This window comes from Lactuca sativa, chromosome 8 (assembly GCF_002870075.4).
Source record: "Lactuca sativa cultivar Salinas chromosome 8, Lsat_Salinas_v11, whole genome shotgun sequence".
Lineage (NCBI taxonomy): Eukaryota > Viridiplantae > Streptophyta > Magnoliopsida > Asterales > Asteraceae > Lactuca > Lactuca sativa.
In genome coordinates, this window is record NC_056630.2 from 144107774 (window position 1) to 144251952 (window position 144179).

General features: G+C 36.6%; 6 protein-coding genes and 2 long non-coding RNA genes across 16 annotated transcripts; 4 read left to right on the top strand and 4 right to left on the bottom strand.

Annotated features, from left to right (window-relative positions):
• The first annotated feature begins 30308 nt into the window (after window positions 1–30308).
• LOC111882794 (lysine-specific demethylase JMJ31) lies at window positions 30309–33998 on the top strand. 2 transcript variants are annotated; one of them, XM_023879162.2, is made up of 15 exons: window positions 30309–30523; window positions 30628–30705; window positions 31043–31126; window positions 31223–31318; window positions 31454–31522; window positions 31614–31740; window positions 31829–31901; window positions 31991–32107; window positions 32193–32312; window positions 32414–32432; window positions 32524–32584; window positions 32659–32936; window positions 33333–33448; window positions 33539–33632; window positions 33715–33998. In XM_023879162.2, exons 1-15 carry the CDS (start codon window positions 30425–30427, stop codon window positions 33760–33762), a joined length of 1479 nt encoding a protein of 492 aa, XP_023734930.1. In that variant the 5' UTR covers window positions 30309–30424; the 3' UTR covers window positions 33763–33998. The 2 variants fall into 2 exon arrangements, with proteins under 2 accessions (XP_023734930.1, XP_023734931.1); XM_023879163.2 differs by having other exon boundaries at window positions 31614–31728.
• Window positions 33999–34167: 169 nt separating this feature from the next.
• Window positions 34168–36021, top strand: LOC111882796 (amino acid transporter AVT6E). The gene has a single exon (XM_023879165.3). It carries the CDS (start codon window positions 34672–34674, stop codon window positions 36019–36021), a length of 1350 nt encoding a protein of 449 aa, XP_023734933.1. The 5' UTR covers window positions 34168–34671.
• A 71-nt stretch (window positions 36022–36092) lies between these two features.
• Window positions 36093–39553, bottom strand: LOC111882797 (protein TIFY 4B). 6 transcript variants are annotated; one of them, XR_006185492.2, is made up of 10 exons: window positions 39155–39552; window positions 38910–39055; window positions 38605–38726; window positions 37300–37390; window positions 37071–37224; window positions 36937–37002; window positions 36786–36870; window positions 36556–36722; window positions 36370–36481; window positions 36093–36289 (listed from the first exon to the last, which is right to left on the bottom strand). XR_006185492.2 is itself a non-coding variant. In XM_023879169.3 (9 exons), exons 1-8 carry the CDS (start codon window positions 39282–39284, stop codon window positions 36587–36589), a joined length of 912 nt encoding a protein of 303 aa, XP_023734937.1. In that variant the 5' UTR covers window positions 39285–39553; the 3' UTR covers window positions 36294–36481; window positions 36556–36586. The 6 variants fall into 6 exon arrangements, 5 of the variants coding, with proteins under 5 accessions (XP_023734937.1, XP_042752937.1, XP_023734936.1 ...); XM_023879169.3 differs by lacking the exon at window positions 36093–36289 and having other exon boundaries at window positions 36294–36481; window positions 37071–37206; window positions 39155–39553; XM_042897003.2 differs by lacking the exon at window positions 36093–36289 and having other exon boundaries at window positions 36294–36481.
• A 27464-nt stretch (window positions 39554–67017) lies between these two features.
• On the top strand, window positions 67018–69789 carry LOC111882791 (uncharacterized). The gene has a single exon (XM_023879160.1). The coding sequence runs from the start codon at window positions 67018–67020 to the stop codon at window positions 69787–69789; it is 2772 nt and encodes a 923-aa protein (XP_023734928.1).
• A 1144-nt stretch (window positions 69790–70933) lies between these two features.
• On the top strand, window positions 70934–71882 carry LOC128127521 (uncharacterized). The gene is made up of 3 exons (XR_008225319.1): window positions 70934–71183; window positions 71511–71568; window positions 71709–71882. It is a non-coding gene; the product is annotated as an uncharacterized LOC128127521 (long non-coding RNA).
• Window positions 71883–74757: 2875 nt separating this feature from the next.
• Window positions 74758–75410, bottom strand: LOC111882792 (uncharacterized). Its single transcript, XM_023879161.1, has 2 exons — window positions 75355–75410; window positions 74758–75226 (listed from the first exon to the last, which is right to left on the bottom strand). The coding sequence occupies exons 1-2, from the start codon at window positions 75408–75410 to the stop codon at window positions 74758–74760; spliced, it is 525 nt and encodes a 174-aa protein (XP_023734929.1).
• Window positions 75411–79578: 4168 nt separating this feature from the next.
• On the bottom strand, window positions 79579–80715 carry LOC128128110 (uncharacterized). Its single transcript, XR_008225745.1, has 3 exons — window positions 80583–80715; window positions 80356–80496; window positions 79579–80005 (listed from the first exon to the last, which is right to left on the bottom strand). It is a non-coding gene; the product is annotated as an uncharacterized LOC128128110 (long non-coding RNA).
• Window positions 80716–99863: 19148 nt separating this feature from the next.
• On the bottom strand, window positions 99864–103287 carry LOC111882790 (serine/threonine protein phosphatase 2A 57 kDa regulatory subunit B' kappa isoform). 3 transcript variants are annotated; one of them, XM_023879157.3, is made up of 4 exons: window positions 103072–103287; window positions 102683–102796; window positions 100483–101684; window positions 99864–100390 (listed from the first exon to the last, which is right to left on the bottom strand). In XM_023879157.3, exons 1-4 carry the CDS (start codon window positions 103097–103099, stop codon window positions 100061–100063), a joined length of 1674 nt encoding a protein of 557 aa, XP_023734925.1. In that variant the 5' UTR covers window positions 103100–103287; the 3' UTR covers window positions 99864–100060. The 3 variants fall into 3 exon arrangements, with proteins under 3 accessions (XP_023734925.1, XP_023734926.1, XP_023734927.1); XM_023879158.3 differs by having other exon boundaries at window positions 102746–102796; window positions 103072–103286; XM_023879159.3 differs by lacking the exon at window positions 102683–102796 and having other exon boundaries at window positions 103072–103285.
• Between the last annotated feature and the right edge of the window lie 40892 nt (window positions 103288–144179).

Consider the following 144179-nt stretch of genomic DNA (forward strand, 5'->3'; position numbering starts at 1 on the left):
GAGAACATCCTGACTATCCATAGTCCCGCTAGTGATTCCTCATCCCGATTTCTAAAAAAAAACAGTCCTTAGACTTTGAATTCTGCATCATCCTCGACATCTTATATCCTTGATATACTTAGCGCTTCGTCGAGGAATCCTTCGGCTTGGTTCCCAAACCAACTGTCTACTAATCCGGATACAAGAAGCTATTGTTGGGAAGTTTCCAACCTCCCAACTCCTGAATCTACGCAACCTGCATGCTGCCTCAGACACTGGTTACTAATACGAAAACATCTCTTGTTACCCGTTCTCAGGATCTTCATTCCGACTCTCATGCGTCCGACAGGTGGTCCTCCAATCCTGGATTCCCAACCAGCTTCTAACCATCTCGATTACATGAACTAACTACTGGGAAAAGTTCTCGAACTCCCAATTCTAAACTTCTCAATCCATCCATCACTGTGCTACTACCATTTCTTCTCAGAGGCTGCGCACTCATTCTGGGTCTACGTGTCTCTTATCCATGAATACTCGGAGGGTTCTCCCCCACTTCGATCCTGCTTACCCCTTGCTGCTTCACACTCAAAAGAGATCCCGATCTTTGCTGCCATTCCATAATCATTCTGCTAAGGAACCCAAGCCTGCCGTAGCTAGGGATCTAACCAATCCATCCCAAACACTAACCACTCCGAACTAGCAAAACGAACCAAATCTCTCCCATCCATGCTACAGTTACTGCATCCTCCGAAACCTTCTTCATAAGAGCACATCCCCTAACTACCAACCAATTTTCCGAGGTATGCAAATGACATATAACATAATCACAAACAAGCCACACTATATCACAACACATAAGCTTATTGACATCAATGCAGCAACATAGCAATAATGTTGTGAATAATAAAATAGAAGGAAAAGAATCATACCTGCAACCTGCTCTGAAGGATCCTCAAATCCCTCTGACTTCCGAACTCTACTATGACAATGAGGCTGTCCCAACCGCTGAACGGGGCAGTTCACCCTAACATGGCCAGGTTGATGACAACGATGGCATAACTCTACTTCTACTGTGCATTCCTGACGTTTGTGACCCTTCCATCCGCATTTGCCGCACTTAGACTTGCTGCGCACGCCAGCCCGTGCTCCCTTCTTCCTCGTGCAATTATCTCGACCTTGCGGGCCCCTGACACCCACTACGACAGTGTCCGACTGCCCATCTTGCCGAACTAGACCGGAAGACCGCTTCCTCTTCCTAAGCTGACTATCCGAGCCAATCTCCCGCTCATGGGTCATAGTGACCATTTCACCCATTGCCTGGACAGCTGAGGTCCGCCTTTCAATCCCGTCGACCACACTATCGGTGATACGCCCAACGGTGTTTGGTAACTCTTCCTGGAGAGCCCGCAAAACCTCTGCAGCAATCCAATCCTGCAGGGAACCCTCTTGGGGGTAAGGTGGACCACTCACTCCCGACCCCGGATGACAAGTGCTAAAAATGGGACTCCCCTCCCTGATGGATCCTTGGGATCCATGAGAATCGGGCTCTAGATGAGCCCCCAACTGTCCTGAAACTGCCCCAGCCCCTAAGGCCTTAAGTCGGCTGTCCATAAGCTCCATGATGGCCTCTCTAACGGAACCGAAAATCACTGGAGTCTGATCGATGATGTTGCGCATGATCTCTGCGGAAATGAAATCCCTCATCTGATCATCAAGCTGCCCTGCTCCAAAACCCGAGCCAGACCCCTCCTCGACGCCTGAACTGCTAACTGGTAGCTCGCGCAATGTCACCATGCTGAACGTATAACAAAATCCTGATCAATTAACACACTATTGCTGAGGGATTTCTCACTCACTACACCATTTCCTGGTTTCGTCTTGGCCCCTCTTGAATCGAGTACGGATCCTCTGCTTTCAGTAGTATGGGCCCCTACTACCTTCCACATCTATCCGTACTTTCCTCAAGAGTTACCTCAACTCCACCCAGTCCCCTTTACTCTTCTACTGATCTCTGCTACTCTCATCCTAGGCTTGCCGTAGGGAACCTCTGACTCTACCCTCACAGTCCTCAGCTGTTGAAGGCCTCCTAGTAATGCCAATTAGTCACCACTTGAATACCATCACATGTGACGAGGCTCAGATAATCCTTCAAGTAAAAGACTCGTCCCTACAACGGTTGGACTCAAACGAGAGCTGCGCAGTAGGGCCCAATCCAGCACTCTGAGATTATTCAACCCTGATCACATGTGATGAGACGTATTCACCTAATGGCTAACTCTCATCACTCAGAGTCCCACAAAGCACAAAGCAAGCAGCATTCGGATAAGGGAAACATACTCAGGCAAAACAATCCTCATAACAAGAAACCGCACTAGCATATAATGCTAAGCTCATGCTATCAGGCATAACCTACACAGGCTATCCTACTATTGTCCACTCAATACTAGCATGCAATTCTTATCAAGCTGAAACACATAAAACAGGCACATAAGGCATCATCCTAGATCCTTAGTCCTATTCTAGCATGCTATTCTACTGAAGCTGGAACTGAAACTGAAACTGAAACCGATACTGAAACTGATACTGATAATCATAATATAACTTGTATGGGTAAATTGGGAGTACTTACTTGAGCTCGGCTGATTGCATGCACCACACCCTTTTCTCTTTTCAAAACTCTTTTTGCTTTTTCTAAAACTCTTTTCTTTACATTTTTCTAAAATTGTTTTCTTTTCTCAAAATTCTTTTGTAACTACGATTTTTCTTTTGAAAACTATATACCACTTCCTTAGTTTGAGTTCAGACACACTCGGGAGTGCACCCGAATCCCTCAAACCAAGGCTCTGATACCAAATTGTAACGACCCAAAAATCACGACTAAAAATTTCTTTTAAAACATTACTAAAAATGGATTTATAAACAACGTATCATAAGGCAAACATAACTTTTGAGTATTAAATTCAAAACATAATAGCATTATCAGAGTCAAACATTCCCAGGCTAACTGACTATGGTGTGTGCTCTGCAATCTTCCCGAGCTCCTCTTTTGAAAACCGAGTACCTGAAACCAAAACTGAAAACCGTAAGCACGAAGCTTAGTGAGCTCCCCCAATCTACCACATATCGCACAAAAACATATAAAGCACATATTGGGGCTTGCCCACTGCATCGGACCGAAGTCCAGACTAACGGGGCCTTGCCCCCTACATCGAACCGAAGTCCGAAGCTGACATCGGACCAAAGTCCAAAGCTGACTATCTGGGACCTTGTCCCCTCCATCGGACCGAAGTCCGAAGCTGACATCGGACCGAAGTCCAAAGCTAACTGACTGGGGCCTTGCCCCCTCCATCGGACCGAAGTCCGAAGCTGACTATCTGGGACCTTGTCCCCTCCATCAGACCGAAGTCCGAAGCTAACTGACTGGGGCCTTGCCCCCTCCATCGGACCGAAGTCCGAAGCTGACTATCTAGGACCTTGTCCCCTCCATCGGACCGAAGTCCGAAGCTGACATCGGACCGAAGTCCGAAGCTAACTGTCTGGGACCTTGTCCCCTCCATCGGACCGAAGTCCGAAGCTAACTGAACACAGCATAACATAACATATCAACTGGCATAAACTCACATATACTGCATACTACATAGGCCGTAGCCCGGAACACATAACACATAAATCCTGTTTGAGCCACGAAGGCATCAAACATACTAACTACTGTATCAGATCAACATCCGAAACTACTGCTAGCTAAACGGGCCGACATTGTGGCCTTAGACTCGTGCCTACTGGAAGGAAACTCACCTGAACTGCTGAGCCCTGCTGATAAACCTCTGGCTGCTACTCGACAATCCCCTGAACCACTGCTCCTCTAGCTCTCCGAGCTATCAATATACATATAACACTTAGTCTGACAGTCAACTAGGTCAACTCTGGTCAAAGTCAACCTTCCAGGTCAACCCTACTCGCCGAGTCTTCCTAAAGACTCGCCGAGTTCATAAGCTCAGGGTCTTTCTTATTCGCGACCCGACTCGCCGAGTCAGTCCATGACTCGCCGAGTCCAACTAGTTCCAAGTCCTGTCCTGTCCAACTCGCCGAGTCACCACCGACTCACTGATTCGAGTCTCAACTCAAACGGTTTAGGGTTTCACGATCTGACTCGCCGAGTCCAAGAACAGACTCGCCGCGTCCTAGACAATCTTCAACCAACTCGTCGAGTTGTTCATCCAACTCGCCGAGTCCATGCCTAACTTCTTTCGACTCGACGAGCTGTTCATCCTACTCGTCGAGTTCCTCCTCATCTTCAAGCTACTCGCCGAGTCCACTAGAAGGACTCGCCGAGTCTATCCAGTCCTCAATCCATGCAGTGGCTTTTCGAGCCAAACAGAACTTCCAACTCATAGATCCATACTTCTAGGGCCTATCCCCCACGTAAAGTGGCAAACTTTACGTGTAGATTAAGAGATCTATGCTCAAAACACACTAAACTAGGGTTTATGGCAAACATGCTTCTTCAACATACCAAGGGCTGATACTTTAGGGGATTCAAGACCAAAACCAACATGGATCTGAGGTAGCAACCTCAGATCTGAACCTCCAACTCGAATTGGTTACAAATCATACCAATAATGACCAAAACTCACACATAAGAATAGATCTAGATGCAAAGGGAGTCCAATCAACAGCTTATTACCTCCAATTGATCTGAAATGTCTTCTCAATCTCGGATCTACAGTCCCTTCTTGCACTTCCAAGGCTTTTCTTCCTTCTCCAAGCTTTTAGTGCTCTCTTCAATGCAAGATCTAGCTCAAAAATGGATATGGCGGCTAGGGTTGATGTTCGGGGGGGGGGGGGGGGGGGTAAAGAGGCACTAAAGGAACCCTAGGAAAGAGAATGAGACGCTTAAATAGGCTCCAAGTCCCGGATTTAGGGTTTTCCTCGTTCAGACCCAACTCGTCGAGTCTCCTTGGCCGACTCGCCGAGTCGGTCGCTAACACCTCATCCCGGATCCCGCTCGGACTCGCCGAGTCCCTCCTTGGACTCGCCGAGTCTCTCCTTAAAATTGAGGTCTTCTTTCTTTTCTTGACTTTCCAAACTTTGGGGTGTTACAGCATGCGTACTTCGGTGTTCTGAAATGACGGCTTCGCTAAAAAGACGTTTACTGAGAAAGAGTTGTACTTATGAATCTGGTATGGTGTGGATCACATTGAATCTAGTTGTATGATAATGTCAGAATCATAAGGAAAATTAAAGACATTAGATCTGAACATAAGGCGTTACAGACAAACACAACCGTGCAACCATCAACAGAGTTACAGTACTTTAGACTTACTACAAGACCATTGTTGCGAATGAGGTATACTACAAAAGACAAGTATATGCAGCACGAGCATCCCTATACCAACAGGATCTCGCAAAAGGTAAGACTCTAGTTGCACTAGTTTTGGATGGTTTATTAGTCTGTTACAACGAAACGCCTAAATTACATTAATGTGGGTCCGGAGTAGGCTCTCCTGTAGTTGTGATCCTGAGAATCTTCCCGTCTGCGCCAGAGTTTTGCGCTATCCGGCAATCCTCCTTGAGGTGTCCAATTTCACCGCATTGGTGACATATCTGGATAGCACCAACATTGGTGATGGAAGTGATGTGTCGAGCTAGAGTGACGTGGACACGAGTGTTCTCCTTGTTTATCCACTTTGAAATTTTCCTTTCATAGGGTCTATTTTTAACACCTCCATCGTAAGCCTGGTTGACTCTGATGTCATGGGCTTGAGTGATGGGTCGTGCCGGTGCTCCACAGCTACGAGCATGGTGCCCTATTTTTAGGCAATTGCAACATTGCATCTCATGGCAAGTCCCATGATGATGGAAACTACACTTATCACACTTCGGGAGTTTTCCCTCGTATGGCCTGCTCGGTACAGGGATGGCAGGGGTTTCCACTTGCTGTTGTTGCATGGCCAGCCCTTGGGATTTCTTGCGTTCTTTCTGGGCTTGACGCTTTCGTTTCTTGTTCTTTGCTTTTTAGCTTTGCGAGCTTATGACTGTTACTGTTTGACGACTTCCTGTATGGATACTACGATTGGAATCTTCAACCCCATCATCAGCATTGATTGTGTTGATAGCGCTACGGTGCGCAAGGACAGTGGTTACGGCAGCCAGCACGGCAGCTGTAACTGCGGTTTGGAAGGTAGCGGCGTCCATAGGAAAGGCAGGGGTTTCGTTGCTTGGTTGATTGTTTCCGGATGACGACATGATTCTGTAACACGAAAGATAAGGATTTTGTGAGCGATTCTGGTTATCCCTAGATGTACTTTGATTGTTCAAGTAAAGAGTAAGAGTATGTTCTCGACAGTTTGACCTACATCCCTATGATGCAGTCCTAGCACGGATTGGAAGTATGTTCGCGAAGGTTTGACCTACATCCCTATGATGCAGTCCTAGTACTGAGTGGAAGTGTGTTTATGAAGGGTTGACCTACATCCCTATGATGCAGTCCTAGTAATGAGTGGAAGTAAGTTTGTAGAATGGTCTCAAGACGTTTGACGTTCAAGCCGAGGTATCGTTGGTTGGTGAATAACATGATCCAACCACTAAAAGAGACTTGGAAATGTTTCCGGAGCTAAATTACTATAGTCCAATGACTTGACTAAAGCATGTTTCAGATAGACTCCAATGAAAGTATGATAAGAGTACTTGAATAAAGAATGACACATAAGTTAGCCGACTGTCAATATCTTTGATATTCATGACGTAAAAGTTCGGGAAAATGACCTTGTAAAAGGTCTTACATCATATCCAGAGTAGATAGTTCTTGACAGCATAAAGACCTAACCAAAAGTACTTACCGTACAAGATAGTTTCATAGAAAATGCCAAATTGGGTATAGACAAAAAACGATTCCTTTTTAACAAGGAAAAAAAAGTAAAGCATCTACTACTGGCGACGGTCATCCCTCTGGTGAACTCTCAGTTCATCTAGTTGACGTTCCACATCAAGTAGGTGTCTTTCGTACACCCTCTTGCGTACGCGTAGTTCTATGACTTCGGCTCGTGATTCAGCCAGTGCTTGCAGTAGGGTTTCATGCTTTCTCTCAGATCTCTCGCGAGCATCTTCTAGACGAATGGTGCAGAGGGTATGCATTCTCGCATCGGTGACAACCTCGGTGATCTGATGTAGGGCTGTCCTGCCTTGAATCTCATTTCGGGCCACTCTGCGGACCAAGATTGGCAAGATTCTGTCTGCTGAGCCCCTATTGCTCATGTCATAAAAACTTCGGTCACCATTAAATGGCATAGGCTGATCTTGTCCTTGGCTCCATGTTTCCAAGCATTCCACCCACTCAGGCGTTGGGCCATGAAAAGCCGGACGAGGATTGGGAATTGGAAAGGGAGCTGCCTGGGGTAGGTTCTCAACCTCGGTTTCAAAGTTAGCACCGTCTGAAAGGTCTTCATCATGGTGATCATTCACAGGGATAGGATGATCATTCTCTGGCTCTTCTTCAAACCATCCAGCAATGACCTCGTTCGGAAGGTACTGGTTGCCGTGGGGATGGAGTCCGGCCATGTTATCTACGCGAGAATTGGGGTAAGAAAATAATTATTAGACGAACTATCTAGATAATTATTTAGAAAATCTTCATTAGTTACATCACTATTTGTGAAGTGCATACCATTTATATGTAATCGAAACAGGATAGCCTTCGAATATGTGACCTTAACTCCAAATTCACACATAATAGGGGTAAAGCAAAATTTCACAGATTCTAAGTCTATAACATCCTATTTACATATAGCCTTAGTGTATCCACTTAGCAACTATCAACTTAGTAATGAAGATCCCGTTTTAGTTCTCAAGTATAAAGTACTTATAGTAAAACCAAATACTCCTATAGTATTTTAAGTTTAATGTTATGTTCTACTGTTCTCATTGTAGTATTGTTGGTAAGATTTTAGACTTGTTGCAACCACACAACTACACTTAGGCACATGCTAGTCAATCCTCGGATAATATAGTTGATCAGGCTATATCTTCCCAGTTTTGACTATATGTCTCTAAGTCCACCTGTGTTTCCCAACAATCGTAATTCTTTTGTACTGTTCTAGTGACACTGATTTTAGTATGAATGCAGGCACGTATACTTAATTAAATATTTTATTATTTAAAGTATAAAGTCTTGGTCGGAGTATTTTTAATCCCATTGTATTTATAATATGTATATCTTTAATGGGTTGATATACTTAATTCACTATAAACAATGCTCTAATACAAATCTGTCACACCCCAAAACCATGAACGACGGAAACGTTCTGAGGCGGAGGACGTCATGTACAATATCACAACAATGAAAAGTAGTAAACAAGCAACAACATCATCCATTGCATTAATAATATAATTTTAATACAAGCGTGTTCTGTCAAATTATAATAGACACTAAAGTATAAATCAAAATGAAAGATGAGTCTTGAACGAGCACCATCTTCTCTAAACCTTGCATCGGTACATGTCTATGGTTGACCTGAGGATACAAGTTATTTTGAAAGAGCGTATCAACTTTAAAGCTAGTGAGATCATAAGTATTTTAGTGTCTTAATCTGTATGTAAGTATTTGTATGTATATGAAATGTAAGTATGAAAATGTTTTGAACATCCTAGAAAGCCCTGTGCTTCCTACTGAGAGCAGCCTTCTACCAAGGCATCTAGTATCCGTGTGTGTCTCATTTAAGAGTGTGTATTTTCCCAAACTCGACTATCATTAACCAAAAATATAGTTTCTACATTACCGTGCATCGTGTGAATGTTCACGAAGTGAATGTAATGGGAAAAATGAAACAGTACTATGGTGTAGTATCAAATAACTACTACCGTACTAACTACCTTAAGTCTATTGTAATCTTGAAAGTATTGTAGTATTTGTAATAAGTGACTACCGTTGTACTAACTACCATAAAACAAAAAGGTATTCAATGTAACATGTGATCGACTTGTATCCTGCTACCGACTCTAGTAAAACGACGATGTAAGACGCCGTAAGAAATGACATTTGGCACCCGTAGACTTGCAAGTCCCACTGTAGCGAGCAGCAAGGTGTAGGATAGTCAATCCAGTATAGATCTATACGCAAACTCATACGCTCCCCAATTAAGGAGATTCGGGATACAAAAACGGTCATGGCAGGGAGTGCCATGCCCCGCTTGATGGTCAACCATAGACATGTACCGATGATCCTTGAGAGAGAATTCGGCTTTTCTCTAGTTGGAAATGGAACTAATGAATAAATATGGCTCTGAATCCTATATATACTCCTGGGATTTTTGGCATAAAATATTTTTATTCAGGCAGTGAATTCTAATATCAACGAGCTTTGGAACAACAGAGTTGCCATTGTTTGGGCCGGTAGTAGCAAGCGCTTCTGTTGGTGTCTAGATTATCAGTGATGGGTGGAATGTTGCTTGGATGTCGACTGTCTGATTTAGTGGCAACATTGCTTGAATGGGTCGTTTGTGTTGGATTTGTGTCTAAGTGCATAATTATAATTGGTATGTACTTGACCCGACTCAGCATGGTACATTTGGGTTGCATGGCATCAGAACATTTGGATAGGCCGTTTGTGAGAAGAGGACATTTGTGACATATTAATATATTATAAGTTCTAACATATTAATATGAAATCATGTTATTTAATTAGTATTGGTCAAGAATTAATTTGGACTTAACTTAGTGATCAAAAGAGACTAATTAAATATATGGGATTGATTGTGTAATCATTCATTCTTATATATGTGGGCTTATGATCAAATATTCCTTACGTTGGGTTTAACCCATATGGTGACCCATGAATACTCCATGGAGGTTAAAACCCATGGAGCATAAGGATTGGGTAAAGTCATGAGTTACATGGTGTAACCCTAATAGCCACACTATATAAAGACCCCATTGGTTGGTGAAATTGAGCACTAGTGTATACACAAGAGGGCAAGCCGATTTCTAGAGTTCATGTGTCTTCTTCTCATGATTATTCCATATGTTGGTGATGTTGTGTGAACCATTTGAGGTGTCACACTTGGGGCACTAGGCTCTCGAGCTTCATGGAGTCAAGCTACATCAGCAATGTATGTATTCTATCCAAGGACGGTTCTAAGGGGTTCCCGGTGTGGCACCGACAACCCCTAACTTTTCTGGCCGCAATGAATTTTTTTTTGATTTTTCAATTTTTTCTACCTATTTTTTATGTATCGGCAACACCTATTCATCCCGGCAACACCTACCATCTATTTCTGCGTCCGTCCCTGATTCTATCTATTTTATTACCCAAGTATCAAGGAATTGTATGCTAGTTCGGGTAGTACCTTGGAATATTCATATTTGCATGTATAATAGAGAAAACATAGATCCAAGGTATTTAGGGTTGCATGTACACTTAGGAGTGTTAGGATGCTCAAAACCCAACAATGGTATCAGAGCCTAGGCTTGTTTGCTTGTTATACTTGCAAAATCTGCTTAAAAATCAACGTTTTTTGCTGTTTGGACAACTGACTCGGCGAGTCCATCAGGTGACTCGACGAGTCCATGCCTTAAAAGTGTTAAAATCGATCCAACTCGTCGAGTTGGTTCTTGCATTCGACGAGTTGGACCCTCAGACAACATATCTTCGACTGTTTTGGCTGGAAATGGACTAGGAACATTACCCTAAGTTGTTTTCCAACTTATAAACCTGTTTTTGATGTGGTAATGTTCATGCTAATCCAATTTCAAAAATAATTGTCAATAGATTCATGTTTTGTATTAGTTTAAGGTTTAGTCTGATTACATGAAAAAGTTTGATTTGAATTATCTTGTTCTTATGAGTTGCTTAGATTAATAGAAAAGTTATGTGAAATTGTTGTTTTCAATCCAAATTAATCTAAGAGTTGATTCTAAAATGTGTTTTTGTAACTTGTCCTCAAGTTATATGAAAAGTCACATTTAAGATTCATAAAACTCATAAATATTTCCATAGGTTATGAATAAAGAAAAGTCACATTCTTTTACTAGTTTAAAGTCTTCCATAACTTGTCCTCAAGTTATGGAAATTGAAGAGTTTTTGGATTAAAACTACTTTAAACACATAAGGTATGGAAATTGAATAGTTTCAAAACTTGCCATCAAGTTTTGGAATTTGAAAAGTTTTCCCTTATGAATACTTTAATTCCAAGTTAATACCTTAGAATTTTAAAAGTTAAAATTCAACCCTTATACTTTATAATATTATAAGTTAATAATATTTATAAGAGCAAGTCGTCTTACCATTAGTAGGCCTCATTCACGAAGCCGATCTATAGGGGGGATAAGGTTACTGCCTATAAAATGGCAGTTTAATGGGTACCTACTCTCACCCACCGCTTTCTTGACTGGTGGATGGTCGTTAGCTGAACAGGTAGGACAAAGACTATAATTCTCCCTTCATTAAAAGTATTAATGATAAATATAAAGTAACTAAATGTTTTTATAATTCCTAATCTTAGTTACTTTAGGAAAATGTGAATAAGGTGCTAATCCATGAAATTACACTTTGCACTTTGTTTAAGTCGGTTAGCGGAGCGTGTGCGGTTAACCGACACACTAGCTTGATTTAACAAGGTAGGCAAAGGGTAACTTAATGTTTATCATAGTATCGGTGGATCGCGTGTGGTTAACCGACACATTGATTAAGGGGTAAATATTAAGGGTACCAAGTAATTTGCATGGTTACTTTACACCTTGTTTTATGATCCTCGACATCCCAGTCACAAAACCTGAAGGGCACACTCGAGATTGAAACATGCCATTGAAAGTTCAATGAATCTCAAAAGATATAGGAGTTTCAAATCCAATTAAAAATCTAATAATTTATTTCGTTTTTCATGGTGGAAAATGGTGAATCGTCATTCACCTACCTTCAAATATTCTATAGCTTGGATTATGACATCCCTCTTCCAAGTTATAAAATATTGTGTTGGGTCCTAGCCTTAATATTTCATATTAGGTGTTATATTAAGGAATTTAGATCAACTATCTTGAATATCTCCCAAAAGATGTCTAATTTAGACATCCATGATGTTCCCAAATCTTTTGGAACTTCACTTCTTACACCCCCCAATTATTCTCGCTAACCCACAAGTTCAAAGATCACTCTAGCCCTATTGGCAAGCAAGGTCTATGTGTGCTCACATCTTGGAGATGAAGCCACATATTGACAAGCCGGGAGAGTTGGGTGTCAAAGTCTTAAGAAAGTTGGATGTTCAATCACTTTCTAAGTCACATAGTGAGTTCCTTTGGGACTACTATGAAACATACTATGACATGACCCTTAATGATCTTATCTATTTGCTTGGTGCTGCTGAATCAGAAATGATTTGAGGACTAGTAAAGCAAATTTGATTAGAAGATCAACTTTCCAAACCTTCAATGGACAATGACAATGGTTACATTGGATACCCAGTAAAAGCTTTCTCTTCCCAATTGAAAGAGATTGGTCATAGTCAACTCGGTTGACCAAAGAGAAAGACTAAGTCTGAGATTGTCCCATGTACCATTCCCAAAGGGTCCATATGGTTCTATTACCAAAAGGAAAGGGCATTGGTTGCGAAGCTACAAAATTTACCTGAAAGATCATAAGGCTGGTAAAACCAATAAGTTTGACTCTACCTTAGGTATAGTCCACTATCTAACTCGGTTAAGTTTATATTATGAGATTTTTATTACATGATGTGAATGGGTTACATGTTGATGTTTTTGATGGGTTTTAGCCATAAGAACATCCTATGTGCTCATGCAAACCCTAATGCTTGGATCTAGGTTTCTCTATTGTACATGCAATGTATCCAAGACTTACAATCTTAGATCTAACATGTTATAAACTGAAATTAGGGTTTAGAGAATTACCTTTTGATTGTTATGTAGCAATAACAATCTCAAATCCACCTTGTAATGACTTTAGAAAGCATAGAGTCACAATTGTCACTCCCCTAATGTCTTACAAACACCAAGAGCAAGAGGATGAATAACAAGGAGAGAGGAGGCTGTCCAAAAACGTCCAAAACCCTAGAGGAACTGTTAGCCACGTTTTTGGGGCTTAAGGGTGCTATATATACATGTAGGCTATTAGGGTTTTCAACTAGGAAACCCTAATCTGACTGCTTAAGCCCTAAGCAGCCCATGGATTGCTTTAGCATATCCCTTGGACGATTTCCAATGGGCTTCCCCATAGAATTCGTCCAAGTTATATATTATTAAGTAATCCATAGCCCAATTGCAATTACAGTTCTAGTCCCTTAAGTTCAATTAATCTCTTTTAGCCACAAATTTAATTATCAATTAATTCTTGACTAATATTAATTAAACAATATGATTTCTCCTTTAATATATTAATAAATCATAATCAATCCTTTCTCTCCATAATTCATCCTATCAAGTTGCTTTGGTGAAGGCAACCCAAAAGGACCATGCACCATCGGGTCAAGTACATACCAAAATAGTTATGGACTTAGACACTAATCCAACAGTCTCCCACTTGGATAAGTCTAATAACTATTCTGCGTATGACTTCAGATCCTGATCTGCAATTGTAGTTTTCCAAAGCCGCTGTCAACTCTGATCTTATCAGATACGCGTGTCCTTTAGATAAGGGATCATATATTCCTCCATTCTAGATATCGTATAGATATGAGAAATGAACTTAATCATTCCCTCTACACTATTTCCCAACTTCCGATTTATGACGACTGACAACAAACTACAATTGAACCATCAATTTAGTCCCGGCTTGGCCAAGCGCTTAGGTGCCATCACTAAACCATCGAGGGGCCCAAAGATATCACTTTTATCCTACTTTGGATAAAAGGAACAAATAAACTTTGATTCAATGCTTGCTTGCACTTACTTACCGAATCACACACAACAATATGTTTTATAACACCAAGTTACTGGTGCGTTTACATATTATCAATGTGCTACCGATTCGCAAGATACAACTCACACATCTCGGTTTCAAGAATATAAGATGTTATCATCTCACCAATCACTCATGATAAAATCCACGAAGTGATCCAAGTGAGCGTGGGTTTAATCCAATGCTCAAATCATATTCATAAGCACTCATGAACGTTGCAGCAAACATTTGCTTATGTATAATACACTTTAGACAATCCACACGCCAATTCACGACAGTCTTCATTCATACCTACTTCCAACATATGAACGACTGTGGTCCGTTCGAATAATTTGACTGTTCTGAACCAATTAAATTATTCAGGAAGTCAAAACATGCAAAGTGAAACACAAGAATAATACTAATCCCATATGGCCCCAAACTTTTGAGTATAAATAAAACACCTTTTATCTATCACCATATTGATTACTCGTTATTTGTTGTTTCGGGTAATCAACTTCTTACTTGAATTATTACTACACTTGTCCCATGCTCTTAGCATGCACACAATGTTTACCTACGGTTCTTACTTTGTGAAATATATCAAATGAACACATTTCCAATCATACTCATTTCACAACTCCTAATCCTTTTCACAAGTGAAAGAATATCAAATTCTTGCCACTTATAGAATATGCTAGATTCTAACATTTTATGCAATGATCCTTTCACAATGTCATAGTACAAAAGTCACAATGACTATTGCCAATGAAATTACAAAGTCCTCTATCTGAGATTGTTACAATACAATTCCATAGACGTGATGTCTCTCACTCAAAGTACATTCCTTGAACATCCTTTTGCATGAAATTTTCTAATCTAGACATAGACTCTCAATATCCAACTCCTAATATGGAACAATTTCCATGTTTTCCATATGACAACTCATTCTTAATAGAATCTTATCTATTCATAATAATGTCGATATGGTCCATCCAATACAATACTTCCAACTACTCACAAGCGACCAATCCTCAGCGAACTTTGGATCGTCCTTTGATAGTTGTTTAATTATCTTAGTCAAAACCGATTCTTGTCCTTTTTCCCTCTAAATGCGCTAGACATTTGGAAAATTTTAGAATGGTCAAATATATTAGCACTGACAATCAATCATATACCCAAAGTGTATAGGACACGATGCATAATGTCTTACATAAAGATATGATACTTTATCAATTTTCTGCCATAATATTTTATGTGTCTTGTTCTTACAATTCGAACTATGAAGAGGGATACCATAATCATAATCGAAATTTAAGAACACACTATGTATCCTTGACTAAATTTATTAACATTCCACAACCTAAGCCTTTAGATTTGAAATGAAGCATAATATTCTCTCCCTTAATTATAGCAAAACAACTATTCAACCCTTACGACTTTGCAAAGTATAACTCTTGTTTTCTATAATTAATATTGCTAACTTGCAATACTTGCCTTAATAATCATACAAGCACAACATTTATGCTCCCACTATCATGATGATTATTATCATATAAGCATAACACTTATGCTCCCACTAGCTTTGACATGTAATCCTTTATCTAAGCTTCTTAAACTTATACACCTTTGCCTTAGATAGCTCATATGTGTGTCTAAACAATTCACACTAATTGCCAAATCTCACAATTCGTATTGTGGAAAGGGATACCGTAACCATAATCGAATTCGAGAATACAATTTTCACAATTAGTATCTTCTTAAAATCTCTCTTAGCGAAAGCATTTCCTCACAGTCATTCTTATGAAGGAGGGAATCTTATGACACTTAGATTTTAATGGTGTATGTGTTCCTATCCATGTGAATTTGTCAAAACCAAAGTTTACGACAAATTCAAACTCATATGGACCGAACCTTCTCAATCTTGATTTCTTGCCTTATGGTAACACGAGTGCTCACCATGTCTTCCAAGTAGTTAAGCAACTCACCCTTTCCTATCAATGTACTTTTCATTGATCAAGGTGCTTGCCTTTTATGCGTTCAAATGAGAACTCATAGAACTCATATGCATAATTAACTCGATTGGAACGGCACAGAAACAAGATAGCATCAACACGATAGGTTGTAAACCTCAAGTCGTGTGCTAGTGATGATCGATAAGGTTTATTCTTGATTAGTTCTTGAAACTTTTCAAGACCATTAAGACTCCCACTGACTCCTTGACATATAAGATTCTCTTGTTAATAAACATTTCTCGACAAACAAATATTCAAGAGTTAGCGTAGCTTTTATCAAGACTAAATATTTCACAAATTGGTCCTAGTTGGTCTTTGTCTTACCTAAGACATCACAACTTTCCAATTTCAAATGTGCAGTAATAAGAAAACCTCTTTTTCAAATTCCACATTTGATGAATGTTATAAACCTTCTTAAGACTTGTCACTCATTGTCACAATCTTAACTCTAAGAATTGTTTTGGAACGAAGTATGATTGACTTATTGATTTAACCATTTCTTCAATTCTTGATTCCTTTTCTCAGACATACAATTGTACTAATACTCACTTAGAGGATCAATTGAGATATGGTTCTTAATCATTAAGACCTATCATAAAACATAATAAAAGGTACTCTCCCTTCTTCTTAGAATAGAGAAACTTTTATATTTCTGTTTACTTGATTCTTCTTATTCATTCTGCTATTGATTTAAACTCTTTCAAATCAACTCGGAATTACACTTAATCATATCCGCTAAACCTTTAGTAAACATGAAGAATATCTTTGTCATTCTTGTGGTGGACTTGATCAACACACAACCTTGTGTACTTGATCTCCTAGTCCTTCACTTGACACTTTGTCAACGAATTAGTCTAATTTCCAAATATGAAACTTCTCATTCATCATGCAATACTTGTTGTATGATTCCAAGTTTCTATCCAATTGAAACTTGAGCGATGAGAAACTTTTCCTATTTGGTAAATTCTTGACTTTTCCACAAATAACATAATTAAGAATCAAATCCATTAGAAACTTACAAACATCAATTTTTCATACACGCCATTGCAAGGATAAATAATATAAAATCAAAATTTATTTTATAGCAGAAAAATTTGTCCTTACAATGCAATTCGATTGAAAAATTATGTTAATACATATTTCTTAGCAATCTTATTATAACTCCAAGTAGTATCACAAGATTCTAATCTTCAAGTAATGCGATCGAAATCCATTTCTTCACGATTAGATTCCTCTCACTTCTTTCCTTAAGCTTCCTCTCTTTTTCTTCGATCTTATAGGACATCGAAATGTAATCTTATCAAATCATGTATTAAGAATCTAGAATAGGAACTTAAAGAGTTAGTTAATGGATTTTACCTAAAGCAGAGCCATACGTTTTGACTCTCCCATCTCTTAGATCTCTTAGGTAAATATGACAGCTTCGTCTCCAATGCCCCTTCTCTTGGGAATAAAAGCAAATTGACTCTTTTGGAACAACACACATAACTACTTCTGACTTTGCCTTTCTCTTATGATCAAACTTTTCGATCATGGCATGCCTTTCTTTGCCATTGCCTATATCCATAGAGGTCTGGAAGGCTGATCCACCAATCCACTTTGCTTTTCTAGTGCGCCAAATCATTGCTGATTCAGCAGCAATAAGCATATAGGTGAGATCAATGAGGGTTACGTCGTGGTTCATCATATGGTACTCTCTTACGAACTCACTATATGAGTTAGGAAGTGACTGAAGAACCCAGTCAATAGCCAGCTCCTCACAGACAATAAATCCCAACATTCTTAATCTATCAATGTGTGACTTCATCTCTTGGATGTGTGCACACACTGACTTTCCTTCTTCATGTTTACTTGCCAAAAGGGCTTGAGTGAGTTTGAACTTTTCAATCTTTTGAACTTGTGGGTTAGGGATACTAATAGGAGGAGGTGGAGGAAGTGAAGCATGATCTCGTGTTCCTCGATCTAATCGTGGAATATCCTCTTCATGTGAAAGGCTTGTTCCACTGGATTTGGGAAGACCATAGTTGTCATACTTTGACATCTACAAAATGGGAGAAAAAAGAAATTCAAGTTAGTTGATTGATCGAGTCCTTAATAAATCACCCAAATGAGATATTAAGGCTAGGACCCAACACAATACTCTACAACCTAGAAAGGGATGTCATAATCTAGTTGCAAAATATTCGAAGGTAAGTGAATGACGGTTCACTAATTTCCACCATGAAAAATGAAAAAGAAATTTAAGTTTTTAAATCTATTGAAAATTCCTAGATCTTATGAGATTCATTGAACTTTTCAATGGCATGTTTAAATCTCGATATGCCCCTCTAGTTTGTGACTAGGATACCGAGGATCACAAAGCGGGTGTGAATAACCATGCAAACTTACATGGTGCCCCCACATGTTACAATCACCTATTCGATGTGCCGATTAACCACACACGCTCCACCGAACTATGACAAACATTGAGTCACCCTTTGCTACCTTTGCTTAGAACCATTTAGTGTGCCGGTTAACCACACACGCTCCACTAACGTCTTCGCAAGGGCACAAAGTGTAATTTCATGGGATTGCATCAATTCACTTTTGCCTAAAGTAACTAAGATTGAGAATTTTATGAAGGCATTTAGTTACTTTTGTACTTCATTATACTTATAATGGGAGGTTTCTGTCCTATCCCACCCGTTCGGCTAACGACCCTCCACTAGTCAAGAGTGCGGTGGGTAAGAGTGGATACCCATTCAATCACCATTTTATAGGCAATTTCCTTAAACACCCCTTATAGACCAGCTTCGTGAATGAGGCCTACTAACGGTAAGACTGACTGTTTACTCATACATATATATAATATTAGACTTTTAATGTTGTATATAGTATAAGGTGTATTTTACACTTTTAAAATATTAGGTGGTGAAATTTAACAATTATACTTTTAATTTAATTAAATTGTGAACCAAAACTTTATGGATTTATTAAACCTCCTTTAATTATACACTTTAATTAATTAATAAAACCATAAGGGTGTGATTCGAACTTTTCAAAACTATACTAGGGTTTTAGAATTTAACATTTCTAAATTAAACTTTTAATCAACTTTTAAATTCCAAAACCTGAGGGAAAGTTTTGAAACATTAAAGTTTTAACTATTTAAATTTCAAAACCAAAACTTTTAAGTTCTAATTTAAACTATAAAACTTACATGGGCATAATTGAAACCTTTTTCACAACACAAGGATCAAATAACAACTAATAGAAATCAAACAATTAATTTTGTCATTATCTATATTTGACCTAATCCCACAAGATAATTAACAAATAATTTAAATAATCCATGTTTATCATATAAGGAAACTATTATTCAAAAGATTTGAGATTATCTTTTGTTTTATGAAGGATAATCACCCAAATATAATAAAAATCGGATTTTATCATAAAAATATGTTTTTGGTATTAATCCTTCAGCAAAACAGCAAGAAATCCCGACATTCCCTCTATCTGACCCCTGGACTCGCCGAGTCAGACAGACTCGCCGAGTTCATCTACTGACTTGCCGAGTCAGGTTGGGCAGAGGCCAAAAAAACGATTTTTAGAGAATAATACAACATGACATCGCATACAACAGAAACCAATCAAGGCTCTGATACCATTGATGGGTTTTAGCCATAAGAACATCCTATGTGCTCATGCAAACCCTAATGCTTGGATCTAGGTTTCTCTATTGTACATGCAATGTATCCAAGACTTACAATCTTAGATCTAACATGTTATAAACTAAAATTAGGGTTTAGAGAATTACCTTTTGATTGTTATGTAGCAATAACAATCTCAAATCCACCTTGTAATGACTTTAGAAAGCTTAGAGTCACAAGTGTCACTCCTCTAATGGCTTACAAACACCAAGAGCAAGAGGATGAATAACAAGGAGAGAGGAGGCTGCCCAAAAACGTCCAAAACCCTAGAGGAACTGTTAGCCACGTTTTTGGGGCTTAAGGGTGCTATATATACATGTAGGCTATTAGGGTTTTTAACTAGGAAACCCTAATCTGACTGCTTAAGCCCTAAGCAGCCCATGGATTGCTTTAGCATATCCCTTGGACGATTTCCAATGGGCTTCCCCATGAAATTCATCCAACTTATATATTATTAAGTAATCCATAGCCCAATTGCAATTACAACTCTAGTCCCTTAAGTTCAATTAATCTCTTTTAGCCACAAATTTAATTATCAATTAATTCTTGACTAATATTAATTAAACAATATGATTTCTCCTTTAATATATTATTCTCATAATATATTAATAAATCATAATTAATCATTTCTCTCCATAATTCATCCTATCAAGTTGCTTTGGTGAAGGCAACCCAAAAGGACCATGCACCATCGGGTCAAGTACATACCAAAATAGTTATGGACTTAGACACTAATCCAACAGTTTTAATAATCAAAGGAAAAGTGAAGGAAACTTAAAGAAAGAGTATGTTGAATCTGACCGCGAAGATGGATTTCTATCGCTTGATTGAAGATCAGATTCTTTAGCAACTCTTAGGAGTTATGATAGATTGCTAGGAAACATGTAATAGCATTATTTTCATTTAAAGTTTCATTGTAAGGAAAAGTTTTTTCCGCAATTGATAAATAAATAAAAGTTTGTTTTACTTTATTTTATATCTCCTTGCAATGGTATTTATGAAAATTTTATGTTTGTATGTTTCTAGCAATATTGAAAATATAAATTTGATTCTTTCATTTGTGGTAGTGTCTAAGTTTACCAAATAAGGAAAACTTCTCATCACCTAAGTTTTCAGTTGGATAGAAACTTGGAATCATACAAGTTGTACAGTATGATGAATGAGAACTTTCAGCTTTGGAAAATTAAGACTAGTTCCTTATTCACATGTATATGTGAGTCAAGTAAAGGACTAAGAGATTGAGTACACATTCTTGTGCATTGTTTATGACCACTACAAAAGATCAATAAGATTATTCGTCATGATTACTAAAGTTTAGTAAATATGGTTATACTTAGAAGTTTAAGTATAATTATGAAATATTGGAAAAATGTCGATGTATGGCAGAACAAATGGGAATAATCAAATTAGGCAGAAAAGATAAATGTTTCTAAAATCTGAAAAAAGATGGGAGAGTACTTTAGTATCAGGTTTTGTGATCATCTTAATGATTTAGAAATCATACCACAATTAGTCATCTAAGGAAATCTTAGTGCATTCTTATGACTAAGAAGAGGAATCTTGAATTGTTGGAATGGTTAAATCAAGAAGATGACTCATACTTCGTTCCAAAACAAGTCTTAGAGTCATATTCCAAGACTGTAAGTTGAGTGACATATCTTAAAGAAAGGTTTAAAACACTTGTCAAGTGTAAGAGTAAAAGTGTCCTACTCTTGTACATTTGAATTGGTAAGTTGTGATGTTTTAGATTAAACAAAGACCAACTTAGTCCAAGTGTGTGAAGTGTTTGTCTTGATAAAGAATCTGCACTATCTCTTTAATATTTGGCAAGATAGTCTTATATGTCTAAAGGACAGTGGGAGTCTTAAACATCCTTAAAAGAATTTCAAGATATAATCAAGAATAAAAACTTGTAGTTTAACACTAGCACACGACGTGAGGTTTATAACCTAACGTGTTGACATATTTCTATTTTTGTGCCCATTCCATTTAAAGTTGGATTTGCATATGAGTTCTTAGAGTTCTCAATTGGTTGCATAACAACTTGGAAGCAATGACAGACCCTTGAGCTGCCAGGTGGCAAGAAATTCAGATTGAGTTCAGTCCATATGAGTTTGGATTTGTCATTATCCTTCTCTTGTGATTATGGTTTTGACAAATCCACATGGATAAGAACACATACACCATAAAATCTAAGTGTCATAAGGTTTCTCTCCGATTCATGGAAATGATGGTGAGGAAACACTTTCACTAAGTAGATTTTAACTAGATAGCAATTGTGATATTTGCATTCTCAAAGTCGTTAGCGGAGCATGTGTGGTTAACCGGCACACTAACAAGGACTTGTGAGAAATGAAAAAGGTCTAAACAATTGAGACTATGATTACAGCATCCCTTTTCATAGTTCTGAAATTGTTTAGACACACATGGGTGCTATCTAAGGAAAGGTGTATGATTTTGATAAAGCTTGTCAAAGCATTTCGTATCAGAAGTCTGAACTTTGGTAAGAAAGTCAATAAAATATTGATTTCTAGAAGTCCAGCTGATTTCCGAGTACATGTCAAAGCTAGTGGGAGCATAAGTGTTGTGCAAATAATCACCATGTCAGTGGGATCATGATAATTATTACTAGACAACAATGTTAATTATAGAAAACAAAAGTTTCAATTCGTGAAGTTGCAGGGGGTTGAAAAGTTGTTTTGCTATAATTAAGGGAGAGGAAATTATATTTCATCTCAAACCTATAAGCTTAGATCATGAGATTTTAATCAAATTTAGTCAAGCATATATATGAATATTATGTTGGAATGGCTCAACATATGGAAATTCTATATATGGGTACATATTTGCGTTCTAAAATTCGATTATGATTACGACATCCCTTTTCATAATCTGAATTATGAGAACTTGGCAATTAGAAATATTGTAGCAAAATGACTGGTCTAGTATCATGTCTTTATGTGAGACAACATGAATCGATTCCCATATGCTTCGGATATAGGATCGATTGCATGTGCTACAATACTCATCATTTCTAAAATTTTCCAAATGCCTGGGGCATTGAGAGGGGAAAAGTCTTGAATTGGATATGACTAAAATGATTAAGCAACTGTTGAGAACAATCTAGGGGTTACCAAAGATTGGTTGCTCAAGGACAATTGGAAGTATTTTTGGAAGGACTATATTGACAGATTCTGAAAAGAGGCAACTCTTGTTCAGAAGTGATAGTTAAAATGGGAATATGGAGTTGCTCCCATAGGTGGAAGTTATTCATCAAATCTGTGTAAGATTAGGAAACTTAATGCATGAAGAATGTTCAAAGGCAATGAACTTTGAATATGAGACTTCGGTTCCATGGAGTTGATCTCCATTGGAATACTCTGTAATGTATGTTGACAAGTCTTTGTGACTTTGTGCATAATCATTACAAGAGGACCAATGCATATAAGTTTAGAATCGAACAAATTTAGGTAAATGGCAGAAATTTGGAATTGGGACCGTGAAATGAGAATCTTTGGAATTATGTTCAATCGATCTATTTCACAAAGTAAAGATCATAGAAAACCTTAGTGTGCATACTTGGAGTATGACATGACTAGTGTTTAGAAAAAAACATAGTGTACATGCTTGGAGCATGGGACAACTATTGTTTTAATTCAAGTATAAAGTTGATAGTTTGAAACAGTATGCAATGAATGATGGGTAATCAATATGGTGATAAATAAAAAGTGTTTTATTTATATTCATAAGTTCCGAGACCATATTGGATTTGATTATTCTTGTGTTTCACTTTGCATGTTTTGACTTCCAGAATAACTAGGTCGATCTTCCTGAATGACTAAGTTATTCAAACCATCAACAGTCGGTCATATGTTGGAAGTAGATATGAATCAAGACTGTCATGGGTTGGCTTGTAGAGGTCTAAGATGTTGGACAAAGTGGTGCTACAACACTCATGAGTGCTCATAAGTTCTGAGTATTGGATTCAACCCACGCTCATTGGAATCACTTCATGAATTTTATCACGAGTGATCATGAGATGATAATATCTTATATTCTTCAAACCTAGAGATATGAGTTGTTACTATAAGTTGGTTATACATTGATTGCACGAAACCATATTGGTAACTCGATGTTATAAAACATACATTTGTGTATGATTCAACAAGTAGTAAAACAAGCTATATGAGTCGAAGTTTATCCATTCCTTTTACCTTCAGGATAAAAGCGATATTTGTGGGCCCCTCGATGATTTAATGATGATACATGTGAGTTCTTGGCCAAGCCAGGATTGATTTGATCTGTTCAGTCAGTCAGTCATCATAAATCGGAAATCGGAAAACAATAAATGGACAAAGAGAATGATTTTAATCATGTCTCAGTCCATATGATATATATATATATATATATATATATATAATGGAGGAATATATGATCCCTTATCTAATGGACAAGTCATTGACAAAGGTCAGAGTTCATCGACAAGGTCAGAGTTCGACAACGGCTTTTGAGAGCTATGATTGCCAGTTGGTTTTTGAAGTCATACACAATAATAGTTTTAGACTTATCCAAGTGGGAAACTATTGGATTAGTGTCTAAGTCCATAAATATAATTGATATGTACTTGACTCGACTCGGCATGGTACATTTGGGTTGCATGGCATCGGAACATTTGGATAGACCGTTTGTGAGAAGAGGACATTTGTGACATATTAATATATTATAAGTTCTAACATATTAATATGAAATCATGTTATTTAATTAGTATTGGTCAAGAATTAATTTAGACTTAACTTAGTGATTAAAAGAGACTAATTAAATATATGAGATTGATTGTGTAAATCATTCATTCTTATATATGTGGGCTTATGATCCAAGATTCCTTACGTTGGGTTTAACCCATATGGTGACCCATGAATACTCCATGGAGGTTAAAACCCATGGAGCATAAGGAATGGGTAAAGTCATGAGTTACATGGTGTAACTCTAATAGCCACACTATATAAAGACCCTATTGGTTGGTGAAATTGAGCACTAGTGTATACACAAGAGGGCTAGCCGATTTCTAGAGTTCATGTGTCTTCTTCTCATGGTTATTCCATATGTTGGTGATGTTGTGTGAACCATTTGAGGTGTCACACTTGGGGCACTAGGCTCTCGAGCTTCATGGAGTCAAGCTACATCAACAATGTATGTATTATATCTATTTTCTTACCCAAGTATCAAGGAATTGTATTATAGTTAGGGTAATACCTTGGAATATTCATATTTGCATGTATAATAGAGAAAACATAGATCCAAAGTATTTAGGTTTGCATGTACACTTAGGAGTTTTAGAATGCTCAAAACCCAACAGTTTGTTGATCTATCATCATTGTATTAAACAACGGTGGTATCTGAGAAGCTACCAGTTGCGCCGCTGCCAGTTGGCCCAGTGGCGGTGTTTGAAAAAATGTGGGTTGTGGCATTGTCATCTGGATTGGCATCGGCTGTTGGGGTGGGACCGGTGCTGCGACATGAGTTGTTACCGTTGAAAGCGCAAGAGTTGAGACGTTTGCGTTAGAGTGATTGTTGTTAGGACGGCGGCGGAGGAAAGGTGTTCCTCGTCGGACAGTTGTTGTCTATCTGGTGGTTCGAAGGTTACTACCGAACCACCCTCATCTGGCACCTCTCTAGCGACTACTATGGGTGATGGCGTTTCTTCTAACGACCTCATTCACAGAATGGGACTGGCTAGTGTCCCACTAGTACCTCCGGTGTCGCCAGATGCCATTTCTTTATGATGAATGGTGTGCTTTTGGTTTTGTTTTTCGTCACACAACGGATAACGCCAAATGATGCGACCTTGATCTCAGATTGCTCGAACTCTGGCAACGATTGCTTTGCTGCTCCTGCAAGGTTACAACGAAGAGAAGGTCGTCAGCCGTTTTCCAGGAGGAGCTCCCGGAAAGACGCTCCGACGGTCAAGTCAGTTAGGTTTTATAGGGTTTGGTGTATGTTACTTGGACAAGATGGCTTACCTGTCGGGGATGTGGGTGTAGCCTTTTATATTAGGCGCTCCTGATCGTCCGTACGGGACAGGATCGCCAGAGGCGACACGATCAGGAGCGCTGATTGGAGGATCGTGCTCATCAAGGAGCACGGAAGTACCCACTAATTTTAATATTTATAACATAACTAACTAACTAACTAAAATGCACCTAGGCAGTGTACCTAGTCGAATTATAGAATAGTTTGGTAAGTTGGGTGTCGATCATAGGGAACGGTGTTGACTAATTTATTTATTACTAAACTAACCTAATTACTAATGAGCTAAAAAAGGTTTTTTTTTTATCTAATTTTGCAAGTTTAGATGAACTTAATTTTTTTAACAAAAACTCAATCAATAAACAAAACACTTCTGTTAGTTCGAATCCGCTGTCACTCAATGGTTATACATTAGCTAAGACTATTACTGTTGGTTACCAATTAAAGAAGTATTAACAATTTAGTTCTAAATCTACTAATTATTAATCAATTCATGTAAATCTATGTATGGTCACACAATAGTTAACACAAAATCAATTATTAAATAAGATTGGAGCCATGAAGATTGATTAATTAAAACACAATTACAGTCATAATATGAGTTCTCTAACACAACTTAATTCAATGATTCAATTACTTATCTAAGATTGGTTTGATCTTAGCTCTAATAAACTAGTGCTCACTATACTATTAGGTATTCACATTCATGCATATTTGTGTTCACTTAACTACACATAACAAGAATTAATTAATTAAAGCATGCTAGGTAAAATCAATCAACACAAGCATATCACCAACAAGTAAAGTCAAATCTAATGCATTAAAACCATGAGTTCCAGCTTCATCTAGCTAACAGAAGCAGCTAGATTTAGTTGGACATACTAACAACTAAACAAACAAAAACTATAATCAAAGACATGTTTAAGTGTACCAATCTATAAAGCCAAATTATGAACTTTTTCCTTGGTGTTAAAACTAGCTTCCAGATCTCCTTTTCCTCTGAATTTCGTCTCCAGGAACCCTTCTAAGCCAGCCAAAAGTCCCTCCAATCGTAATGGGCAAAGATATTTATATTCTCTTCAAATTCATCATTCACGTCGTGAGAATTCAAAACTCACGTCGTGAACTCGAGGTAATCGTGATCGACAAGGATTCCTTCATCCAGATGCTTATCTTCAATCTCTCTTTATTCACGTCGTGAACCATCACCTGTTCACGTTGTGAGTACGTTTTTTTGGGTGTTTTTCTTGTCTTTCAAGCCTTCAACCTCCAAGGTTCCATTCTTCAACGCTTTTAGTCCCTTTTCTTCAAAATGTCTTTTTTTTTGCTGCAAAATATAATTTAACCTTATAAGTACCATTATTCTATGCAAATGACCAAATAATATATAAAAATGTACTTAAATATTGCCTAAAAATATGTATAAATATAGCAATATCACTCCTATATATGTCAGAGCGTTGGGATTGGTTCTTGCAGTAATGCCCTGATCGTCTGCTTTATCGCTTGACCGTAACATTTGTCTTGGAGCGGGAAATGTCCTAAGAGGGCACGAGCCTTTCTGCGAGAGTGCCCTGCTCTCAGGGGCGCTAGCGGGCGCTAAGCTCTGCTGGGTTTGTCATGTCGGGTGCGCTAAGCCCTGAGGCGTTCTGTTGCGGTTGGACGCGACTCTTTTCGTGTTTGCTAGGGCACGTTATCAGGGGTAAAATGATCATTTTACCCCAAGTATGTATTATGGATTATAACGTGGAACCCAATTGCTAGTTGGGTGTGTTGTTGGTATTGATAGCTCGAGAAGCTGACAGGGCAGCAGCTAGGGATTTCTTTCGGGAGCTTCTATTTGAGGTGAGTTGTCCTCGCTGCACTTGCGGGTCGAAGGCACCAATGCCGGCCCATTGAATTGATATCCTGTTATGCATGCTATTATATTGTTCTGATCTGTTAGATTGCTATCCTGGTAGACAGGATGTTGCTATGTTGCTATGATCTTTTAGATCAATATCCTGGTAGATAGGATGTTGCTATGTTGCTATGATCTGTTAGATTTGTATCCTGGTAGATAAGATGATGATATGCTTAGTGATCTGTAAGATCTGCCTTTTTGTCTGTTGACTGGTTATATGTTAAATTGTTATGTATATGTCGACATGTTATGTGCAGTTGGGTTGAGGCGGACCTGCTTTGTGCTGAAGGCCAACAGACCTAGGGCGTCTCGGATAGACTGAAGGCCAGTGGGGCGTATCAGTCAGACCGAAGGCCCCGGAGAATGTTCTAGATAGGCTGAAGGCCCGAGGTGGCGTACCAGTAATGTTGTAGGTTATGAGAGCGTACCAGATAGACTGTAGGCCGGTGGGGCGTTCCAGTCAGACTGAAGGCTCTGTATACATGCTGTTATTTGTATATGTTATCTGGTTGGGTGTTGATACTTTGGGGGAACTCACTAAGCTTCGTGCTTACAGTTTTGGTTTATGGTTTCAGGTACTTTAGTGAATCGTGGTAAAGTGAAGGCGTGACCGTACACATCCTCGTGTTTTGGACTTATGATTTATGGGAAACTCTGATAATGTGAATGTTTTGAAAACTATGTTGAAAGAGATTCTGATTTTTCAAAATTCAACCCGCTAAGTAGTAAGTAAATACCAAAAAATTAAGGCTTTTTCGGGTTTTTCGGTTCTAAACCTACTTTATTCAATTTCACCCTACTCACTTTGATGTTTTCGGGTTTTTCGGTTCTAGACCCACTTTATCTGAAACCAAACCGGAACTGGTTCCTATATAACAGATCAATTTCCGATCCTATAAAATTTCGTAAACCGGTTCCGGGTTTTCTGGGTTTGGGTCCGGGTTTGGACCAATTTTCATCCCTAGTACCCACATCAATTCCATTGCATCATCCAAAAAAAAAAAAGAATTTATATAAATGATATAACTATATTTGAGGGGGTGTTTGGATAAATTAGCTTATAGCTTATTAGATTATTGTGGTGAGAATAAACAGTTTTTACAAAAGTGTTTGTGGTGGGAATAAGCAATAAGCAAAAAGGGGATGCTTATTAAAATCAGCTTATTTAGATTATTCCTACCACAATAAGCTGATTTTTAAGGTTTCCTATCTAAACATTTAAACTTAACTTATTGCGGTGAGAATAATAAACGATAAACACCATCTTTTTTTTCCCTATCCAAACATCCTTAGAATAGATTTATCGTAACGAAAACAAATAAAATAAGATGTTATGTAAAAATAAAATTTATCGATTATTTTTATATCCATCAACCACAGGTTAAACAGGTTGTTTCATACTAGTCTTTATATACTTATAAAGGAAGCATTTTTCCTTTCACCACATTCATTTGAAACTCCGATGCATTTTTCCTTTCACCACATTCATTTGAAACTCCCATGACTTTTCAATTTCTTTCTAATAATAATTATAAGTTGTTTAATAAGGTTAAATAAATATCAAACCTAAAGTGTAATCATATATAAACTAAATTTCAATATTAAAATAATATATTTACTTCTACTTATAAAGTTATATTTGTTAACTTTTAACATATCATACTTAATTAGTTAGTTTTAAAATATTGTTGGATGTAAACCATTATCATTTTAAAGATACAATTTTGGAACAATTTGTATAAAATACTTAAATTATTAATTTAAGTATAACATTACATGGTCAACTTAAATATAAATTTTACTTTAACTTAAACAACCCTAAAAATATTTTATAAATAGTTAAAAGTGATAAATTGTAGTGTCTTTCTAATAATGATTATAAGTTGGTTAATAAGGTTAAATAAATATTACACCTAAAGTGCAATCATAAATAAACTAAATTTCAATTTTAAAATAATATCTTTACTTCTACTTATAATGTTATTTCTTTTACTTTTAACATATTATACTAAATTTATTAGATTTAAAATGTTGTTGTATGTAAACCATTATCAGTTTAAAGCTGCAACTTTTGATCAGTTTGGACAAAATACTTAAATTGTTAATCTGAATATAACATTACAGTGTCAACTTAAATATAAATTTCGATTCCACTTAAAAAACAAAAGAATATTTTGTAGTTAAAAGTGATAAATTGTAGTGATAAATGCTAAAACTAAATTGTAACCTTAATTTAACTAAAATATTTCCTAAAGATATTTTTATAATCGTTAAAAGTTTTCAAATAAGTAGCTTAAAATAACTTACAATAATAATAGTTAAAAATAACTTTGTATAAATGATTATATTATTACATTTAAAATTAAAAAACGATGTTTGATGTTTTAAATAATTATAATGACAAAAATTAAAACATTAAGCCAATAAATTTTAAAAAATTAATTAACAATAACAACAACTATAAATAACATTAAACTATATATATTTAATTTTATTTATGTGTAACTTACGGGTAGAAGTCATTCAAATGATTGAGATTATTCAATTATAATAGATGTATATATTATCATATAATTCAAAATAATCAATATATATATATTATATCAATTTAATATACGAATTATTATATCAAATTTAACAACAATGTTATTGTTATAATAAAAATAAAACATTTATTCGTAAAGACTTCAACTAAACTATATATATATATATATATATATATATATATATATATATATATATATATATATATATATATATATATATATATATATATATATATATATAGTATTTACCTAAAATAAATCCGCAGAAGGTTCTTAGTTTAGCACTCTACTAATAATACGTGGCATGTAAATCGATAGCTATTCGAAGCAGTTTTAGGAACGCCTAAACCCCGTTTCCAGTTTTCATTGCAACTCGTAAGCAAAAAATGGAAGAAAATTCTGTTCGAATCACAATCACCATACTAGACGCAATTCCATCAGCTGAAGAATTCACTTCCCTAATTGAACCTAAAAATGTCCCTGCTGTAATATTCCAATCTACGAATAACCAGTTTACTTACTCATATTCCCGATCTTTGTCACTCAAGTTAACTATTCTCTTTTATTGAATTTGTCTGGTTAACTAAAGGTCTTTCATGGATGCGTCAACGATTGGAAGGCTTCCAGTAAGTGGAATCCGTCCACTGGGGGTCTTGATTACTTACAGGTCTGTCTTCAACACTCGTTTCGTATTTCAGCTTCATAGTTAGTTGTATAGCGAATCAACATCCATATTAGGGGTTTGGATCGAACTGATGAAGCGACAAATACGTGTGTATTGCATACTGTAACATCTAAGTATCTCACTGTTTGATAGCCTTTTCATTTATGAGTTTATTCTCAATTCATCGACTGGTATGATTACTTCTCCAGAGTGGGATGAATACATTTCTACATATGTCTTCCAACAACAACAATTCTGCATCTATTATACATGGTTTTATGAAGTATGTTAGCATAGACTTGAATATAGGTTCAAAATTTACCATTGCTTATATATATAGGGACTAGCAGGGGCATCAACCGTGGAAGTAATGCTGTCTAAAACTGCACCAGTCTTTTATGGTGACATTAGAAATCATGAGAGGGTATTTTTCTTAACAAGTTATACCTGATTTTGTTAAATGTAGAGGTTATGATTCAAATGCCACTTAATTACTACATTTGTTTTGTGCCTTTTATAGGTGCAGTTGCCTTTATCTACCTTTATCGAATACTGCAAGGATGTTTCAAATCTGGCTACCATTGAAACAGAGCAAGATCAGATTTATTTGGCACAGGTTGCTATTTGCTTGCACTGAGTGATAAGTATATTCTGTACTTCTTTTAAGAACTTCCACTTTTTCTCTTATTCGTTAACTTGGGGGGCATTTATGTATATACATATGATGCAAAGTATGTGTATACTGATATAGGTACCAATTATGAATACTGAGAAAGAAGAAAGGGTTCAGATAGGAAATCTTATAGAAGACATTCAGACAGTAATCTATTCTACACCATTATCTCTGATTTCCATAACAATCTTTCCACCTAAGAATCCTCATATCTTGACACCTGTTCCATTTTATACAGCCTCGATTTTTGAAGACAAAGACCTTGGCTTCTATCAATCTATGGATGAATGGTGCTCAAACAAGATCAAGCACTCACTATGATCCACATCATAACCTTCTGTGTGTGGTATCTGGTACCAAACAAGGTTTTATTTTTAATTTTAACACTTATTAAGGTTTTGTTGTTTTTGATGCTTTTGTAAAATCTTTTTTTCTTGTTTGGTCAAACTTTAGTTGACCTATGGCCCCCTTCATCAACTCCTTTCTTGTATCCAATGCCTTTGTATGGGGAGGCTTCAAATCACAGGTATTAGTGTATTACACTAGTTATGTGTTAAAAAAGATGATATTTTTGTTTCTATTGAGTATTGGTGTTGATTATATATGTTCTACCAGTGGTGTCCCCATGGATGAACCTGATCTTTCTCTTCATCCAAGAGCAGAACACTTGAAAAAGTATTCACAGAGAGTGATTCTGAATTCAGGCGATGCACTTTTTATCCCTGAAGGGTGGTAAGATTTGGAATTTCATACATTCTCATATATAATCATATTTTTCATTCCTTGTTTCTGATTTTGTATATCTTTTATTGATCAGGTTTCACCAAGTTGACAGTGAAAGTTTAACAATTGCTGTTAACTTCTGGTGGAGGTCTGAAATGATGTCTGGCATGTCAGAACACATGGATTCGTATTATCTGCGCAGGATATTAAAAAGGTATTTTAAAATTTTTTTTTTTTTACATGTTTAGTTAGAATATGATACAGAAACTTATTTTTATCTTTCATTCCATGTTTCATGTGTTGGTAATCTTGAAGACTGACTGATAAAGAAATGGTATAAGTAATTAAGTATCACCCTTTTCAAATATTATGTATTTTGCATTAATTTTAATTCAACATTGTATCTTTTTCTATGATTTGGACAGAATCGAATGCTGTGCAAGACTATCCCTTGTGTGAGTGATAAGCCTTCTTATGAAGAATCAGGTTAGTTAACATTTTCTTTTTTACGTATTTATATCAAATCATTAACAAAAATAATCAATTGATTTAATTACCAGATAAGAAGATGAAGGTTTTTGGTGGGAATATGCTACATGATCTGGAGCCATGTGTTCTCAAATCTCTTCATGAACTTGTTTCTTTAGTACACGATCATGTGAGTGCTGCTGATTTGAGTAATGCAGTGGATTCAAGTTCAACATCTGATATTGAGAAAACAACAGAGCCCAAAAAAATTGAAATCTCAGAATTGTATTACTTGGAGGAAGATCCAGTTGCTAATATTTTATGGGCTCTTGAACCACTTAATCTTCAGAAAATGTTTCTTGCCATGTTGGTGAGTCCACATTGTCAACATTTCTCTGAGTTTATCATTTTTGGCAGAATTGCTCATTTTCTAAAATTTTGGTAGATATTTTGTAGCAAATGCAAAATAGGGCAGATTTAAGACTTTTAAAACCATATTTGTAACAAAATTTTAAAGTTTGGACCAAGTTTGTAACAAAATTTAAAACCTGGGCCAAAAGTGTAAAGTAGAATTATGACCTGCTATATAGCGGGCAGAAATACAAAAATGCAGAGTTGGTTAACCTTTTTTATAACATTTTTTGAGTTCATATTCAAGGCTTTTTATATGGTATTTCTTCATAAGTGGATAAATTTGTATATGAAATATTTAAGAATCTGGATACTAATTAATTATTAGTATTTGATAAAATTTATAATTTGTTAGCATCACTTTCCAAGAACTTTGGAGGGTTTAGTACTGCACTTGCTTTCACCAGTAGGAGCTGAAGTTCTTACTAGAAAATTTGATGAGATGGATAAGTTGACTAATGAACAAGACAGGTATATATTCTAATCATCAACAATTTGTTTATTTTATTTTATTTTATTGAGAGAAGATTTGATTTTGATTACATTCATTTTGGTTCTTAGGAATGAATTCTACAGAGCATTTTATGGTGTATTTGATGATCAGTTTGCTGTAATGGATAAACTTCTTAACAGAAAGGAGTCATTTTCATGCCAGGTTCGTACAACATTACATACTTTTAATTATATTACATATGATTATGATGTAACATGTTTTATTATTTATAAACATGCAACAGGCTTTTAAAAATGTTATGGATAGATTTTTGGGAATTAAAGTTCAATGACCAAATACATTCTAGGAAACCAGCATCCGACTGCATTGATGACAAGATAGTTGAAGCCATAAGGTGTTTGTTTCTGTTTGACTTAATGGTAAAGCTATATAACATTTTTTTGTTTTTATTTTTTATTTTTTATCATAGCCTTTTAAAGAGGCATTGTATCTTTGAACAAAACAAAATCAGTGTTGTAGCATTAAGAATGTGGGAATCTATAAATAAGGTTTCAGTTTGATGATTAATTTGTATTCAAAATCCAAATACAAAAGTAGTAGGTTGTTGTAAGCACCTTGTTAATGGCATTGAATTCGGTTCATAGTTTTTAATTTATTTTCTCGTGATTTTTTAAACAAACCTAAACAAAAAAAATAAATATATTCACTTCATCATTTACCGAATAAAAAGTTACATTGAGAAATTTTGGTGGATCTGAACAAGAGTAAATCGATGGAGACCATCGAACTTTTAGTTCATATTTTTGCTGTTTTAGAAAGAGAACGTGGTCATAAGAGGGATAAAAAAAGCTGTAGCTCTTTCTTAAAATCTTGAGATCATAAAACATACTTATATATATTTAAAATAATATGAACAAAAAGTGAATACGTGTTTGGCATCAAATGAGCATGATTCATATATGAATGACCCGTTACCAATTGCATTTGGAAGAAAGAATGACATCGGCTAGGGATTGTATATTTGTATCGTAAGGGGTCAAAAAACATGTCAAAATCTGAAGAGTCAACGTCTATAGAGAAATTCGTAATTACGTACCCTCCTTTATTCTCTCTCCAAACCCACAAAAATGATGAAGCTTTTGCTTTTCCATCCAATTTCTTTCAAACCCAAACCTTCAATCTTCCTGTAACGATCTTCTATTCTTGGGTTTTCATATGTTTTTCTTGGTAAATCATCATTATGGGAAGCAGAGATGGCAGACAACGGGAGGCTTCAATTCATGACAATGGTTGTGCTGATGATGACATTAATCTTCATAACTTATCCCCCTCCAATAAAAGCTCCGATTCCGGAATCTACGGCGCGGTGTTCAACTTAACCACAACCGTAATCGGTGCCGGAATCATGGCATTACCCGCCACCATGAAAGTCCTCGGCTTGGTCACCGGAATTGTTTTGATTCTGTTGATGGGGATTTTGTCAGAAATCAGTGTTGAGTTACTCATTCGTTTCTCCGTTCAATGCAAAGCCACATCCTATGGGGAGGTTGTGGAACAAGCCTTGGGTTCACCAGCAAGAATCTTGTCTGAGATTTGCATTGTTTTGAACAACGCCGGTGTTTTGGTGGTTTATCTGATCATCATGGGCGACGTCATGTCGGGCTCTCCAAGACATTCGGGGGTTTTCATTCAATGGTTTGGAGCAAATGGGTTCTGGGAGAATAGAAGACTCATCATCTTGATCGCTTTGGTCGTGCTTCTTGCGCCACTATGTGCATTGGACAGAATCGAATCTTTAAGTGTAACTTCAGCCGCGTCTGTAGTTCTTGCTATCATTTTCGTTATAGTTGCTTGTGTTGTCGCGTTTATTATGGTGGTCGAAGGTAAAACCGACCCGCCAAGACTGATTCCGGATTTCAGTTCCGAACAAGCAATTCTTGATCTTCTGGTTGTGATCCCGATCATGTCAAACGCGTACGTTTGTCACTTCAATGTTCAACCGATCTACAATGAACTCGAAGGTCGTTCGCCTCAAAAGATGAACAAAGTTGGGAGGCTCACGACTGTGATATGTGTATTCATCTACTGGTCGACTGCAGTAGCGGGCTACCTTCTTTTCGGGAACAACACAGAAGCAGACGTTCTTACGAATTTTGATAAGCCTCTTGCGATTCGGTTTAGTGAAGGTTTGAGTTACATCGTTCGTGTGGGATACATTTTCCATTTGATTTTGGTGTTCCCTGTAATTCATTTTTCGTTAAGGCAGACGGTTGATGCGTTGGTTTTTAAAGGAGCAAAGCCATTGTGCAAGAGCAGGAAGAGGTGTTTGGGGTTGACTTGTGTGCTTTTGATGCTTATATACATGGCATCCACAATGATTCCAAGTATATGGACTGCTTTTAAGTTCACGGGTGCAACCACAGCTGTGTCGTTAGGGTTCACTTTTCCAGCTCTTATCGCGCTGCGGTTGGGTGGTGGGTCGAATGGTTTGAGCAGCCGAGAGAGGTTGTTCTCATGGGTGATGTTGGTTCTAGCCATCATGGTTAGCATTGTTGGGGTTGTTAGCAACATTTATAGCATGCAAGAGTAGCCCAATTGTGTTATGTGTGTGGATTCTTGTTCTTTAGCATCCATACAACAACCTCGTTAGATTTATGTACATTTGTATATTGACAAGTTATTTGTATTCCAAATCTTAATTACAACGGTAGTTCGTTCAGTTAATGTCATTGATTTATTTTATTTTATTTTCCCATGACTTTTTAAAGTAACCAAAACAAAAACACAATTCGATTTTTTAGTTTACCTTTTTGCTGTTTTCAAAGAGACGATGTGGTCGGTTTCCATCTTTACACCGACTGTAAATTTAAGAAAGCTTTATTAAAAAAAAAAAGCATTGAAGAATGGGAGATAATGGAGTAATAAAAGAAGCAAGCACCTGAAAGGCCTACTACAACAATCTCATATATCTACTCAGCAACCCTAACAGGCTAACACTATCTCCACTTGAAATATACATGCATTTACCTTCTCCTATTCTGATTTCCTTCCTGTAATAAATAAATAAATAAGGCACTTGACTCCTAAATCCTAATGTGGTAAAAATATGTATGTGTTAACTTACCTGGGAAAATACGTTAAAATTCCCATTTAGCTCAAACTGGTTCGTTAGGTGGTGAAGTCGTAGTTGATAATGACTGCTCGTTTTCGTTGTGATGGGTTAAGAAAACATGATGGAAGCTGCTACTGCTGCCACATTCACTGGCTTTTAGTTTGTTCTGCCTCTTAAACCTTCAACTAACACTCAACAAAATCAGAAACAACTCACCACACAAACATTCACTTGTTACCTACCTATCTTTCCGCTTCTCAAGATACCTCTGCACTGATGCTTTTCTGCTTCCTCTTCCTGAAACTTCTTCACCTGTCTCACCATAATCTATTTAGATTGTTACTTATGCATAAAGAGGAAGAAAAAAAGACTTTTGTGAAATATGATATTTACCAGAGTTTTCCTCATGAAATATGCTGATTTCTTCTCTATGCATCCTAGACTTATCTGTCTTTCTTACTGTAGAGCACAAACTCATAATTCATATACATACATACATATATATATCAAAAGAACAGAAATGGTACCTGTTTGCAATGTGGGCAAGTGCATGACAGATGATTCTGTGGTTGTTAATATAGTTGGAGGTTGCAAATGGAATGGAAGGGGAAATGTGGTCATATTTCCATCATCCTGATGAAACTGTAGTGGGCTTGAAGCAAGCTTGAATAGAGTTTGTGCCTAAAATCACTCAGTCAGTGATATTAAAAAAATATAGGAAAATAAAAATGGTGCAAAATATTAGTATTGTGTTACCTTATCAGCTGGGACATCATCATAGACATTCACCTTGCCACTATAGAAAATTGTCATCTGTCCTTTTCCTTCATCTGTCACACCAGTAATCCTGAAAATGCAAGCAAAAAAAATTTATCTCAAAGAAGAACAAAAGAAACCATGTTTTCATATGAAAGACATGTTGATCAAGACACAATGTTAAGAAAGAAAGATACGCTTTTTTTTTTCTTGAAGATGGTTACGTGAACATTTTCATTATTCATTGAATTGAAATTAATCTTTTTGAAAATGTGAATGACAATGTGGTGTGGAGCGTGGACACATAATTTATTGGATTCAGATACATTCCAACTCCTAAATAAACTTTAAAACCCATGCAAACTATAATATATCTATCACCTTGAATGAGAAGATGCTTCAGAAAATACTCCAATTCCCATTAATTGAGATAAGTGTTTATGTGATATTTGACCATTAAAGTTATACCCATTTACTCTTTTGACCATTCGGGTTTTTGAAGTGGCTCCAGATATATGTAATAGATTAACATCTAGCAATGTAAACTTGACAAAAATGATACGAACGATTCACATCCACAAAATGACATAATAGAACTTCATAATCATAAATCATGTTTAACTGCTAAGACCTCATATTAATGCCAGCTGAAGCTGTAAAGAACATTGAAGGTAAGGGGATACAAATGCAATACATATTAAGTTGTAAGATAACAAGGCCAACAATTGTAACTTCGTTGTAATAATTTGTTTAGAGAAATGTTTCAACCAACCCAAACCTAGTTTCAGATAAATTACTTGTTGAGTTAAGGCGAGAATGCCCTACCTTTTGATGATTAGAGCCCCTCAACATTTGATTGCACAAAGCTTTGTATCATCATGAACTACAAGAAACTAACTTTAAGGTTGCTAATATACCTAAAGCAGAAATTTAATAGCACCAGCTTGCAGTCTTCCTAATGACAATACAGTTATACAGGAGTGTAATTCAATACAACTTAGAACATATCTTCTTTGCGGATAGTCACATCAATAAATAAATAATAAAACCATAAAGTAATGCAATCTTAATCTTTCTGTGAATATTTAGCATCACACGACTCATTCATGCATCATCAACCAAATGCACTGCAGTAATAAGTATACAATGAGAGAAAGACAACATGACACAACTCACAAGTCAAGGGAAAGTCATTTGAAGGTGGAATGGGCAAGAAGAAAATAGATCTTGGTTAATACATCAAGGCATTGGCCTCAAACATCTATGGTTATTACATTGATAGGGTAAAATGACTTAAGAAGTTACCCAGGAAGAACAAAATTATTATCACCAAAAAGATCCGATTGATCCATGTCATGGCGCTGACCAGGTACTGATTCATCAGCTGAAACAGAGACCTCCGTATCCGCACTTGTTCCTTTCTGAGCCTACATTTCGTATATTAAATTGATCAAAAACAAAGTAATCGCGGATCAGATAATAATATAATATGCAAAAGCACAAAACGACAAGTATGCTGCTAACTTTGTTAACAGTTTAATAATACTACTACATACATTATATTAAAAATTAGGGAAACGAGTGGAGATGATTAATTAATCCAAACGTACACGCGTGTTTGGGGTTTCCTGTTGCAGATGGGTAATGTGGAGCTTCCGCCGGCAACCGTCCGAGTCCGGTGTAGGTTCAAGTAACGCCTTGAGCATAACTACTTGCTGGATCGCCTGAGACTTATTCCACGACGGACGTCTCATTCCTGTATCGGCATCAAACAATCCATCTAAAAATACACACACACACACACACACCAGAACACCAATAAAATAGACCAAACAACCACCGGAAGGATGTAAACCTTTCTGTTTGAGGTACCGGCGGCAGTCTTCGCGAGTGAGTTGGGAAATGTCGTCTTCTGTGAGTTGGTGAAGAGGTTTATCTAGAAGTGACGTTGTTGATGCGGAGAGCGGTGGTTCCTCCGTCGTCATGGCGGTCGTCAGATGTCTCGGAAAGTCAAGAGAGATCAAAAAGAGGTTTTCAATTTTTCCCCAATTTCGAATTACTATTTGGTTGAATAATTTCGTGAAAAAAAAATGGGGAGGTGGAGTCGAGAGCGTGTGTGGGACAGGTTAGCCGCCGCGTCACCTGATCGCCTTTAGCGGCTCTCTTTTCCTCAAGCCGGCAGATAGCCACCATGGTGCCATGTATTATGTCCCTATTATTTAGACGGAAGAGAGAGCTAACACCTTACTCCTTTAGTGTAGTCACATTATTTTTTGTGCTGTCACATTTATTTTTTTGTCACCTCATTAGCATGTTTTCTTTAGATCATATGGTACGGTTCATCACAATGTCATTATAACTGATGTGCCAGCCTTAACACACAGTCATAACACCATGAACATCACCCCAAATGATGTTATCGTATAAAATATGGTAACGACATGTTTGAAAGAGATAAATCAATCAATCGCAATTTTCTTCTTCTTCTTTCCTTTGTCTCTTTCTCTCTCTATCTCTTAATATGTTATAACATGTTGCAACATTTCAACACCACCCTCATTTTAGTTATGGTATTAGCAATGTGATGTGACAATTTTACGATGTTATAATATGGACTCATACCCAATAGTCTTAATATTTCATAAAGAGTGGTAGCACCCTAGCACACAAGATGCATTTTTGATTTTTTTCAACCTTAAATAAATTATATATTTTTTTAAAACACAAACATTTCACATTAAATAAAAAAAAAGTTACGGATGGAGATTAGTGTCCATAATTATAACAAAGTCCGATAATATTACTATAAATAACAATGTCCTTTTAGGTTACACGCAATAACAAAATAAAATAGATTTGAAAATATATTTATTTAAGGGACTTATTTTGTTAATTAATTAATAGTAAATAAAGGATTATGAAATATTCCAAAATAATTTGAAATCATTAGATAATCTATATAACTCTTATAAAATAGGTCATCTAAAACAACATGGTTCAAGTATTCTGATGAGTCAAGTAATCAATCAAAACAGGGCAAATGTCATATTAGCCCAACCAACTTATCAAATTTGTTTTAAAAGGTCACTAAATTATTTTTTTGGTACATAAAGGGAATGAAGTATGAGTTTAGTGTTTTAAATGGTCCTTATTTTACTTGGTACTGGTTAAACAGGTAACATGTGTAATCTGCTCCATTGTAGCACCTTTGTTCCTACTTGGTTACCTTTTCACAATAAAACTTTGTGAAGTTTATCTTCTCAAAACCAATAACAATTATGAGCCATAGTTCCACGAGCCCTTAAAGCAAACAAACATCCATCCAAATCTAATGGAATTAAGTCTAAGCAACTCCCAACAAACTGAAGCAACTTAATTGTATAACAACATTAGAGGCTAAGATGCTAGAAAACAAAATTAAGACTTGAGATCAACTACAAAAACATAATTGAAGAAAATATAGCAATAACCCACCAAACAACAAAATCCCCAAAAGAATCAAACTCAAAACACATAACAAGTGTATGAATTTGACCTAGCTTTGGTGTAGTTCAACATTACATATGATATTCCTACATGCTATCAATCAAAGTGGATTTCGGGCATTCGAAAACTTTACCGATACAATCCATGTCGGAAATGTCCATAAGCTCATCTTCTATCCTCTCATACCGTAGCCACATAGAGAGAGTACAACCTTTGAATGTATGTCAACAGTGTGTTCCCGAGCCGACTGCAGACTTCTTTGAAGCAACTTCGGATCACCAATTACACAAAATAGTGCATATTATTCTAAGTATAGACCACAACTTTCTGATTAAAACGAAGAATGGATGATTGTCTTGTAGAGGTTCGAGATTGAGTTAATGAAATCAAGGGGATTAAGGTGAGTATTTACAAGGGTTCAATAAGGCGTGTATCAGGGAGCCCATAGTGATGAAGCGATTTAGCATTGATGAATGGGAGTGTTGTTAATTCATCACTGTTCACTGATCTTGGTGATGACGATGAATAGTAACAGTTGAGATGGAGTATTTTTTTATCCTTTTGTTCATAAACACCAATGAAGACCTCATAATAGAATCATTTATGGTCTTTGGCAGCAAAGTGTTAATAGAGAAGAGAAAGGGGGATAAGGAAGATGATGAGTAGAAGTCGGCATCGATTGAAAGAAGAAGAGGGCAAAGCCATATGGAAACGTTTTAGTTTTCTTTTGTCTTTTTTTTTAATTTGTTTTAATTTATATTATTATTATAATTAAGTGACCTCTTATAAGGGGTTAAGGGACGATTTCAACATGTCACATTCTACTTTATTCCCTTTATGTACCAATAAAATAATTTAGTGACCTTTTAAAACAAACGTGATAAGTTGGTTGGGCTAATATGACATTTGCCCATCAAAATATGTTATCTGAATGTATATGAACATGATAATGTAAATAAGATCTTGTTTCAACTAATATTATTTGGAGGTTGCAAAAGTACATGTGTGAAAGTGAGAGAGTACGAAAGTTACAAATGACTTAAGCAACAACACTATATATAGTGCCCTCGACAGCTACAAAAAAATCAAGACTTTGACACTTAAAGGGTTACAACAAATATGTATGATAAAATAGATACATATACCGAAGTAATGAAACCTTCGATACAAACAACAATAAAGACTTTGACTATTACCTAGACTTCGATACATCACAATATCTTTGACTCTACACTTTCCCCTTTTGTGGTGAATATTGAATCTTCAAACTGTGGGTAGTGTCTTTATCATTGTCATCAGTACTATTCGAATCTTCATATACCAACATACAATCTTCTTAATTATCGCTTTATCTTCATTCAAATTCTTCTTACATTTATTGATCCAGAGAAGGATGCTGGAAAGATTCTGATTAGAATACATTTCTTTGACATCTATGTAGAAGAAGTATTTCTTCTTTCCTCCATTCATATTTTTCCCTTGAAACACCACACCTTTGGGTTTCATTATAATTTCTCCATCTTCATAGTCTTCGCTATTCAAATCTCCTTTCAAAGTTGAATTTGGAACTTTTGGTCTCTTTTTGAAGGTGTAACGCCCGCAAATTCGGTCTAGTCAATTTAGAGACAGTAAACGTCAAAAATGACTTTTTGATAGAAGACTATTTAGAATAAATATCTTAACCAAGTTATAGTATATGTCACAAGGGTTCCGTACATATAAAGAATGCTGAAATCCATTATTGGAATCAAGACCAACTGCTGAAAGGACCTGCCCAGGGAATGGTCCTTTCATGATAGCACCATCAAAACCTAATAAGTCCCTAAGGCATGCCTTGAAACCTTTTTTTAGTGGACCCAAACACACATAAATTCTTCTAAACTGCCTGGTTGGGGAATCAGGGTTAGGCTTAGAGCATACATCTATTTTAACTATGGTGTTTGGGTTGGTAGTTTGAAGTTTGAGAACATAGTCCATCAACAGTTCATATTGCTTTGTGTAGTCCCCAGTGACATGATTTCTTGCCTTATCCTTTGCCCTAAACACCTTGTCCATCGAAATACCCACCTAGTAAGTCTTTTGAAAGTGATCATGTATGGCTCTCAAAGGTATATCTGGATTTGCCTCAACTTGATCAAGGATTTTCTTGCTGATTAAAGAGGCAGTACAAGCCCTGAGTTTCCTTGTTTGTAAACATGTGTGAGTTTGATTTAAGGTCCTTATCAACCAGCCAGATTCAGGATTTGACCTAGATGCATGAATATACCACCCACATGTTACTTTTTGTGTCTTTAATTCTTTACCCTTTCTTTTTGAAATGGTAGCCTAGCTACCCACTTGGCCTTTATTGGTGACAGGTACAACTCCTCTACACTGTGCCCTAAGAATTACATTGTTATTTTTTTAAAGAAAATATTCATTCTTGATTCTAGTGCATGCAAATCAATTGCCCCAAGGCTGCACCTTTTTTCTTTTCCCAAATTCTTGATAAGAGCTCTTCTCTCTCTGTCTTGGTCAGATCCTTCATCTAAAGATTCGAATTCCTCATTGTTGATCACTTCCATATCTTCAAGTTCATGCCCATCAACACCATTTATACATGATCCTTCCTCATCTTTTTCAACATTGATAATGAAGTCTCCCATGTCCACATCCACATCTTGAATATTGTTCTCCATATCCATTATGTCATCCACTTCTTGAGATTCATCATCCTCTTCATACTGTGGATCATTTTCTTCAAATTCATCATCCTCTTCATACTCTGGATTACCCTCTTAGGATTCTCCATCCCCTTCATACTCTGCATCATCTTCATCACTTCCAATCAAATTTTCCATAAGTTTATCAAGTAACTCATTCAATTTTTGATCATCATTATTAGCAGGGGGTATTGTAGCATCCTTCAACAATATTCGATGCCTCTTCAACACCATTTGCAGCCTCCCTAACACCATCCATCTCATCAATATGAACAGAAGTTGCTGCCTCCTGAACATCAATTGAGCCATACTGACCATCATTCTTTTTCATTTGATATGTGAACACCCTCATCAATTTCTTCTAAATTAAGCCTCTTACTGCAAGAACCTTCACGTCTTTTGGAATTCCCAACTCTACCCCTTGTATACTCTGGTGAGAAAGTATCATTCTTACTCCCAAAAAGAATCAGAGACATGTACTCACAAATAGGTTGATCATTACCATGAATTTGACCCTCAACTTTAGCCCCTTGATCATCATTTTCTGGTAATTCCTCAATGACATTTATTGTTAAAGAATAAAACTAAAAAAACTTTCAAAACGGGAAAGAAAACATCAAAATCTAACAACGAAACTAATACATTCTAAAAGAATAATATTGTTTAGAATCACTTTCAATCTTGTCATCTATTCTTCAAGCATCAACTTCTGTGATTCCAACAAAATTGGAATTCGTGATTCCATTCCAACAGAATTGGAATTCGTGATTCCATTCCAATAGAATTGGAATCTCACCAATATCATCTATTGAATCATCTACATAAACAAATTGATTTTTATCATATAAGAAGAAGTAAATTTGATATGAAAATAGTGACAAACTACCTTCACTTTGTATTTTACATATAAGAAGAAGGTTATTGACACAGGTGGCAACTAGCAGAAGAAGAAAATAAGAAGAATGATGGCAGCGGACTTCGACCAATGGCAGCGGATCCTCCACAGCTCCCTTCTCAGGCAAGAAGGTCGCGACGTCCGGCGATGGACGCATCTCCGAGCAGAAGCAACTGCAGCGACAGGTGGTTGTGGTGCATTCGTCCTTACACACAACGGAAATGGCGCAACCCCTCGTCGGTCTCTGTCTTCAGCCTTCACGAAAAGATAACAACAACAACCCTCGACATTGTGGTGTATATGGTGGTTGGAGGAGCAAGATGGTAGGGTGGCGGCCGGTGGTGGGAGGCATAAGGATGGAGGTGATGGTTGGAGATGGTTTGATTAGGGTTACAGTTTACATTGGAGGTGGTCAGGGCCGGCCCATGGGCCTGGGCAAGCTGGGCGACCGCTCCGGGCCCCCAAATGCCGAAGGACCCCCATTTTATACTTCTTATATTAATTATATAGTAACAGTCCATTAGTTTTAAGCCTTTTTCAAATCCCAAATGGCCAATACTCTTATTAGAAGCAGCGCCAATCCAAAAGATGAAGCGGGATAACAGAAGTGGCGTCCAGCAATGTCCGACTTCCAAGGTGCCATAACTCTTCAATGATGGATTTATATGGAAAATCCAAATGTCTTCTTCGGATTCAAGAAGCAAACTGTTAGTTGATTTCTTCTGTTTCTTATTCACATTTCAAGTGAATCGATTTCTCCTTCATCTTTTCTGATTTTCTGATTTTGTCTGTTTCTCCGTCTTTTCAGTTTTCACCATATCATACTCATTGATACTAGCATCTATAGGCAAATGAGAGTCTTATTTCCATTTGCTTCTTCTTCTTTTCACGATACCTGATGATTGGAACTCAATTCTTTCCCTTGTTATTTTCGATTTGAAGGTTCCTTTTTTTGGAATACCATAATAGAACCAGACCACCACTGTAATTAAGACACGAGAGTCATGGTCTTTTACTCTTATTGAATTTGAGAAGAAATCGTAAGTAGAATCTGAGTATCCCACCATCTGATTGTGAATCTCTGTAAGTTCTACTTTCAAACCTTCTTAAAATTTCTTATTTTTCTGTTTTATTCTATTTTTTATGAATCTTTTTTGAACTTCAGAATTTTAGTTACTGTGTAGAATCTTAGAATGTGAGTTTATGACCTTTTGATTGTGAATCTTAGGAATCCCTGGAATTTCTTTATGTCCTGGATATTTTTTAGAGATGATTCCTTATCCATTTGGTTAATTTCAACTTCTGAATGTTAATCTTTTTAATTATGATTTCCCTGTTATTCTGAACTTCAGAATTTTATGCTTGTGTTTGGTTTTTGCAATTGTTATGTCCTTCTACTCTTAGTTGGATCCCCACACTTGTCATATTATTCAATTTCTTAAAGGTTATCTACATCATCACAGGCAGCCAACAGTAGCTACATATGAAAGAGTTGTTGGATTATATTGAAACTGATGCTATAAGCCTATAACTGATGACTTTGTATTTATAAAAGCTCGAAAATGTAATTTTCTTTGGTTTTTGTTTGCTATGTATATGTATTGGGGTTCGGAACATGTCTACCTTTTTATTTGTTGTTTTGTATTAACAAATATTAGGTTGTTTGGCTTTGGGGCTTGTCTAATTTTTTTATTCTTTCCATAGGTGGGGGAGCCTATAACCGATGACTTTGTATTTATAAAAGCTCGAAAATGTAAATTTCTTTGGTTTTTGTTTGCTATGTATATGTATTGGGGTTCAGAACATGTCTACCTTTTTATTTGTTGTTTTGTATTAACGGATATTAGGTTGTTTGGCTTTGGGGCTTGTCTAACTTTTTATTCTTTCCATAGGTGGGGAAGTCACCTACATTTGTATTATTCTTTTCTAATTAATAAAATTCTCCAGAGGTGTTGCTTTTTCTATAAAATAAAAGTTATATATATTTATTATGAAGGGCCCAATTTTTTTATTTTGCTCCGGGCCTCAAATTGTCTTGGACCGACCCTGGAGGTGGTTTTAAAAAGTCGACGATGGATGGAGAAAACAGGTAGCTGAATTCAATGGTTACCATAATTATATGATATTATTTGTGGAAACTAATTATCAAATTACCTATTTAAACTTATTTATTTATTTAATTAATTATTTTTATTTTAAATTTTGATTGACCAACATTTATGCATATAATAACACAATAATTACTTTGAATACCTGAACGTAGCGCTCTCTCTCTCTCTCTCTCTCTCTCTCTTTATATATATATATATATATATATATATATATATATATATATATACTATATTATTAAACATATTGCCTATTTCTTGAAAATTAAGAGGTATAACTCTTATAACACCATGTACAATCCTGTTAAGCTTACAATGTAAGCGTATACACACGCGTATTTGGAAAACCCTAAAATGTTCCATCAGTCGTCGTCATTTTTCCCAAATCTCTTATGTTTCCCTCCTTACTCTCTTCAATCTCCGGTAGCCTTGGTTACCACCAACCTCCTGACGTTGTCATTACCTACTTTCATTGGCATCTGCCGCCCGCTTCTACCTTATGTTGCGACGAGAAACCCTAACTCTATCTCACTGCCACCATCAACGCCACCATTGTACACCAGAAACCATATCCCTAAAGTGGCTCCACTATCGCCACCAGACATCTCACAGTATAAACCGGATCGAGGTAGGTTATTCAAGAGTTTCTTTATGTTCTTACTTTGTGTATGTTAAGATGTGTGTTTCAATTTCACGTGCTAGGGCTCAAATACAGGTGTGAGTTATGTTTTTTCTCTATGGAAATCTTTATAACATGTTTGATTTACTAATAGTCTCGAAAATTTGCAGCAAACCTTCCGAAGAATTTTAACGATCTACCATTGATGTTGGTTCTTGTTGCCTTAAGTTTTTAACATGTCATACTTTTTTTTTGGTTTTTTTGTTTCTAATATCTTTGGAAATATTGAACAAACTAACCATTTGATGCTTATCTTGGTCTTTCTAAACGTAACCCTTCTCATATCGTTGATTTTTCTGAAATTTTGCAGATCATTTGCTTCCAGGTCTATTCAATGTTTGTCATGAGCTTCAGTTTCAATTTTAAAATCTACAGGAAGGACATTGAGATGCAATACACAAATCATCGTTTGACCCAACCCGTATCATGTACCTTCGACCATGGCGGGCAATTCAATTTTTTTTGAAATCTTTAGCCCCAAGAGTCTTCTCTCTCAAAGACCAGGAATTTAAAATTTGAAAACAAGAAGCAAAATCTCTCTGAAAATCGTATCAAGAAATCCATCAGCAATGAAGTTTCTCCTTCTTCTCGGCCACCTATACATGCTCTGCTCCGATGTTTCTCTTCTTTTCTCCTCCTTCTTTAAACTTCGATGGTTAAAATATTAATGTTGGATCTGGTCTCTTGGTGCATGGATCGTTTCTAAGTAATATCGAAGGGAAAAAGTTGGGGTGGTTTGTTTTGAGCTTAAATCACAAATATAAACTTTCAGATCTAATTTATGTTTTGGAATCTTGCAGATTTTAGCACTCTCACAGAAAACCCTAGTGCTTCAGAGAGATGTTCATGATTTCCATCCAGGTGAAACCTTCATCGGTCGTATTATTATTATTATTATTATTATTATTATTATTATTATTATTATTATTATTATTATTATTATTATTATTATTATTAATTCCCTTTTGTATAAGAAGAATAATGCTCAGATCTTTTGCCACAAACAGTTGGAAACAGATTCATGAACGAAAAATGGTGCATGAATCAAAATCAAAGGGGTAAATGTCACACCCCCAAACCAGAACGGCGGAATCGTTCGAGGGCGGATGACTTCATGTAGTATCGTAACAGTTGAATACATAGTAAAGAAAGTAAAACAGCCATCATATATATAATTTAAAAGATACATTGTTGAATGATACTTGTTTCAAAACAAATTACAATATGATGACAAAATGAGTTTTAAACTGACGTCTTAGCGTCACTTCTCCAAAAGCTGAAGTTTACCTATATTACTGAATCCCTGAGAAATACAAGTAAGTTTGAAAGAGTTGATCAACGTTTAAGCTGGTGAGTTCATAAGTATTTAATGTCAATGTTTTATAAATTTGAATGAAATTGTTTGTAGATGTTTGAATACTCCTAGAAAATCCCATATTTCCTACTAGTATAAAGGTAGTCTTCTACCAAGACCCGACTGTTTTGAATGTTTGCTTCTAGAAATCCAATGTTTTTCCATAAGTGTGTGGTAATTTAAAAGTTCCAAAACTAAATTGAAAAAGTGTTTTTCATGCCTAGAATAGTAGATTTATGTATGTATAAAATCACTAAGGCATTTGATAACCCCGTAAATCAACGTGTTTTTAATACTCCATGTGAGTTTTATAACCATGCTATTGACCCAGACTGCCTGTAACAATGTTCTTTAGGTGTTGGAATGTTATGACGGTTGTTACCCCAGACTTGCCAGTCTAACTGTAGCTAACAATTTAGGTGCGGGATTGTCAATCCCGTATAGATTTATACACAAGTATCACGCTCTCCCTACAAGAGATTATGGTATATAATATAGGACTTTAACTGCATACTTGAAAGTACGTGAAGTTGAATGTCTCACAAAACTTAGTATTAAATAGATTTACGTATGAAAAGTCCATTTGTTCTTGTATATGAAAGCATTTACTTGATATAGTATTTGTAGTATGTAAAATCTCATGAATATCTAGTAAACTTTACCTATTATAGTTTTTCCAAATGTGTGATTCGTTTGTATGATAAACCCTAGTGCAATATCGACTTTGTATGCAAGTATAACGTTTGTAATAATATTATTGAACATTCATACTCAAAATATAAATAAATTATTTGACATTTATATAACAACATGTTTTATTCCAAAAGGACAAAGTGTTTTCGTGATATGTTGTATGAGAATGTTTTCGTGTGATAGTTATAAATCACATATGATTGATTATAACAAAAAATATAGCAAAAGATTGATGTTAATCACACGAGAATAATCGTGTGTTTACTTGTATTTCCCCCCCTTGAAAGTGTATCAAAGCATTTTAAGCATTTGAAAACGTAATTATAGGGGTATGAACTCACTTGATAGAGTGAAGATGGTGAGATGAAAACCGAGCAGAACTTCGACGGGAGAAAGCGGATTTCTCGGGATTCTCGGGAATTCTCGAGAGTGTAAGACCTTCCTTCGGAACTTGGATGTGAAGACCGGGGCTTCGGGATGGCTTCGGGGGTTAAAACGCAAAGCTTCGGCACGAGAAAGAAGAGGATTGAGCCATGAAACCCGGAACCCTTTGAGCTTTATTTATAGCCCAATTTTTAGGTCCCACCACGTGGCAATAGAGTTGCCCACGTCGTGGAGTCGATATTATCCTCTTCCATGGACGATACGTCTGCTGCCAAGCCTGAGAACCCATCAGTCATGGCCCCACGTCGTGGCCAGCCTGACAACCTCAGGTTTTGTGTCTCGAACTTGTAAAATTCGTAACTTCCGCGTATAAGCTTCGTTTTCGACGTTCTATATATGCACGCGTAGGTGAGAATACGCTCTACAACTCTCGTTTAGATTTCGTCGGCTAATTTTGACTTTATTTTTAATTAATTATTTTTAACAGGTCGGGACACGAAAACTCCGTCATAAATCCATAACTTCTTCATCCGACGTCCGTTTTCGTTAGAATTTTTACCGTTGCACTACTATTGTTGAGATCTGCGATTCTCATTTAGGTTGTTTAAGCCAAGAGTCTCTCGATCTCTATTTCGAGTTTTTTAGTTGTCTACTGCTATATCCGAAATTTCGAAAAATCATAACTTCCACATACGAGCCAGATTTGGACGTTCTTTTTATGTACGTTGACGGTTTAATGATATTTACAATTTTCATTTAGATACCTAAGGCTGAAATTGTTGTATTGAAACTTCGCGTTTTATATTTAACCGTATTGATGGTTTTGCTGTGAATCTTAGGTTGGTCATAACTTCCTCATTATAACTCAGAATTTAGTGTTCTTTATATTTCTGAAATCCTTGACACAAAATCTATCATTTATGAAATTCAGTAGAGACTTTTGAACATTTTATTTTCGACGATAATTTCATTATATCAAAAGAGGTTACAATTCTTGACTCTTTAGGTCATTACATTGATTCGAAATATCGGGTTGTCACATCATCCCCCCGTTGGAGGGAATTTCGTCTCGAAATTAAATGTAAAGTAAATATTTGTGGATTAGGGAAAGAGATGCGGGTACTTTTGTTTCATCTGATCTTCGCGCTCGCAATTATATTCAGGTCCCCGCTTTCAATTCCAGCGGACCTTCACAATGGGTATGCGACTTTGTTTTGTTCTTTTAATTTCCCTATCCATGACCTCAATTGGTTCCTTTATAAAGTGGAGACTTTCGTTAATTTCGATTTCGTCTAGAGGGACGATGAGGGTCTCATCGGACAAGCATTTCTTCAAGTTCGACACATGAAAGGTAGGATGTACGTTATTAAGTTCCTGCGGTAGTCGAAGTTTGTATGCTACCGGGCCGATCCTTGCAAGGATCTCGAGTGGTACGATATACCTTGGGTTTAGTTCCCACGTTTTCCGAAACGTATTAACCCCTTCCAAGGCGAGACCTTCAATAGCACTCGGTCCCCAACCTGAAATTCTAAGGGCTTCCGTCTTTTATTTGCATAACTCTTTTGTCTGTCTCTTGAAGCCTTTAGTCGTTCCTGAACTTGTACAATCTTCTCAGTTGTTTCTCTTATAATTTTCGGGCCTGTGAGAGCGTTGTCGGGTACTTGTCCCTTGGCTAGTTGCGTGTCACCCACTTCAGCCCAACACAGTGGTGATCTGCACTTCCGGCCATAGAGGGCTTCGAATGGAGCAACTTTAATGCTGGAGTGATAGCTATTGTTGTATGAGAATTCGACTAGTGGTAAATGGGTATCCCATGCTTTACCAAAATCGATTACACAAGCTCTTAGCATATCTTCCAAGGTCTGTATGGTCCTCTCACTTTGACAGTCGGTTTGTGGATGGTAAGCAGTACTCATGTCTAGTCTCGTTCCAAGAGATTTTTGTAGCGACTGCCAGAATCGCGAGGTGAACCTACTATCTCTGTCGGAGATAATTGATATTGGTACACCATGTAGTCATACAATCTCTCGGATGTATGTTCGAGCTAGCTTCTCCATCTTGTCGGTTTCCTTTATGGGTAGGAAGTGTGCGGATTTTGTTAATCTATCGATGATTACCCAGATGGTGTCTAGCCCACCTGCTGGCTTGGGTAATTTGGTTATGAAATCCATGGTTATCCGCTCCCACTTCTACTCGGGTATTTCAGGTTGTTGTAGTAATCCTGATGGATTTTGGTACTCTACCTTGACTTTGGCGTAAGTCAGACACTTGCCCACATAGGTAACGATCCCTGCTTTCATGTTCGGCCACCAATACAGTTTCTTGAGGTCCAGATACATCTTGTCCGAACCTGGATGCACGAGTATCGAGTCTTATGAGCCTCATTCATGACCACGTCTCTGAATCCACCAAACCTCGGTGTCCAGATCCGATCCATGAAGTAACGAACTTCGTCGACCTTGACTTCAAGATTCTTATCCATTCCCCTTAAGGCTTCACCCGTCACATTCTCTGTTTTCAAGGCTTCCCTCTGAGCTTCCTTGATTTGTGTGGACAGGTGTGAATGGATCGTCATGGTTAAGGATTTCACTCGGCGGACCGAGTATTCCTTTCGACTAAGAGCATCAGCCACCACATTCGCTTTTCCTGGATGATAATGAATTTCACATTCATAGTCATTCAACAGTTTAACCCATTGTCTTTGCCTCATGTTGAGTTCCTTTTGATTGAGGATGTGTTGAAGACTCTTGTGATCGGTAAAGATTGTGCATTTCGTGCCATAGAGATAGTGTCTCCAAATCTTTAAGGCGAAAACGACTGCTCCCAGTTCGAGGTCGTGTGTAGTGTAGTTGACCTCGTGCGTCTTGAGTTATCTCGAGGCGTAGGCGATGACTTTTCCTCGTTGCATTAGAACACATCCAAGACCTTGATTAGATGCATCACAGTAGACCACGAAGTATTCAGTTCCTTCTAGCAAAGACAATATAGGTGCGCTGCATAGTACTTGCTTCAGTGTTTGGAATGCAGCGTCTTGTATTTTTTCCCAATTGAAAGTTACACCCTTCTGGGTCAAGGTGGTAAGTGGTTTAGCAATCTTTGAGAAGTTTTGTATAAACCTTTGGTAATAGCCAGGAAGGCCCAAGAATTGTCGGATTTCCGTTGGGGTTCTGGGAGCTTACCAGTTCTCGATTTCCTTGATTTTGGAAGGGTCCACGTTTATCCCGTCTTTTCTAACCACGTGACCTAGGAAATCTACTTTCCGAATCCAAAATTCGCACTTTGAGAATTTTGTGTATAGCTTCTCTTTTCTTAGAGTTTCCAAGATTTGTCGGAGGTGTTGACCATGTTCCTCTTTACTCTTCGAATAAATGATTATATCGTCTATGAACACGATCACAAATTTGTCTAGGAATGAACGACACACTCGGTTCATTAAGCCCATGAATACCGCCGGTGCATTTGTTAATCCAAATGGCATTACTACAAACTCGTAGTGACCATAACGAGTTTGAAAGGCTGTTTTGGGAACATCTCCTTCTAAGACTCGTAGCTGATGATACCCGGATCTCAAATCAATCTTCGAGAAATAACTCGCTCCTTGGAGTTGGTCGAACAAGTCGTCAATGCGTGGTAGGGGATATCGGTTCTTGATAGTGAGCTTGTTGAGTTCCCGGTAATCGATGCACATGCGGAAAGATCAATCCTTCTTCTTTACGAATAGGACTGGCGCTCCCCAAGGTGAGAAGCTCGGTCTGATGAATCCTTTGTTGAGTAGTCCGTTTAATTGGCTGGATAATTCTTGCATCTCAGCTGGTGCTAGACGATACAACGACTTAACTACTGGGGTAGCTCCGGGAATTAAATCGATCCTGAACTTGACTTGTCGTTCTGGTGGGACTCCTGGAAGATCTTCAGGGAAGACATCAGGAAAATCGCAGACTTCTGGAATGTCTTTGAGGTCTTTCGCTTCTTTGTCCTTATCTACTACATGGGCTAAGAAGGCATGGTACTCCTTACGCATGTATTTCTGGGCTTTGACGCAAGAGATGATTTGTAAATTGGTACTAGGTTTGTCGCCATAAATGACAAGAGTTTTGCCGTTTGGCAGATTTAGGCGAACGGCCCTTTCGAGACAAAGTATATCGGTATGGTGCAGGCTTAACCAATCCATACCGATGATGACATCAAAGCTCTTTATAATGATCAACATTAGATCGATTGGAAATGAATGTTCATTTAGAGTTAGTGTGCAACCTATGCACATATTGTTTGTGTTTTATGATCTACCGTTTTCCATTTCTACTATAAATATCTTATTGAGTGATTGAGGGTTCTGTTTTAGTATGTGTTTGAATTTATGACTCACGAAACTCCTCTCCGCACCACAATCAAGGAGTATGAATGCATAAGCGCTATTGAGGAGAAACGTACCCGTAACCACCGTGGGATCAACTATTGCTTCGTTCTGCCCTATTGCCAGCACCTTCCTATGCCGCCAACACGACTTGACTTAGGGCAGTCTCTCTTGTAGTGTCCAGCCTCACCACACCCATAACACGCCTGGCCCACACCGAATCCAGGGACTTGGGTGATTAGTCGTGCCAGTGCCTTACAGAAATGGGCAGTGTGTCCTTTCTTGTTGCAGTTGTTGCAGTGCATCTCCCGACAATTCCCGTTGTGATGGAAATTGCATTTGCTGCACTTCGGTAGGTTCCCAGCATATTGCTTCGCTGGTGCAGAGGTAACAGGAGCAGCATTGGGAGTAGTAGCGGCATGGATTGCCACTATTTGTTGCTTCTTGGAAGGTTCTTGTGAAAACTGACTCTTCCTCTTGTTCCAAAACTTCTTCTTGTTGTTATTGTTGGTACTGATGTTGTTGTTGTTGTTTCCTATGGTTTGCTCTGGGACAACAGTTGCGAAGCCTTGATAGATTCCATGGTCAACGAAAGCTTGTGCCAATTGTTTGGCGCTATCGTAAGTGATTGGTTTGGAAGCTAGTACACTTCCTCGAATCTGGGGTGACAATTCCCAGATGTATCTTTCGATCTTCTTGCTCTCTAGAGCAACCATCCCTGGGCAAAGGATTGCCAAATCACTAAACCTATTGGTATAGGTTTTGATGTCCGAGCCTACCATAGTAAGGCCCCAAAGTTCTTGCTCTAGCTTTTGTACTTCGCCCCTTGGGCAGTACCCTTGCATTTACATTTGATTTAGATTCTCCCAGCCCATAGAATTAGCCACTACCAGAGTTAGTGACTTGACATGGCCATTCCACCATGTCAGAGCTCTCTTGGAGAATGTACAAGCATCAAATTTTACCTTGCTCACTTCCAGACATGCACAAATCTCAAAAACCGCTTCTGTTTTCTCTATCCATTGTGATAGAGCCATTATCCCTTCGGGTCCATTAAAAGACATGGGCTTGCTGTTGGTGAAGTCCTTGAAGGTGCAATCCCCTGAACGACCCTAACATTGGCCATTCATAGAGCTATTTACTCCCACTCCGGACCCATTATTACTCATTTGTACCATTTCTGCTGTCACTACAACTGTTGCAGCAGCTATCAAGGCGGCGTTATCCGTTGATGGAGGTGGTGGTGGTGGAGATGTTGCGTTGTTGACACGGTGTACATATCTACGGGGTGGCATCGTTCTGCTAGAGAAATAGAATGAAGAACATAATTCCTTAATGATTGGAAGTTGTGTGTTAATAAATTTGCTATTTTTATCAATTTATGAATTTGACTGACCTACCCAAGGTTTAGAGCTTGACTCATAATAAAAGTTTGCATAGTGATAGATAAACTTATGAATCTGAGTGGTATTCAAAGAATTAACACACAAAGGAATTTCTTCATATATATTAAACATACGTTGAGTTACATTTGAAGTTAGGAAAATTTCGACCCTTCTAAGGGTCTTTGATACAGAAGTTAAAGAAAAGTAATACTTTTAGCTGAGTTCCTATTCTATAACAAAATTTTGGGATTTGGGCAAGTACTACTTGGGACGTAGGTTGCGCTTGGAGCTCAACTCAGTGTCTGATTGCTTTGCTTCCATAAGGCGCCTATCGAAGGCGGCTTGTTGTTCCCTTATCTCAGAGAGGGCTACAATCAGTTATGCTTGGAATGTGTCAGTACGGAGTTTGGCGTCATCCTGCAACCTGTCCAGTCGACGAATGTCGGAAGTGTGAACTTGTACTTCCACGTTGACTTCACGAATCCGATTAGCTTGAACCCCAAATTGATAGGACTGGTTGGATAGTTTGCCCACCATGAATGGGAGTGCTCGGTCGGCTGAACCTCTATCCCTAACGTTATAGAAGTCCCGACACATACCATAGGGAGGACGTAATCCTTGCTGTTGGCTCCAATGGTGAAGGTGACTTCCCCGAATGGGAGTTGGTCCCTGAAAGTTTCTCCTAACTGCGGGAGGTTGAGCGACTGGTGGGTTGATTACTTCAGGTTCCGAGTCTGTCCCAGAGTCACCCCCTTCCTCCAACTCTATAGGTTCCTCATCCTCTTCGGGGTCCTCCTCTATCCATCCTCCATTGCCCTTATTCGGGTAGTAGGGATCCCCTGGTGGATAGAATCCAACCATTGTGTCTGTACGAGAATAGAGGTATGAGAATTGTCTAGAAATTTTAAAAACATGTAAATCTAAACATGTAAGTTAAACTATTGTATTTACCAAATACTCCTATAGTACTTAAGTTTGCATGTTTGATACTAGTGTCATTTTGGTAAGTTTTGACTTGTTGCTCACTACGACCATTCCTCGACATACATTAGTCCGATCTCGGATAAATATAGTTGATCAGGCTATATTCGTCCCAAATCCGATTACATATTCTGGGGCCTAGTCGTAGTGTCCAACTTGTCTTAGTAGTTCTTGTATAGTTCTAACTATGAAATGACATGTATTTGTGCTTTTACTACCCAAATAATTTAAGTTGAATGAAACGCGGTTTAGGTGTTACAACGTTTTGTCAGAGAGCTTTAGTCCCCTATGCATTTATAGTTTGTATATCTTATGTGGTTCGATATACTTAGTTCACTATAAACAATGCTCTGATACCAATCTGTCACACCCCCAAACCAGAACGGCGGAATCGTTCGAGGGCGGATGACTTCATGTAGTATCGTAACAGTTGAATACATAGTAAAGAAAGTAAAACAACCGTCATATATATAATTTAAAAGATACATTGTTGAATGATACTTGTTTCAAAACAAATCACAATATGATGACAAAATGAGTTTTAAACTGACGTCTTAGCGTCACTTCTCCAAAAGCTGAAGTTTACCTGTATTGCAGAATTCCTGAGAAATACAAGTAAGTTTGAAAGAGTTGATCAGCGTTTAAGCTGGTGAGTTCATAAGTATTTAATGTCAATGTTTTATGAATTTGAATGAAATTGTTTGTAGATGTTTGAATACTCCTAGAAAATCCAATATTTCCTACTAGTATAAAGGTAGTATTCTACCAAGACCCGACTGTTTTGAATATTTGCTTCTAGAAATCCAATGTTTTTCCATAAGTGTGTAGTAATTTAAAAGTTCCAAAACTGAATTGCAAAAGTGTTTTTCATGCCTAGAATAGTAGATTTATGTATGTATAAAATCACTAAGGCATTTGATAACCCCGTAAATCAATGTGTTTTTAATACTCCATGTGAGTTTTATAACCATGCTATTGACCCAGACTGCCTGTAACAACGTTCTTTAGGCGTTGGAATGTTATGACGGTTGTTACCCCAGACTTGCCAGTCTAACTGTAGCTAACAGTTTAGGTGCGAGATTGTCAATCTCGTATAGATTTATACACAAGTATCACGCTCTCCCTACAAGATATTATGGTATATAATATAGGACTTTAACTGCATACTTGAAAGTATGTGAAGTTGAATGTCTCACAAAACTTAGTATTAAATAGATTTACGTATGAAAAGTCCATTTGTTCTTGTATATGAAAGCATTTACTTGATATAGTATTTGTAGTATGTAAAATCTCATGAATATCTAGTAAACTTTACCTATTATAGTTTTTCCAAATGTGTGACTCATTTGTATGATAAACCCTAGTGTAATATCGACTTTGTATGCAAGTATAACGTTTGTAATAATATTATTGAACTTTCATACTCAAAATATAAATAAAGTGTTTGATATTTATATAACAACATGTTTTATTCCAAAAGGACAAAGTGTTTTCATGATATATTGTATGAGAACGTTTTCGTATGATAGTTATAAACCACATATGATTGATTATAACAAAAATATAGCAAACGATTGATGTTAATCACACGAGAATAATCGTGTGTTTACTTGTATTCCCCCCCCCCCCTGAAAGTGTATAAAAGCATTTACAACGCATTTGAAAACGTAATTATAGGGGTATGAACTCACTTGATAGAGTGAAGATGGTGAGATGAAAACCGAGCAGAACTTCGACGGGAGAAAGCGGATTTCTCGGGATTCTCAGGAATTCTCAAGAGTGTAAGACCTTCCTTCAGAACTTGGATGTGAAGACCGGGGCTTCGGGATGGTTTCGGGGGTTAAAACGCAGAGCTTCGGCACGAGAAAGAAGAGAATTGAGCCATGAAACCCGGAACCCTTTGAGCTCTATTTATTGCCCAAATTTTGGGTCCCACGTCGTGGCAATAGAGCTGCTCATGTCGTGGAGTCGATCTTATCCTCTTCAATGGACGAGACGTCTGCTGCCATGTAACATCCCCCTCTGGCACGTATCACAATATTGTCCGCTTTGGGCCACTCGGCACGAGGACTTCCCAGGGAGTCACTCATCCTGGTACTACTCCCGCCCAAGCACGCTTAACTGTAGAGTTCTTATGGGATCTGCTGCCCTCACGGCTTTAAAACGCGTTGTGATAGGGAAGGTATCGACACCCCTTATTAGGAATGCTTAGTTCTCCTTCCCAGCCGATGTGGGATCAGATCTAACCCACTTTCACCCCCCATTATAGGGTTCGACGTCCTCGTCAAACACATCGACCCATGCCCTAGCTCTGATACCAACTTGTAACACCGTGAATTTCAAAATAATTTTTCGCAAATTATAAAAACATTTCTCATTTTATTTTTCATAAAAACATTAAGTTTAAATCCCAATTCACATCATACAAAATCCCAAGATCATATATATATATATATCAAAAATCCCATGCGTGTGTACAGATCAAGCCGGCGCCTCCCCACGGTCATCGCTAGTACCTGAAACAACAACACTAACACTGTAAGCACAAAGCTTAGTGAGTTCCCCAAAATACCACATAAACATATATTAGCCACTCGAGGCTATAACTCTATGGGTCCGTGCACCCAAGCTCTGTGAACCCTCAGGTTCTAACTCTGGGAACCTTCCGGTTCCAACTCTATAAACATGCACAACATAAATCACATAGACATCATGCAGTACAACACATAGCATACACATAACATACACATACTCTGACACATAACTCTGATTACCTACTGAAGGTAAAGTATAGTGAAAAGACTCACCTCGTGTATCTCGATAACTCGCGAATCCTGGAAGTCACTCGTGCTCGATCCTTCGAGCTATAATCCTCCTATAACATCATATATCTCTTAATTAACACTTTTACCACTAAGGTTGACTACCCCTATCAAGTCAACTCTGGTCAACGGTCAACGGTCAACTTTGACCGGACTCGGCGAGTGCACTAGTGCGACTCGGCGAGTCTATACATATTCACCAACTCTCTAGGATTCTCTTTTGACACGTCGAGTACTCCCCTGAATCGACAGTTTCCACCTAGCATGAATCGCGGGGCTACCACGACTCGACTCGCCGAGTCTCAAGAACAACTCGGCGAGTCCCAGCTCGACTCAGTCCAACTGTCAACCCTCACTAACTCTCCCTGACTCACTGAGTCGACCCTTAACTTGGCAGGACCACTCAGCGAGTGGTCCTGCCAAGTTAAGGGTCGACTCAGTGAGTCAGGGAGAGTTAGTGAGGGTTGACAGTTGGACTGAGTCGAGCTGGGACTCGCCGAGTTGTTCTTGAGACTCGGCGAGTCGAGTCGTGGTAGCCCCGCGATTCATGCTAGGTGGAAACTGTCGATTCAGGGGAGTACTCGACGTGTCAAAAGATAATCCTAGAGAGTTGGTGAATATGTATAGACTCGCCGAGTCGCACTAGTGCACTCGCCGAGTCCGGTCAAAGTTGACCGTTGACCGTTGACCAGAGTTGACTTGATAGGGGTAGTCAACCTTAGTGGTAAAAGTGTTAATTAAGAGATATATGATGTTATAGGAGGATTATAGCTCGGAGGATCGAGCACGAGTGACTTCCAGGATTCGCGAGTTATCGAGATACACGAGGTGAGTCTTTTCACTATACTTTACCTTCAGTAGGTAATCAGAGTTATGTGTCAGAGTATGTGTATGTTATGTGTATGCTATGTGTTGTACTGCATGATGTCTATGTGATTTATGTTGTGCATGTTTATAGAGTTGGAACCGGAAGGTTCCCAGAGTTAGAACCTGAGGGTTCATAGAGCTTGGGTGCACGGACCCATAGAGTTATAGCCTCGAGTGGCTAATATATGTTTATGTGGTATTTTGGGGAACTCACTAAGCTTTGTGCTTACAGTGTTAGTGTTGTTGTTTTAGGTACTAGCGGTGACCGTGGGGAGGCGCCGGCTTGATCTGTACACATGCATGGGATTTTTGATATATATATGATCTTGGGATTTTGTATGATGTGAATTGGGATTTAAACTTAATGTTTTATGAAAAATAAAATGAGAAATGTTTTTATAATTTGCAAAAAATTATTTTGAAATTCACGGTGTTACATGCCAAGCCTGAGAACCCATCAGTCATGGCCCCACGTCGTGGCCAGCCTGACAACCTCAGGTTTTGTGTCTCGAACTTGTAAAATCCATAACTTCCGCGTATGAGCTTCGTCTTCGACATTCTATATATGCACGCGTAGGTGAGAATACGCTCCACAACTCTCGTTTAGATTTCGTCGGCTAACTTTGATTTATTTTTAATTAATTATTTTTAACAAGCCGGGACACGAAAACTCCGTCATAAATCCATAACTTCTTCATCCGACGTCCGTTTTCGTTAGACTGTTTACCGTTGCACTACTATTGTTGAGATCTTCGATTCTCATTTAGGTTGTTTAAGCCAAAAGTCTCTCGATCTCTATTTCGAGTTTTTTAGCTGTCTACTGCTATATCCGAAACTTCGAAAAATCATAACTTCCTCATACGAATCCAGATTTGAACGTTCTTTTTATGTACGTTTATGGTTTAATGATATTTACAATTTTCATTTAGATACCTAAGGCTAAAAATTTTTGTATTGAAACTTCGCGTTTTACATTTAACCGTATTGACGGATTTGCTGTGAATCTTAGGTTGGTCATAACTTCCTCGTTATAACTCGGATTTTAGTGTTCTTTATATTTTTGAAATCCTTGACACAAAATCTATCATTTATGAAATTCAATAGAGACTTTTGAACATTTTATCTTTGATGATAATTTCATTATATCAAAAGAGGTTACAATTCTTTACTTTTTGGGTCATTACATTGATTCGAAATATCGGGTTGTCACAGTAAAGATGAGTATAGGAAGAATAAGTGAAAACCATAGAGATCATCATTACTCTTTTGTGTAGGGTATATGATATCAAACTCCGATGTATTCAAAACCTATTTCAAATACGTAAGTGACATTTGGTCCATTAAAATTAAAAAGAGCACATGGAATCCTGTATATATTTTTACTTTTAAGTGTGGGTTCATTAATTGATTTACAATTCTTTCTGTAGTATCATGTTGATGAGCTTTTGAAGAATTCTAAAACTGAAATTCGGATATAGTGCTGAAGTTAGTTTCTTGAGTGTAATGCGGTCACTTTTAAACTTCAAAATTGACCGGATTCTTGATGAGATGGTAAGAAATTGCTAATACCATTATTCCTAATAACATGACAAAATGACCTTGTGAACGTGAGAATTATGTGTGCAGGCAGATAGAGGGTTGGCTTGAAAGGGAAAGAGGCCAAAGAAACTAAATATAGTTATTATGTTTTATTTGTAGAAAGTAATTTAGGCTCTATAGATAAGAAATATCTTATTATTTCAACCTTTTTTAATTGTTTTCAGGTTACTGGTAAAGTGTACTTCTCAAAACATCTTTATTGTAAGAGAACCCATATATATGTGAGTTGGGAAGGCACAAGAAAGAATGGAAAGATGGTAATATGTAATACTCAAATAATGGAATCGGTATTTTAAAAAGTTAGTTTTTTCATGTAGGAGCGAGAGGGGAATAACAACAAGAAGTGGAAGAAATGAGGTAAAGTAGTTCAATATTGTTTCAATGGAATATCAATCTGATAGAGTGATGAAAAAATGTGTTCAAACATATGAGCATTGAGGAATGTTAATTCAAATATGGAACTCGACTCCAAGAGATGTCACTAGCCTCTATCAGAGGTAAATCTGTGGTCGATGGAACTGTTTTGCTCATTTTTCATCTTTTGAGGTTTAGAAAAGAGATTCTTTATACTCATTGTTTACTGAATTATTTATTTGTAATAGTGATATTAAATAGCACCAATTAAAACCATGGTAAGGATTGAACTTTTTCACATTGATTAGAAGGAGTAGGAAGACAAGTTAATTGCAACCTATGTAGGGGAACTAAATTTCAAATGGAAGATGGAGTAGTTCATGTTTATGCAAATAAAGATTGTGAGATGCCCTGATTCTTGATGGTGTTGGTGTTGCTATTGTTGTTGTTTTTAGCCCCTACTCTTTAGTTTTTCAGTGTAATTCTATCTTTTCATGAAAAAAGAAGCTTTTTCTTGTTGCTGATGCAACGACTTTTTCTCTTTTGACTTAATGGTGGTTTTTTTTTTTTTTTTTTTTTTTTTTTTTTTTTTTTTGTAGGTGGTGAACTTCTACAATAGCTGAATGTATGCACAAAAGTTGGATGGTGAATGGTCAGTTGAGAAGATGCTTTGAGTAATTAACAAATATTGCAGATTTTAGCGAGGAGATGGGACAGAAGGTGGTATAGATGTTTGCTTTCTTTTTTAAGCATAGGATAAGTATTTATCCACTTATTAGCTATGAAATGTTGTGCTATGGAGAGGAGGGAGATAATAAATCAATAAAATATTAAACCAACATAAGTTGGGAAGATTAAAGCTTCCACCTTTACAGCTTCCTGGAAGTCTTTATGGCATAGAAATGATTGGTTTTTCCTAGCATTTCTTCTTGGATTATCTTAAATCTTAAAGTGAAGGGTATTATTGTCCTTTACTAACCAAATGTCATATATACGCTTTATTAGCTACAAACAGAGTGTTTTGTGGACATTTAACTAGATGATATTTTATAATGTTGATTGACAGGGGAATCCGTCAAAGGTTAGGCATCAGATGATCAAAGAGTACCCGGAATCAAAGCCTTTTAACATTCAGTCCCAAGATATTAGTTTGCGATTCAGGAACTGATAGACAACATTTGAGTATGTTTAGTTTGTGTTTTTGTGGTTGTACATTGTCCATCATTGTTTGTACTATTCAGATTCTAGAATGTTATCTATGAAAGAGGCAAAACGGTCTCCTGCTCGACTTAAATCACATTTGTACAAGAAATCTATTTGAAGCTATTGATATTTGTCATATTCGCAGCTAATATATAAATTTGACATTCAGTCCCAAGATATTAGTTTGCGATTCAGGAACTGATAGACAACATTTGAGTATGTTTAGTTTGTGTTTTTGTGGTTGTACATTGTCCATCATTGTTTGTACTATTCAGATTCTAGAATGTTATCTATGAAAGAGGCAAAACGGTCTCCTGCTCGACTTAAATCACATTTGTACAAGAAATCTATTTGAAGCTATTGATATTTGTCATATTCGCAGCTAATATATAAATTTGAATTCAATTGAGACCATAATTTATGGATATATTTTATTCAACTTTAATGTAGCCAACATTATCATAATTTAACGAATTAATTTTAATGTAGGCAATGTTATTTAATTTATGGATACATTACTAGTACTTAAAAACACTAGTTAGTGTGGTCGGTCAAAGATGAGGCATGCATGAAAAGTTCTCTATTTTGTCAAGTTATATATATATATATATATATATATATATATATATATATATATATATATATATATATATATATATATATATATATATAGAGAGAGAGAGAGAGAGAGAGAGAGAGAGAATGTTAATCGAGTAAAATGAAATATATGTTCATAACTTTACCAACAAGTCAATAAGACTTTCATTTATTTTCAATTAAAAAAGATGATTTTTTTACCGATTGGTCAAATTTAGTGTAAATAGGCCGGTCACATTTTGCGTAGATATTTATATAAATATGATTGGTGTATTCGAGATGGACTTAGAGTTTTGGTCCCAAATCACTCTATTCCCAAATTTTTATGGAACAACAATTGACATGCATCCAATTTTTGGTCAAAATTTATCTTTATTTGCATTGAAAGTGGTCAAATTTTATCTTTATTTGCATTGAAAGATAAAATACTAATAAAATCATGAAACCAAAATATTAAAGATTTTATTATTTTTTTTTCTTTCGAAAAGAAACATGAATATGAATATGAAATGTTTCAAGGTGATTGTTCAAAACAAACAAATCACAAGGAAACATATTATTAAGAAACGGCTAAATTGTGTGGATAGTAGAATGCATCATGATACAAGTTTCCAAAACGTAATGCTAAGGCTACAGTTACAGATACTATTAATACTATTAATGAAATTATAGGCTAAATAATAAAAAGATAGTACATTCAATATCAATGTAATGTATGGTCTTTTTCTTTTTGTATTCCTTTTACAGTGATTGAAGGAAGAAAAAAAAGATGTTGGAGGAAAGTTTGCTCCGAAAAAAGGGCCAACTAAATGCAGGACAACCCTCAAAGCTTCAGAGTTTGGTTTTGCATTGCATTTGCATCATAATGTTTCATGTTGATTTTTTTGGTTTTGTTGTAGATATGGACTAACAATGGCTTTTTGATGTTATTTTTAGCTTGATGAGGAATTATATGGAGTTTGTTCAATTTTCAAAGTTACCGTATGATTTGATTTATTTTTTCTATACAGTTGATTGTGTTATCTTTCAAATAAGAAGTATTTGTTTTATCAAAATTTCAATTTATAGTTCATTTTTTATTTTATTTCTTTTTTTTTATAATATATATATATATATATATATATATATATATATATATATATATATATATATATATATATGTTTATGGACAATTTTATGTCTGAAAATGTATATATTGTTGTTGCTAATTTGACAAAATTTGTATAATAAGAGTATAGATATACATATATACATAAGTATAAGATGTTACAAATTATAAATTGCGATAAAAATAAGATAAATTAAAAATTGTCTTTTTAAAGTTTATATTTTTTAAAAAATTCCAATCATAATTATTCAAAAAAGATTAGCCGAGTATGTATGTCATTTCTTTGATTACCTAAAACATTAAAATAGTTTTATTTTAAACGGAAAACAACAATATAATTTTTAGTTTTAATCAATGAAATATTTTTAGTTTTGAACCGAAAAAGAAAAATATTTTTACTATCTATTTTTAATTTAAAAAAAATATTCAACGTTCACCAAAAGTTACTACTAATCACAATCCAAAAATGTTTTGTTACTTTTACGGTTTAATGACTATGAGGGATATTATTCTGCTAAAGAAACCAAACGTCTTCATTCTTCAATATAACTTTTTACTTATATAGCGTAGCCTCTGGGATGAGTTGCGGATGGGCTGGGGATAAGTCTAATTTTTTAAAAGGGACCGGATTTCCCGATCCCATCAAATATGATGACTGAATTGGGTAGACTAACAATGAGAATCATGGGATACCTATCCCCGAGTGACACCAAAAGGAAACTATCCATCGTCCATTGTATTGCGTTTGGTGATACTTGCATGTGTCGTCTTTTTAATTTGGCATGTTTCATAAAGCAAACTAATTGTTAAATTGAAACAAATCATTGGCTGCCAAAAAGAAAATAATTGCTAGAATGATTCTTATTGATAATTTTGTAGATGTAGTAAATTATTTGAACCTCTAAAAACTAAGTTCTGAAATAAATTATTCGCACCCGTCGCTTAGCGCGGGTAAACGGCTAGTATATATATATATATATATATATATATATATATATATATATATATATATATATATATATATATATATATATATATATATATATATATATATATATATATATATATATCATCTCAGGTAAGAGGTTAATGAGATATCACAAGAAAAAGGAATATCACCTGAGCAACAGAGGGGTATTTTGCTAACAATGCATAGTTCTCAATTGCCCATGGGTTTGGACCATTTAGATTGTTTTTGTACTTAAAAAAAATTTGATTTTTTAGGATTTGTAGTCCAAGCTGCAACATCTTAGCAAAGTTTTATACTGAAAGTTACTCGGCTAAAATTAACCTTCGTAACAAAGGCACATATCGTTATTTCATTTTACATTCTTAAACAACTTTTAAAACAACTATTTATTAAAAACAAATCATACATTGGTTAAAAGTTGTAGCATGTCGTATTATGGTCTGATCACAAAACAACTCTCACCGCCATAATTGGGTTAATAAGAAAAAAAAAATGTTATTTTAAACTATAAAATCATTATTTTCATTTATTCTCTAAAAACCAAACTGTCGCTGCATCCTCTTTTTTATCTGGTTCGTATCAAATTACACAATGAATAGAAATGGATATTGATGGTATCATAATATCGTGGATCTGAATTTTTTTTCTTACCTAAAAATATTACTCGTTCGTGTCTTACAGATCACACAACAAATGCAATTGATGAGCTAATATTATAATCATGATCAGAAGAAGGATTTCAAATGGGAAGACTTTCACATGCTGTAATCATATTCGTCGAACAACTGACCATAATACTAATAAATTACAAGTCAACTCTGGGAGACATCCTATCATCTTCTTCGCATGTGCTTATGATTTATTGATTTTGATACTTCCCTAATAAAAAAATGCTTCCTTTGTGTGTTTGAACTTAGTTTTTTCCAACCTTGAACTATCAAGAGTTCTATTGATACTTCCTCTTCTCTGATTTGCAGTTACTCTTTGAAAGAAGAACCAGGTTTAATGATAGAGAGAAATTTGGAACAACCCTCCATTCTTTCAGGTTTGATCTTCAACATATACGTTTCCCCATAAAGTCTAAGCCTTTTTTTTGTTGTTCTATATAAAACCATCTTTTCATGCACTTTTCTTCTTTGAATATCTTTATTTAATCTGAAATTTAGCCAATTGTTCTATGGGACTCCAAGTTCTAAGTGTTTGGACCCTGTTATTGTTTCTTCCTTTGAGTAATGCAGCTTCTTATGATGACTTTGCATTCCCTATTGACCATTCACTGGTTCATAACTACACTCGATTAACCGAAATCAAGAAGCATTGCAACCCCTTTATATCATCAGCTTCTGAGTTAGAATCTGATGATAATTGGGCTTCTAGGCTTAAAAATGAGCTTTCTTTCTTCAATGGAGATTGGGAACAGGACTCCTATGGAGCACCCTTGATGCCCTTTGATGACAGTGACATGTCACATGCCACATCATCATTCATCTCCCCATGGAAACTTGTTAGCTTCGAGGTTAAAAATGTTAGTTCTACTTCATCCCACCACCCGAAAAACACAATTAGCATCAGTGGGGTTTTATCAATTGGCATAACAAGAAATAGCACAGTGATTTCTGAACCCTTTTTGAAGTTTCATAAAAAGCCTGGTATGTCTGCTCTTCGAGTTGATTTTGAAGGTTTTTATCTTGAAACAGAGGGTGGAAATTTAGTCTGTTTGTTGGGTAATTCAACTTTCCCATTCAAGAAAGTTCCAACCCGATACGAATCCGATGATATGACATCATATTACAATCTTAGAAACCCCTACAATGAAGATCATGTCATCCTCCCTCATGACAAAATCTTTCTTGTTCTTAAGTACCCGAAAACTTCACCTTTTTCAATCAAGCAAATCCATGGAGAAATGAAAAGTTTGAACAAAAAGGATGATTTTGAGTACTTTGACAACGTTCACGTAGCTTCCCACTTGGGTATCGATCCTACTAATTCTGAAGATCTCATTTCAGAAACTGAATCTTTTAACCAAAATCCACTACAAGATGCAATGGTAGAAGATGGTGTCAACAAGTTTAACAACTCTGAATTTTGTAAAATTCTCAAGTCTTTTGAACATAAAGCATATAGAGTCATGCCAAATTTAAAACTTGGAGGCCAAAACGGGTTCCAAGACAAAGTTGGTCCATTTCTTTTAGGGAATGAGATTCAACTTGTTGATAGAAACAATGAGAATTTAAGGATTCTCATGCAAAACATCATATGCAAAGAAGAAAAGGTTTCTGGAGTTTTAAGAATGTATCCTGCTAGTATGGACCCACATGTGGCTGCAAGAAGAACGGGTTTATCTTCGTTGACTTTGTGGGTCAAAGGAACATGGAATCCCTCAACTGGGTTGCTCTCGATGACCGGATGTTTGGGTCCCACGCTTGTGAAATGTGAGACAAGGGTTTTGTTATACTTCCCAAAATCTTTCTCTATTAAACAAAGAAATGTTGTTTTTGGAAGTATAAATGGTTTGAAAAGTCAAACCGGTTTTTACCACCCTGTTTTTTTTGGACTTGAAATGCTTTCTCCTGGTTTATATGAAGATGGTTGGTATAGTAACGCGTATCTTTTGTATAATTACTCAAAAAGTGATTTAGCCATTGAATTTCAAGAAAGAATTCAAGAACCTTGGTTGTTGACTTATATAAGGAAATCACTTTTTCGGTATCCGACACTTGAGGAAGAAAAAGATGGGATTTTTCACCTCTTAAATGATCTAAGGATTGATACTTTTTCAAGCTCCGAGACTTTTGTGAGAGTAGAGGTTTTGTCATTTGGTGGATCATTTAGAACAAATGAGAGCCATTTCTATGAAGCTTCCAAGAATGAGGTGTTTAACATATCGATGAATCTTTATATAGTAGAAAACCCAAGAAAAGTTAAGGAAGAATCCTACCAACATGTCTCAAAGTTATATTTGGAGGGTTTATATGATCAAAGTGTTGGGAAAATGTATTTGATTGGGTGTAGGAAAGTGTCGTACGATCATGTGGATCTTGAAAGAGGATTAGATTGTTTGATTGAAGTTGGAATTGAATACTCATGTGTTAACACAAGATGGTTGATTAATCCAACTGCAAAGATCACCATTAGAAGCCAAAGAAACGAAGAGGACATTTACCATTTCAAGACAATACGCTTGCAAACCTTCATGATTCATGACAAAAATCATGAAAAAAATGTGATCTTTCGTAAACTCTTTGAAGGGTATTTGCGGGTTTTTCTTGTTTTGGTGCTCATTGCACACATGTTGAACCAAATGAGGAAAAGGAGGAAGTCCATTGAGCCTTTTGCTTATATATCTCTTGCTATGCTTGGGTTATGGATCATTGGATATGGTATCAACTTGATAAATGGCAAAGAGATCATGTTCATTTCATCAGAAACTCAATATTACAAGAATCAACCTTATGATCATCGAAGCTACAAAAGATATTTAAGCATTCTTGATTATCTTGCAAGGTTTCTTGTTCTAGTTTCTATGTTCCTCATGGCTAAGATCTCTCATATTATATTGAAAGCTCGAAAAGCACTTAAGAGTCAAGGCGAGTCAACTCCAAGTGAGAAGAAGATCCTTATGATGACCTTAGGTTTCTACATGTGTTATCTTCTCCTTATAATGCTTGAGCATGGGATTTGGATATATCTTAATCCATTACAAGGTGAATCAACAAAAGATTATTATATGAAATTAATGATGGATTTGTTAAGGTATCATGTTTATATGCTTCAAGATTACTTTATGGTTCCTCAAATAATTGCTCTTTATGTATGGAAGAATCACCCACATGATCAACGATCTTTCATTAATGGTCTATGGATACCATCTTTAGTTTTGCTCATTTATGAATTTTTTAGAGATCCGGTTGATTATCCTATTATTGCGCATGATATTGTCTTGTGAATTTGGGTTCCTTAATGTTGTTTTACTCATATGTGTTGTATTGTTTTTGTTTAATAAAACCTTGTAAGGATTCATTTTCATCTCTTTAAAATTCCAAGATTCTTGCTCTAGCATTTACGAAAATGCAACACACACACACACACACACACATATATATATATATATACATATATATATATATATATATATATATATATATATATATATATATATATATATATATATATACTAGGTGTGAGACCCATATATTACATGGATTTATTTTAAAAAAAAATATGAAATTTTAACAATTTGAGAAGTTTGAATTTATAAAAAAAATGAGAAAAAGAATTAAATTATTAAAATTAATGAGGCTTTAATATATTGAAAACATTAGATATATAAACTCTTTCTAATAAAAACATTACATATATATTACCTTACATATTAAATGTGAAATTTTAATTTAATAAAATGAAAAATACAATAAAACGACAAGTGGAAAATAGAAAATTCTAAAATTCTAAAAAATTTCATGTATCAAAATGAAGGAGAATATGACATGTGACAAGAAGATTTTGATTTATTAAGGAGGATATATATATATATATATATATATATATATATATATATATATATATATATATATATATATATATATATATATATATATATATATATATGGTTAAGTTCAAATGAGAACATTATTTAATATGAAAACATGAGAACACTACTTTATTTTACTATTCTACTATGAATTTTGTATATACAACGATATTTCATTATTAATCAACAAATATATGAACAATAACACATTAATATTTACATTAAAATTTAGTATGTATAACTTTATGACATTATTCATCACCGAATATATGAACAATCACATATTTAACATTCACATCAAAATTTACTAAATTACTATATATATATATATATATATATATATATATATATATATATATATATCATTACTATATATGAAAGCCTTTTTTATCTCGTGCCTTGTAAATCAATTTAACCCACTTAATTTAACGCCACGTAACCCACCTTCTAAACGACGCTATAGTTTTCAACATCGACTCATACCAATTCATCTTCCGTTTTGTCGTATCCGCCTGCGTGAGAGATGGTTTAAGAATTGCAGATGGCGTCTTGTGAACGACGCTATGTATATCAAAGTCGATTCATAACGCCTCATCATCCAGCATGTCGTTTCCGTTTTATAAATTTCCATATGAAATGGCAATGAGAATTCTCTATTTCTATTCCTCATGCTTTCTCTTTCTACGATTGCAATCTTCCGCCGTCGATCACATCCCCCAAAAAAAATTCTCAAACTGATTTGGTGGGGAGAGCATTCGCTTCTTCATCTTTATTTTTTGGGGATCGGTTAATGTTGGTCTTATTCAACGGTAATAAAACCAATTGAGATTTCTTTTTTAGGGTTCCTCAACAAAACCTATTTAGTTTTCTGTTTTAGGATTCCTTAAAGTTAGAAAACGACGCCGTGGTTTTCTAATTTGTCTCGCTCCTGTTTTCTGGCCTCGCTCTCAAACTCTAATAATTGATTTTTCAATTTTTTGGTTGTTATGGTTTTCTGATATTGTAGATATGATTATTTCATCGTATCTTTTTTTTTTTTTTCAATAATTTAAAGTTTTTTAATTTGTTGAAGTGGCTATCTGTGTCTATGTATTGTTAATCCTTTACTTTTTTAATTTACTTTTATTTTTTTGAAGATTTGACAGACCGTTTCTGATGGACATGTTGATTATCTGCTTTATATCCACCATCCAGGTGAATTTCTTTTTTCTTTTCCTTTTTCAAAGAAGTTACCTATTCGAAACACCTAATTAAATAAAGATATTAGGTTGGTGTAGTTTTGTATTTGTCAAGAATTACTAATCATATTTGGTTGATACTCACCAATTTTTTAGATTAATGAATGGCTGGAGTACGCCCCTGTCTTCTCTTCTGCTCCACAATATGAACAGACATGGTTGATTCATCCTCATCTGTTTGTTCCTATTTTTGATGTTTTCCAAACATGTTTGTTTAATATGCCCTGTTATTTTAGAATAACTGTTCTGTTGTGAAATCAATATTAATGGTTTTTGTAATTGATGATATGATTTGGCATAAATTAACATTACATTTCAGGATTATATACATTTTTCTTGTCAGAATATCACCCTATCAATATGCATTTGTTTATTTTAAATAGGATTGAAGATAGTGATGAATGCAATGATAGAAATGAGACTGGATGATTACTTGGAGGTTCATCTTTGTGACCTGAGATGTGTTTCATTTTAGAGGTTGTCTGCTTAATTTGTTTAAATTTTACAAAATAAATAATGATTGATGAGTTGTTATTTTACAAAGATGTTTGTTGCTGGTTCTTTTTGGATTTTTATGTAGCAAAGATGGTAGTCTGGTGGGTTGATAAAGGAATAAGGATTTGTTTTTTATTCCATAATAAGTTTTATATGGATAAAATCTTGTCGGGATAAATAATGTTCACAAAATATTTGATGAAGTCAGGTAAAAAGTTAGAACTTACCAAGAAAAGCCTCTTTCATTTAATTTTATCTTTTAAGTCGTTCTTTCCTTATTAAGTCTATACCATATTAGTCTGCTTATTAGGACATTAACTTGAAAAATATACTCAATTCATTGGCATCGTCATTGTTACCAAACACAACAAAGAACATTGTACTTTTTATTCATATGTCAATAATACAACCTACTTTCATTTTTTTTACTTGTTACAACATTGCACTTCTAAAATTCTACCAATAATATCATCTATGTACATCTTCTATGACGTTTCTTCAACTATATCCACGGGTCGTGCTTAGCACGGCTCGAAAACCTTTCTAGTATATATATATATATATATATATATATATATATATATATATATATAGTAGAATAGTAATATAAAATTGAATATATTCATATTATAATTACTACAATACTATACATATTAAATTCATAGTAGAATAGTAATATAAAGTAGTGTTCTCACGTTCTCACATTAAATAGTGTTCTTATTTGAACTTAACCCTATATATATATATATATATATATATATATATATATATATATATATATATATATATATATATATATATATATATATATATATATAACTTAGATAAGTGATAAGTATGGACAAATTATTGAAATGTAATCACAAAAAAAGGAAGAGAATGTTGGTAAAGTCGTCAATTTTTGCAATGTCAGATTGTTTCTTTCTTGCGTTTCCAAAAACAAAAACAAAAAAAATCATTGCATTGAAAGGTCAACCTATTATCATTCGAAAATTCCATAACTCCATTCTACATACCAATAAGGTTTGTTGAAGATGTCATGATGAGTTACATCAATTGTGAAGTTCGAGATTTAAATATACATCGATTGGCTATGCTTTTTGTTATGATGTTTGTGTAATTTTCTAGGGATTTGGTTGTTGATGATGATTTGAGGAGTACTTACTAATGTGTTTTATTATTGCAATGCATGGTTGAAATGTTGTGTGTGATTGTTTGTATATCATTTAGTTGTGTTAGCATGGAGTATCGGTATAATGTTTAGGATTGGTGACCCTAAGCGTGCATGTTTGTGTTATGCATTTCTTAGTTTATTAGTTTACTATGTGTGAGACCCATGTATTACATGAGTTTATTTAAAAGAAAAAACTAAATACAAAATTTTAAACATTTAAGAAGTTGGAATTTATAAGAAAAGTGAGAAAATATTGAATTATAAAAATTAAAGTGTTTTTTTCTCTTTTAAATTTAAACAAATAATTTAAATAAATAAAGAAAGAAAATTAATGAATCTTTAATTTAGTAATTTTGAAATTAGAAGGAAAGTTAATTTATGAAATTGATATGCATTTATTATTGAATTTAAATTTAAATACTATCTACAATTTAATAAAATGAAAAAACTATAAAATAACAAGTGGAATAAAAATTAATTTAAAATAACCACAAAATTACATGTGAAAAATAAATAAGAATGTGACATGTGACAAAAAGATCTTTATTTATTAGGGAGGACTCGTGAAGTTCATCACCATTGGTATGATTGTTATGAGAATGTTTAGGTTGCTAGGTGTGGGAAACATGTTATTACATGTTACTACACTCAAAAGGTGCCACATCATAATCCTAGTCATAGATGAGTGTTATAACACCAAATGTGGAAATGGGCAACACCAAATAACATGTAATAACACCCATTTTTTTATGTTTTTAGTTTCTATATTTCGAATTTCTTTTTTTTATTTATGTCATAATATTTATAATTATAATATAAATTAAATCATAAATTAAAAATAACTTTAAAAAGTAAAAATAAAAATTTAAATCCTAAATTAAAAACAACATAAAAAAATTACAACTAAGGATAAAAACACATTTAAAAACCTAAAATCCAAAAAAAAAAGACGAAACAAATTACATATTCGATCTAAATTATTCAACTTCAGTGTCATCATAGATATTATCTGCCAAGTCTTCTCGAAGTTGTTTGCATTTTCGTTGGTTTGAATATCAACGACTCTATGTAAGTATTGTGTCGTCCCTGGTTGAAATTGAATGTGTCAAGGTTCCGTAGGCGAATACTCCGCAATGTTTCGTCTTTTATCTTCAATCGTCATGTTATGCATAATGATACATGCATACATAATATCTCGTAGAGTGTCCAACTCATATGCTCGTATCGCATGTTCAACTATGTGCCATTTTGCTTTCAGAATTCCGAAAGCACGTTCCACGTCCTTACATGCCCTTCTTGTCTTCTCTTGAAAAATTTATCTCTTGGTTCTATCAGGTGTCGAAACACCTTCACAAACATGGAATATGGTGGGTATATTCCTTCCGTGAGGTAATACCCGAACTTATACTCATGGCTATTTACTGTGAAAGGAGCATCCGGTGCCTTTTCTGTCAAAAGGTCCTAAAATATTGGTGACTAATCAAGAACGTTTACGTCGTTGTTAGAACCAACAACTCCAAAAAAAACATGCCGATTCCATAAGTCTTGTGACGCAACAACCTTTAATATTAACGAAGGCGATCTAAGATGACCACTTGTGCATTGACCTTTCCACGCCACAGGACAATTTCTCCATATCCATTTTGTGCAATCAATGCTTCCAAGCATTCCCGAAAAACCATGTCGTTCTTTATGCACCGCATATAGTTGTTGCATGTCATTCAATGAAGGTTTGTGCAAGTATTTGTCACCGAAGGTTTCGATAACACCTCTCGCCAATCTATACAAACTTTCTCGTGCAGTTCGCTCTGACGTTCTCATATAGTCATCAATAGTTTCGAGTGATTCCCCCAAAGCCATAAGCTTGATTGTAGCAAAACATTTTTGCAACCTTGTAAAATCTCGTTTACCTCTCGCATCATACCTCAATTGAAAATATTCATACCTAAACATATAATAAATTTTTAAAACAATTATTTAATAATCTAAGCACAGATATTAAAGTTCTAAAACAATTATTTAATAATCTAAAAAACATATATTAAAATTTTGAAACAACTGTAATTACGGTACCTGCTTTCCATTGCATTGTCTATCTGTTGAAACTTATTTTTCCGCAAACGAAACATTCTTTTAAAATCGTTTGGTTGATCGACACAATTATCCGAAAAATAATCTTAAACTAGACGTCTATGCCCTTCTTCACGATCTCTGTTCAACGCCGCACGTCTGGTCAGTAGTGGAGCTGACTCTGGCGGTATCATGTCAGTAACATATTGATACATCATACTCACGAATAAATCATCCTCGTCAATATCATGATTGTATAGATGGAACGGATCAAAATGTTCCATTTTTAATTAAATAGAGTAATAGAAAAAAAATGACATTGAAAACAATAGTAACTGTTGAAAGGATTTTTTGGGTTTGATAGATAAAATGGAGATAAAAATGTTTTGTATTTATATTAGTAGAGAATTTTTTTTTTTATATTGGTGACCATTTGCAAACGGTCAAATTTTTGAATGTTCCAATCAAATTAGCCGTTTCCTTCCATTACCACCATAACATGTGTTATCATAACACCTAATAACGTAAGGGGGCGTTATGACGTCGTTGCCCATTCCGAATGGCCTTATATTAATTTTTCGTTATCATATCGTTATGTAAGTCACCTATTCATGTTGTACCGGCATTAATCACGATAGTGATGGATAAATAAGCTAAGCTACAAATGGATCCGTGAATAGGTATAGGCTCCTAGCTTAACACTTGATTTTCTTTGTCGATGTGTATCCCATGATCCAATAAGTGACTTCGGCATTAGAAATTTAGAATTGAGTCGGTGGTGGTATATAAAGTGAATATATACTTTTAAAGATTATTCTTTGGACATCTTTTGAAGACAATTATCATAGTGTCCTTAATCTTTCTATCTAATAAAAGAATAGTTTAATTTTTCTTATGATATGTGTCATCTTATTAAGCCTCCTAATTAATGCATATTTTATTCGCATTTTGGCATGTGTCATCATATTATATCTCCTAATTAATACATGACATTTGAAAACCTATTAATTCTCCATTTCAAATTTCAAATTTTAAATTTCTCACTCTAATTGTATTAAATTAATAACATTAGAATAAAAATTAAAATAAACTTAATACACATTATAAAGTGATATAATTTCACATATTTATTTAAATCAATGATTAAAATTTATATAACTAAAAAATCTCTTAATTAATAATTTATTTAAAATAATTGATTAATAATTTTTAGTTTTATTTTAAAAGTTTAATTAATTATATAACCGTGGTTCCCACGGGTTATAAACTAGTGTAACATATATGCATTCTTCATATATGTTAGTATCATACGTTTGTGTGATACTGTCTCATATGTCTATATATATTTGTGTCTATGTTTTTTTTTTTTTTTTTTTCCGTAAGAGCTCTTCTGAGAGAAAATATTTCGACTTTACATATTCAATATGGTATTATCATCTTCGCACCTCTGTGGCTTGACACATCATAATGTTTCCTTCTTGAGAATTAGTCTGTAAGAGAGTGTAAATGTCCCACATCGATGCGACAAAATCATGTATTCTATAAGTTGATAATATGGGGATAGAAGATAAGAACATAATGATTGAAACTACGACTAAATTGATTTATAAGAGTCTTAGAAAAAATCTTAAGGACACTCAAATAACCCTTATAAATAGAAAACATTCCCAAAATAATATGACTCTTAATAACTCTTTAATTGTAATTACCCCTCAGAATAATCATCATCTTTTGATCTAATGGTTGTAGAGAATGACATGATAAGCACTCTCACTCCGCCATAAGTGACTTAAGTTCAAATCTCTTTCCAAGGCACATAAATATTGCAAGGAGTGAAGTGTGATGTGGTTTGAAACGGGCCACTTAGCTAAAAACTTTATGGTTAAAAAAGTATTTAACAATTGATAAAAGTTGGAATTTGAAATTCTTGTATATATAAAGGTTTCTTACAGAGTTATCTTAAATAAACCTCATCCACTCTCACATTGGTGCCACACATACATATAAAACCATCTTTGGAAGTTCATTTAACAACTAACCACACTCTTTTTGAACCTTTTATGTTAAGTACTAGGTTAAACCCTATAGAACCCACAGGTGATAATTTTAAGTAGAATTGAAAATTTGATTATATAATAAAGTAATATTGTATTTTTTTTTAATAATTTTGTAATTTACATGTAAATCCACCTATTTTATAAAAGTCATGAGTTTGTATAATGCAACATAGTATCACTCAAAAGACAAGCGTGTGGGTTGTAAAAAAACTTTATTCTTATTAAACCCTTACTTTTAGTGCATGATTCTTGTTGAAAATATACGGGTTGTAAAATCAACCACAAAGGAGCACGTGGGAAGAAAAACAGTTTGTTGGCTAAAACGTTAATTTTCCCATTGTAACTTACCATCTCAATAAATCATCAATTCCATTGTCTCCATCTTTTTTCTTTCATTATAACATCCATCTTCCATTTCTTTCTTTTAATATTGATTTTAGAAAAAGAAGCATTTCCTTTATAAAATGGCGCCATATATTTTTGAATTATTGGTAAATTAAAGATCAACAACTTTTGCACGTAATTGCATGTATACATATTCAAATATGTAATTGCATGAGCTAACATTGATCATAATATCTAGATGCTCTCTAATTTCAAACCTGCTTTCAGAATTATCTGACAAGTAATACATTATTACTTCAATATGGTATGATTTCAATGAAAAAGAACATTCTTTATTATCTGAAGGAAAAGAAAAAAAGAACATTATAAACCAAAAACTAACAATCTATCGTCCTAAAAAGTTAGTAAGGGAGAATCATAAAAAATTAAGTGTTTTTATTGTCTTTGTTACCGAATATATAATAAAGATACAAGGGTTTCTATTATATAAATTCAGAAATCGACAATATTATAATTATAATATTATATATATAAATAATGGCCCGTAGTATATACAAGGATAATGATATAGTTACATTTAAGTTCCAAACCCACTTGTGCTTTTAATACTTTTTTATGTTATCAAATCAGCACATATAATAATAACCAACTGCAAAACCAAAAGAAACACTATCTTCATAAAAAAAAATACTATGTTCTAGTTATATTAATATAATTAGTCATTCAAAACACCTCTTAGAAAAAGAAAATAAGAAAGTTTAACATACAAAAACATATATTATTTGTGTGAAACGACTTATAATAAATATGGTAAAAAAAACTTGACGCTTTTCTAACTTGAGCCATGAACTTTCATCTAAGCATCTATGAACTAAAGATAGCAGCAATAAATTTTAACTTGCATAAATTTTGAAAGCAGAAGCAGCAACAGACCAGGATACCACGGTTGATAAAAAAACATTATTGATAATTTCAAATCGTAATGACTAATCAAAGTTTTGTAAAAAAATATATATTAATTTACAATGATAGATGTTTTGTCAGTAAATTTATGGCCTATAACTATTAAGCGTTACAAAAGCTAATATTCTAATGGGGTTTGAAATTCTTAAATTAGAAGCTTTTAATTACTATGAAAGTATTAATCAAGCTGATATTTTTCTATTAGTAATTAGTTAATCTGATATTTTTCCTATTAATTAATCCGGTGAAGCGTTAATTGGTCCAAATGTTAAACTCGATTATGATACTGTAGGTTTTCGTTTTTTCTTGTCAATGTTCCCTTCATTGCAATTTCTTATATGTAGTTTAGAAATGAAGTATTATTTTTTGCTTGAGTGATAATTCTTATGTGTGTTGTGTTAATCCATTTGTGAGGAATACGAGTTCAATGTTTTAATGTTGCTATCGATCGGTATGCATTTAGGGTAGCTTGTAGAAGATAACTCTCTTTGTCACTAAATTCTTTTTCGTTTGTGGCCTACAAAGTACTTTTTTTATCAACTATGTATATCAATAAGAAAAAATAAAGTTACATATTAGTAAGAATAATGTAAAATTATAGATGAATGAAAGTTTTTAAATACTTTTGATTTCAATGAACCTCATAAATTTCAAGTAAAAGAAATATTATTTACTTGATATATACATTTATTTACATTAAACATCATTGTTTGCTAATAAAAACTAAACAAAATATATGTGATTATATAATCTTTAAAGGGGTGAAGAAAATCATAAAGACTCATGATTAATATGCAAAAAACACAATAAAGTTATTGTAACAGTTTATACACCACATGCAATGATGATGTATTAAATTTGTTTCAATTTAAATGAAAATACACAAAATTCATCAAGAAAATAAATATAATACACAGTAGAATCATGATAAATTGATTTTTCTTGGAAATATGTATTACATTCATATAATAGATTTGTTTCATTATCTTGGCCAAATGCTTAGCTCAAACACCTGTTGTGAATCAATTTGTCCACTTTGAAGCTTTCTTAACCAAGATCCACTAATAATGATAGATAGTTGTGATGGATCTGTTCAATTACTAATTGTATTTGATTTTGGCAGATGATGAACCCTGGGAGTTATTGCAGCTTATTTAGAGATATCCAGGAAGCATACCAGATGTGGATATGAATATTGAATTGATAAGAAAGGTGCCAATTTTCGTTATTGCATCTCTTGTCTGGTTGCATGCAATAATATCTTGAAAATCGCCTGAAAATTCTTGCTACTAAGAAGGCAGCAAGATTGAAAAAAAAACATATTTATTTTGATTAAGAGTGAAGATTATTATATTCTTAACCACATTAAAAACACATTGTCAAACTGTTGAAATTTTCAAATTCGCCATTTAGAAAAAAAAAACATAACCAACACATTCTAAAATCATAAAGACCAATCCACTTATTTTTCATATTTAATCTTTGACCCCATCACACACAATACAAGACCCTTCTCACAAGCAGATTAACCAAAGGGATATATATATATATATATATATATATATATATATATATATATATATATATATATATATATATATATATATATATAGCCTTCTAGAAAACAAATCGGATCTACCATTTGCCATTCCAGCCTTCACCGGTGTCGGTGAAGGTCTCCCTCTTCCAGATCCAATCGTCATATTTCCCACTTTTTCACCTGTTTCACCAATAATGCCTCCACCATCGACTCTTCCTTTTCCCGTATATACCCTTCCTCCTGAAATTATTAGCATTTATTAATTATTATCAGTTAATTGAAATATAAATGAATACATATCAAAAAGAAAGAAATAAACTATTTACTTGGGTTAATATTGATTTTGATTGGTAGTTGGTCTTTTCATTTACTCCTACATGTCGATTCAATTCCACACTTCTTATATATATATATATATATATATATATATATATATATATATATATATATATATATATATATATATATATATATATATATATATATAAACGGAAAAAATCAAATGAGAACACCTAAAAGGTTGAGAACACGAGAACAAGTATATTCATTTCTGATGTTATGTATTCATTTGTGGAGAAATGATAAATTTTTACGCATAATCAACATGAATATGCTTTTTCTCTTCAATTGAAATTAAAGACGTAAAAATTTATCATTTCTCTAAAATGAATATATGAAATCGCAAATGAATATACTTTGTTCTCGCGTTCTCAACCTTTTTAGTGTTCTCATTTGATCCTACTCCTATATATATATATATATATATATATATATATATATATATATATATATATATATATATATATATATATATATATATATAATCACCTCGTCAACACACCAGCCGACCTTGCCTCCCTCGACCTTCCTCCACCCTTCCTCCGACGTTGTTCCTAGGGATGGCAATTATTGACACGACACGACAAAAATACACGACACAAAACGAAATTGGGACGAAATTGAAATTTGAATTCGTGTTCGTGTCAAGTGTTAAAAACACGATGTCGTGTCGTGTCGTGTTCGTGTTCAAAATTTGACACGAAATTGACACGATTTACCATTTATTTGTCGTGTTTTTCGTGTTATGTATGATTAAATATTAATTAAATAAACTAATTGTTATATTATGTTATATTTTTCGTGTCGTGTCGTGTTCGTCGTTTTTTAATTGGTTCGTTTTCGTGTTAGTTAGAAAAAACACAACACCGTGTCGTGTGGTGTCAGACAGAAACACGACACGATGGCCCGATTTGCCACCCCTAGTCGTTCCCCTCTCCGATGTAGAAAAGAGACTCCTTTGTGGAGAACCGACAAAGATAAATTTTGTATGTTTTCCGGCTCGGATTTTAATTCCAATTACTACAAATACCGCATACTGAACCCTCCTAAAAACTATACATTACCTTCTCCTAAACTTGAAACAAATTGGATTTCTTGGTGGTTTGAAACAAGAATGACGGAACAAGTCACCCTCTCTCTCTTCCTACCACAAATTGCTTTCTTTAATGGTTACAGAACAAATATTGAAAGAAGTTGTCAAAAGTTAGTTACAGGGGAGCGGGGATGACAACATTCAAAGAAAGCAAAGGTTGATCTCATCTTGAACAATTCCAAATTTTGAACAATTTCGAATTCGTAGCTAATTTGAATTCCTAGATGATGAAATTACCCCAGGAAAAGTGACACTTATGGACAAAACAAGTGACTGGGATGATGATGAAAGAAGTGGTGGAAAGATCCTTGTCCTACGAGAAGAATTTTCAAAAAACCAACAAGATTTTCTTGATGAATATTTGCCACAATGGGATGAACAACTCGCCACACAAAGATTAGAGTCTGAATGGGAAAACCCATTCGCAGCGACACATGGTGAGGACCATACAATTCTTCATCTTTCCAAAGAAGATGATGACAATCTGCCATACCCAAAGTTTCACAACTTTAAACAAATGTGTAACATCCCAAGTCAGAATCAAGAGTTCAGGGGGCAAAGTGTAAGTTTGGAAAAGAGGAACTCGGCGAGTAAGAGCTGCAACTCGTCGAGTCTAAGCGTGTGCCGGACACGTGTTAAGTGATCGGACTCGCCGAGTCGGAGGCTGGACTCGACGAGTCCGTGCTGGAATGAGTAACCCTAATTCCTAGGGTTTGCACCCTATTTAAGGAGCCTTAAGCCCCCATTTTGGCCCCTTATTACTCCCTTGAGAATCAGCAGCCCTAAAATCATAAGTGAGAGCCTTGGGAGCATTTTGGAGCTTGATAATTGGATTTAGGAAGGAAGTCTTGAAGATTAAGAAGCTTGGATCAAGGTGGCTTGAGGAGATTTGGTTTACTCTTCAGTTGGAGGTTGTTTTGAGGTAAGGATTTGTCGTCTTGGCTTTATTTCTTCTAGATCCACATTTCATGGAGCTTTAGGGTTTGTTTAGAGGAATTTATGATGAGATCTTGATGCATGAGCTAGATCTGGAGTTGAAACTCCATATTTGAGTTCTATATGGAATCTAGGTGAAGAAAGCCTTTTGTTTAGCTATGCAAAAGCCAGCCCTAATGAGTTAAGTTCCATTTTAGCTTGGTTTTTGGTGAATGGGTCATGGAAGCACGTAAAGGTAGCAACTTTATGTTGCTAATGAACCATAGGAACCCTAATCTATTATTTGGAGCAAAGGAGAAGCTCTGTATTTTCAGATTATGGAATAACCAGTGTGGACTCGGCGAGTCTGGGAGAAGACTCAGCGAGTCGGGTAGGGTTTGGTCCGATTAGTCCCGTGTGGACTCGGCGAGTTGGAAGAACTTGGCGAGTCTGTTGAAGATTGCCTTGGACTCGGCGAGTCTGGTCGTGGAACCCTAGCCTTTTCTGGTTAAGCTGTGTCTCGGTGAGTTGAGGGACAACTCGGTGTGTTGAGCAGGATGAGACTCGAAGATTGTTAGAGTCGACGAGTCTTGGGGTGACTCGGCGAGTTGAGTCGTGGCATGGGGAGTTTCTGAGCATAGGAACTCGACGAGTCAACAAGTTGACTCGATGAGTAGGGTCAACCAGGAAGGTTGACTTTGACTAAGGACTTCGACTTGGACCAAGGGTTGACCAGTTTGACTTCCAAAGGTATTCTGGTAATTATTGGTGCTTATTGGTTTTGGTTAATTGGTAATGATCAGAGGTGGAGCTCGTACTAGTGGTCGGAGCAGTGTTATCTTATTTCTTCAAGTCGGCAGTTGCAGGTGAGTTATCCTCACTATATCAACAGGGTCTAAGGCACCAAGGCCAGCCCTTTATCGGATGAGAATCTTGGTAGTTGTTTGTTATGTTATTCCTTTGCTATGTCTGCATCCTGGTATATAGGATGATGTTATGTTAGAGACCTGGTTAAGGTCGGTATCCTGATATATAGGATGATGCTATGTTAGTGACCGGTTAGGTCGGTATCCTGGTTAGGATGTTGCTATGTTATGTGATCTTCTAGATCGGTTGATTAGTTGTGAATTGTTATATGATTATATGTTTATGTGCACATGGTTGTTGCACTGGGGTTGGGTTGAGGCGGGTCCTGCTTTGTGCTGTAGGCCAACATACCCAGGGCGGACCGGTTAGACCGAAGGCCCGACGAGCGGTCCGGATAGGATGAAGGCCCCAAGAGGGCGCACCAGACGTACCGAGGCTCGGAGAGTGGACCAGACAGACTGAAGGCCCTGTGCGGGCGGACCAGTCACACTATAGACTCGGAGAGTGGACCAAGTGGGCTGAAGGCCCGATGCGGGCGGAGCAGTCACACTGTAGACTCGGAGAGATAGTGGACCGGGTGGACTGTAGGCCTAGTGCAAGCGGACCAGACACACAGTAGACTCGATATGCATGGCTTTTCAGTTTATGATATGTGTATAGTATTGTGGTTGGTATTTTGGGGGTAACTTACTAAGCTTTCGGGCTTACAGATTTATTGTATTGTTTCAGGTACTTTAGGAGACCGTGGCAAGGCGAAGGCGTGATCGTACCGCTCCTCAGTTTTATGTTGATGTTTCTGGGATACTCTGATAATAAATGAACTGAAAACCTTTTGTAATAACTTAACGAATATGGGTTGTTTTTGAAAAGTTTAAATTGGCTGTAAATTTTCACGGTGTTACAAGTTGGTATCAGAGTGTAACATACATGTTTTGAAATCGTGTTTTGTAATGAATAAAATTGTGAAATATTATGTGAAATTGAGTGTAGAGTTCTAACATATAGTTTTTACTAGAAATGAAGTAAAACTATGTTTAAAATCACTCAGAAAATCTTGGAAGTCTTATGAGATTCCAACTAAAAGTCAAATAGTGGAATTTATCAAAAATATAAAATTTTAAATAAGTAAAATTTTATTATTTAAAGTTGTAAATAATCTCGTTAGAAACTTGTAGGCGAAAACCTCGTCGACATCCGAGTTATAACGAAGAAGTTATGACCAATCGAAGATTCGCGACAAAACTGACACAACGCCGAATGACGTAAAAAATGAGTTTTTGATAAACTAATTTTTATCCTTAGTGATCTAATGAAATTCGTAGTATTCGTTAAACCGAGAAGTTCGATAAAAAAGAACGCCAAAATCTGACTTCGTATGAGAAAGTTATGATTTTTACAAGTTTCAGCTTAGCAGTAGACAGTTAAAAACTCGAATTTTAGATCGAGTGATTTTTAGCCGACACAACCTAAACGAGAATTGAAGATCTCGTCAATAGTAGTACAACGGTAAAAAGTCTAACGAAAACAGATGTCGGATGAAGAAATTATGAATTTTTAACGGATTTACTTGTCCCGGTGTGTTAAAAATAATAATATAAAAATTAAAGTTGAAATTTGCCAACGAAGTCTAAACGAAAGATGTAGAGCATAATTTTACCTACGCGTGCATATAAAGAACGTCAAAAATGGAGCCCGTATGCGAAAGTTATGAATTTTAGAAGATTTTGGCTCAAAAACCGAGAAATAAGTGGATAATATCGGAAATTTTCGCATAGCCACGTCACCTCGCATGAACAGTAGCCGCTCTACCTGGATCCGACGCGTGTTGCCTTCCGATTCGTCCGAAGCCGCGGCCCAACCAGCTTCCGACGCGCCTCGCCCCGTGTCACCCTTCCGAGCCTCGCACCTGGCCGCCTCGCATGCGTGACATCTGGCGTCCGACCCTCGCATCCGAACCAGTTGTTGCGCCCTCTGCCTTCGCCTCCTGATGTCGCGTGTTCCTTCTGCTAGCGCACCATCCGAACCTTGGCCCTTTAAAAGGAGGGCTGCGAGCCTTCCCAGGTAATCTTTAAAAATTGACATATTTTACCCCTTTTTCCATATTTTCTTCATATTAAAATTCCCCAAAGCCCCGATATCGATTATAACCCCCGAAACACGCCCCAAAGACCCCGAAAAATTTATCTTTTTGGTTTTGAATCCCTACCTTTGCAGAGCCCGGTTTTCAATTAAGCTCCCGGTTTTCAACATAGAAAGTCATATTTAAAGCCGAAGCGCTGCCCAAATTACTATTTTGACCCCCGGTTAATTCAAGGTGAGTTCAATATATAGGAACAATTGCATGTTATGTTTTATATGTTCTATGTGCTTTTCAGTGTTATTATTCTGAGTTATTTTCCCGTGTTATTTTATTCGCTATTTTCATAGCAAAAGTAATACCTTTGACCATGTGATCAGTGAAAGGACTTAGATTCACATTGGTACTGGTACGTAGCCTCTGGCCATGTAGAGCATGTCTCTGTAAGAGAATGACTTCTATTCTATGGCATTGGCAAATGGTTAGACATGGCTATAAGCCTGAAATCTACCAAGATGTTAATTAGTAATCTTATGTCTTCTGTGCCATTTGGGCCGAAGCTTTACTGATGTATATCAAGTATGGAAATTGTTATGTCTCATTGATTGTATACCTTTGAATCAAGTCATTGATTGATATGGAAAGCTTAACACATGATTCACATATGCCTTTTTTGCTCCTTGATTCTCTTTGCTTCTGCCATATTGAAGTGTATATATATATATATATATATATATATATATATATATATATATATATATATATATATATATATATTACATAACATTATATTGTATCTATTATTGAGCTCACTAAGCATCACCGCTTATCCTATCAATGGTTAACAATTGCAGGTGATAAGTAACCAGTATAATCATATATTGTTGAAAGAATTAGAATAGTTTGTAAAAATATTTTTGTACTTCAGTTTATGTTTGTATAAATTACAATATCCTGGGTAGTTATGTAATATATAACACTTTGTAATAGTCGGTTTGTATCCAGTAGTTTGTAACCTCTTTATCAATGTAAAATATTACTTTTATGAATATGCAAGTAGCATGTTTTGGAGTAATAGTATTGTGAAGTATGAAAGTTTGGGACATTCAGAAATACGAAAGTTGCGGTCTTTCACAGAGCCTTGGTTTGAGTGAATTGGAGGAACATTCATGTGAATCCAGTCTCAAATCAAGGAGAGTTTTCAAAGTGAAATTGAAATGGTTTTCAAAAATAAGTAGAGGACGATGCGGAGGTACGATCAGCCAAAGCCTGTAAGTAGACCCCAAAATACTATACAAGTTATTTGATTATATGATATATTAGAACAGTATGCTAGTACTAGGCTAAGGATCTTCATGAATTGCATGATAGAATTGCCTGATTATATGATGCCTGCTAGCCTAGGGTTCCCCGTTATGTGAAGTAGTTAGCAGTTCCTCTAGAGGCGAGGATTGAGTGTTGCCATGTATATGTTATCGCTAGGGTGTTGTGATTATACTTGATATAAATATGGGTAGGTGTGGAAGGTAGTATGGGCCCGTACTACTGAAAGCACAGGACCCATACGTGTATCAAGGAAGTCACAACCCCTAGGGTCGGGTTGGGAGTTAGTTCCTGGGTTGTTGGGGAAGCATCTAATTTTCTTGTGGTATATTTCAGTATGGTGGTTACGAGGCATGCCGGGGGTGGATCCGGATCAGGAGAGGGCGGTCAGGGTGGATCAGCGCCACCCGAGGTCATTGGCCAGATGAGTACTGTGACAACCCGAAATTTCCATTCTGAACAAACCATATCAAGTCAATAGAAGTTAGAACAGTTACAGTGAATTTCCAGACTTTTGGGTATAAGTTTGAGTATTTCAGGATTTACACTTAAGGAGATATCAGGAGAGTGGATGCACTAGGGTTTTGTGCAACTCTGTTATTCCAAAACTCTATGATATTAGAGCTCATTTCGTGAATAAAATATTTTCTGACAAAAATCCCAGGACTATATATAGGATTATGAACCATATTTATTCATTAGTTACATTTCCAACTAGAGAAAAGTCGAATTCTCTCTCACGGATCTACGGGTTTTCATCCCAAATCGTGAGTACTTCTATCTAGTTGTATTATATAGCTTAGATTGTGCTTAATAACATCAAAATCATAACAAAACAGCAAGATTTGTGAGTTTACCTCCCAAGAACACCTTGGGGAGTAAACTCTTTTATAAGGGCCAAATGGTGCCTAGTCCTTCCTAAAGCAATGAAACTAGTTTGGACTTGTACACTAATGAGTTTAGGGATAGAAAACAACCTCAAAACACCAAGTAAATGGTGTTCACGGCCCAAGATCTTCTTGGACCGTGAACACTAAATTTAGGGCCAAAGTGTGCCCAATGTCCCTCCAAACTTTGGAACTGAACCTAGAGATTACCCATGGCTTGTTTAGACATCAAAAACATTAAGAATTATGGGAAAAAAGTGAGTTCACGGCCAAGGATGTTCTTGGGCCGTGAACTCCATTTTAAGTTGCCAAAGTGCCCTAAATGCCTTCATTAAGCCAAGAGACTAGCATAGCACTTTACCTTGATGTGTCTAGGACCCAAAACAATCAAAATACCAACACCCATGAGTGTTTACGGCCGTAAACACATGACCAAATGGTCCATGGGCCGTAAACTCAAGTAAGGGGTGTTTTGATGCCACAAACACTTCCTAAGGCTTAGGCTTGAAGTTAGAATGCTTCCTTATGACCTTTAGGACCCTCATAAACATAAATGGCCATGAGTTTACGGTAGTAAACTCATTAGGGCCGTGAACTCCTCAAAAACTCCAAGGAAGGTGGTCTTTTTCATCCTAGGTTAGAGCTAATGTCCCTAAATCATTTCCCTAGCCTTCAAACTTGCATTCCCACATGAGTAGCCATGAGTTTACGGCCGTAAACTCCCTTGGGCCATGAAGTCATGGTAGTAAACTCATGTGAGTGCCTTTATACCTTCCTATGTTGAATCACATGTGATTCCAACACTTGGTCAAGGTGTTTCCTAGTCCCGGAAGGTGTTTCCTCTCATATAGATGTTATAAACACTATATTCATGTCAATATGTGTCCTTATATGTCATTTAGGACTTATTGTTTCTCGAGACTTCATTCGTGGAACTTCTCATCCCTACATGCATACCCGTTAGAACCACTCACAACAGGTGAGTTCATACACCTTAATCAATGTTTTAAATGATTTTAAATGATTTAATGGGGGGGGGGATACAGGTAGAAAACAACATGTTATTAAATCAATCATATGTATTTATAACTGTGTTTTCATTCAGCAGATTTCACATACTACAAAATGTGATGCATGAAATGGTTTTATATCTTAAAAATACCTTGATAGCAAAAGTATTACGTTTGAAATGTTTATTAAAATGACATCAAGTCATTGTTAATTATTGTTCAAAACTCTTAGATGTCTTACAAAACCATTTTTACCTTCTTGAACCAAACTATATCTATACACTTATGTTCTATTATATATGTATTGATGTTATAGTTTTCATCCTTCATTTAGTTTCCCACACTCTTGTGTATCAAGGGTGTATAAACCTGTTTGGACGATCAATTACCTTCCTGTTAACTATTATAGGGACAGTTAGGAGATACGAAACAATATTCCTATTACAAGGAATTACACCAGAGTCAGTTCATTCATGAGTCTATACTATACATTACATGTTACATGAATACGTCTACATAGATACGCTTACATGAATACGCTTACATGAATAGGCTTACATGAATACCTTACATGAGTACCTTTACGTAGATACATTTTCCTGTATACACTTACATGGATACTTGTACCTCGATTCACTAGGATGATTTATTAGTACCTTCTGTGTAAATTGTCCTGCCTATCCCAGTTCAACGGGATATCTAGACGGGACTAACCATTCCGAAACCCACCTGTTAGCACCAGTGGTAGATGAACATCTATGGATGCCTACGGTTATTACTTATATTAGGGGTACCTTTATGGGACTAACCATTCCTTTGGCCTACTATTCGCTACAGAGGTAAATGACCATCTACGGATGCCTACGGTTAATACTTATACTAGGAGTACCTTTACGGGACTAACCGTTCCTTAAACCTACTGTAGCTACAGAGGAAAAGTGGACAATCTACGGATGTTCAAAGGTTATACATGTCGCTATTCGCGATGTCGTGTTAATCCTAGTACAAAAGGATAGCACTTACATAGTTATATTTTTCCTATTACCTTATTTTGTGATACATTCACATAAACGATGAGTTAGACTAGGTACTGTTAGTAATAGTCAAAAAGAAGGAAAAACCATCTTTGTTATAGCAAAACACACGAGTCTTGGTAGAAGACTACTTACAAAACACACGAGTCTTGGTAGAAGACTACTTACATAACACACGAGTCTTGGTAGAAGACTACTTACATAAAATTTAGGTCTTGATAGAAGGCTACTCGTTATACTAATAGAAATCATAGGGATTTTCTAGAGTATTCAAACATTTTCAACTGTTTTCAAACAATTCACACTTATACAATCTTTTTCCAAACGTTTCCAAGTCATTACCTTATAGTTTTTACAAATCAAAGACACATTAATACTTATGAATTCACCAGCTTTACGCTGATACTCGCTTTCAAAATAACTTGTATTCTCATGTCACCAGTTAGACAGGTACGATGGCCAGGTTTTTAAGAAGACGGAGCACAGACAAGACTCGTATTTTATTTTGATTACATATTTTGATGTCTTATTACAATGAAAGAACACACATGTATTACAACTTTACTTTTAATGCAATGAATGATGTTGTTGCTTGTTTACTACTTTACACTGTTATGATACTTCACATGACGTCCTCCACCCCGGAATGTTTCCGCTGTTCTTGGTTTTGGGGTGTGACAGATTGGTATCAGAGCATTGTTTATAGTGAATATAGTATATCAACCCAAAAAAGATATACTAACTATAAATACATGGGATTAAAACACTCTGTCTAAGAGTCTATACTTTTAAATAATAAAATATTTAACAAAGTATACATGCCTGCATTCATAATAAAATCCGTGTCACAACGACAAGAACAAAAGTATTAAGATTGTTGGATATCACAAGTAAGCCTGGGGATGTATGGTCAGTCTTGGGAGTAGCATAGTCTGATCAACTATGCTGGTCCGAGGAGTGATTAGCATATCCCCAAGAATGGTTGTGATATGGCAACAAGTCTAAAAACTTACCAACATTACCACAATGAGAACATTATAACAGAACCTAAGTTTAAAATACCATAGGGGTGTTTTGTGTTACCATAATTACTTACTTGAGAACTAAAAAGGGTCTTCATTACTAAGTTGATAGTTGCTAAGTGGATACACTAAGGCTATATGTAACTAGGATGTTATAAACTTAGAATCGATGAAATTTTGCTTTACCCCTATTCCTTGTGAATTTGGAGTTAAGGTCACTTATTCGAAGGCCTATCATGTGTTGATTACATATAACTGGTATGCACTTTACAAATAGCGATAGAACTAATGAAGATTTTCTAATAATTATCTAGATAGTTCGTCTAATAATTATTTCCTTACCCAAAATTCTCGCGTAGATAACATGGCTGGACTCCATCCCCACGGCAACCCGTACCTTCCGAAGGAGGTCATTGCTGGATGGTTTGAAGAAGAGCCAGAGAATGATCATCTTATCCCGGTGAATGATCACCATGATGAAGACCTCTCGAATGGTGCTAACTCCGAACCCGAGGTTGAGAACCTACCCCAGGCAGCTCCCTTCCCAATTCCTAACCCTCGTCCGACTTTTCATGACCCGACGCCTGAGTGGGTGGAGTGTTTGGAAACATGGAGCCAAGGAAAAGATCAGCTCATGCCATTTAATGGTGACCAAAGCTTCTATGACCTGAGCAATGGGGGCGCAGCGGACAGAATCTTGCCAATCTTGGTCCGCAGAGTGGCCCGAAATGAGATTCAAGGCAGGACAGCCCTACATCAGATCACTGAAGTTGTCGCCGATGCGAGAATGCATACCCTCCGCACCATTCGTCTAGAAGATGATCGTGAGAGATCTGAGAGAAACCATGAAACCCTGCTGCAAGCACTGGCTGAATCACGAGCCGAAGTCATAGAACTTCGAGTACGCCAGAGGGTGTACGAAAGACACCTACTTGATGTGGAACGCCAACTGGATGAACTGAGAGTTCACCAGAGGGATCATTTCCGAGAGATGTTTAGTACTCGTTATGTTCTGCAGGTTGAGAGAGAGAGAGGTTGGCTCAGGAGTTCCTGGAGATGAAGCAGGATTCAGAGTTGGTGACGGAGATCACCAGGATGTTCACGGAGAGGGCGATGTTTTGCCCTAAGTTTGCTTCAGAGCAGGCTCAGATGTCCCGATATCTGAGTATGCTCAAGAGGGATATCAGGCAGTTCGTGTCTACGCACAGGTGTGAGACCTTGCTGTAGTTGCAAGAGGCCGCTCGGCGGCGTGAGTTGGAGATTGAGTTACAAATGAGAGAACAGAGGCAGGCCCCGGTACAGTTGCAGCCGGCGCAGAAATGATCCAAGACCGTTGATTCCAGGTTGGGCATTCAGAGCGACCGTACTTGTGAGAAGTGTGGGAAGGGTCATACCGGAGTTTGTAGGTCCGGTGGTGCGTGCTGCAAGTGCAGGAGAGAGGGGTGTTATGCGAGGGATTGTCGTCAGTCAGCCCCAGTTCAGGATATGAGGATTTTTTTTTATCAGTGCCATCAGGTTGGCCACATGAGGGCCAACTGTCCACAGTTAGTTTCCAGGCCAGTGCAGGTTCCAGCACCGGCTACTTTGAGGACTACTGGCGGGGGCCAGGGTGCAGCGGAGCCCCCGAGGGCTCAGGGGCGCGCTTTCAACTCACAACAGAGGAGGTCAGGGCAGAGCCGGATGCGGTTGCGGGTATGTTTTCGTTTCGTTGTTTTCTGGTTATCTTGTTATTTTGTGGTGTTGTATTTTATTCGTCGTTCTGCGTGTTTCATGGGTTGGTTGAAGTGATAGTAGTCAGGAGTTGTAAGTGGTTAGCATCCAAGGGATTGATGGTCAGAATTTGGTTGTATGGTCATGTTGTCGGATATAGTAATTGCGATTTGAGGAGTGTTCAGCGGAGAGTCGAACTCCCTTAGAGTTCGAGATGTACGATGTCGGAGGAGTGATTTTGTGAAGGTCGCTCGTTGCAAAGGAAATCAGTTCATGGATAAGAGGAGTATGTTGAGTAGGGATGATTGATTTAAGCTGGATGAGTCACTGGTGGTTGGAAGTCAATGCTCTAAGTGGGGATAATTGGAAAATTCTCAGGAGGATCGATAAGCGTTAGAGTTTGATTAGCTATTTGGGATCCAGCAGTGTCTCAGTCAGCCAAGAGTGTGGGTTGGTATGAGTAAGTGACGAATCGATGGGTGTCTAGAACTGTACAGAACACGCTTGTATTAAAATTATATATTTAATGCAATGGATGATGTTGTTTTCTTGTTTACTACTACTGTGTTGTGATACATTACATGACGTCCTCCGCCCCAGAACGTTTCCGCCGTTCTCGGTTTTGGGGTGCGACATGAACCCTAGGAACCCTGATCTATTGTTTGGAGCAAAAGAGAAACTCTGTATTTTCAGATTATGGAATAACCCGTGTGGACTCGGTGAGTCTGGGAGAAGACTCGACGAGTCGGATAGGTTTTGGTACGATTAGTCCTGTCTGGATTCGGCGAGTTGGAAGAACAACTCGGCGAGTCTGTTAAAGATTTCCTTGGACTCGGCAAGTCTAGTCGTGGAACCCTAGCCTTTTCTGGTTAAGCCGTGTCTCGGTGAGTTGAGGGACAACTCGGTGTGTTGAGCAGGATGAGACTCGAAGATTGTTGGACTCGACGAGTTGAGTCGTGGCATGGGAGTTTCTGAGCATAGGAACTCAACAAGTCAACGATTTGACTCGACGAGTAGGGTCAACCAGGAAGGTTGACTTTGACTTAGGACTTTGACTTGGACCAATGGTCGACCAGTTTGACTTCCATGGGTATTTTGGTAATTATTGGTGCTTATTGGTTTTGGTTAATTGGTAATGTTCAGTGGTGGAGCTCGTACTGGTGGTTGGAGCAGCGTGATCTTATTTCTTCAAGTCGGCAGTTGCAGGTGAGTTATCCTTACTATATCAACAGGGTCTAAGGCACCAAGGTCGGCCCTTTATCGGATGGGAATCCGGGTAGTTGTTTGTTATGTTATTGTTTTGTTATGTCTGCATCATGGTATATAGGATGATGCTATGTTAGAGACCTGGTTAAGGTCGGTATCCTGGTATATAGGATGATGTTATGTTCGTGACCGGTTAGGTCGGTATCCTGGTTAGGATGTTGCTATATTATGTGATCTGCTAGATCGGTTGATTAGTTGTGAATTGCTATATGATTATATGTTTATGTGAACATGGTTGTTGGACCGGGGTTGGGTTGAGGCGGGTCCTACTTTGTGCTGTAGGCCAACATACCCATGGCGGACCGGTTAGACCGAAGGCCCGACGAGCGGTCCGGATAGGCTGAAGGCCTCAAGAGGGCGGACCAGACGTGCCGATGCTCGGAGAGTGGACCAGACAGACTGAAGGCCCGGTGCGGGCGGACCAGTCATATTGTAGACTCAGAGAGTGGACCAGGTGGACTGAAGGCCCGGTGCGGGCGGACCAGTCATACTGTAGACTCGGAGAGAGAGAGAGTGGACTGGGTAGACTGAAGGCCTGGTGCAGGCGGACCAGTCAAACAGTAGACTTGATATGCATGGTTGTTCAGTTTATGATATGTGTATAGTATTGTGGTTGGTATTTTGGGGGTAACTCACTAAGCTTTCGGGCTTACAGTTTCAGTGTATTGTTTCAGGTACTTCAGGAGACCGTGGCAAGGCGAAGGCGTGATCGTACCGCTCCTCAGTTTTATGTTGATGTTTCTGGGATACTCTGATAATAAATGAACTGAAAACCTTTTGTAATAACTTAATGAATATGGGTTGTTTTTGAAAAGTTTAAATTAGCTGTAAATTTTCACGGTGTTACAAAATGGCAGCACAAATGGTCAAAAAACACGAAGAACATGCTTTTCCAACAACAAATGACGCAGAATCTGGTGCAAGCTATCAATCTCCAGATGATGCAATATTAGAACCAGCTGTCTACCCACAAGCACGACAAAATCCACAGCCAATTTATAGACCAGACTACCAGTTTGGTTATCCTCAAAGAAAAGGAAATATTTTTAATGGAAGATATGGTGAATATCATAATTCACAGTGGAATCCGCCACCAGCATGGACGGAATCAAGTGTAATGCTTGTTCTACTAGCAGATCCAGGCTTATGGTCAGATGTAATAGCACGATGGGAGTCTATAACAATCAATAGGCTCAATAACCAAACATGGACTGACAACAAATCAAAATTAGCCTTTGTTGAAAATCTTCTTAGAGAAAGCGAAAAGTTAATGTGGCAACAATGGAGAATGACATACCCAGATGTATATGCTGCCCTTGAAGCAATCGCTAATGAACCACAAAATATAACATCACAAGTTAGGCAGTTAATATTGTTAGAAGATCCATACCGAGGCTCAACTGATGAACAAGACAGAGCCTACAAAGATCTAGACATAATAACTTGTGAAGAAACCAAGAACTTGTGGACATTCTTGGAGGATTTTAGACAGTTAGCAATAAAGTCTGGAAGGCTGTACTTCCCTTCAACAACAGAAAAACTTTTTGCTAAACTTCCACCTTCTCTATTCAAGAAAGTTGAAGAATTATTTAAAGTCAGGTACCCTGGTCTAAGTTCAGGAGTTCTGCCTGCAATCAAATTCACTCACACTTTCATCTCAGAAATGCGAAAAGATGTGGCGCTTGCCAAAGAGCTTAGAGATTTATCTCTTTGTTCAGCCATACCAATTCCTGATTGTTACAGAAACAACGGGAAAAAGTACGGAATGAGGAAGTCAAAACTTACAAAGGAAAGCCACATGGTTCTCATGTAAAGCCATGCAAAAGAAAGTACAAAGATAACAGAGGACGAGTCAAAATATGCAAATGCTTTGTTTGTGGCATTTCTTAAAAGATTGCAAAAGCAAGCAAGGTAACATTGCAAGATCAGCTGTCTATCAAGAATTGGATCTTGATGACAACTGGGACATTGTCTCAGCAGACCTTGATGACACCAGTGTCTATAGAATATCAGAAGGAGAAGGAGATACCCATCAAAGCATCAGTATTATGGTCCAAGATACTCCATTTGAAGAAGCAACTTTCACAATAACACATGAAGATAATGAAGGTAGCAGCGAAGATGAAAGAGAAGATATCCAACATAGTCATTATGCTTTTATGTTTCATCCAGGACCACCAACAAAAATAGCAGATATGGTTCAATCCGTAAGATCGTGGAAACCAAGCAAAGAATTGCCAGCTCAAAGTAAAAACTGTGAGCATGACTGGAAGGAAAACACAGTCACAAATTACACGATCTGTTATTATTGTGGAATACTAACCACAGACGTGTCAAGACTTAACTGTCCTAAGTGCCAACTCACAACATGTGCTCTTTGCGCCAAAAATTATCTTGGCAAAACAGTTAACGTTAAGAAAAAAAACAGCAGATTAAGCCGGAAGAAGAAAGTGACTTTACCAATAGGGAAATAAAGCTTTTCAAAGAACTTTTGAAAGAGAAAACGGAACAAATGCAGCAGATGATTAAGGATCTAGCCAAAGAGTTTTATGATACCAAGGCAGAAATACAAAAGAGAGAGGAAGCATGGCAGCTTGAAAAAGGCCTGCTAATAAAAGATCTCACAGATACTCTTAAGATAATCAATCAGCTTAAAGTTGAACAAGTAAGGCTTGAAGAACAAAAGAACGAAGAAATAAGAAGGCTAAAGGAGGAACTACAAGAAAGGAAGGAAGAAGGGGAAAAGCCTCAATTCCCTAAAGAAGAATTCCCATTGTTAAGTGAACTTCATGTAGCAAGGCCCTTCATGGAAGCAGAGATTCATTACTCTGAAAACGCTACATCAAACCCAAAAGTTAGGAAGATAACTAACTCACTTTACAATGTAAAAGTTGAGTTTGATATCCCTAATTGCCCAACATTCGGGATCGGCGCAATAATAGACACAGGAGCATCAGCATGCTGCATAAACAAGAAGGTTATTCCAGAAGAAGCACTTGAACCTTTAAACCACAATGTTTTTTTAATGGTCTAAATTCAAGGCAGCAGGCAACTCACAAAATAAAGCAAGGCTATTTTCTCATCGAGGGAAACAAGTTCAAAATTCCCCTTATATATGCATTTAATATGTATGGCAGCAATGGTATTGAAATGTTGATAGGAACCAACTTCCTAAGGTCCATGAAAGGAGGAATTCGTATAGAAGGTGATGAGATAACTATTTTTAAGAAGGTTACCAAGATCAAAACTTCAGAGCAATCTGAGGTTGCTGAAGTTACCATCACCGAGCTTGAAATTAGTGAAGAAGATTTCTTTGAAATAAATGAATCTATTTATTTCAACCAAGAAAATAACAATGCATTCCTAGAACGGTTTAAACCTGTCATTGATAGGTTAAAGCTCCAAGGTTACATCGGAGAAGAACCTTTAAAGCATTGGAAGAAGAATGGTGAGCTTTGTAAACTGGATATTATTAATCCATACATTACAATTGAAGATCGACCGCTAAAACATGTGACACCAGCAATGGAAGACTCGTTCAGAATACATGTTGATAGTTTACTCAAGATTGGTGCTATTCGTCCAAGCAAAAGCAGACACAAAACGATGGCAATGATCGTAAACTCAGGAACAACAATTGATCCTGTAACTGGAAAGGAGGTCATAGGGAAACAAAGAATGGTTTTTAATTATAAATCCTTGAATGACAACACATACAAGCACCAATACTCCTTACCAGGCATAAATACGATCATCAAGAGAATAGGAGGTGCAAAAATATTCTCAAAATTTGATCTCAAATCAGGGTTCTATCAAGTCGCCATGGATGAGGAATCAATACCATGGACAACATTCTTAGTACCTGGAGGACTTTATGAATGGCTTGTTATGCCATTTGGTTTGAATAATGCCCCAGCAGTGTTCCAAAGAAAAATGGATAAATGCTTCAGAGGTACAACATCATTTATCGCAGTATATATTGATGATATACTGGTTTTCTCAAAAAACGAAAAAGAACATGCAAAGCACTTGGAGAAGATGTTGCAAATATGTGAGAATAATGGCCTAGTCCTATCTCCAACAAAGATGAAGATAGCAGTCCCAACAATAGATTTTCTGGGAGTAATCATAGGAGAATGAACCATAAGGTTGCAACCGCACATCATAAAGAAGATTGTGAACCTCAACGAAGAAGAATTAAAGACAAAGAAAGGGTTGAGGTCATTCTTAGGAATCCTTAACTATGCTAGTAATCATATCCCAAAACTTGGGATACTATTAAGGCCACTATATGAAAAGACAAATGCTCATGGAGACAAAAGATTGAAGCCCTCTGATCATGAGTTAATCAAAAGGATCAAGATGCAAGTTCAGAATCTCCCAGACCTTGAGATACCACCTGAATATGCTTATATCATCCTAGAAACAGACAGATGCATGGAAGCATGGGGAGGTATAGTCAAATGGAAGAACAAAAAGGAAGAACCAAGAAGCTCAGAGAAGATTTGTGCATATGCAAGTGGCAAGTTCTCAACAACCCAATCCACAATTGATGCTGAAATCAATGCCTGCATCAACACTCGGGAGAAACTAAAAATCCACTACCTTGATAAACAAGAAATCACTTTAAGGACATATTGCCAAGCCATTATTAGCTTTTACAACAAAGCTAATAGCAGCAAATCCTCAAGGGTTAGGTGGATAAAGTTTGCAGATGCAGTCACAGGAACAGGCGTCAAGATTAACATAGAGCATATAGAAGGGAAACATCTAGCTGATTCTCTCTCAAGACTTGTTAAGCTTTGTTTTGTAGAATTCACAGGAGAAATGAAACGGTTAGCAGCAGCAACCCTTTACTCAGTGGAGGAAGTTCTACAATCCCCTTCTGCCTCTCAGAAGAATATGAAGATTACTTGCGATGAAATCATGAAGACTTTCAACCACTCCCAAGAATCTTTACTAAAACAATCTTCACACTGGAAGAACCGGGAGCATTGTACAGACAATACCAGCTTAGAGCCAATCAAACCCCAATCAGAATGGATAAATCTAATGCATGGAGATCAGTCGCCCAAGATATCAAATTATCAGCAGCAAAAGAAGCAATCAAAGCAATGCGAAATCTACAAGCAATCATACAGTGCAAAGCCCAAGTCTGCTTTGGAAAATCAACAAGAGACAACCATTGGTTTGACCAAAAGGAAGATGTTCGAATCCAAAACAAAGAAGCCCGAAAAATCCTCATCGAACTGGAAGCCCTCGCACAACGATTGGGCCGCAATAATATCTAAGCCCATAGAAGTCCAAGACAATACCCAAAAAGAAAACAAATGTCGCTACAACAGCAAAGGATTTCTAGAAGATAGTGACAACAGTGATGACGATTCAATTTTTATTGTGGACCCCGGGTGGGATGATTATTGTCTACAAACGATAAAATTGAATCGTCCCATGGATCCATACCTTTATCCAAAAGCTAGAAGGGTCTGTATGTGAAATTATTTCACATATCACGGGTTTTCAAAAGTTGAGTTGTTTGGATGTTCAGAAGTCATCAAGAAGTCTCCACCACTTGTTAAAAGTATCTTTATAATTATCAAGGTTGTCGGTCACATGTAACAAGTTAAATAATTCATTGTTTAAACGTCATCGCTTACGTTTTTATTCTTGTCTAATAGTTTGTAAGCCCATCTATATAAGGGCATAAGTTCTAAGTTTGAGATCATCGAATCCATTCACCTACAATCACCACCACTACCATAGATTTTTTTCTTTTTTTTTTTACTTTCAGGTTTTTGTGGTTAACAATTTTGATTTTTACTGGAATTTCCAACCATCTCAACTTAAAAATTTGTGGTTATTTTGAATATTTGTCTAAAACATTATCAAAACATCAGAGCACCAAATAAAATAAATAGCCTAATGTTTTTCATCATCTAATATATACCTAAAAAGTCTCTCTAACCCCATCCAATCATGTCTCATTTATCAAACACAACCACCAAGGGGCAATCACTACTAACATTGGATTCACATTGACCAAATTCACATACAAAACAAAGTGTTAAAACAACCAACAAATACTCTTTATTTTCATCCAACAAGAACATCCTCAAGAGTTAACACCAAACATCCCCGAGAACATCCTCAAACTCCACAAACAACTAGCAGCCACAAAGCGGCCCCGTTTCGCTCTTCTCCTTAAAAAAACACAAGAAGAAATCTAATGCAAAACCGGTTTCCTATTACATATGACTTTTGCTAGCAAGAAACAACACAAGTAGTAGCGGTTTCTTCCATGATTGAAACACTTTCAAGGCGCTCCCAAGTCAACCGCCGCCGCTCAGCCGCCACGGTCAACGTTGACTTGTCCTCCTCCATCCGCCCTTGGCATGACACCACCAACTCATGGTCAACATCGTCCAACATTTTCATCATGTTTTGTGCAAGGTTGACAACTGTCCTGCTCCAATGTTTTTGGGAGTTTTGTTCTAAAGAGGAAAAAACAAGAGGCATGATCACCTGCCGATTACACATGATAAGATGGAGTATGTGTTCGTTGTTCCATAAGAAATGTGCTCGTTCAGCCACCTACACGTTTAAAAAAACAAAAAAAAGTTTTTCTATTAGTCAAATGTCTAAAATACCCTTTTGGGTAAACTACAAAAAATTTTAAAAATTACCTGAAAATGAGAACTACGAAGACAGCAATTTATACGCCTAAACAAAGGAACCATAATCTTCTCAAACTCATCCGTATGAATCATTTCAAGCAACTCTTCCAACTCACTCAAGAACATCAATTGCTTTTGACTACTTGTAACAGGCCAAAATTTCAATAATCCTTTTATAACATCACTTGATAATTTTGGTTCTTTCTCTACAAACTGAACAACACAATAAGTCAACTGATGATGATAAACCCCCACAGATTTCGGTTTATGAAGAGGAACAAGAGCCCTAAGTAAAAACATCTTGTGTTCTTTCTTCAATGGTAACGCAAACCCACTAATCACACTCCCAAAAATCTCCAGCAATTCAGCAATCCCGTTGTGTTTTTCAGTTTCAAAAACAAATCGGTATATAATATTGCTCACAACCATCCGAATAAAGGGTCTATGAACCATGAATTTACCATAAACCCTGTGCAAAATCGCTTTCAAACAGTCGCGTTCTCGAGGATCTTCAGTGTCAAAAAGATCGAGTAATCTTAATATGAATGAGTGATCGATATATTGTTTGGCAATTTTTGGATCGAGGGAAGTTTGGGTTAGAAATCGAGCGAGAATCTCATACACAAGTTGTAAATGCGACCACGCGGGATCAAAACACGGTTCTTCATCTTCCGTTTCACCACGTTGTGAAAAAATGGAATTTTTTGGCGGGAAATCACGAAATAGATTGTTCCCACACATTTTACAAATGGAAAACATCGCGGGTTCGGTGAGTTTTGGGGATTCGGATGAGAGAAAATCGATGATTTCTGATAAAGTTTGTCGCTTTATGTCTTTCTCGATAGAATCTTGATTTTGATCACTGAAATCATATAATTTTGAGCAAAGATTTAACTTACTGATGAGTAGTCTTAGTTTATCGGAATTTTGGACATCTTTGAAGGGGACACGTGGATCGATCATTTCGCCAGCTGGCATGATGCTGGCTGGGAAAATCGAGGAAGACATTTTTTTAACGGTGTTTAATCGACTTGAAATGGCGTTGTATGTGTTGAGGAAGCCATTGTTGTTGCTTACGTCATTTGTTATGCTACTTGAAGAACTGCCCCCATCGGGATCTGATGTGTTGGATTTTGATGACTTCCGAGGGATTTTTGCGAGAAATTGCTTGATCATAGTGGAAACTGTTGAATTTGAAGCCAATAATAAGCCTAAAACAAGATGAAAAAATGGAGATTAGAATTTTATTACAGAAAGTAGCAAACTACAAACATTGATCAAATGTTCAAGAAAAAAATTGTTACACAATAAACATTTTCCTCTACCTACCATAAAAGAAAGGATTAAATGCATGATAATGTACTCTGTAATTTGTGTATTATAGCTTCTTCCTATTACAGTATTGTAATTTGAAAAATCTATTGGGTTATAGTTATTTCATCGAAATACAAAACAATTTTCAATGTTAAAATGGGGTAGATTTTTTAAAGTAGAATGTTTTAATAAGGAAAAAATTGGAAGTAAATGCTATAATTGGATAGAATTTTCATAATACAACGTTTTAATAGAAAAAAGACTGAGAGTACAATGCTATAATTGGGCAGATTTTTCAAGGTATAAGGCTTTAATAAGAAAAAGATTTGAGTACACTGCTATAAGTGGGTAGATATGTCAAATTACAATGTGTTAAGAAGAATAAAATTAAAGCACAATGTTGTAAAAGAAATAGTTAAAAGTAAGATGCTATAATAAACAAATAAACCGAAGTACATTGCCATTTATTGGATTTATCCCTAAACAAAAAAGAATACCTAGCAACTTTTACTACATAATAAATCAACCTTCGTACTATCATAATGTGATTCTTGTTGTGATCGAATAATCTTTGTTGTGAAAATGGAAAATAGACACTAAACCTAGCAAGAACAAGTGATTATAGACAAAATCGCTTGTTTTTCAATAAGTGTGTTTAGTTTGCAATGATATACGATGTATTGAGAGGTAAAAATAAAGATAATAAAGTCAATTTCCTTTTAGGTAAATCGTTAAACAGAAAAAAAAAAACCCAATCGAACAACAATTTTCGTTATGATCTAATCTCAAAATGGATTAAAAAAAGTTGAAACTTTTAAAGAAAATCTTGAACAGATTTTCACGAAAAGCGAACATTCATTGCCCCAAGTTGAAATTACATCTATAATTAACATACATATACGAGAATCCAATGGGCGACAAGCAAATTCAAGAACAGCATGTGTATTCATAAGAGTACCGAAAAGGGATCTAAGAATGGGATGCCCAGATCTGAAACCTAAATAAAGATCTGCAAATTCATCACAAAGAAAATGGAAAATAAAAATAGAAGAAAACCCAGATCATAAAAAGACCTAAAATTCTCAAATTTGGAATCGGAGGCTACAAAATTACCCACTAAAATTGTTGAATGCAAGAAGTGTTCTTCACACAACTACTTGTTTCCCCATTACAAGATTAAAGATAAATGTAAAATCAGAAGACTGAAAAAGCATGTAAGTCGGAAGAGATCTATACATATATGGACATATGACATATGTTTGTATGTATAGAGAGAGAAAGTACCTGGATTTTCTGGGACGAAAATGGACATGGGCTTCTGAGAGAGAGAGAGAGATTAGATAAAAGAAGAAGTCATGAACATGAGAGAGAGAGAGAAAGAGAGTTCTGTTAATTTCTTGAAATCGAAGACATAATAATAATAATGGCGATGGAGGATCCCATCTTTCCTTTCTGTAAGCATCCAAGGAATAGGTTTTCGTTCATGATTTTGTACCTTCAAACTTTATTTTTGTTTTCATCTTTTGATTTTCTACCTTCAAACTTTACCAATTTCCACCAAAAGTAAAATGAATAAAATATTTCATTTTTTTTCTGTTATTGTTTTGTATATTTTAAAAATAATGTCATAACTAAAAAAAATAAAAATAATTATGAATATTTGGTAAAAATAATAATTGATAAGCTTGTCGTAAATATAACAAATATTCATATATATATATATATATATATATATATATATATATATATATATATATATATATATATATATATATAAAATTAAAAATCAATGAACATAACATATAATAATATATTTGAAAAAAATCTCATTACCCTATTATAAGTATTTAAAAAAAACTAGTTTATAAACTCTCTCATCAAACACTATATTACATCAATGTCAACAAATAACAAAATAAGTTAGTTTAGAGCATCATATCCATGATATGGTATGAATTTTTCAAGTCAAAAAAAGGTTTTGAAAATTGAAAAAGCTGTTAAAAGAGTTTTTTCAAACTAAAGCTTTTTTACCAAGGGTGTGTTCGGCAAAACTAGCTGGTAGCGAATAGCTTGTAACTTGTAGCGGGTAGCTTGTAGCTTGTAAGCGTTTTAATTAAATTAAACGCTAGAAGCTTATAGTGTCAAACGAGGTTTTCTATTTAAAACGGAGCGTTTTGTCAAACGTAGAAGCTGGAAACTAAAAGCTCCGTGCCAAACACGCTCTAAGCTTAATGATTAACAAACTTTTTTTCTTAGGCTTTTTCAATGATGGATGGGTCCTATAGTTTTTCAACTTATAGCAAATAAGCAACTATAAAAATAAAATATAGATAATCAAAAGTAAAAAAATTCTCATAGTGAAGAGGATACAAAAAGCGTTTCTATTTAAAGTTTTTTGTTTAAAAAAATATATAGTTTTTCTGTTGTAGATGGTTTTATTAGAACATCGACAATATGAAAATTTTTCAAGAGTTTTTTTATTAGCTAATTTATGTGCAAAACACAACCCAAGACCCTGTTTTAAAATTTTGTCCAAACGTCGGTTACTTATTTAGAGGATAATGATTCTTTCAACTTATTATACATATTTTAAATATATACCTTAACAATTATTTTGAACATCATTAAATAAACACTATATTGTATAAATATTAATTCTAAAATTGAAAAAATAAACACTATATTTTACAAGTGTTTGCGCAAATTAGTTATTTTGACAAAAATTAATGTTTAGTATATGTTTATAGTAATGATGATTCATAAAATCATTTGCTTCAACTTTTTATTCTGTATGTTATTCACATGTTTTATTAGAGATTAAAAAAATATCCCAACCTATAGAACCCAAAACTTTTGGATCGAGTTTTGACCGGGTATATGGTTATTGGACCCTAGATGTATAACCGAATCGAATCGACTCATGAGATACTTGAGACCAACTCAAAAAAATACTTGAAGTTGACTCGGCTTAAGTTGAGTCGAGCTCGAGCAACTCGAGTACATTATCGAGTCAAGCTTTAGTATTGAAATACTTAGCTCGTGAAACTCGCGAGATTAATCGAGTATCGGTATATTTACACTTTTAGCCTTTGTTTTTTTTTTAATATTTACGTATTGTAGAGTTGATACGAGTCGAGCTCAAGAGTTTAATCAAAATTCAATCGTAATTTAACGTAATTTTATTTTTATAATAGTTAATCGATTCGAGCCGATTTGAACTCGAAAGTCTCGATTACTTTATCGAGCTTGAGCCCGATCTTTAAATTAAGGCTTGGGTCAAGCTCGAGCTAAGTTTCGAACTCGAGTTTTTTAGTCGAGTCGATTTTCAAGTCCGGCAGTACCTGGCTCAACTAAATTAGCCCTAACCAGATACAAAATTTGTTCTAAAAAAATTTGCAAATTTTGGGTGTTTATTGTGTTAAGGTAATACTCGTCTGATTTACCCGACCCTGAACCATTTATAATTTTATAGTACTTATATTATTATTATTATTATTATTATTATTATTATTAACTAGTAAAGAACCCGCGGCTACGCCGTTTTTGAGGTAATATGGAAAAAATCGACTAACTTTAAAAGATATGTGCTGAAATTGTAAATCACCATAAATAGGGGAGAAAGTCGACAACCCTTAAAATTAGATGTCAACAGTGTACAACGAAAAGAAGGGACATTGATGGAGAAAATCCAAAGATGTTGTGATGATAATATTAAAGGTGTCAAAGTTGGGAAAATACGGTGGCCAAATTTTAAAGGAGGTTTTTTTGTGTTTTTTTGTGTTTTTTTATGTCAAAATGTAAAAGTTTTGACTATGAGGACGAAAAGTGTCAAATTCATTAAAGATTTGTGGTAAAAACACCAAAATATAAAACATTTGACTGCAAGGACTAAAAGTGTCAAATTCGTTAAAGATTTGTGGCAAAAACCTTAAGGCACAAAAACTTATCAAAAAGGCAAAAATATAAAAAATTTGACTTTAGGGACTAAAAATGTCAAATTCAGCAAACGTTTGTGGCAAAAACCTAAAGCCTAAAGATTACTATTCCTAAGCTCCTTTGGATTTAATATATATATATATATATATATATATATATATATATATATATATATATATATATATATATATATATATATATATATATCTTAATTACCTTATAAAGCATTTTTGGTCAAATGCTGAATTTTAAGTCGTACAAACATACAATGCATTTGTACAATCAATTTATGCATTACAAAAAGAGTAGAGTACATATGGTCAACAACTGAAAATGTCAAATCTCTTATCCCCTATTCTTAGGCTATTTTGACCCGGTTCATTCATTATCTTCGTATTTCCCCAAATCTCGCAATTTCTGTTCACAAATCTTGGTTATATATCGCTGACGTTTCCATTTCTAGGGTTTAATTCATCTTTCAGCATTCAACCACCATTGTCACACCCGTCGCTTGGCGCGGGTAAACGGCTAGTATATATATATATATATATATATATATATATATATATATATATATATATATATAGAGAGAGAGAGAGAGAGAGAGAGAGAGAGGAAAGATCATTTGAGAATGATGAGATATTAATCTCTTAGATCGTTTAGATCTTACACAGGTTTAGCAAAACAATTCAACAAAGTAATAAACAAGAGATGGAATCAACAGTATGCTTAATGATTCAAGCCTCAGCAGAGCTCGACAAAGAACTTCCGATGTAGAGGCTTTTAGGGTTACAATCGATAAAAATAATAAACGTTATGAATAATCGACTCCAAAAAATTACGTACCAAAATGCATGCAAGCATCTATAAATACTCAAACCCTAACAAAAAAATCACGGATGGACAGGCCCAATCCGGATACAAAACAAGGCTAAGAACCGAGCCCAAGACGCAACACCATACACCCAACAATCTCCACCTTTGCGTCAAATGGGGCGAGACTCTACTTCGGCTTACTAGACCCAGCAGCATCAGCCTTATTTGTAACATTGAATAAGCAAGGAATGATGGCGAGAAGAGTTGCCCTGAACCGAATATACCACTGGATCATATCGTTGAAGTATTTCTTGTCACTGTCAGAGTTTTGCCTGCATCGATGGATGATCCCCAGAACATGCTCCAGACAAGATGTAGAGTAAAGATGTTTATCCGCTAAGGCAAACAAACACTTCTGGCCTTCTCCTCTTGTGAACATGACTGAGTTTCGCTTCAAGTCAATCCTCCCATCTGCATTTTGTTCAAATCACTTGCAGAAACGATTGGGGCGATGGTAGGCTTCTTTCTGAGGACATTTGCGATTTCTTGATCCAGCTTGGCAACCTCCATGACATAGCAGCCCAACATCCTTTTTATGTGATCTATGATCGGCTCATGTTCTTTTTCATTGGTGAGGAGGATATTGTGCAGAATGATCCAATCATGAGGATTTAAGTTGGGAAGATCAGCAAGAGAAATGACATGTTCGGTTTTCTCTGATCCCCTCAAGATTTTGAATCGAACATTGATAAAGTTGCCCTCTTTTGCAGGTTTGAGAACCCGGACGTTGATGATTTTCTGTGCACTCCATGTTTTGTACTGAGACTGAGCATACCTCAGGTAGAAATCAATCAACTCCCTGTCAACCTTCGGGTGTGGATGAGGGACTTCAGCAATGTGGCCGAAAGCATGAAAGATGAAGGCCTTTCGGGTCAAGGGCATGTCGAATTGTGAGTCGACAGAATTGTCTCGATCCAGTGAGATCACAGGTTCTAGCCAGAGGAGACTTGGAGACTCGATTGCTTCTTTGATAAGCTTTTCAAGAGTCCAAGGAGGGAACAGAGTTTTTCGACTTTCAAGGAGATCATGAGCCTCCTTCATCCTCCTTTCATTTGCCTCGGCCTCCCTAGCAACCCGAGCGTTCAGATCCAGTTCTTTGTCCCTGGCCTGCTTCTTCAAGATCTCTGCAATCGTTTCTTTATCTTCATCTACATCACTATCACCAGTAACCTTCTTGCCTTTATCTTTAGCACCCGAACCTGATGCATGACCAGTTGGTGGTTCGGTTGCTTTGGTTAGAGTAGATGGAGATATGGGAGGCGGTTGGGATTGAGCTGTGGAAACAGGAGGAGGTTGAGATTGATCACTTCCCTTTGAACTGTCTTCTCCCCTTGTTTTAGATAGGCCACAGGCTCAGGAATCCCCTCAATTCGGTTGAGCATGGAAAGCACAGGAGCAAGCTTCTCATGCAGGGTTCGCCTCACCGAGTAGTTGAGAATCGAGTCATGCGCTTCAAGGATGTTGGAAAGGGCGCTGTGGACATCCGAAACACAACTTTTGATCACTGCTCGCTCTGACAGAAGAGTATCAACCTCCTTCTTAGATTGAGAAATAATAAGGTTCTTGGCTTTAAGCGCAGAGGTTTTGCGAGCAAGAGCATCCATCACAGAATTTTCTGTGGCCAGATCCTGTTGGAGTTTGGAGAGACGCTCGTCAATGCTGGACTGGAAGGATTTATGGTCTGCTTCAAGAGTCCGTCGAATACTAGCAAAGTTCTGCTGTTCAGTGGCAAACGAAGTGGTCAGCTTCGTAATAGCATAATTGACCTTCTCTGCATTGGTTTCGGTAACCCCCTGCAAAGACTCCAGAAAAATGTTAGCATCTTTGAATAGTTTTTCGACTTTTTCGGTCGCAGCTGTGCATGCCTTTGAGGATGCATCAATGGCAGCAGTGGCAGAGGTGATGGAAGCTTCGTGTTTGTTGGTGAAGTCATCCACCATTTTCTGAATAGCAACCTCTGTCACGTGGGACCGAGAGGAGGAGGAAGAAGCGATGAGATTGTCAATTTTCTCATGAAGTTCTTTGATGTGCTTTTTGGTGACAGGAGCATCATCATCATCATCATCGCTTTGGATTCGGTAAGGGCTGTAGTATATGGAATCAAAGGTCATATCCTCCCCACCCAAAAATGTCTCGGTTTCTGCTGAGGGAGTGGGAGATAAGGGTGATGTTGGGGGTTCAGTGGTAGGGGTAGGTTCAAGTGTAGAAAATGGCTCGGTGGTGAAGGTGGTTTCGGGTGCTGAAGTCCGATCCCTCGTATCAAATACGTTGGTTCGAACCTCACTGATAGTTGTTTTGGTGGCTTCAGTGAAAATGGGTGGTCGTATAGGAATAGAGGTGGGTGGTATAGGGTTAGAAGAGGTTATGGGGGGAATGGAAATAGTGGTAGTTATGAGGGGAATAGAAATAAGAGTAGTTATAGGGGGAATGGAAATAGATGAGGTTATGATGGGAATGGAAATAGGTATGGTGGTAGGAGGAGGAGAAATAGGTTTGGATGAAACTGGTACCTCATGTGAAGGCGAATGGGGAGGAGTATCACCTCGAGCTGATTCCTCTGAGTCAGACTCGTCAGCCTCTGAATCGCTTGAGGAAGAAGCGAGAACTAGTTTCCTCCTCGGTTGGTTTTTCTTCCTTTTTGGTGGGGGTGATTGATCTGTCTTTGAGGGTTTCCGCTTCTTAGGAGAAGGACCCTTCACCCCTTTGGCCTTTTTCTTAAGTTTCCCTTTTTCTGGTTTCTTTCCCCTGGCAGCTGGTTTATCTGCGTCATGGATGGACTGAACCATCTCTGCAGTCAGCTCCCTCGGACCTGAAGGACGAAATTCCTTGTAGGTCTTCATGATAATGCTCTCATTTGACACACCGGCGTACATAGACTCCGGAATGGATCCAATGAAAGAGAACTTGGTGGGATCAGTGACAATTATCTTGGTGGTGTGGAAGACACTGATCGAGGAGAGGGGGGAATCGGCTACAGTGGGAACATGAAGCTTGTCCATTGCCCATTTGGTGATGAGCGTCCAAAATCTGGCATAGGATACTTCAGTATGACGGGATGAGGATGCAAGGCTTTGAATTAGTTGTTGCCAGAGAGCCGAGCCATAATCTAGGTTGATCCCATTGTACAACCCGTAGAGAATTGTCATTAACAATTTACTGGTTCCATCAGCACCAGCACTCCTCTCAGATAATCCCTTGAATAGAATGGTGAAGAAGCCGTTCCATTGAGGAGGAAGACACGACTTTTTAAACTTCGTTACTGTAGTGAGGTTTTTTGTGTAGCCCATGTTGTAGTACATTGAGAATAACTGTCCCACAGAGATTGAGTCAGGGTTAACCCTTGATTTATCAGGTTCAAACCCTAGAAGCCAGCAAAAACGTTGCTTGGATATGGAGGTCTTGTTGGAAATAATGTTGAAGTAGATTCTATCCACTGATTTGTCATAATGAGCAGTGGAGAATACCTGGGAAAGACACTCCATGGGTACGATTTCCACCTTCGACAATGCGAGAACCAGTGGAGAGTATTTGAGACACTCCACGATGGGATACATGTAATGATCGTATACAAGAGGGTTTAGGTCAATCACCAGGCTTTGTTGAGGTCGAATAGGGAGAATGTGGGTGCAAGGAGAAGTTTCATGCACAGACGAAGAATCCGCCATTGTTGAATGCTGGGTTGAAGAAGATGAACAGTAAAGGATAAATCGCCTTAGTTTGCTCTCTGATTTTGGATTGTTGTAAAGTGGTAAAGGAACAAGGAATGATCCCTTTATACCGTGGGTAAAGGAGAGAGAAGAATCAGCCCCCAAATCCTCTCGAAACGCGAAACGTTTCCGAAATTGACTGAATTGTAACTGTTAGCAACCCCGATGATGACGCATGAGAGAGAAAAACTGTGTCGTTAAACGCGCCTTTCCATCATATCACCTTTTTGAACTGTTGACCTTCCGGCTGAGTCATCATCTTATCTTTTAACATAGATGTTATCATGAGATAGAATCAAAGATATTAGAAGAGCCACGTCAGTCTTTGATTAAGTATTTCTTTGAGACCCAAAGCTACACAAGAGGAAATAGCATGTATCGAACTGAACCAGACTTTTGAAAATCAAAAGATTTTCGTGTATAGAGTGTCAAAAGATAAAGAAAGAAAACAACATCTATGTGGGAATATGTTATGTCAATGTGGACACAAAACAGTGGATCCCGGGCACGAATCTCTTCCTTCAAAGTCAAGAGAGACTTTAAAGTGTCTGTATGGATTCCCGTTGAATTACGATCAAACACTTGTTAAGAAGTGTTGAAAGGCATCTTTTGATAAGGCTTAAAAGGGTGGCTTTCACTTCAGTTTAGAATCCCAGACCTTGACATAAGACCGAAACCAAACGAAGTACCTGTGAGACCGATGTGGTCTGTTGAACAAGTAGGTTGGGATGTATTTGTGGTGACTTGTTGGAGATGTTTGTTTGTGAAATCTCAAAATATTAAAACTGGATTCTATGGGAAGAAATGTCATGGCGAGTAACAATTTCATAAGAATCACACAAAAGAAAGAGATTTCATGATACAACTACAAATGTAATTGTTTACTGTCAATTCATGTTAGGTATTGAATTTAGGGTTTCACTTAGCACGTAGTGACATGAGGCTAAGATCATAAACACAGAGACCGTGTAACCATAAATCTCAGTGGTTATTTCTGAGAGTCTCAACGGTTACTATATGGGACCGAAATATGATGGAGAAAAATATTTGAGGTGGTGAAAAGAAACCAAAGTACCTCTGCTAAAAATAGTGACCAAGCAGAAAACTCTTGACTCATATGAGAAAGGAGTAAGGTAGCTCATGATTAGAATAAATGTATCAGCCTAATTGGGAAGACAAGGTTTGTATATACCTAGTCATTAAGGCTTTATTCAAAATCAATTGAGGCTTTAGACAACATGCAGCAGCATGCTTCTAGGGACGCTTAACTAGTATAAAGTGTGAGAATGATACCTGCCCCATCGATATTCCAGGAATGATCAACAAAAATAGGAACTAAAGAAAGAAAATATTTTTGGAGATTTGATATTTTTGTAAAGAGAAAAACCAAACCAAAAAGAAAAAAATTTGAACCGAACCCGAAATGGACCGAACGCTCGGTTCATTTCGGTTCCTAAAAAAATATTTTTGGAAAACAACTATACATAAGTATACAACCATAGACAACACCTTTTGAGATTGAGCGAAACCAAGTGCAATGGGATCGAACCCGAAATAGACCGAGCGTTCGGTTCATTTCGGTTCCCATGTGAACCGAACCCGAAATAGACCGAGCGTTCGGTTCATTTTGTTTCCAACTTTTAGTTTTAAGATGGTGTTTTTGGTACTGACTCCGATTCCATCATGCCTAGACCTTGAAGGATTTTATTGAAACTCGCTTCAGGTAGGGCTTTGGTGAAGATATCGGCTAGTTGATCAGTGGTGCGAACAAAGTGAATTTCGACGTTTCCATCTTCCACATGATCCTTACTAAAGTGATACCTCAGTGCTATATGCTTGGTCTTGGAGTGTTGCACTGGGTTATGACAGATCCTAATTGCACTTTCTGAATCGCAATATAGTGGGATCTTTTTCATATTGAGTCCATAATCACGGAGCTGGCTTTGGATCCAAATCACTTGAGATGTACAGGAGGCAGCTGCAATGTATTCTGCTTCGGCTGTAGAGAGAGAAACACATGTTTGTTTCTTTGATTGCCAGCTAACCAACTTCCTGTCTAAGAATTAGTAGCCTCCTGTGGTGCTTTTTCGATCTAGACCACATCCTCCTAAGTCTGAATCCGAGTAGGCTTGAACGAAGAAACCTGAGTTTGAGGGATACCAAAGACCGAGATAGGTGGTTCGCTTCAAATACCTGAATATATTCTTTACTGCTAGCATGTGTGGTTCACGAGGATTTGCTTGAAACCTGGCACAATAGCATACTGAAAACATTATATCGGGCCTGCTAGTGTGAGATACATCAAGGAACCAATCATTTGTCGATATAAAGTGATGTCGATTGCCGGTTTTTCTAAAGAAGGTGTGAGCTTGGTGCCAAATGCCATAGGGACTTTGACTTTTGATTCTCCCATCATGCCAAATTTAGCAAGAAGAGTCTTTGTGTATGCTTCCTGGTTGATAAAGATGCCTTCGGGTCCCTGTCTGATATTTAAACTAAGGAAAAAGTTAATCGGACCCATTGAGCTCATTTCAAATTTTGTTTCCATCAACTTCCTGAATTCAGCTGTTAGGCTAGGATTCGTTGAGCCGAAGATGATATCATCGACGTAGATTTGAACGATCATAAGGTGGTTACCTTCCTTTTTACAAAAGAAGGTTGGGTCAACCGAACCTTGTTTGAATTTAGACATCTTTAAAAATTTAGTTAAAGTTTCATACCATGCCCTAGGAGCTTGTTTCAGACCATAAACTGCCTTATCCAAGATATAGCAGTGATTAGGATGCTTTTTGTTTACAAAACCAAGAGGTTGCTCCACGTACACGGTTTCTTCAAGTTCCCCATTTAGAAAGGCACACTTCACATCCATTTGGTAGACTTCAAAGTTCTTGTGTGCAACGTAGGAAAGAAATATTCGAACAGATTCCAGCCTTGCAACCGGAGCGAATGTCTCTTCGTAATCGATTCCTTCTTCCTGGCAATAACCTTTCACTACTAACCGTGCCTTGTTCCTGATTACATTACCCTCCTTGTCCATTTTGTTTCTGAACATCCATTTGAGACCGACAACCGAGGCATCTTTTGGTGTTGGAATAAGTCTCCATACCTTATTTGCTTTAAACTCATTGATTTTGTCTTGCATTGCTTGAACCCAATCAGAGTGATCGAGAGCAGTTTGCTTCGCCTTCAGTTGTGATCGAGTCAGAATCTTTTCAGATGCATCACCCACGATTTGAGACGCAGGGTGATCTCTGGTCCATTTGATGAGAGGAGGATAATTTGGATCATAAGTGGGATCCAATTCGACATTTACCTCTTCTTCCAACTCAGATTGAATATCATCATCATAAAGCAAAGTGGAATTCTCCCCCTCGACAGATGACGAACCATTTGGAGGTGAACCATAAAATTCTTCTGCTACTGGGCTTCCAGGCGATTCCGGGCTTTCGGTTGCTACAGGACTTTCGGGTGCAACCGGACTGTCGGGTCTGGAAGGGCTTTTAGTTGATTTTGGACTTTCGGTTGCTACAGGACTTTCGGTTGCTTCAGGACTTTCGGGTGCAACCGGACTGTCGGGTCTGGCAGGGCTTTCGGTTCCTTCAAAGATTGGAGTTTCCCTTTGGTCATGAGGATTATCACCGATTGAAAATGATGGACTCTCCCCTAGATATGTGAATCCTGTCGTTCTGAAGAGAAATGTTTCTCCCCCTCGACTGAAGTATTGCTCTGAGAAGGTTCGTTTCGAACTGGTTCTTCTTCATCCATCTGTTTGGTGGAGTCTTCGACAATCTTCTTAAGATGATCCACCTTGTTGTCTGTTGCCTAGGCTTCAGAGTGAATGGCCTTTTCTGGTTCATCAAACAAATCCATGAATTGATCAAACAAATTAGCGACAATGGATGTGACTTGACCAGATTGAGAGAAGATCTCTCCCATTTTGCCTTCAATAGACTGCAACTTCTTGACGTAGGTATCATCGAATGTTACATAATAGGTTTCTTCAATATGTTTGGAACGTTTATTCAGAACCCTATACACCTTTGAAGTAAGAGAGTACCCCAGAAAAATTCCTTCGTCTGCTTTGACATCAAATTTGTTGCGATGTTCTTTGGAATTGAAAATGAAGCACCTTGAGCCGAACACATGAAAGAACTTGACATTCGGCTTCCTACTGTTAAGAATCTCATAGGGGGTCATAAAGAAACGTTTGTTGAGATAACTCCTATTTTGAGTGAAACAGGCTGCAACAATGGCGTCTGCCCAGAAGTACAGTGGTAGTGAGGCGAAACTCAGCATGATTCGGGCTGCCTCACACAGAGATCTGTTTCGCCTTTCGACAATCCCGTTCTGTTGAGGAGTATATGGGGCTGAGAAATTATGACTGGTGCCCTTTTCTGCCAAGAAGTCTTCGAATTCTTTATTCTTGAATTCCAATCCATTATCGCTCTTGATGTTTCGAACAACTTTTCTCAATTGCACTTCGACCTGCTTAATAAAGAGTTTCAACTTGGGAGTTGCCTCTGATTTATGCTTTAGAAAGAACACCCATGTAAACCGTGAGAAATCATCAACAATAACAAGGATGTACTTATTACCGCTAATGCTCTCGATGGATGATGGACCACATAAGTCGATGTGAAGTAACTCAAGTGGTTCAACAACTTTGGTGTTTATAATGGTTGGGTGACTTTTGCGACTTTGTTTCCCCATTTCAAAAGCAACACATAAGTGTTCTCGATCAAACTTGAGCAATGGAAGACCACGAACATGATCACTGATGACGAGCTTATTGATGTCTTTGAAGTTGAGGTGTGAGAGCCTTCGGTGCCATAACCAACTTTCGTCTGAATAAGCTTTGGACAAGAGACAGATGGCGGGATTCCCTTTGATTGGGTTGAGATTTAAAGGAAACATCTCACCTTTTCGTTTTGACTTGAGAATAACCCTGTTGGATTTCTTCTCTATGATTTCAGAACCTTCATCATCAAATGAAACTTTAAGACCGGTACCTCCCACCAGTTGAGACACGCTTATAAGGTTATGTTGTAACCCCTCAACATAAGCCACCTTCCTGATTGTAAAGTCTCCATTTGTTATCATTCCATAACCCTTTATCGTGCCATAGGAGTTGTTACCAAACTTGACATTGCCGCCATTATGAAGGGACCGAAACTCTCTTAGCTCTTCCTTCCTTCCTGTCATGTGATGTGAGCAGCCACTGTCTATGTACCATTCTCCGTCAAACTGCTCATCACTTATAACCTGCAAAAGTTAAGCAGATTTAGGAACCCAGAGTTGCTTGGGTCCTCGTGAGCATTTTACAAAAACAAGAATAGTAAGAGAGGCATCAACAAGATACGTTCGTTTTATTAATGTTGCTTGATCTTTCCTCTTAATTGTGAACACTTTGATTTTATTGGAGTTAGGTTCAGGGGTTTTGTTGCTAGCTTGCTTTCGGTCTTCTTTTGTTGAGGAAATTTTAGTCTTTCCTTTCAAATCCTTTGACGATTGAGAGCATGGTGAAGGACGAGAGTTAGATTTAGAAGAAGAAGGAGAATGAGAAGAATTAGAATTGGAATCTCTCCTGTCTTCAGATTTGAAATGACCCTTTCTGTTGTAATCATTTGAGGGACCGAACCTTGACCTTCGGTTCTTGTTTGATGAAGGACCGAAACCGATTTTTCGATTGTTGTGGGTCTCTGAACCGAAACTGGGTTTCCTGCTATAAAAGTTAGATGGACTGAACCCTGGTTTTTGTCTGCTGTTATTTGGAGGACCGAAACAAGACTTTGGGTTGTTGTTTCTTTCAGGACCGAACCTGTCCTCTTGGTCTTGTTCTTTCTATGACCCAGACGTGTTCTTTTGGTTCTTTTGGTCCAAAGGATTGAAGCTTCCTTTATCATGTTTCACTTCTTCTTTGGCCTTGGAGTTTCCATCAAAGTGAGCATAGTGAGGGTTTTGGGAGCGCCAAATTTGTTTTCGCTCTGAGAGGTTTTTCTTATGCCTCAGATTCCTCTGCTGCTTTTGATTTTTCACCTGTTTGGGTTGTTTGTGAATATTCGCCTTCTGTTTCGGCTTATGAACAACAGGTTCACTCTTCATAGGTGAGGTTTCGCTTGTGGAGGTGACTTCTTCTACAGGAGTTTCTTTTGTGCCGCTTGTACTTGGTACGTCAAAATTGGTAGGCTTATTCAGCGGTTCAAGCACATATCTACCTTTGGTCTTCCAGGAAGTTCGCTCCGACAGACCAACCGTTTCGTCTGCATTGTCTATGGGTGCTGACCAGAAAAACTCATCACAACCATCTGCATTATCTTCGTTCACTATGACAGTGAGTTCGGCTGTTTGATGTTCGGTTACTCCCATGACCTTATACACTTGATTTGGTGTGGTTCTCACTTTTTGGTACACAACAACCTTTTCTTTAAGGGCTGGGGACTTAGTTTTGGACAAATGAGCGAATTCCACAGAATTTTCAGAAATCAGGTTTTTGTGGTTTTCAGGTTCGCTCTTGACAAATTCAGAACAGTCGACTTCAACCTCTACAGAAATTTCACTCATATCATCATCCTCATTAAGTTCAGATGCGTTTTCAACATCAATTTTGTTTTCTAAACTTAAATTGGTACTCAATGAGTCAAATTTTTGTATGGTTTCGGTCCTGAGTTTCAGCTTATCATTTTCATCCAAAAGATTTTTAAGCATGTCCTTATGGTCTTTGGACTTTATAAAAGATTCTATTTTGTCCAGACCATACATATAAGTAGGATTAACATCATCGGAAGATACAACACTTTCACAGTTGTATGCTTCGGCATCGATTTCATCCTTCTTAAACTCAAGGAAGGGTAGAATCATGCGATGTATCTTCTGCCCTATTTCACAATTTAGATGCAGTTGAGTAATGTTAGCATAAAGCCTTTTAGCGATCAAACAAAAAACATTCCTTTGTTTTAACAATTTCAGATTGTCTCTTTGCAAATAAATGTTTTCATCCGTAGACTTAATTAGCTCCAACTCCTTCTGCTCAATCCACATCCTTCGCTCCTCACTCTTGGATGACACCCTGCTCATTTGGTCAGTCAGATTAGAATTTGTGACCCGTGTTTGAGTTAAACAACTATCTAGATTCGAAATTCTTGAATTCAAGTTTATTAATTCTTTTTCGTATGATGCATGTTGTGACATCCCCAATTTCACGGCCAGAAAAGACCGATTTGTTTATGCTTTGTTTTCAAAATCAGAGTGATCGTTTAAAGAAAACGGTTGCGGAATTTGTTCCCAAAATAAAATATGATAACCATTTTATCAAAACATTTCTCGAAAATAATGTATTTTTATTAAATAATAAAACCTCGGGATGTCATGTTCGTTACAGACCAAAAGCATAAACAACATAAAATAGACCTTACAATAGTTATTCAACTACTGATCTATAATCCAAAATCTCTCGTCAAGTCCGCCGACTTATACTCTTGTGTCATTACCTGTAATGAAAAGAAAACTGAGTGGGTCAGGCTTGGGAGCCTGGTGAGCATATAGGGTTTTCAACCCACAATAATACATTTGTTATATTCAATTATCAAACAATCAACCCATATACCCATCCCCATTATCTTCTTAAGGTTTCACCCTAAGAACCAACTATCCTTCATTCACTTATTCCTAAGGAATCGACACGAAATCCATTGCTGCCAAAGTTTATCTATCGAGTACTAAATCCATATTTTATCAGACGCTAACTCCATAGTCGTCGGGGTTTACTCAAGCGGCGCTAACTCCATAGTCACCAAGGTTCACTTAACAAGCGCTAACTCCATAGTCGCCAAGGTTTACTTAACAAGCGCTAACTCCATAGTCGCCAAGGTTCATCAAATAGGCACGAAGTCACATCGTCGCCAAGGTTATACAATAGGCGCTAACTCCATAGTCACCAAGGTTTATCTAATAATAGGCGCTAACTCCATAGTCACCAAGGTTTATCTAACCGCAGGCGCTAACTCCATAGTCACCAAGGTTTATCTAACAACAGGTGCTAACTCCATAGTCACCAACTATCCCATCTACCCTTGTTCTACCCAACAATTTTGTAGATATAAATACTTACACAGTTTAAATCATTTAACACCTGTATAAAACTCCAATTTCCATGTCCATCTCAAATAGACAAATAACATATAAACACATAGCACGTATTTCATAACAAATACTTCATATTGATGTGTTAGAAGAAAGCAACTACACACCCACACATATAAACAACAATATACTTAATACACTCAAACCATACTTGTATTATTATCGTGTTTATGAAAGGTAGTATACACTCACTTGATCAGAAGATGATCGGACAGCACTACGACTTGCAGAAGTAGTAATCCACCACAGATCTGGAAGATCTCCACAAAAATCGAACTTCTCGCGGGCAGAGCTTCGGCTCGGGAACCGCACTTCTCGGGATCTTCGGGATCTCGGGACTTGCCTCGGGGCTAGAGAATAATACCGGGGCGTCGGGGTATTTTTGGCATGCAAAACGATGCAAAACGGGAGAGAGAAGAGAAGAAATTGGCAATTGGGTCGGCTGCCCTCGCATCCTATTTATAGGAGGCTGGAGCCTCGGAGTACGCGGGGCGTACTAGTCCGAAAAACGTCACTGCGTGCGTCATCCGAAGCCACTTGCTGCGAATGTCGACACTTCGGAGTATGCGGGGCGTACTCGAGTACGCAGCGCGTACCTCGGATCAGACCGGTGACTCCTTCGGATAATGCTTCCGAATTTCCTTTTAAATTTAAATACAAATTGATTAATAAACTTCGGAAATTCATATCTTCTTTATACGAACTCTGCTTTCGACGTTCTTTATATCCACGCGAAGGTGAGACTACGCTCTACAACTTTCATTTAGACTCCGTCGGCTAATTTTGATTTTGATTTTGATTATTTATTTTTAATAGGCCGCGACAGAAAACTTCGTTATAAATTCATAACTTCTTCGTTTGACGTCCGTTCTCGCCTAACTTTTTATCGCTTCGATACCAACAACGAGATCTTCGATTCTCGTTTAGATTGCTAAGGCTAAATATCGTTCTAACGTAAATTCACTTTTTACGTCGCGCTGTGTCGTGCCGGTTCTGTCGCGAAACTTCGACAGGTCATAACTTCTTCGTTATAACTCGGATTTTGGCGTTCTTTATATGTACGGAAACCTTGTAACATATAATACAACTTAGTTAGGTTTATTCACCCTAAATAATCTTCTATCAAAAAGTCATTTTTGACTCTTATTGTCTCTAAATTGACTAGCCCTGATCTACGGGCGTTACAATTATCTCCCCCTTAGGATGATTACGTCCCGGAATCATCAACGAAATAGGATTCGCATACTGACTCCATAAGTTATCTCTCCATTCTAAGTAATAACCTTGATGGGTCGTGTCCCGATGACCTCACATCATAGTCGGACTCAATTGATATGACCCCTAGGGTCGGAATAACAACTATCTTTCTAGACATTACCGAAACAATGGTAATGACATAATTGAATAAAACTGAATCAATTACTAGCTTCTTGATAACCTTGTGACTTCCCCTGATCCAAGCGTGAGTCCTGTGCTTCCGGTAGTATAGATCTCTACTACCATTCACACCTACTCATACTCGTCCCAAGTATTGTCTCGCAGTTAACCAAGTCACCATACATAAATCATATAATCATTCAACACATCAGATAACAAAACTAGGATTTATATTAATTCTTGAAACTATTACACAAAAGTTCAAGTTCACCCTATACTATGCCTCTAACAGGCTATGCTTCCTGATACAGACTTTACCGACTTTATATATTAATATGAAGTCTTCATCCTTTAACCCTCCCATCCCTTTCTGCTTCGTTGAGGAGCATGTTGAATGCCCTTGGCTGTGGAGGTGTGTTTTTCTGTGGGCAGTCTTTAGAAATATGACCTTCTTCATTACACCTATAGCACATCTTCTTGTTAGGTGCGCACTTGTTGGCATAGTGCCCTGTCTTCCCACATTTGTAGCAAGTCATCTCCTCGCTACATTTCCCGAAGTGTTTCTTCTTACACTTCTCACACCACTTAGCCTCATCTCTTCCTCCAATTTTCGAGAATTTACTTTCTTTATCGATTATTGAAGATCCTTCACGCTTCCTTTTCTCTCCAACTTCAGCCCTTTCCAGACCCTTTTCTTTTATTTGGGTCTCAACATTTTTGGCTGCCCAGATGGCGGCTTTCAGAGTGGTTGCTTGTTTGACTATCGGACCAAAGTCCGCTGGTAATCCATTGGCAAACTTGTTGACCTTGGAAAGTTCAGTCGGAATTAGGTACGGAATAAGCTTCATCTTCTCCGTAAAGCTCGTAGCGTATTCAGTAACGCTCAATTTTCCTTTCTTCAGATTCTGGAACTCATTGTTGATTTCCAGAAGATCCTGCTCAGAGCAGTATTGCATTTTCATTTGCTCCACGAACTCTTCCCAAGACATCTTGCTAGCTTCCCCCTTGGGCATTGAACCAGCCAGTAACTTCCACCAGCTCAATACTCCAGATTTTAACAGAGGGATTGCAAGAGTGGTCTTCTGTCTGTTGCTACACTCGCAACTTTCAAACATTGTCTCCATTTCGGAGATCCAGTCCATGACTTGCACCGGTGTCGGGCTCCCAGAAAGACATGGTGGTTTGGATGCCATGAAATCCTTGTACTTGCATCTACGTCCATCATTTCCTCTATCCTGGTTGTTTTGGCGAACTATTGGTGGGTTGGCTTGACCAACGGTCCCACTATAGTTTCCTCCTTCAGAATGCCCTCCATTTACTTCAGGCTCTTCTACTCGAATTGACAATTCCTCGCGATTTTGTCTGATCAGACGTCTAGTTTCTTCCATCTGATTATTCAACATTGCCTGGATCATCACTTGAACTCCAGCCATTGTCATTGGTTCAGGCGCTGCTGCCACAACAGGTATTTGTTCAATTACTGGTACTTGATTCCTGTTCTCATCAGCATTTCCAACTCCACTCCTCGTTCTCACCATTTTTGATCTATACACCAAATATGGTGAAATTAGATCCTTAATCACGATAGATATTCAAATCATCCTTATCACTCCGAAACGTTTATATGCTAGTTCTAATATCGTAGACGTACGCTTAGAATCCTATACACATAAGGTTTCCAGATCCGGTCGGCAATAGACCATAGATCCGAACAAATAATAGCATCAATATAGCTATCACACAAAACATTTAGCACGCAAAAGCATTTTAGGCAATTTTTCCTAAAATAAAATAGTGCCTGTGTCAATTTAGGTGTACTACCTAAAATATAATGGACACACTCAACTCGAAATCATTGCTTAGCATTCTAAGTTTAAGTCTAGAAATCCTACAAATTCCTAGTTCGCTTAAACTAATGCTCTGATACCAACTGTGACATCCCCAATTTCACGGCCAGAAAAGACCGATTTGTTTATGCTTTGTTTTCAAAATCAGAGTGATCGTTTAAAGAAAACGGTTGCGGAATTTGTTCCCAAAATAAAATATGATAACCATTTTATCAAAACATTTCTCGAAAAGAATGTATTTTTATTAAATAATAAAACCTCGGGATGTCATGTTCGTTACAGACCAAAAGCATAAACAACATAAAATAGACCTTACAATAGTTATTCAACTACTGATCTATAATCCAAAATCTCTCGTCAAGTCCGCCGACTTATACTCTTGTGTCATTACCTGTAATGAAAAGAAAACTGAGTGGGTCAGGCTTGGGAGCCTGGTGAGCATATAGGGTTTTCAACCCACAATAATACATTTGTTATATTCAATTATCAAACAATCAACCCAAATACCCATCCCCATTATCTTCTTAAGGTTTCACCCTAAGAACCAACTATCCTTCATTCACTTATTCCTAAGGAATCGGCACGAAATCCATTGCTGCCAAAGTTTATCTATCGAGTACTAAATCCATATTTTATCAGACGCTAACTCCATAGTCGTCGGGGTTTACTCAAGCGGCGCTAACTCCATAGTCACCAAGGTTCACTTAACAAGCGCTAAATCCATAGTCGCCAAGGTTTACTTAACAAGCGCTAACTCCATAGTCGCCAAGGTTCATCAAATAGGCACGAAGTCACATCGTCGCCAAGGTTATACAATAGGCGCTAACTCCATAGTCACCAAGGTTTATCTAATAATAGGCGCTAACTCCATAGTCACCAAGGTTTATCTAACCACAGGCGCTAACTCCATAGTCACCAAGGTTTATCTAACAACAGGCGCTAACTCCATAGTCACCAACTATCCCATCTACCCTTGTTCTACCCAACAATTTTGTAGATATAAATACTTACACAGTTTAAATCATTTAACACCTGTATAAAACTCCAATTTCCATGTCCATCTCAAATAGACAAATAACATATAAACACATAGCACGTATTTCATAACAAATACTTCATATTGATGTGTTAGAAGAAAGCAACTACACACCCACACATATAAACAACAATATACTTAATACACTCAAACCATACTTGTATTATTATCGTGTTTATGAAAGGTAGTATACACTCACTTGATCAGAAGATGATCGGACAGCACTACGACTTGCAGAAGTAGTAATCCACCGCAGATCTGGAAGATCTCCACAAAAATCGAACTTCTCGCGGGCAGAGCTTCGGCTCGGGAACCGCACTTCTCGGGATCTTCGGGATCTCGGGACTTGCCTCGGGGCTAGAGAATAATACCGGGGCGTCGGGGTATTTCTGGCACGCAAAACGATGCAAAACGGGAGAGAGAAGAGAAGAAATTGGCAATTGGGTCGGCTGCCCTCGCATCCTATTTATAGGAGGCTGGAGCCTCGGAGTACGCGGGGCGTACTGGTCCGAAAAACGTCACTGTGTGCGTCATCCGAAGCCACTTGCTGCGAATGTCGACACTTCGGAGTACGCGGCGCGTACCTCGGATAAGACCGGTGACTCCTTCGGATAATGCTTCCGAATTTCCTTTTAAATTTAAATACAAATTGATTAATAAACTTCGGAAATTCATATCTTCTTCATACGAACTCTGCTTTCGACGTTCTTTATATCCACGCGAAGGTGAGACTACGCTCTACAACTTTCGTTTAGACTCCGTCGGCTAATTTTGACTTTTATTTTTATTATTTATTTTTAATAGGCCGCGACAGAAAACTTCGTTATAAATTCATAACTTCTTCGTTTGATGTCCGTTCTCGCCTAACTTTTTATCGCTTCGATACCAACAACGAGATCTTCGATTCTCATTTAGATTGCTAAGGCTAAATATCGTTCTAACGTAAATTCACTTTTTACGTCGCGCTGTGTCGTGCCGGTTCTGTCGCAAAACTTCGACAGGTCATAACTTCTTCGTTATAACTCGGATTTTGGCGTTCTTTATATGTACGGAAACCTTGTAACATATACTACAACTTAGTTAGGATTATTCACCCTAAAGAATCTTCTATCAAAAAGTCATTTTTGACTCTTATTGTCTCTAAATTGACTAGCCCTGATCTACGGGCGTTACACATGTGGAACTTTAAACAAAATAAAAATGGATTGTACCTTCTTGATCAATTCGTCAAGCTCATTAATCTGCACACTAAGAGGCTTTGCTGTAAAGCATACATCCTCTCATTCCTTGGTTGCATCATTTCCACCATCAGTGTTGTATCCCCTCATCTGAGATACATCCGTCACCATGAAACATCTTCCACTAACATCGTCACTCTTCGCAACATAAGCCTTTCCATGAGAAGGCTTTCTCAATTCATCATCCTCTGAGTCGGTTGACCAGACTTGAACGCCCCCGAATTCATCATCATCTGCTGAACCCTGCACAATAAGAGCATTCATAGAGGGATTAGTAGCAGCTTTCTTCCTTATAATCTCCTCCAGCTTTTTCAGGAGAATTGCTTCTTCATCTTTCTCCTCATCTTTTTCCGTCATTTTCTTCAAAACACAATCTTTGGCGTAATGATTCTTTCCTCCACAGTAATAACAGCTGACACCAGAATCAACTTCCACCTTCGCCTCTTTCTTTGGTTCTTCAGTCTTCGACTCCTCCTTCACCTTTTCAGAACTGTAGCTTCCCTGCCAATTTCGGTTCTTATTGGTAGGGAACTTCTTCTTGATGAACCTTTTGGGATTGGACACCATCATAGCATAATCCTCTAAAGTTAGATCGTAGTCCCCTAGGTCCATATCTTCGTCTTTTACTGCATTCTTACTTTTAGACAGAAGGGCCAAAGATCCCAAGTTTGTGACCACACTCTTTTCTTGCAACACCGTCTTTTCCTGGGATTTCAGAATTCCTACTAGTTTCGCCAATGAATAAGATTTAAACTGTTCATGTGCTTTAACTGTTGATACGACCGCCCACCATTCAGATCTTAGACCATTTAAAAAAGTAACCTTCTATTCGATCAACTTTCTTTCAATGTCATGTTTGATCATCTTACTGAGAAGATGATTGAACTGATCGAATGTTTGTGTAACTAACTCCTATGGCTTTTGCTTGAACTCTCCAAATTCAGAGAGAAGAAGGGTCTGAATCGAGTGCTCCAGGTCTTCATCTGTCGAATACAGTTCTCTCAGGCTATCCCATATTTCCTTCGCTGTACTACATGAACTAACCAAACGAAATGTGTCGGATTGAAGAGCAAACCGGATTAGTCTCAATGCCTTAATGTTGCATTGAAACTTCTCCTTTTCGTCCTGAGCGACGTCTTTCACATCTTTCAACAAATCATTGTACTCTTTTTGAGCTTTAATGACTTTTGAAGTCTTTGAATGAGCAAATGGGCCATTTATGATTGCTTCCCATATAAGATACCCGTTGTCCTCCGATCCAATAACGTAGTCTTCAAAATGATGCGTCCACACTTCATAATCTTGAGTGTAGAGGATTGGAATCTTGGTTGTTGATCCGATGCTGTTAGAAATGTTGATTGGATTGGATTGAGAATCGTCCATGCTTGATCGTTTAACCTGTTATAAGATCAGACTTTGTAATACGTAATATTAGGGCAGATTTAATAATTAATGAGATACGTCAATAATGGAGTGAAGGCTCAATAAATATCAATGCATGCGGAATGAACCCTAATCACTTCTATGACAGAAGAGTTGTGTATGAATTACACAACCTCCTGCTCTGATACCAATTGATGAGATATTAATCTCTTAGATCGTTTAGATCTTACACAGGTTTAGCAAAACGATTCAAACAAAGTAATAAACAAGAGATGGAATCAACAGTATGCTTAATGATTCAAGCCTCAGCAGAGCTCGACAAAGAACTTCCGATGTAGAGGCTTTTAGGGTTATAATCGATAAAAACAATAAACGTTATGAATAATCGACTCCAAAAAATTACGTACCAAGATGCATGCAAGCATCTATAAATACTCAAACCCTAACAAAAAAATCACGGATGGACAGGCCCAATCTGGATACAAAACAGGGCTAAGAACCGAGCCCAAGACGCAACACCATACACCCAACAGAGAACCTATAGTTTTCCTAAGAACCCGAGAACCAAATGGGGATCGTTAGATCAAAATAATCAATGGTTAGGATCTTTTGTGGCGTTTTTGTAAATACCTGGGAAAGAAAAGGCATGGGGCATGTTTTTTAAATTAATCAGGGGCATTTTAGGATAACAAAATCCATACCCTCTTATCAAATGAATTACGCCAACTTCTACGCTCTCTGGGAACCCACGATCCATCGTCTTCGGACCTCATCCGTCGAATCGCATTCAATCCTTCATCCTTTTGATGCTTCTGAAATCTTAGTGTTATGAAGCCTTAGATTATCAACATGATAAAGTTACCTGATTTCGAAGGATCAGAGGCATATCCAAGGGCTGATTTAGGGTTCGTAAAGTTGTCATACACCATCGTTATAAATATGGTGAGTTTTCTTTCTCTGGTTAATAGTTTTGTTTCTCTTGTCTCTCTTCTCTCTGTTGATTCTAGGTTAATTGTTTTGTTTCTCTACTAGCCTGCATTTCTTTCTCTGGTTTGTTTCATTTTCAATACAAATTGATTCTCCATCATTCGATTTTGATATCAATCAATCTCATATATGTTTAATGTATCTCTTTGTTTTAAGCTAGGTATGTTTTATAAAGTTTGTTTGAAATCATTTATGCCTTCCATGTGTTCGACAAAATGCCCCAATCAATTATGCCTTTCATATATGTCAATCGATGTCAATTGTCAAGGATCAATGAGCAGTATTTATGCGTTATTATGGAGAAGAATAAGAAATTTAGGGTATGTTGTTCAGAAATTAGTAGTCTTTCACTATATCTTGTCACTCTTAGCTATCACTGTTTATCAATATTGGTCCTATTGTGTTAATATTGAAGTTTGGTGTGCTTTTATACTGCAGAAATCTGTTATAGTTGATGTTATATTCGTATGTTTGGCAAAAATCTTGGTTCTTATTCAACAACGTGATGTCATGACTTTAAAGGGACTTAAAGTCATGTGATTTTCCTAAAATCCAAACACCTGAACCAACTTTTTTACACCTAATTTTGTTTACATTTCAAACAACTACTTATGTTTAGCCAATTTCACAAAAAAATGGCATTATCTTTTTGCAAAATGACAAAATTATGTTATGTTCAAAAGGCTTCAAAAAGGAGTACTTAAGGAACCTTCAGGCTTACTTAGAAGAACAGGTGAACTTTAGGTCCATTGTTTACAAGAAAAAATTTAGTTTAACAATTATGATGATAATTATGGACTTATAATAATACATGTAATTAAGTTATATCTCTCTCTTGAAATGTTAATTGTGCATTGAACATAAATAAACTAGGATTGTTGTGATTTTTTTTTGTTCATTTGCTTTCCTGTCATGACAGGTACCAATTACCAGATGAGCATGTTTAAAGGTGGATCAATATTATCTATATGTGTCATGATGATGATGACGACAGACGGGTAAGGTAACTTAACTATATACTAGTGATATTAACTCTCTTGTTTCTGGCAAAGTCGTTGAAATCAATGAACAAGTCAACATCTATTAAATTATTAGGCTGGCTAACACTTTACATCCAGACAATGGATTGGAGCGAAAAAGGCATGTTCATGGATTCGGGTATCATTCTAGAACCAAGCAGGAAGTATCGAGGAGGCAACAATTGTACACTATGATGGAGTAATGAAACCATGGTTAGTATTGGCTTTAAAAAAATATAAAATCTAATAGATTAAACATTTCAAATACGATCACCCATATTTACAACCGTGCAACATATAATAGCTTCATATTGTAATTTACTTGTGATTCACATATGAATTACATGTGATTCACATGTAATTCACATATGAATCATATGTAAATCACATGTTATTCACATATGAATCACATGTAATTCATATATGAATTACATGTGATTCACATGTAAATCACATATGAATTACATGTAATTCACATATGAATTACATGTGATTCGCATGGAAATCACATATGAATTACATGTGATTCACATGAAAATCGCATATATATTTTTGTGAGTGTTTTTGCATCAATCAATTTCTTTTTAATTTTCTTGTAGATTTAGAAGAAATTGTGGTGAATATTGAAGAGATGAAAAATGATAAATTGAAGAAAATATGGAAATATTGACACGAAGACATGAAACGCTTTGAAATTTGTAGCATTTTTTATTTTTATATTTTATTTTGTATTGAATAAGATATTTATTCTATTGGGTTTATAGATTAGCAAACAAAAATGTGTATTTTGTATGATATACTTACGAATATTATAGTATAATAAATATGTATACATTCACTTGAAAAAATATGCTTATATTCTCCTAAAAGGTTGGTTTTTTTGGTTAAAAAAGTTATTAAGTTATAGGTTTTTTTTTTAAATATTCCATTTTTTTATTTTTAAATTTACTAAGTTTATAAGATTTACTGTTTTTTTTAAATGCAGTTTTTGAAAAAAAAATGTTTTTTTTCAACCTTTTTAAAAAAATTATGTTTTTTCAAAAAATTAAAAAAAATCTGCAATTTAAAAAAAAAACGAAAATTGTTATTTTTATAAAAAAATTCCAAAAAATTGATTTATAATGTTAATTTGAGAGTTTTTTTATTAATACTTCTAATAATACAAAAAGTTACATGAGATTGGTAAGAAGACGATCATGCCCTTAAGGAGTTAATTTTGATCCGACGCTCCATCTTTAATTCTCGGGTTCTCGGGAAAATATGAGTTCTCAACGGATCTCACTCATATATATATATATATATATATATATATATATATATATATATATATATATATATATAGAGAGAGAGAGAGAGAGAGAGAGAGAGAGAGAGAGAGAGAGGTGGGTTCAATTGAGAAAATAAAAAGGTTGAAAATGGGGAATCATTCTCAGCCACTCATTTTATTCAAGCATAAAAAGACACGGTGGCAAACTTGTAAATATGAGAACAACCTTCAATCTCAAATACGTATCTGTAGTTCAAACCCATTCATCGTTCATCATCCAAATTTCTTTTCTAACTTTCAACAATCATCAAGATTTCTTCAATTAAACCATCATCAACATCATCCAGTGCTAATCAATCATCGATTTTCGTCAATAATCAACAAGATTCAACAGTTAACAACAAAAATTTGTTTTTGGTTCTTTTAATTCAACCTTCAATTGTGCTTGAATACGATCAGATCTTCAACATCTATGATTAATTATACTCCCAGCGTTATTAGATCAACATCATCGATAATCAACAAAAATCCACTTCATATCATTTATTCAACATCGATTATCAAATAAAACTTGAAAATTGAGGTTAGAAAAATATCAAATCGTTTTTTTTTTGAAAAATTTCATACATTCTCTATCAATCTGCTGTTTTGTAAAATTTAAATAGTCAAAATATCATGTTTTTAACATTTTTAAAAAAAGTTAAATTGTATGCACTCCAACTGTTTGATGAAATGCATGAACTAAATTATCACGTTATATTCATATATGAATATGTTTTCTCAGTATATGATTATTAAAACAAAAAAACAAATATGCAAATCTGTATGTTATTCATATGTGAATAACATATAAAAATTATATATATTTGTGAAAATACCTTGTAATATTCATATGTGAATATAGTGTGTAATATTCATAAGTGAATATATCATCTAATATTCACAAATGAATATACTATGTAATATTCACATGTGATATACCATGTAATACTATGTAATAGTCAGATATGAAAATATTATCTAATATTCATAAGTGAATATATCATCTAATATTCACAAGTGAATATACTATGTAATATTCATAAGTGAATGCATCGTCTAATATTTAAATATGAATATACTATGTTTATTATATGCTATATTCATATATGAATGATACTTAAATTGTAAAAAAAAAAAATTAATCATAGTTTTTATTCATAACTGAATAACGAATGTACTGTAGTAAAAACCTGATTCATTTTTATTCACTTATGAATAACGATAGCTGAAAATATAAAAAAAATAAATTTTTTATTTTATCTTAAAACTATATCAATATGGATGTCTATTTGTAGAGAATAAAAAATCATGAATTTTGGTATATTTAAAATCATTTTTCGATAAAAATAGCTTCTTAAAAATTAAAAAAAACGAAAAAAACTATGTTTTTATATATATTAAGGTAATGATTAGCATAGTTTAAGAAAACATGTTTTGTTGGAAAACACATGTCTATTCCTTTCCCATTTCTGCTGGTACAACGGAGGCTTTTGCGGCAAAAAAAAATGAGTGACTGAGAATATTCCCCCATTCTCAACCTTTTTTTTCTCAATTGAACCCTCCTCTCTCTCTCTCTCTATCTCTCTCTCTCTCTCTATCTCTCTCTCTCTCTCTCTCTCTCTATATATATATATATATATATATATATATATATATATATATATATATATATATATATATATATATATATATATAATATGATTTATATTATAGTATTACATGTCATGTTAGAAATAAAATATTCTTATGTATATTTATGCTTATATCCTAAAATGAAGATTAATAGTATTGTTTATATTTTTAGTTACGATGTGGATCAATTTATCATGAAATTTAGATATTTTAAAATTTGTATGTTGATTATTATATTTATGTATATTATGTTAAATATTAAATTTGTTGATGTTGTTAGGAATTAGAAGTATTAAAACAATGAAGTCAATTTTTGGATGAGATTGTAATCGTGTTTTTGTAACGTAAATTTCAACTAGTAATTTTTACCCTATTATGATCATAAATGGGATGCATGATGCCCATAGGTATACCTAGTACCCATAAATACGATGGGTATTTACTAACCAGGTATTTGGGGTTTGAGATATAATTTCATAATTAAGTATGAGACTGGATCACCAAAATACGTGTCCCAAACCTTAGATTTTATACGAGAAACTTGGCTCGTCACATATCTAAGATTTATCATGAAAAAATATTTAAAAAGAAAAAAAACAAACAAGAAAACGTATTTGTAGACATTTTTGTTATATATATATATATATATATATATATATATATATATATATATATATATATATATATATATATATATATATATATATATATATATATATGTGTGTGTGTGTGTGTAAATTGTAAAGTATGCATAATGCATGTGATGTTATGAACAAGAAATTGGAAATGTGTATGTGTTACATCGATGGATACAAAGAGAGGAGTAACATATGCATCCCAATCAAGATTCACAATATCAAGAACCTACAAATCATTTGTCTTTATGTTGGCAAGTTTTATGTATAAAATGTATACTCGTTCACAAAAAGTAGATGCAAAGATAATGACAGGATAAGGCCAAACACTTAAAAAAAGACCTAACTTGTTGCCCCAAGGGGTCCCTTTCTTCTTTTTTGCCATAAAGTGGTACCTTAATTTGATAAGGTGTTCGTGTTTTATTAGGTAAAAGTGGGGAGATTATTTACGCTTTTAATGTATGAGATACCAAGTTGGATATGGGTCATTTCAAGCATTTAGTGGTCAAATATAGACTTACAAAACTATTTGGGTTGTGGTGATTTAGCAAGATACGTGGAAGATATGGTAGATAACTTATTAACCCATATTTAAATCTTGACACTACTTAGCCCTTGTGGTCATGGAGGTTCGTCTGCAGTGACTCCAGGACATGAGGCATAGTGTCATGTTTGCAACGAGGGATTAGTCGGTGCACAAAAGCTGGCCCGAAACCCTAGTTAGGGAAGTTATCTTTAAAAAAAATATAGACTTACATGTTGGTTTATAATACGTACAAAGAAAAAAGTATCGACTTTCATTTGCATAATTAACTCATAACACATTTCACCATAAGTACATGATAATGATATGAATTCATCCCACCGTAGATCTGTATCAAGCCACAAACCCATGTTTAGAATGCATCCCAAAAACTAGCTTATAGGAGGAAGGTATACCTACACTTATAAGTCACGAACTTAATTTGCTTTCGGATGATGTGGGATCTTAACAATAACCCACACTTTCAAGAGCCAACGTCTTCGTTGGTCATGGTTGGCACCCCATTTTCGGTCCAAGCCACCACTTTGAGTCAAGGTTGGTCATAGTTGAAACCACTCTTTTCGAGTCCAAGCTAGGACTCTGTATGCCACCCCTCCAAGTGTTGGAACCTCAAAAGATGGGGTTGACTCTTATACCAATTGATATGAACCCAACCCTTAGTGTATAAATCCATAGACCTAAGTGAATAACTCATTCTCAAAAGTCAGCTTGTAGAAGGAGGAGACACCTAGACTTATAAGTCGCCAACTTAATCTACTTTCGGCCAATGTCAGATTGTAATAGATAGGCTATGATGAATCTGTAAATATATGTGGAGCCCAACATTGTCTCTCCAAAAGTTTCCTTGTGGAGAGAATGGAGAGTCCAACATATATAGCCACTTATAAGATCGTGTCACACTGACATGGGATGCACTAACACTCCCCCTCAAAGACGAAAGATTGATGAGGATAGACATGGATGTGCTGAGCCACGGGGGTGTGGGAAGCCCGTTCTGATGTCATGTAAATATATGTGGAGCCCAAGATTGTCTCTCCAAAAGAGCCCTTGTGGAGATAAGGGAGACTCCAACATATATAACCACTTATAAGATCGTGTCATACGGATGTGGGATACACTAACAAAATCACGCTACAATCCATGATAACTTAGAATGTAAATGCTTTAAACATGATTTGCTATAACTTTCATGATAATTCATGAAGATGGTTCACAGTGCATTCCATGCTAACTCAAGGTGGTTCATGATAACTGTCACAAGACTTCACATAACATTGATCCATATCATTTTATTGATTGTTATATAAAGAATATATATATATATATATATATATATATATATATATATATATATATATATATATAATCAATACAAGAAGACTACAACGTTGGTTGTTAGGACCAGGAGAGGCAAAATGATGGTTAAGGAATGAGATTTTAAGAGCACAATGATGCCATTAAGAAATGTCCCAATGGGGTGGGAGGCGGCCTAAGGAGACAAAATGAAGCATTATGTGGCGAGCCATCATAGTAAGCCCCATACGGGTAAGGATATTAATAAGAGAAATGGTCATGATGCCCCTTGGTGGATAATTGTTATATCTACCTGCAAAATCACAAGAGTTACCTCCCCATCTAGGAGCACCATGGTTTTTTAGACAACAAAAATATGAAAGATATGATCAAAAACATGCTTATAGTAGGCCTCTCAAGTGTTGGTGATTTTAGTGTCACTAGTTATGTAATGAAATTTATAAATATTTCAAAGGGGATCATATATTAGTTTTAATAAAAGCTTGGAGGTGCGGAGTGTTAGATTAGGTATCTAAGCCCATAACTATAATTGGTAAGTACTTGACTCGAGAGTAGCATGATCCATTTCGGGTTGCCTTCACCAGAACAATTTGACAGGATGGATATTTCAGAAAGAGTTTATTTGTTATTTATTAATATATTATAAGAATATTATGTTAACCGAGAAATCATATTATTTAATTGGTATTGATCAAGAATTAATTTGGAATTAATTTAGTGATCAAAAGAGACTGATTAAATTTATGAAGATTGATTAGGTAAATCAGTAATACTTATAGTTTGGGTTAAAGATCCATGTTGATTAGGATTGGACTAAATCTTTGTGAGAGTCCATGAAGAGTTGGTCCAAAAGGCTAATGAGTTATTGGATTACAAGCCCAAGTGGATTAGGGTTTACAAGTTGAAACCCTAGGAATTCCAAACTATAAAATGAACCCCTAGATTGCTAAAATTGGCCCATATGACTCCTAAGGTAAATTCCTAGCCAATTTTAGGTTCATAACCTCTTTCCTATATTCATCCAATTGTTATTGGTGTTTGTGACTTGTTTGAGGCATCACACTTGAGGTGCTAAGCTCTTGAAAGGCCAATAACTACAAGCTACAAATAAGAGGTATTCTTCTAACTAGTTTTATGATTCATTTACCAAATTTGTATGCTAGATAATTTTCATGCTTTGGATAATTTTTGTTGCATGTATAACTAGAGAAAACTTAGATCCAAAGCGTTAGGGTTGTATGTGCACCATAGGAGTGTTATAGTACATAAAACCCAACACACACTTATATATTAGTCTATATTGATCCCAATACGACCAAAAGAGCGGGGGTCAAGGGGTCCGTTCCCCCCTGTAGGGTTCCAAGGGACAACACTCCTTGGCGGGTTGTCAATGGGTTATGAAAAATACGAAATTACTAGAGGGACCTTAACATAAATTATTAAATTTTTGGGGGTTCCAACATAATTACATATGATTATCACCCATAAAATCATTGTCTTATTCGATTTTCGAATTCTAAGATATACCATAATTTAGAGAAGTTTTTGAGACATACGAAAGTTATACACACCAAATTCTCTCTTGTTCTTGATCGATCTTATGTGTCTAGACATTCGATTGTTCCTTTAAGGATTATCCTATGTTACATTTCTCATAACCTAGGTATAGGTGAGAAATATCGATTCGGATAATAAACTGACACGATTTATGAAGTAATCCAATGATCATCATATTTTGTCTCTATCCCAATTTCTAACATCAAGACTCATGAAAAAAGCATGTTGTGAGCCTCAAGAGATTAGGGAAAATATTTGTTATAATTAATGTCATTTACTATACTATGACAAGAGGTGGTAACCAACTAAGGATGTGTATAACAGGCACAACTAGTAATAAGGACTTGAAATCATTTAATGTATAAGTAAGATTTATTAAGGTATCAAAAAAAAACTATGATACACATAACACCTTTTTAGTATTATGAATTGTATCTTAAGTCATAATTAGAGGAGACATTTTGTTAATTATTAATAATTAATCAATTTTATCCTAAAGGCCTTCTATTGGATAAGACTCTCTATTAGTAGTTTAAAGTGTAACGACCCAAATTTTCCCTTTCCATAATCAAGGTTAGTTTTTGTTATGTTCCGTTGTTAAACTAACTTTTTTCTTGATTTTAAGTTAAGTTATGGGGGACAAAGTGTAATATAACGATTCTTGATCATGTACATGGGTTAAGAATTCATGTTGTCTTACTTTTAGGGCCTAAATTGTAACTTGTGGAGTATATAAGTTATGTTAACCCTAGAATTTGGGTTTGTAACCCTATTTTCAGCCAACATATCCTATAGTGAGTATGTGTGGGTGAGGGTTTCGTTCTTTTAAGATTGGTGGTGCTCAAGATGGTGTTGGGGTGAATTTTGGAAGATTGTGGTGAATTCTTTGTGGAATTCCTCTTCATGTCCATATTCTTTGTGCTTTTTGGAGTTCTAAGAGGTAAGAAATTCATCCTTGATTGTTCTCTATTTGTACCATATGGTGCGCACTTAAGAATTAACCATTGATTGTGCAAAATCCATGGTGTAGAGTGTCAATTTGTTACATCAATCATTGGCAAGAAATCATGGTATGTGAGGGTTGAAATCTTCCTAAAAGAGATTTTGATTAGACTTGGATCGTACAAGTGAAAGAGAATGACCATAATCAATTTTTGTAACTTCTAGTGTTTAGTAGCGCGATGGTCACTTACTCACGATGCGACGTCGGGGTTTCGGGTTGATTGGATTTGCGACCTGTTGACTTGTAGCGATGCAACCATTAAACCATAACATCACGAAATATGCAATGTGTTGTCTATGTTTTGTTTTGAGGCTCTTTTTTATTGGGACCTTATGTGTTCTTTTAGGGTTCTTAATTTCTTCCTATAGTGTGCTTTTTCTCTGTTCATTGCTTTCCAAAACTTGGACTTTAGGTGAGTCGATCCTTGTTGTAATTCTAGTATATTGTTGTGAAACATTTATGTCTTAGGATGAACTAATGGATTCTAGTTTGGTATGTGTAGTGCGTGCCTCTTTTTATATATGATATTTGTGATTGAAAAGTTAGTACCTTACTATGGAAAAGTATTGAGGATGTACTGCATGCTATATATTTTGTATGATGTTTTGGTATGAATTAAGTGGACAAGTTCATGCTAGTTTGAGGGGTGGTATTTTATTGTGTTGTGTGATGTTATGTTATGCATGCTATGTTTTTTGGAAAAAATAAGTTATCAATGATGCTATGACAATGCATGCTAGTGATGTGAAATGCTCTAGTATAATGATGAAGTATTATGAATGTTTATAATGTGATGAGAAAATGATGAAATGTAAATGTCCCTTTGCAATGTGTGAAGTTGATTACATGTTATCTGATGATTGATTTACCCATTTGATATATGCTTGTTTTCATTTAACATTGTACTTATGACTGACTCACTTAGCACTTGCTTACACTTGTTATTTGTTTGTTGTTCTTGCCTTGCATTGGTTTAGGTTGCTTGATTGTATGTCTTGGTGATTATGGGATTATTTTGGATAGTTTTGTTGTTTTGTTTATGTAACAACCCGAAATTGTCCATCGCCGAAGACCCGTTCTACCCGTAAAAATTCGTCGTTTATCAATTCGTTCCGATTTCGTTTTGGGTTAAATTATTTAAACTTATATGTTTATTATAAACTAATGAGTGTCCAAACCCCTTAGGAACTCATGAAATTAGCCCAAAATGTTTATTTCAAAAATTTTAGAAACATCATCGTCGGGTTACGGAAACTTAATCGGGTGCGACCAAAAACCCCGTTTAATGCCGGTATCGGGTAGAATTTCACCGTGTCCAAGTTTTGAGACCTATTTAAACGTGTTCAAACTTTCATTTGAAGCTTTTGCTTCCTCTCTCTACTCTCTCTCTAACCTCTCTCCTCAAACCAAGTTTAAGGGTCCAAAATCATCAAATTTAAGCTCCAAATCACCAAGGTAACTACCCTAACTCCTAGTATAACATCTTAGGCCTTCAAATTCGAGTTCAAATCATGGAATAGGACCATATTCGTGAGTTTACGGCCCTAGAACAGTCCTAGGCCGTGAACTCACATAAATTGGGTTTTAGAGCCCAAAAACCCTTCCAATCGACCTTTGGAGCTTAGATATGGCTTAATGGCTTAATGGAATGGACTTAGAATGCCTTAAACATGGATTGTGAAGACTAAACATGAGTTTACTTCCCAAGAGCATTCTTGGGCCGTAAAACTCATATAAATGGGGTTTTTATGCCCTTAAACCCTTCCAAAACTCCATTGAAGCTTAGATATGAATTGTAGAATATTGGATTTGGCCTTGAAACACCTTGAACATTAAATTAGAGGAGTAAACATGAGTTTACTGCCCAAGAACATGCTTGGGCCGTAAACTCATTATCATGGGGAGTAAACTCCTTTTTAGTGTGTTAAAAGGCCATTTACACACACCATAAGCCTTGGGGTAAATTCTAGAAGTGACCACAAACAAGATTTGGACCTTAAAACATATTAAATCCCCCATCTAATGAGTTCACGGCCATGAGGGGGTTCATGGGCCGTAAACTCCAAAAATCATGTCCAAAGTCCCCTAAAAATCCATACAAGGCTTGGGAAAAATCATTGGAATCACATGTGATTGTTTAAGGTCCAAAACATTAAGGATTCTATGTGTGGGGGAGTTTACGGCCGTAAACTCCAAGTTTAATGCCGTAAACTCCAATAAATGTTCCTTAAGTGAGTTTAAATTCATCCCAATGCCCTAGATGTAATCCTAGCTAAATTATCCATGAGTTATGAAGCCATTTAGCACCCAAAAACACCTTCCATGAGTTCACGGCCGTGAACTCATGTGGATGGGGTGTTTAAGGCTGAAAACTCTTCCATGAGTTTACTCTTGAAGAGTAAAATCCATATCCAAGCCTTATGTGACTTCAAACGCCACCGGGTCCTTCCAAACACTTGTAAGGGAGTGTTTCCGCAACTAGAAGTGTTTGTCTCTACCAAATAAATAATCTAAGTTCTAATTAGATACAAATATGTATCTTTTCATAATTCATAGGAACCTCGTGCGTTTGCAAACCCAGAAACGACGTTTAGGATCCGAGCAGATACGTTCCTCGTCCGGTGAGTTCATACCCCTACCCTTTTTCAATGATTTTTCAATGTTTTCAAGGGGGGGGGGGGGGGGGGGAATACAAGCAAACTACAAATGTTTTCAAAACTTAACATTAATGTATTTCAATAAATATATGGCAAACTTATAAATATTATTACCCCTTATGTATTATGCTGAGCATAAGGGATGATTTATCAACTACAACTATATGAATTTCAGTTAAGGAAATAACCAAACTAATCAAATTATTATGGGAATAATTTGGGGTTCTTTAGTTCTCGTTTAATCATGTACTGATATATATATATATATATATATATATATATATATATATATATATATATATAAAGTTATTAGATAAACTATGTCTGATTCAGTTTATCTCCGTTTCGTTTGAATGTATTGCCAGATAGTTTCATTGTATGTATCTATATTCACTGTATTATGTTTCATAACATTTTGTATGTTTGATATCGTATGAGAACCCTGTGAATAATTTAGTACTAGCTTGTGAGTTTTGTCATTACCCTTCGGGTTATCAGTAAATTCTCCCCGGAAGTGTAACCAGAGTCTCCTGGCGGGAGAGCATGGAATTTGTGAATAGATCTATTCGGGACTGACAATCCCACACCTTAACTGCTAGCTACAGTTAGGCGGGCACGCCTGGGGTGAAAAATTCTGGATATTGTCTGACGTCTGACAAGCGTCAAGTAGGTCTCGTTGTCGTATCAGCATGGTTACCCGACTCACAATATGTATTAATATAAGTTTATTCACGGTTTCGCTTTGGGTTTGGTTTTGACTTTGTTTCGATTCCATATCTACTTTCTATCTATAGTTTCCATATCTAGTACGGGATGATAGTCCTATGGTTTTCAGTCTATTGATCTTGTATCTAATGCGGGATGTTATTCCTATGGTTTTTAGTATGTATATATCTTATATCTAGTACGGGATAATAGTCCCATGATTTCAACCTATATCTTGTACGGGATGGTAGTCCCATGGTTTTGAAACTATATCTTGTACGGGATGATAATCCCATGGTTTTGAATCTATGTCTAGTCCGGGATGGTAGTCCCATGGTATTCAATATATATTTTCATGTATATCAAACTATCTTGTATCTAGTCCGGGATGGTAGTCCCATGGTATTAAATCTATATTTTCATGTATATCAAACTATCTTGTATCTAGTCCGGGATGGTAGTCCCATGGTATTCAATCTATATTTTCATGTATATCAAATTATCTTGTATCTAGTCCCATGGTTTTCAAACTACTTTCCATCTACAGTTCACGTATATTAAAGTATTTTATATATAATTCGGGATAGTAATCCCATGATTCTCAATATATAGTTTTGTGTATTAAACTATACTCTGTGATATTCAATCGGTCTTGCATTTAGGAAAATATGGGATTTTCCTGGGGTAACATATAACGCGTAATTGAACTGGTAATGAAAGATAACTAAACTGTTTTACATAAGAAAATATGGGATTTTCTTGGATAACAAACCTTTTCGGAAAACTAAAGGAAACTGGTACATTTTTCAGAAAACAAACATCTTATGAACTCACCAGCTTTATGCTGAATTTCAAACTGCTTGTATTCTTAGGTCCGCATTAGACAGGTACCCGGAGATCTCTTTTGGTGAAGATGGAGTGTGTAGAAGACTCGTCTCATTTTGTTCATATATATATTTTATGTATCACACTTGTACAATTTACTTTTGAAACAAATGTAAACTTTCAAATATATGTAATGTAATGGTTGTTTACTTTGATTACTATGTGCATTGGATTTGATACTCAACGCGGAGTCAACCCTGGAAATGTTTCCGCCTTTGGTTTTCGGGGTGTGACAGTTTATTTGATAACACTTAGACTTGTCATTGTGGTCACTTTTGGTATTTTGAACTACTAAACTTAAATTTTTTTATATGGGGATGTTTTGAAAGTTAGTAATGTTGGTGGTTGTTTTTTAAACATTTGGTTTAAGGCTTTCACACATAACTTTCTGTTAAATGGTATTTTAATAAAGAAAAACTTTATGATGAAAATTACGACATTACATAAAGAATATGAGAATGACAAGTATTGTAAATCTATATTTCTATGTGCCACAATTTATATATGAAACCATCAATTGACGAGTTAAAATTAAAAGACTGGGTGATAGTTGGTAATTAGATAAGCAAGGTAAAAGGGACGATGGAATATGAGGTTGCATAAACGATCATATTTTTTGGTTTTTAGAGTTTATCATAATAGCAAAAAAATGAAATAATAAATAGACTTCACCCAAAAGAAATGTTAGCATTATAGGAAGTGAAGGATTATGGATATGTGGACTCCATTGTTTGTATATACGCCTTCATACCAGAAAAAGTAACTTTCTCTCTCTCTCTCTCTCTCTCTATATATATATATATATATATATATATATATATATATACACACACACACAAACACACACCATATCCCTCTCTCCATCCCTTTGGTGAAGGAAAAGGGAGCATCAAAAAATATTATCAAAGCAAATCTATTGTCGGAGGTTGTTAGGGAGAGACCTCTAGCTTGGAGAGGGATCAATCATATAAAGATGGAGAAATTAAGGCAATGATAAGAGGTTTTTGGGAAAAAGGAAGAACATACAACGAATTGATGGTGGTGTCCAATGTTGAGGGTGTCATTGGGAATTAGAGGAATGAGAAGGAACGTCGAGCAGAAGGAATGGCTAGAGACATTTAGAAAGAAAAGGAAAATGGTATATCTCTGGGAAGGTTCCGATTGACTATAATACATGGAGGAGAAATTATTGTTTGTTGATAGAGGTGGAGAATAATGTTTGGTGGTGATATGCGCAACATGGTTGACCGCATATGGTATATAAAAAAATTCAATCAAGATTTTTGTATTGAAGTACTATGAAACAACCCAAAAATACGACCCAAAAATTTCAATTTTTATCATAACAAAAACATGAAACTAAGTATCACATAACAAAATCATATGTTGCGTGTTTCAAAAAAAACCATGATAAAATACTGAGAGAAAGATAACTGTATCACAACTGTATCCAAACATATCAACTAACGGAATCAACTCCCAGGACAAAAATTGAAGCTGTGGTGTGTGCGATGCCATCATCCCGAGCTCTTCCCTTTGCTTGCGGAAGTACCTGAAACCAAAACTGAAACTGTAAGCACGAAGCTTAGTGAACTCCCCCAAACTACCACATACCATACAATACATATAAAACACATATTGGGCCTTGCCTACTGCATCGGACCGAAGTCCGGAACTAGCTGCATCGGACCGAAGTCCGGAACTGACTGCATCGGACCAAAGTCCGGAACTGACTGGGACCTTGTCCCCTGCATCGGACCGAAGTTTGAAACCGACTGATCATGGCATCAACTAATATAGACACATATACTGCATACTGCATCGGACTGAAGTCCGGAACATATAACACACAAACACGCTTGAATCACATAGACATCAAGCATACTGAACTACTGCTTCGGACTGAAGTCCGGAACTACTACTACTAACTAAACGGGCCGGCATTGTGGCCGTAGACCTGTTCCTACTGGAAGGAAACTCACCTCGTGAACTGGCTGCTATGTGAATGGCTCTGGAAGCTAACTGCTGCTGCTCCGGTATCTCCCCGGCTACAAATCCATAAACACACCCAATCAAATGCTAATCACTGCACTGGGGTAAAATGACTCTTTTACCCTTGGTCAAAGTCAACTCTCCCGGTCAAAGTCAACCTACAGTTAACCTGACTCGCCGAGTTGGGCCGCCAACTCGACGAGTCTCTAGTCTCACTTCTCGACCCTACTCATGGCTACTCATCGAGTATGGCACCTACTTGACGAGTACCCTCTCGATTCAAGAACTCAGACAATCTGCATCCGACTCACCGAGTCATATGAACAACTCGACGAGTTGTTATTGAGCTAAGAAGATTGCCTTGGACTCGCCGAGTTGTATGAACAAATCATCGAGTCCCTCCATTACTGAGTCTGCCCTCCAACTCACTGAGTCCACTCTACTACTCACAGGCTCCCACTCGACATCACTCAAAAGGGGAAAAACGGGACTCGCGACTTGACTCGCCGAGTCGTTCTTCCGACTCGCCGAGTCACATCCATGCAGCTACTCTAAACTCGATTCTGCTTGAATCCATCGTCTAAAACTTATAGATCTGGGCTTCCTTAGTTCGATTAGCACATAAAGATTCTATCTTTACGTGCCCATAAGCGACCAAGAAGATAATAAGGCTCAAAAAGCATAATAAAGGCTAGATCTAGGGTTCTTATGCAAAGCATCCTCAAAAAGGCAATAGATCCGGGCTCTACAACTCCTAAATGAACAGATCTAGGGATCTCTCGACCTATTAAGGCATCCATACAACTATAAGGTTCTTATGCGACCCATCCTTCTTCCTTACAAAAAGGATCGGCGCTCCCCAAGGCGAACTGCTCGGCCGAATGAAACCCTTGTCTAGAAGCTCCTGCAGCTGCGTAGACACCTCCTGCATCGCAGGGGGAGCTAGGCGATACGGTGCCTTGGTTATCGGAGCCGCACCAGGAATCAGGTCGATCCTAAACTCAACCTGCCTCTCAGGAGGTATTCCCGGTAAATCCTCGGGAAATACATCTGGGAAGTCTCGCACTATCGAAACATCATCAACTGTCGTCTTGCCCTTCTCCCGGGCATCCAAGACATAAGCTACATAACCAGCGCAACCCTGCTGAAAATAGCGCCTCGTCCTTGCGGCAGAACAAAAGGTCGGTCCGCGTTGTGGCCTCTCGCCCTTAATCACTAACTCTCCCCCACTGGGAGTGCGAACCCTCACTAGCTGAAGCTCACAATCAATCACCGCCCCATTGGGGCTTAGCCAATCCATGCCTACTATAACCTTATTCACTCGCAGGGGAATAGGAACCAGGTCCACCGAAAACTGCTCGTTAAACAACTGAAGAGAACACCCTCTATGCACTCTGGCGACCCTCACGATCCTGTCATCTGCTATCTCAACCTCTAGTGGACAATCCAGCTCCCCTGGAGCTCTGCTAAATCTCTTGCTAAGCGCAAGCGATACAAATGATCAGGTAGCCCCCGAATCGAATAATACCATAGCAGAAATGCCGTTCACAGAGAACGACCCTATATAAAACATACAATCATAAGCAATAATCAATCAATAATAATATAGAGATGAAGGGAATATACATACCCGACACCACATCAGGAGTCGCTCGCGCCTCCTCTACTGTCATCTGAAACGCCCTACTCTTCGCCACTGGCGCCTCGGCTCGGCCCTGTCGGCCATCTGTAATCCTCAAAGTAGCAGGGGCAGGTGCAGCTACCTTCCCTACTGCAGCTAAACTCGGACACTGGGACTTTTTATGTCCCCTCTGTTGCACTGAAAGCAAATCAGATCTGATGCTGCAACGGCAGTAGCAGGGGCCGTACAATCCCTGCTCAAATGCCCAGTCCGACCGCACTTGTAGCAACCGGAACTCCCTGCCTTGCACACCCCATCGTGCAATCTCCCACACTTGCCACATCGACCGTGGCTCTGCTGACTCCTGGATCTGGGATCAGAAACCTTGGGCTTTTTGCCCGAACTGCCTGTACCCGAAACCGCCTCCGGTTTCCTCTTCTTCTCCATCTCGAGATCAATCTCCCTCTCCCGAGCCCTAGCAATCATGTCATCCAGCGTTTTACAGCTGGACCGGCTCACAAACTGATGGATATCGCTCCGCAACATCTCATGATAATGGGCCTTCTTCATCTCCTCATTGGCCGCATACTGAGGAACAAGAAGAGCCCTCTCCCTGAACTTGGCGGTGATCTCCGCCACGGTCTCTGTAGTCTGGGTGAGGTCCTGAAACTCTCTGGCTAACTGCTGCACCTCAATAACTGGTGCAAACTCCGCCCTGAACTTGGTAGAAAAATCAGCCCAGGTCATGGCATCCAATGCTGCATCATCTCCAATGGTATGTCCGACCTCCTCCCACCAATCCCGTGCCCTGTCCTTCAGAAGACAGGACGCCAATCTTGTTGGGTTTTGAGCATTCTAACACTTCCTAAGTGTACATGCAACCCTAAATACCTTGGATCTATGTTTTCTCTATTATACATGCAAATAAGATATTCCAAGGTATTATCCTAATCTAGCATACAAAACAATAACTATAGCAAGATAGAATACATA

Excerpts from the sequence above, each read along its gene's own strand:
- LOC111882794 (XM_023879162.2), top strand. The coding sequence starts at position 30,425 with ATGGAAGAAAATTCTGTTCGAATCACAATCACCATACTAGACGCAATT. Across the intron at positions 31,523-31,613 it reads TTATAGAAGACATTCAGACA|CCTCGATTTTTGAAGACAAA; the intron begins GTAATCTATTCT and ends CATTTTATACAG. Across the intron at positions 32,937-33,332 it reads AAATGTTTCTTGCCATGTTG|CATCACTTTCCAAGAACTTT; the intron begins GTGAGTCCACAT and ends ATAATTTGTTAG.
- LOC111882796 (XM_023879165.3), top strand. The coding sequence starts at position 34,672 with ATGGGAAGCAGAGATGGCAGACAACGGGAGGCTTCAATTCATGACAAT.
- LOC111882797 (XM_042897003.2), bottom strand. The coding sequence starts at position 39,284 with ATGACGACGGAGGAACCACCGCTCTCCGCATCAACAACGTCACTTCTA. Across the intron at positions 38,727-38,909 it reads AGGAAACCCCAAACACGCGT|GCTCAGAAAGGAACAAGTGC; the intron begins GTACGTTTGGAT and ends TACGAAATGTAG. Across the intron at positions 36,723-36,785 it reads CTTGAGAAGCGGAAAGATAG|GTTTAAGAGGCAGAACAAAC; the intron begins GTAGGTAACAAG and ends TGTTAGTTGAAG.
- LOC111882791 (XM_023879160.1), top strand. The coding sequence starts at position 67,018 with ATGGGACTCCAAGTTCTAAGTGTTTGGACCCTGTTATTGTTTCTTCCT.
- LOC111882792 (XM_023879161.1), bottom strand. The coding sequence starts at position 75,410 with ATGTTTCGTTTGCGGAAAAATAAGTTTCAACAGATAGACAATGCAATG. Across the intron at positions 75,227-75,354 it reads GACAATGCAATGGAAAGCAG|GTATGAATATTTTCAATTGA; the intron begins GTACCGTAATTA and ends TTATATGTTTAG.
- LOC111882790 (XM_023879157.3), bottom strand. The coding sequence starts at position 103,099 with ATGTCCATTTTCGTCCCAGAAAATCCAG. Across the intron at positions 101,685-102,682 it reads CCCATTGGATTCTCGTATAT|GCTTATTATTGGCTTCAAAT; the intron begins GTATGTTAATTA and ends ATCTTGTTTTAG. Across the intron at positions 100,391-100,482 it reads TTCGTAGTTCTCATTTTCAG|GTGGCTGAACGAGCACATTT; the intron begins GTAATTTTTAAA and ends TTAAACGTGTAG.